This window comes from Ovis aries, chromosome 6 (assembly GCF_016772045.2).
Source record: "Ovis aries strain OAR_USU_Benz2616 breed Rambouillet chromosome 6, ARS-UI_Ramb_v3.0, whole genome shotgun sequence".
Lineage (NCBI taxonomy): Eukaryota > Metazoa > Chordata > Mammalia > Artiodactyla > Bovidae > Ovis > Ovis aries.
The window spans coordinates 13,684,869-13,829,047 of record NC_056059.1 but is presented as its reverse complement, the minus strand read 5'-3'; the positions used below and the strand labels follow the sequence as shown (position 1 = coordinate 13,829,047).

The following is a 144,179-nucleotide window of genomic DNA, read 5'->3' as shown; positions in this document are numbered from 1 at the left end:
CATATTAATACTTTCTGGAACGTGATCACAGACTTCTCTTCCTGCTACTTTACATCTTTAGACTACCTTCAAATTCCTGCATGAATGCAAGTGGGCATATGGGATGTATAATACTGTGATTTATAATAAGAAATTTGTATTTGATCTTTGTCTCTGTTTCTGGTCCAGAATTCCTAAAACCCTTGGAATTTCCTAAATGATAAAAGTCGTAAAAATGCCTTGATATTCACCATATAACCCTTTTTAACCACACCTGAGTGAAGTGAGTGAAAGTCGCTCAGTCGTGTCCAACTCTTTGCGACCCCATGGACTATACAGTTCATGGAATTCTCCAGGCCAGAATACTGGAGTGGGTAGCTTTTCCCTTCTCCAGAGGGATCTTCCCAACCCAGGGATCAAACGGAGGTCTCCCGCACTGCAAGCAGATTCTTTACCAGCTGAGCCACAGGGGAAGCCCTAGGCTCATGTTAAGCACACCCAGGCTCATGTTAATGAGATGACTTCTGGAAAATACCTAAGGATGGGGGCTGGTTGCCAGGGGAGATAACCATGTGATCAAAGAGTTGGAACTTTTAGTCCCACCCCCTGACCTTAGCGGCAGGGGGCGGAGTGGGGGCGGAGTGGGGGCGGAGTGGGGGCGGAGTGGGGGCGGAGTGGGGGCGGAGTGGGGGCGGAGTGGGGGCGGAGTGGGGGCGGCGGGGGCGGGCTTGTGGTTGAATTAACAGCCAATGGCCAATGATTTAATCAATCATGCCTGTGTAATAAAGACTCCATAAAAACACAAAAGGACTGAGTTCAGAGAGCTTCTGGGTTGGTGAGGATGCGGAGATTCGGGGGAGAATGGCACACTCTCGGAGCATGGAAGTTCCACGCCCATTCCCACATACCTCACCCTACACGTCCCTTCTATCTGGCTGTCCCTGAGGTATGTCCTGTTATAATAAACTGGTAATAGATAATAAAATGTTTCTCTGAGTTCCATGAGTCATTCTAGCCTACTAATCGAATTCAAGAAGGGTGTCATGGGAATTTCAGACCTATAGCTGGTTGGTCAGAAGTAAGGTGACAATTTAGAATTGTGGTTGCGTCTGAAGTGGAGGCAGTGGACAGTCCTGTGTGACTGAGGCCTTAACCTGTGGGACTGGATGCTATCTTTAGGTAGTGTCAGAAGTAAGTTGATGACTTGGTGGTCTTGGGAAAAATGTGTACCATAGGATGCCTAGTTATTATTACATAGAATCAATAGAATAAGTATTAGTAGCTTAATACAAATTTTAACAGACTATATGATGCTCTAGGTCACATAACTTTCTAAAGGTACATAGGCATGTGTTTATAAAGTTTTATTATTCACAGTTTCTAGACTAAGGCTAGAAACTTCTAAAGGCTACATTTACAACTATCCAAAGCAATTATGCTTGAATTTTGGGAGATTTTATTGAGTGTATTTAATCCCATTTACCTGCTAAAGTTTCCCAAGGTGAAAAATGAGAATGTTCTTTTATAAAACAACTGGACACTTTAAGTTAAAAGTCTAAGGAGAAATAAAAAGTAGTCCCTGCCCTCAAGAAATGCACAAGAGGAAAATAAAGACAGCAATAAGTCTTATATGAAACATTTTCTTAAACTTGGGATCCAGACATAGCCTAAGCCCATGGAATTTTAACATTTTTGGAGAAGACCTATAGTTTAATAAATCAATAAGATGCTGCTCATAAGGATATCTTCTTTTACCTCACTTTTTAAAATCAGGAGGCCTAATTGAACGCAAATCAGTATAGGAAAAAAGCGCTACACTGATCACTGAAGCCAAACCTTTGGCCTTGCCAGTAAAGTTCTGAGTGCCCCCGACCTTCTGACACATGTCTTGTCAATTTAGTTGTCTGTCTTGTCTGTCAGTTCACAGAGGGATTGCATTTTAGCTGATGTCTTGATTTCTGTAGGTGATAGAGCTGTGGTTCTTAAACTTTAATGGATGGAAGATATTCAGCTGCACTATTTGGTTTACTGGTTGCAGACTGTACCCCCAGAGATTCTGAGTCAATAAATCTGGGATGGGAATCTTTCATTGATCACACACTCTAGATGATTCTGAGGCGGGAGCTCCATGGACGCTGTTTTTAAAATTCCTTGCTATCGTCTTCCTATGCTATAAATATTTGGATTCAGGTTACGAATTTGGCAGTGTGATGTGGGCTTTAGCAGGGGAATGGTGGTATAGATGAGAGGGCTTCCCTGATAGCTCAGTTGGTAAGGAATCCACCGGCAATGTAGGAGACCCCTGTTCGATTCCTGGGTCAGGAAGATTCCCCTGGAGAAGGGCTAGGCTACCCGCTCCAGTATTCTTGGGCTTCCCCTGTGGCTCAGCTGGTAAAGAATCTGCCCGCAATACAGGAGACTTGGGTTCAGTCCCTGGGTTGGGAAGATCCCCTGGAGAAGGCAAAGGCTACCCACTCCAGTATTCTGGCCTGGAGAATTCCATGGGCTGTGTAGTCCATGGGGTCTCAAAGAGTCGGACATGACTGAATGAGGTACAGATGAGAGAGTGACTAATTTTGCTCAGTGAAAAAGGAAAGGAAAGAAGAGGGTAAGAAAGACCCCCAAATATTTGATCTGGGATTTAGAAGATGAGAAGAAAGTTTACAACTAAGAAGGAGGGGGTAAAAAAAAAGGAGGAAGAAGGAAAGTGCGTACAGAAGAATGACAGGTAGATATGGCAAAATATGTGACTCAGATGGTAAAGAATCTGCCTGCAGTGGAGGAGACCCTGGGTCAGGGTCAGGAAGATCCTCTGGAGAGGAAAATGGCAACCCACTCCAGTACTCTTGCCTGGAGAATTCCATGGACACAGGAGTCAGGCAGGCTACAGTCTGGGTCGCAAAGAGTTGAACACGACTGAGCAACTAACACACGGCAAAATATGAAACTGTAAGGATGGACTTGGGCTGCCTGACACAGAGCCTTGGGTTCTCAGAGAAGTAGTATACTCTGTAGGTTTTGTGGTTCCCAAATACAATAGCCGCACCACTATCTCCTAGGTCGTTAATCAAAATGAAGATTTCCAGGGCCTCCAGCAGACTGACTGAATCACATCCCTTAGTGAAAGACCTGGGCATCGGGACTTGTAACAAAGTTCCCCAGACATTCCAATAAGCAGACAGTATAGGAAATATTGGTAGACCAAGAACTAGTCTACCCTGAAACTGTGGGTCCTTAAAAAGATACAGCATCTGGGAGTTAATGTCAGGAAATATCCTGCCAAGGGATAAAAAATATAGTCACGAAGAAGCTGTAAAGTCAGAAATAGGTCAGTCAGAAATTTCCTATAGAGAAAGGGATAAATTACAAAGATGGGAGTTAGGTAAATGAGCTGAACCTTTAAAAGCAGAAGATATGGGGAAGGCAGTTTCTAAAAGTAAAGACAAAATGAGACAGAAAATCTCTCCCCATGAGAGATCAGGTAGAAGTAGACTTCCTGAACTCTACAAAGTACTGTGCAAGGAGACAGCTTAACAGCATCCATAATCTGAGGATTTTCACCTGGAGTTCAAAAGCCATCCGTTGCAATTAGCTGCTGTAAAGAGTAATCTAAGGGGAAAAAAATCAGGATTTTCAGATTTATGGTTCAATAGGAACCTGACTTTTAAAAGACAGAGAGTAAAGAGACATGGAATCGTCAAGAGGAGAAAACGCTAGTGTGAGCTGTCTCTCTTCATTTTGTAAATTACCTGAGCCATAGAATTCAACTCATCATTCCCCATATACAGTCTATGGAGTTCTTCAGGCCAGAATACTGGAACTGGGTAAGCCTTTCCCTTCTCCAGGGGATCTTTCCAACCCAGGGATCGAAACCAGGTCTCCAGCACTGCAGGCGGATTCTTTACCTGTGAGCCACAAGGGAAGTCCAGGAACACTGGAGTGGGTGGCCCAGCCCTTCTCCAGGGGAATCTTCCTGACCCAGGAATGGAACAAGGGTCTCCTGCATTGCAGGCGGATTCTTTACCAACTGAGCTATCGGGGAAGCCCAAGCATATAGGACTGTTCCTTAAACTACCAGTAGGTGGCACCACGGTTTCGTTTTTTGTTTTTTTGGTTTTTTTTTTTTTTTTTTTTTTTTAAAGGTCTTCAAAGATAGTAAATTTCAGATGATAAAGAATCTGCCTGAGAATGCAGGAGACCCAGATTCGATCCCTGGGTAGGGAAGATCCCCTGGAAAAGGGAATGACTACCCACTCCAAAATTCGTGCCTGGAGAACAGTCAGAGTCAGACATGAGCGAGTAACACTTTCACTACTTAAAAAAAAATAAAAGAACAAGAAAATGTTGTGTTAAGGAAAGACTAGAGCCCAATTAAAATACCAGATCGATATCCACAGGCTTATTTATTGTCTTTACTCAAAATTTTACACTGTATGCTAATTTTATGACCAGTAAATTACATAATTTAGCCAGAAATGGATCAGATCATCAAATTCACAGACATAAAAAATCCAAAGAATGTCAAATATGGTTGTCAGTTAAGAGATGTTTCTTTGCAATAGAGCAGCTAGCTAACTTCTATGTGTTATGGCTTTTGTGGACTTTAGGTACTCTTGCCTTCATGGGCCCTTTCCTCCAGAAAACATATATGTATTATGAAATATTTTATGTCTGCTTTGGTATAAAGACATATATACTCCAGGCTAGACTAATCATTAAATGCTTTTTTTTTTTTACTGAACTTAAAATAGTATTAAAATATTTTTATGGGCTCCTAACAGTATCACACCAGAGAAGGCGATAGCACCCCACTCCAGTACTCTTGCCTGGAAAATCCCACAGACGGAGGAGCCTGGTACACTGCAGTCCATGGGGTCACGAAGAGTCAGACACGACAGAAGCGGCTTAGCAGCAGCAGCAACAATATCACACAGGACTTCCCTGGTGGCCCAGACAGTAAAGCATCTTGCTTACAATGCGGGAGGCCTGGGTTCGATCCCTGGCTTGAGAAGATCCTCTGGAGAAGGAAATGGCAACCCACTCCAGTACTCTTGCCTGGAAAATCCCATGGACAGAGGAGCATGGCGGGCTACAGTCCACTGGGTCGCAAAGAGTCAGACATGACTGAGCGACTTCACTTTCACTTTTCACTTTCATGCATTGGAGAAGGAAGTGGCAATAACATTGGAGTGTTCTTGCCTGGAGCATCCCAGGGACGGGGGAGCCTGGTGGGCTGCCATCTATGGGGTCGCACAGAGTTGGACACGAATGAAGCGACTTAGCAGCAGCAGCAACAGTAGCAGCAACAGTATCACAAGCCCTATAGACTGTACCTACTATGCCCAATGGATAATTTCACCCTGGCTCCTTTAAGTTATTCTAAGAAATGAAATTTAGAAAATAAAACTAGAGGGAGAAAATAAGGGTGAGGATGAACGAAGCCCAAACTGTCTATAGTAAAAGAGAAATTTCTTTAAAGCTTCATGCATTAGCTTAAAATTATATTTGAACATTGCAAAAGTATGTTTTAAATGACTTCCCATCAGGGAAAATGAAGGAAAACAAAATTTCTTACCTGAGTCACTAGTCCATGGATAGGAGGCAACTGCAGTGAGTTGATTTATGTCTGAAAGTTGTTACTTGGGAATTCACTGCAAAAGGAAGCAGAATTAAGTGTACACACAAGGCATTGATGGAGTTCAGCAACAACAGGAAGTATAACCAATTTATGAGAAAGAATATTTTCGCTTTGAGGGTTCTAGGTTTCTATTTTGTCAAGAAGAAAAGATGAAAGCAGAAGGGGGCTGCTGTTATTTTTCTCAGTATCTAATTCTGAAAAAGAAAGTATATGACTTTGATATTTTAGAGTCTACAGTTTTAAGTGGGATTCCCATGTGGTGCTCATGGTAAAGAACCTGCCTGCCAATGCCTGAGATGTAAGAGACGGGTTCGATCCCTGGCTTGGAAAGATACCTTGGAAAAGGGTATGACAACCCATTCCAGTATTCTTGCCTGGAGAATCCCATGGACAGAGGAGCCTGGCAGGCTACAGTCTAGGGTCACACAGACTCGGACACGACTGAAGTGATTTATCATGCAGGCATGCACAGTTTTAAGTAAGGGCTTACACAGTACAACAGCAGCTTCAAATAGAATCCAGGAAATTCCCTGGTGGTCCAAGGGTAAGACACTGTGCTTTCACTGCCAAGAGCCAGGGTTCAATCCCTGGGCAGGCAACTAAGATCCTGCAAACCCCATGGTGTGGCCAAAATAAATAAATAAAATCCAAGAATCAGAGACCCTGAGAATGAGGGGTAGGAGTAGGGTGGGGAACTGTGGCTGGTAACAGATTCTTCGGGAAGCAAAGAGAGCCATTCTAGGGCATTCTGAGAGACAGTAAAATAAGGTGAGGCAGTGTTGGGTGTCTGGAGCCAGGGATCCCAACAGGGGTCAGGGTCAAGTGTATGGGTCAAGGGTCAAGAGTATGGGGCTACTCTCCTAGGGGACGGATAGCCTTTAAACAGCATCCTTGATGTGGAGATTGCTTTAATCGAATTGCTCTCATGAATTTTTGCTAGACTTTGGGTACAAGTATTTGCCAGAGAATGTCTTAGTTTTTAATTTCTTCCTAATATTTTACATAGTACAATAATAATTCATCAAAAACTTTCTGTAGTGTCAAAAAAAAAAAGTCCTTCATTGAAATTGAGATGATATGATTTGCTTTACCTCTAATTTTCCTTCTATGTTCACACCTCATAAAGGTTATGGGGGAAATACTCATTTATATAATTAACCCTCACTATGACCATTTTCAAATATTTGGAGCTACCAAAAAAGAAAAACTCTTTGGAATGGAAATAGTGGGTTTCTGGATTTCCTGTTGTCATAACAAGTTAAAATGAAATTGGAATGTACTCAAATTCCACAGCAAATAACTCAATTATTTATACTCAACTTAAAGACTGTTGGCAGAGAAGTCCTTATGTAGGCAAAGACTTCCCAGTACTGCATTAATGAATCAAAAGAGGAAAAAAAAAAAAACTTAAAGAAATACAGTCTTCAGTACAGGAGTAATTTTCAGGGGATTTGAGTCTAAGGCAAGGTCCCACAGAGAGGATGGTGAGAGACTAGCTCCCTGTACTCTCCATTTTTCTCAAAAAAGCATGTATCCCACCCCTAAGGCTTTTCCCCAAGAGAGGTGGAGAAGGAAGGAGTAACAGGAGTCTACCAGCTCCTGCGCTTTCGGAGGCTTGAGGAATAAGGCCACATAATGATTAAAGCACCAGTCCTCCAGCTCCAATACACAAGTCTTACCGTCAGATCTGGGGATGCTGGAGTGGCTGCAGGTTTCTTACAGAGTACTTTGCACATGAAGAACAAGCAACATAGATTGTTTATGCACGCACCGCCAAACATTTCTGACCTTTGGCGGTTCCACTCTCACTTGCGTAAGTCTAATGTAGATTGCATAGCATTTAACATTAAGCTACTGTTCTATCCATTAAGCTTGCACTACATCCATCAGGGAGAGTGAATTCCTTGATGACGAGCCATTAGGTGAGACAGTGCAGGGTTTAGAATCAAATTACCTGGGTTCAGATCTTGCCTCTGCTACTTATTACTTGTAAAACCTTAGGCAAGGGGCTTAGCTTCCTTAAGCCTCCAGTTCTGTATCTATAAAATGGAGATGGTGATAATAATAGCTAACATCAGAAATATCTAATAAGGACAAACTAAAATAATCCATATAAAAGTTCTTAGCTCATGGCACCTGGCATAGAATAACAGCTCAGAGTTGGGTGTTAGCCATTTGACTTGTTATTCCAGGAACGGGCACTTCAGGACACATCTGTTATAGATGGCTGAGGACGTCTGCATGTTATACAGAAAGACTAGGGACAGAAGGGCATCACCCATGCCTCTGCCAAAGCAACTTGAAAGTTCAACTCTCAGTGGCAGTGAACAAGAAATAAAGGTCAATAGCCATTTCCTCTGGAACCTGGCCAGTAATTTGATATCTGTGAACTGGCTCAACTTGTAGGTAGAAATAAACAAATCTTTTCCCTTGCAACCTTATGTACCAACATTCATTCTAACACTCCTTTATACCTACTCTCCACTTCTCCAAAATGTATACAATAATTGCCTCCCAAAAACCCATGTGGCACTTTCTAGTGAAAGTGAAAGTCACACAGCCGTGTCCGACTCTTTGTGACCCCATAGACTATACAGTCCATGGAATTCTCTAGGCCAGAACACTGGAGTGGGTTGGCTTTCCCTTCTCCAGGGCATCTTCCCAACCCAAGGATTGAACTCAGGTCTCCCACATTGTAGGTGGATTCTTTACCAGCTGAGCCACAAGGGAAGCCCTATGTATCCTAAATTTCAAGGTATCATTGTGTGAATGGTAAATATTTCTATTAACATTTCCATTATAAGGATTTAATAACATTGATAAGGAAATACTCTATAGTGAAATAACACTTTGATTTCAAATTTTGGGCTTTTTTTCCTTTCACAAAAAAATAGCAAGGAGAGATAAGAAAGCCTTCCTCAGTGATCCATGCAAAGAAACAAAGGAAAACAATAAAATGGGAAAGACTAGACATTTCTTCAAGAAAATTAGAGATACCAAGGGAACATTTCATGCAAAGATGGGCTCGATAAAGGACAGAAATGGTATAGACCAAACAGAAGCAGAAGACATTAAGAAGAGGTGGCAAGAATACACACAAGAAGTATACAAAAAGAGAGCTCCATGACCCAGATAATCACGAAGGTATGATCACTCACCTAGAGCCAAGTGGGCCTTAGGAAGCTTCACTACAAACAAGGCTAGTGGAAGTGATGGAATTCCAGTTGAGCTATTTCAAATCCTAAAAGATGATGCTATGAAAGTGCTGCACTCAATATGCCAGCAAATTTGGAAAACTCAATAGTGGGCACAGGACCGGAAAAGGTCAGGTTTCATTCCAATCCCAAAGAAAGGCAATGCCAAAGAATGTTCAGACTACCGCACAATTGTACTCATCTCACACGCTAGCAAAGTAATGCTCAAAATTATCCAAGTCAGGCTTCAACAGTATGTGAACCATGAACTTCCACATGTTCAAGCTGGATTTAGAAAAGGCAGAGGAACCAGAGATCAAATTGCCAGCATCCATTGGGTCACTGAAAAAGCAAGAGAGTTTCAGAAAAACATTTACTTCTGCTTTATTGACTATAAAAAAGCCTTTGACTGTGTGGATCACAACAAACTGTGGAAGATTCTTAAAGAGATGGGAATACAGACCACCTGACCTGCCTCTTGAGAAACCTATATGCAGGTCAGGAAGCAACAGTTAGAACTGGACATGGAACAACAGACTGGTCCCAAATCGGGAAAGGAGTACGTCAAGGCTATATATTTTTGCCCTGCTTATTTAACTTATATGCAGAGTACATCGTGAGAAATGCTGGGCTGGATAAAGCACAAGTCAGAATCAAAATTTCTAGGAGAAATATCAATAACCTCAGATACACAGATGACACCACCCTTATGGCAGAAAGTGAAGAGGAACTAATGAGCCTCTTGATAAAAGTGAAAGAGGAGAGTGAAAAAGTTGGCTTAAAACTCAACATTCAGAAAACAAAGATTTTGGCATCTGGTCCCATCACTTCATGGCAAATAGATGAGGAAACAGTGGAAACAGTGAAAGACTTTATTTTGGAGGCTCCAAAATCACTGCAGATGGTGACTACAGCCGTGAAATTTAAAGATGCTTGCTCCTTGGAAGAGAAGCTATGACCAACCTAGACAGCATATTAAAAAGCAAAGACATTACTTTGCCAACAAAGGTCTGTCTAATCAAAAGTGTGGTTTTTCTGATACTCATGTATGGATGTGAGAGTTGGACTATAAAGAAAGCTAAGCACCAAAGAACTGATGCTTATGAACTGTGGTGTCCCAAAAGACTCTTGAGAGTCCCTTGGACTGCAAAGATATCCAACCAGTCCATTCTTAAGGAAATCAGCCCTGAATATTCATTGGAAGGACTGATGCTGAAGCTGAAAGTCCAAAACTTTGGCCACCTGATGCGAAGAGCTGACTCATTTGAAAAAATCCTGATGCTGGGAAAGATTGAGGGCAGGAGGAGAAGGGGACGACCGAAGATGAGATGGTTGGATGGCATCACCAACTTGATGGACGTGAGTTTGAGCCAGCTCTGGGAGTTGGTGATGGACAGGGAAGCCTGGCGTGCTGCAGTCCATGAGGTTGCAAAGAATCGGACATGACTGACTGAGTGACTGAACTGAACTTCCCTTCACAGGCCGCTTATTCCACAGCATGTTATCACACAATTATTTACAAAGCCTTCTTACTTAACATTTATTTTATTCAAAATCATTATAACGGCTAGAGTTGTTTCCCCTAATTTCAGTTCTACATGTTTTCCACCATACATAATTTATTTCAAACACAATAGAAAGATCCATCCCCACAATCACATTCTTATTGACAACAGATCATTTCATGTGTCCTTTTAAGGCCTCTCAGAGATGTAGAATCAAGGAGTACAAGAAATGAAGTCTGTTTCGCAAGCAGTATCCAGCTCCTCTTCATTGAGGCTAGTTGGAGGATTTTTTAAATCCCTTGCCTCAAGTCTGTGCTTTTTATGCTTTAGCTTGAGCTTGTTTTTGTTGTTTAGTTGCTAAGTTGTGTCAACTCTTCAAGACCCCATAAATTGCAGCACACCGGGTTTCCTGGTCCTCCACTATCTCCCGCAGTTTTCTCAAAGTCATGTCCGTTGAATCAGTGATGCCATCCAACCATCTCATCTTTTGTTGCCCTCTTTGCCTTCTGCCCTAAATCTTTCCCGGCATCTGAGTCCTTTCCAGTGAGTCAGTTCTTCACATCAGGTGGCCAAAGTATTAGAACTTCAGCTTCAGCATTAGCTCTTCCAATGAATATTCAGGACTGAGTTTCTTTAGGATTGACAGGTTTGATCTCCTTGCAGCCCAAGGAACTCTCAAGAGTCTTCTCCAACCACCTAAATTGCAGTTCACAAATGTCCATTTTCAAAATTATTCATTCTCTCTCACTATTAATAGCCTGGTCACAGAAATACTGCAAAAGTTTTAGCATAATCAAGGAAACATTTATTCCTGATTCAAAAAATAAAAAAATCATTGAATATCTTCTGTTTCAAGGATTCTGCTAAGTGTTGCTTATCTAGTGATGAGTGAAACAATATAGCCTCACACTCCTGAGGCTTATCATTTAGTGGTAGAATCAGACATGAGACAAAATAAATAAAATACAAAAATAAATATATAGTTACAAATAATATGAGCCCCCCAAAAAAGAAAAGCAGAGGGAACATATGTGATTATAATAAAGTGAAAGTCATTCAGTCATGTCCAACTCTTTGCGACCTCATGGATAGTTCATGGAATTCTCCAGGCCAGAATACTGGAATGGGTGGCCTTTCCCTTCTCCAGGGGCTCTTCCAACCCTAGAGATCAAACCCAGGTCTCCCGCATTGCAGGCAGATTCTTTACTAGCTAAGCCACAAGGGAAGCCCATGATTATAATAAAGGGGCACCCAATTTATTCTGAGAGGGTCAGAAAAGACCTCTCTAAAAACAGAATATGTTATTTGAAACCTAAAGGATTCACAGAGGTTAGCTAGGTGAAGATTGCTAGAGTGGGGTCGGGGGAGGCAACATTTCTTCTAAGCAGAACTCTTGTGAAGTCCCAGGACAACAAAGAAACATTGTGCTCCAACCTGCCATCTTCCATACTCCCACTCATCACTCCCCTAAGTCCTGTCCCTGCTAAATGATGCCTACATTTTTAAAATTACTTATCAAACAACCTAACATTAGTGGAGTACAAAAATGAAACAATGTTTGCTTTTCTCCTTTTAACCATTCTCTATAAAATCTCTCTTTCTTATATTTCAACATCTTAAACAGATTTCATAGGTTGGTAGTCACATCTAGCTGTTAATATCTAACCTTATCTAACCCAAAATTTAAAACTCCAATCTCAATCCAATTCTGTATTGGTTTCTTTCCTTCTTGGCACCTGCCAAACTTGGCCTGAGTGATTAGGGAAGGAGAAGGCTAATTCTGATCATTCATTCGTCCTATCTCATACTTACGTTTCTTTTCTTCTCCAGTGTATAGGTGAAATGTAGGGCTTCAAAGATTGCCAAGGGATAGATCCTGAAGAATATTCTATGTTAAACTGAAGAATTTGGTCTTTATCTTTTCAAGGAGATATAAAAAGCATGAAAGAGGAATTATGGAAATAGGCTTTCAGTTTAGAGTAACCCCTTCACTGCGGTATAAAGAGGAGATTACAGGAAACAAATGAGGAGTTGGGTAACAAAGAGAACACCGGCCTCTTGAAATCTCTCCCACCTCTCCCTTCATAAGTTTCTTCTCACAAACCTCTCTCCAAATGCCATGCAACCTCCACTGGCTTTGAAATACTCCTGAAAAATCCTCTCTCTCAACTTGGACAAGCCTGACTAATCATTTCTTGGATTTATTAAACACTACTACAGGAAACGTGGCATTTCTGCTTTATTAATCTTGGCTGAAGGGCACCAAGATATTAAAATAGGACTCTTTTGTCTTGGAATTTTACCAGTGGCCCTGAAGTCTAAGCACAATGTCTAGATTGTGGAGCTAGGCCGCCAAAGCAATACACCCTAGGGGTTGTGGGATTGATTCTACTAACATTGTTTCATTTCCCACCTCTATTTCTATAAATATCGAAATGGAAAAAGCCTAGAGAGTGCTTTATGGAAACTGGTCCAGGTGCTATGGAGGAGATAAGACGGGGGACGAGAGGGAAAAGTACTTTCTTTCACCTTAATCCAGGTGAGAGGAGCTTCTGTGAACCTTTCAAAAACCTTGCCTACAGCCTCTGAAGACTGGGAGGCCAGAGACTGGAGTCTGCTTCTGCTGCAGGAAGTCCAAAGATGCAAGGCCATGCTATTATTAGTCTGACTGTAAACAGCACAGAGAGCTGCACTAGTCAATATTTACACTACCAATGGCAGCCGACAAAAGGAGTCCGTCTCCTGGGACCCAGATGTGGCTCCGGGGCCAGAAAGGCAGCCAGGGGCGTAAGAGATGAGCCTGGAAAAGCCAAAGGCCCACTGTAGGGAGACATATTGCAAGCCGCTTCTAGATAATGACACTCAAAAGCAGCCAGATATAGGAACATTACTTGTTTAAAAGAGAACTGCAGTCATAGGTCCTCTGGCAGGAGGCTCTCCCAGGAAAAAAGAATACCCCCAGAGAGTAAGAGACAACTCTCTGACTGTCATCTTTAACACATTCCTTATCTATGTCACCCACCCTGAACTCTGGGTATCCTGTGACTCTCTTTCAACCAACAGAATGTGGCAGAAATGACACTGCAGGACTTCTGAGGCTAGCTCAGAAAAGTCACCGCAGCTTCCACTTTGTTGCCAGATACAACCATATCAGTCAAATAAAACTTTTCTTAACTCTTATCTTTCTTCTCCAGAGGGGTCGGAAGCCATACCTAGAAGTGGGAGAAGTAGAATTACAAAATTATGAAGAGGTAGGGCATGCTTCTCCCGTTCTTCAGCAGGGTGACAGGAGAACCCTACATTAGATAAGAATTTCAAATTTTGATACTATACTTGGAAAAACAATTTTTTTTGTTAAAGTGAGACTTTCTTGTGATTGAAGGAACCACAAAGTTATTCAACCTGCCAAATATTTCATCCTAGGTAGGAAAAAGGAAGTCCAGATTTGAAAATTGAGAATAGAAAATAATTCACACACTAGAGAGTCCAGTTTGTTCAATAAAAATGCATATCTGATTTATGTTTATGTTTTGAAGCAGATGTAAAACAAGAGCTATGGAGTCAAGAGAGAGCTGGAATTACCTAGAAAGCAAAGGCCATCTGGTGACTATATCGAAGCCAGATAAGATCCCTGGCTTGGTCAGGGTTAGGACTTTTTATGAAATAAATATATTAGCTAGTTCAATTGCTTGGACAAGTCATAAAAACAGAATAAGAGCAAAACTGGGCTATACTTAATATTCTTTTATACTTTTCTGTTAAAATATCTTGGTGTTTTTTTTGTTTGTTTGTTTGTTTGTTTTTTGAGGGGGTGAGAGGAAGTGATTCCTGGAAGCCCAGTGGAGGTGGGATTAATTTTTAAATGACTCTATGTCTAATATTCTACACATGACCAGTAGATGAAGTGGAATTAGTAAGTCAGAGTAAATCACACAGAGCAAGACAAGAAGCTTGATTTTCTCTTAGGTGGTCTTTTATCATATATCCTGTAATTTAAATTCTCTTTAAATAGATATGTGTGTTCTTTTTTCTTTTATGTTCAGAAATTCTCATGCCAAGAAAGATGGAGTGCCTATATCCCTCGCTCAAACTTTGAGTGGGCATGTGGTCCATTTTTAACCAATAGAATGTGGCAGAAGTGACACTGCGCAACTCCCAAGGCTTGGTCAGAAAAAGCAATACAGCCCCAATTTTGTCTGCCAAGATACTGACTTTGTGAGCCCTAACGCTACACAAAGGGAATTACCCTAAGACTGTCGTACTTTGAGGAAGGCACCATCAGGCCAAATGGAAATGTTCCAGTTGACACCCCCACTGACCTCACAATTAACAAATAACACCAACCACCAGGCAAATTACTTCAGCCCCCAGCTCTTGAGCCACCTCTAGCCACCGAATCTTTTCAGCTGAGGCCCTGATGTATGAGCAGAGAAAAGCTATTGAGCTAGGCCTCATCTAAATTTCTGACCCACGGGATCTGTGAGCATAATGAAATGTTTATTTGCAACTGAAAAGTTACACAGCAATAGTAAGTACAACAACAGGAATTTTGTAAAATAGTGACTGACCTGGCCAATTTCTAGAATTCACAAACTCCACCAATCTCTTTATCCTACAGGTCCAATTTTCCCTTATACATCTGTATGGGTTGAGTCTTGTCCCCTAAAATTTCAGCCCCAGTGCATCAGAATGTGACCTTATTTGGAGATGAGGTAAATAGATAGAGAAGCTAAAATGAGATTATTAGAGTGGCCTTACATTAATATCTTTCTTTAAAAAATGATAACAACTAGAGACAGACACACAGACAGGGAGAAAACCCAGTGAACGTAAAGGTAGCCGTCACCAAGCCAAGGAGAGAATCCCAGAACAGGCCCTTCCCTTGAAGCCCGCAGAAGGAACCAACTCTCCCAGCATCTTGATTTCTGATATCTGGCCTCCAGGATTGTGAGACAGTAAATTTCTGTTGTTTAAGCCACCAAGATTGTGGTATTTTGTTATGATGTCCCTAGAAAATGAATACAGCATCCAAGCTAGGGCCAATAGCCAGGGAGAATTCCCTGGGGCCAGAGATAGTTGGAAATTCAAATTTCAGAGTCACATCTATTGGAACAGTGCCAATGTGTGAGTGTCATCTCCAGTAATCTCACCAAGTGGTCTGCTAACCTATTTATCCCTGCGGTGCTAAAGATGTTACTCCCAAAGTTTCCATTGAATACTTACCCAACTCTGTTAACTATTTAGTAGGATCACCTTTAGGATCCTAGTTGTTGCTATTGTTGCTTAGTCATTAAGTCAAGTCTGACTTTTGTATCTCCAGGGACTGTAGCCCACCATGCTCCTCTGTCCATGGGATTTCCCAGGCAAGAGTACTGGAGCATGTTGTCATTTCCTCCTCCAGGGGATCTTCCCAACCCAGGGATCAAACCTATGTCTCCTGCACTGGCATGTGGGTTCTTTATCACTGAGCCACCAGGGCAGCCCTTATGATCACAAAGACTGAATTTAATCTACCTTACATAGGATGGTTCTTTACAAATTCTCAGACAGCTGTCTATCTCCCCTGAGGATACTCCTCAACAAAAGAAACTTCCCCAGCCTTATGCAGACATTCCTTACATGATATAATTCCATGTCCCTTCACCACCATGATTGTTGTCCTCTGAATATAACTCCATTTGTGCCAAAACAAAAAAAATAATTTCCTATAATAAAAACTGCCAGTAAAACCACAGACTACCTTTCAAGTAGTTTACTGTCACTTAAAAAAAAGAGCTTTGAAGACTCAGGAATGCTGTAGAGCAATTACTAAATCAGAGAACACATCAGACTCATTCTCCTCAAGGATATTTTTGGATTTTATGATCTAATAACATATTAGACATTTGAGGCTCTGCTTATATTCTTTAATTAACTAAGTAATAAATGAAGTACAGAAGGGACTCACAATAAAATCTTTGATGATAGTATACTTTAGCAAGGCTTCACAAAAGTGAAAAATTGCAGGCAAAAAAAAAATGAGAGCATTCTGAACAATAAGCAGCAAGCTAGTTATTTATCAGTGCATCTCATTTAGCTTCCCTTTGGATAAGCTAGGTCTTTAATCCTTCTACCACAGATACTCATGAGAACATTTTTTTTACAGAAGCAGGTTTATGGAATTAGATCTAATTGCTTGATTCTTTTTATTGATGTTGAAATCAGAAAGTTCAGAGGAAGATTTTTTTCACATGGTTAGCCCCATGGTATTTTCATACAAACCTATCTATAGATCAACTTCTAAAATATAGTTCCTTTTAGTAAAACATATTTGAATAAGCTTTTGTCTTTGAACAAAGGAAGTTTTTGGTGTGCCTGAGCCAAAGCACAGCGAGGTCATGAATGGTTGGTTCTAAGCCGTCCAGCTTCCTGCTTTCCTTAACAGTGCTGCTTAGCAAGAGAACTTGTCTACAGATGGAGAATTCTAAGATTCTATGTGCCTTCATTCAAACTCCTATTCTGCTCATAAAGCTAAATAAGCTTCCACAATGATGTTTACTAATAAAGCAGCAAATACAGAATATCATAGCCTGAGGAGACCAATATTTCTGTCAAGGCCTCATCTTTGCTCTGAAGATAGGGGCATTTTCCAATTCACAAACTGTTCACTCCCTGAAACTACTCCAGAGAAGAGTAGTGTAGGAGTCAGGGGAAAGAGCTGCCTAAGGGGAATGAAAGGCTGTTTGGTACGTTTGTATGATCTTTCAAAAAAGTGGCTTCACAAAAATATACTCAAAATGGATTAAAGATCTAAACTTAAGACCAGAAACTATAAAACTCCTAGAGGAGAACATAGGCAAAACACTCTCCGACATAAATCACAGCAGGATCCTCTATGACCCACCTCCCAGAATACTGGAAATAAAAGCAAAAATAAACAAATGGGACCTAATTAAAATTAAAAGCTTCGGCACAACAAAGGAAACTATAAGCAAGGTGAAAAGACAGCCTTCAGAATGGGAGAAAATAATAGCAAATGAAGCAACTGACAAACAACTAATCTCAAAAATATACAAGCAACTCCTGCAGCTCAATTCCAGAAAAATAAATGACCCAATCAAATAATGGGCCAAAGAACTAAATAGACATTTCTCCAAAGAAGACATACAGATGGCTAACAAACACATGAAAAGATGCTCAACATCACTCATTATCAGAGAAGTGCAAATCAAAACCACAATGAGCTATCATTTCACACCAGTCAGAATGGCAGCGATCCAAAAGTCTACAAGCAATAAATGCTAGAGAGGGAGTGGAGAAAAGGGAACCCTCTTACACTGTTGGTGGGAATGCAAACTATACAGCCACTATGGAGAACAGTGTGGAGATTCCTTAAAAAACTGGAAATAGAACTGCCTTATGACCCAGCAATCCCACTGCTGGGCATACACACTGAGGAAACCAGAACTGAAAGAGACATGTGTACCCCAATGTTCATCGCGGCACTGTTTATAATAGCCAGGACATGGAAGCAACCTAGATGTCCGTCAGCAGATGAATGAATAAGAAAGCTGTGGTACATATACACAATGGAATATTACTCAGCCATTAAAAGGAATACATTTGAATCAGTTCTAATGAGGTGGAGGAAACTGGAGCCGATTATACAGAGTAAAGTGAGCCAGAAAGAAAAATACCAATACAGTATACTAATGCATATATATGGAATTTAGAAAGATGGTAACGATAACCCTGTATGCAAGACAGCAAAAGAGACACAGATGTATAGAACATTCTTTTGGACTCTGTGGTAGAGGGAGAGGGTGTGATGATTTGGGAGAATGGCATTGAAACATGTATAATATCATTTAAGAAACGAATCGGCAGTCTAGGTTCAATGCAGGGTGCAGGATGCTTGGGGCTGGTGTACTGGGATGACCCGGAGGGATGGTGTTGAGGGGGAGGTGGGAGGGGGTTCGGGATTGGGAACACGTGTACACCTGTGGCGGATTCATGTTGATGTGTGGCAAAACCAATACAATATTGTAAAGTAAAAAAAACAATAATTATTATTATTAATAAATAAATAAAAACATTTTTAAAGAAAAAAAAAGTGGCTTCATTTCTTAGCCCAAAACAAATCTAAATTTAAGATCAAAGATTTAAACAAAACAACACAAAACAGAAACCACAAAATATCCAGAAAAAAAATGAGATTCTTTTTCAGTCTTGAAACATGAACTTTATAAACATGATCCCAAACACAAAATCCGTAAAAGTTTAACATCATAATTTTTTTAACTCTCTGAATGACAATAAACAAAACCACTGGCAACAGGATATGAAGAGAACAACTAATATAAACAAACAAAAAATACTTAATTTCATTCACAATTTTTAAAACGGAACTCAAAGTGAGGAAACTGCATATTTTACCTATCAGATTAGCATTCATTTTAAAATTTAAACCCAGGAAATAGGCCTTTGCATACTGTGTTAATGAAGTAGTAAACTGTTGCAAAAATTCCAAAGGGCAATTTGGCACTATCTATCCCTGATGCTTTTCATCAGTCTTGAAAATAATTGGCCATTATCTATGTGAATATTGCTCCTGTCTCATTATAAATCTTTTAATATTCCAATTATGTATATGCTAGCCAAGATAATCCTGAAGAACAGCGCTGAAACTATGGCACAGATGAAAAACTATTATAAAACTATGGTAATTAAGACTGTGGTAATAATGCTAGTATAGACAAATCAACTATGGTAGGCAGAACTCTAAAGATACCAACTCCTACTTCAAGATCACTATTCACTGTTATTTAATCAAGCCTAATCAAAATACTGCTGTGAAGGAACTTAGCAATATAATTATAGTTACTAACCACCTAACTTTAAAATAGATTATCCTGGATTATCCAGGTGGGTGCAGTGTAATCACTGCTGCTACTGCTAAGTCACTTCAGTCGTGTCTGACTCTGTGCGACCCCACAGATGGCAGCCCACCAGGCTCCCCCGCCCCTGGGATTCTCCAGGCAAGAACGATGGAGTGGGTTGCCATTTCCTTCTCCAATGCATGAAAGTGAAAAGTGAAGGTGAAGTCGCTCAGTCATGTTTGACTCTTAGCGACCCCATGGACTGCAGCCTACCAGGCTCCTCTACCCATGGGATTTTCCAGGCAAGAGTACTGGAGTGGGGTGCCATTGCCTTCTCTGAATGTAATCACATGAACCCACAAAAGCAAAAGAGGAAGGCAGAAGAGCCTGTCAGAGATGCAGCAGAAGAGTAAGCAGGAGAGATTCTAAGTGCGAGATGAACTTGACTTGCTGTTGCTGGAGAAGGGTCACATGGAAAGCATGAGGAGGAATGCACAGCTTTAAGAAGCAAAAACTAAACCCCAACTGGCAGCCAAAAAGGAATCGGGGAACTCAGCCCTACAACTGCAAGGAATTTAATTCCACCAACAACCTGAAGGACCCTAGAAGCAGATTCACCTCCAGAGCTTTCAGACAAGGGCCCAGCCCAGCCAACACCTTGATTTCAGGCTTGTTAGACTCTAAAAGCTTGGCATGGTGCAGTTCATGAAGTTGCAGAGTCAGACATGACTTAGCAACTGAACAACAACAACAAAGACTCTAAACAGAAGACCCAGAAGAGTCACACTGTACCGAGGCTTCTGACCACAGAGCTGTGACACTTAAAATGGGTGTTGTTTTAAGGTACTCAATTGTTGGTAACTTTCAATGACAGTATTAGGAAGTTAATATGACCAAGGATAAAGAATCCAGCAACAGGCCTACCCATATGGCAAAAGTGACCCTGAAGTACAGTGGGAAAGGGTGCTCTTTCAACATATAGTGCTAAGTCTATATAATTTTCTATATGTAAAAAAACACGTGTCTGAACCACCATTTTACATCATATACAAAATAAATTGCAGATGGATTGCAGATTTGAATGTGAAGGGGAGAGTTGTGGTGTGGGGGAGGGTAAGTTTTCAGAGAAAAACATGAAAGGTCTTTGTAAGCTTCCAACTCCAGTTTTTGGTGGTAATTGTATATATTTAGGGTGCACAATGTGGTTTTGTTAAAGGTTTACAGTATGATGATTTAATATATACATCTATATATGGATATACACATATATATTAGATATGTATATCTAATATATGCATATATATATATATATATATATATATAACATATCTACCACTTCACATATCTACTACCTCACATAGGTACCATTTGCGTATGTGTATGGTGAGACACTTTAGATCTACTCTCTTAGCAAATTCATGTATACAGTGTTATTAACAATAGTCATCAGGCTGCACATTCAATTTCCAAAAGCTAGTTATCGTATAATTGAAAAATTGGCTAACATCTCTCCATTCCACACCCACCCCCAGTCCCTGGTAATCACTACTTTAGCGTCTGGTTCTGTGAGCTCAACTTTTTAAGATTCTATACAAAAGTGAGCATTCTTTGGCATTGTCTTTCTCTGAGATTGGAATGAAAACTGACCTTTTCCAGTCCTGTGGCCACTGCTGAGTTTTCCAAATTTGCTGGCATATTGAGTGCAGCACTTTCACAGCATCATCTTTCAGGATTTGAAATAGCTCAACTGCAATTCCATCACCTCCACTAGCTTTGTTCATAGTGATGCTTTCTAAGGCCCACTTGACTTCACATTCCAAGATGTCTGGCTCTAGATTAGTGATCACACCATCGTGATTATCCGGGTCATGAAGATCTTTTTGTACAGTTCTTCCGTGTATTCTTGCCACCTCTTCTTAATATCTTCTGCTTCTGTTAGGTCCAGACCATTTCTGTCCTTTATTGAGCCCATCTTTGCATGAAATATTCCCTTGGTATCTCTAATTTTCTTGAAGAGATCTCTAGTCTTTCCCATTCTGTTGTTTTCCTCTATTTCTTTGCATTGATCGCTGAAGAAGGCTTTCTTATCTCTTCTTGCTATTCTTTGGAACTCTGCATTCAGATGCTTATATATTTCCTTTTCTCCTTTGCTTTTCGCTTCTCTTCTTTTCACAGCTATTTGTAAGGCCTCCCCAGACAGCCATGTAGCTTTTTTGCATTTCTTTTCCATGGGGATGGTCTTGATCCCTGTCTCCTGTACAATGTCACAAACCTCATTCCATAGTTCATCAGGCAGATCTATCTATCAGATCTAGGCCCTTAAATCTATTTCTCACTTCCACTGTATAATCATAAGGGATTTGATTTAGGTCATACCTGAATGGTCTAGCGGTTTTCCGTACTTTCTTCAATTTGAGTCTGAATTTGGCAATAAGGAGTTCATGATCTGAGCCACAGTCAGCTCCGGGTCTTGTTTTTGCTGACTATATAGAGCCTCTCCATCTTTGGCTGCAAAGGATATAATCAATCTGATTTTGGTGTTGACCATCTGGTGATGTCCATGCGTAGAGTCTTCTCTTGTGTGTGTTTTTCCAGTAGTCATGTATGGATGTGAGAGTTGGACTATGAAGAAGGCTGAGCACCGAAGAATTGATGCTTTTGAACTGTGGTGTTGGAGAAGACTCTTGAGAGTCCCTTGGACTGCAAGGAAATCCAACCAGTCCATTCTGAAGGAGGTTGGGCCTGGGATTTCTTTGGAAGGAATGATGCTAAAGCTGAAACTCCAGTACTTTGGCCACCTCATGTGAAGAGTTGACTCATTGGAAAAGACCCTGATGCTGGGAGGGATTGGGGGCAGGAGGAGAAGGGGACGACAGAGGATGAGATGGCTGGATGGCATCACTGACTCGATGGATGTGAGTCTGAGTGAACTTCGGGAGATGGTGATGGACAGAGAGGCCTGGCATGCTGGGATTCATGGGGTCTCAAAGAGTCAGACACGACTGAGCGACTGAACTGAACTGAACTGATACAAAAGTGAGGTGATACAGTATTTGTTTTTCTCTAACTTATTTCATTTATCATAATGAACTTCAAGGTCCATCCATGTTGCTACAAATGGCTGGATTTTCTTCCTTTATGGATGAATACTATTCTAATGTGTGTATGAGAGGGAGAGAAATTTTGTGCACTATATATATATATATATATTTACATATACATATATCTTGCATGTATCTTCAATCTTTTTTGTCCATTCATTCATAGATGGGCATTTGTTTCCATATCTCAGCTTTTGTGAATAATTCTGCAATGAATATGGGAGTAAAGGTATTTCTTCAAGAGACAGTCATCCCCTGATATCCTTGAGGGACTGGTTCCAGGACCCCCAGACGGTACTGAAATCCTTGGATGTTCAAGTTCCTTATGTGAAATGATGTAGTATTCACATATAAAATATACACAGCCTCCTGCATACTTTAAATCATCTCTAGATTACCTATACTACCTAATATAAATGTTATGTAAGTGAAAGTGAAAGTGAAGTCACTCAGTCGTGTCCGACTCTTTGCGACCCCATGGACTGCAGCCTACCAGGCTCCTCCGTCCATGAGATTCTCCAGGCAAGAATACTGGAGTGGGGTGCCTTTTCCTTCTCCAGGGGATCTTCCCAACCCAAGGATCAAACCCAGGTCTCCCACATTGCAGGCACATGCTTTAACCTCTGAGCCACCAGGGAAACAAATGTTATGTAAATGTTATTGTAAATACAATGCAAATGCTATGTAAACAGGTAATCAGCAGCAAACAGTAAGCTGCTTTTCCTTCATGAAGTTTCTGGGCTTTTTTCCCCAGGTATTTTCTACCCACAGTTGGTTGAATCCACAGATGTGGAACATTAAGATGTGGAGGGCCACCTGGACTAGTTTCAGCTTCTTCAGGTACATACTCACAAGTGGAATTCCTGGATCATATAGAAGCTCTAGTTTTTTGAGGCAGCTTCATGCTGTTTTCCATAACAGCTGTACCAATTTACATTCCCACCGACAATGTACAAGTTCTCTTTCCTCCACATCCTTGCTAACATTTATCTCTTGTCTTTTTGATAATAAACATGCCAACGGGTGTGAGATGATAGTTCATTATGGTTTTGATTTGCATTTCCCTCATGATTAATGATGTTGAGCGCATTTTCACATACGTGTTGGGTATTTGTATGTCTTCTTTGGAAAAATGTCTATTCAGGTCCCTTGCCCATTTTAAAATCACGGTATTTGTGCTTTTTATCTTTGTAACTTTGAAGTGGCAAAAGATTCCTTAAACAAGACTCTAAAAGAGCACACTATAAAGGAAATCTTTTAAAAAACTGGACTATCATAAAGTTAATAACTTTTCTCAAACAGAAGACATTAATAAGAGAGTAAAAAACAATCCATGGATTACAAGAAAATACCCACAATGCATATATCTCACAAAGGACTGACATCTAGCATATAAAGAACTCCTGCAAACCGATAAGAAAAAAAATTAGACAACCCAGTGGAACATGAACAAAAGATCTGAACAGATATTTTACAAAAGAGGAAATCAAAGTGGCCAATAAACTTACAGAAATTGTGCAGAAGTTCATTGGTTGTCAGGGAAGTGCAAATAAAATCACAATGAGATACACTACACACCCATCAGAATGGCTACAATGATGGCATAGATGCAAAGTAGCTAGAATTTTCATATATTGCTGGTGAGAGTATAATTTGCATAACTGGACATCATTTAGCAGTATCTACTAAAACTGAACATATGCATAGTTGGTGACCCAGCAGTCCAATCCTAGGTATAAACCCAACACAAATGTAAATGTACGTCTACCAAAATGGAAGTAAGAATGTTCACAGCACCATGATAGGTAATACACCATGTTTACAAAACCTGGAAATTACAGGGTTCCAGGTACTGGAAGAAACACAAGCTGGAATCAAGATTGCCGGGAGAAATATCAATAACCTCAGATATGCAGATGACACCACCCTTATGGCAGAAAGTGAAGAGGAACTAAAAAGCCTCTTGATGAAAGTGAAAGAGGAGAGTGAAAAAGTTGGCTTAAAGCTCAACATTCAGAAAACGAAGATCATGGCATCTGGTCCCATCACTTCATGGCAAATAGATGGGGAAACAGTGGAAACAGTGTCAGACTTTATTTTGGGGGGCTCCAAAATCACTGCAGATGGTGATTGCAGTTGTGAAATTAAAAGACGCTTACTCCTTGGAAGGAAAGTTATGACCAACCTAGATAGCATATTCAAAAGCAGAGACATTACTTGGCCGACTAAGGTCCGTCTAGTCAAGGCTATGGTTTTTCCTGTGGTCATGTATGGATGTGAGAGTTGGACTGTGAAGAAGGCAGAGCGCCGAAGAATTGATGCTTTTGAACTGTGGTGTTGGAGAAGACTCTTGAGAGTCCCTTGGACTGCAAGGAGATCCAACCAGTCCATTCTGAAGGAGATCAACCCTGGGATTTCTTTGGAAGGAATGATGCTAAAGCTGAAACTCCAGTACTTTGACCACCTCATGTGAAGAGTTGACTCACTGGAAAAGACTCTGATGCTGGGAGGGATTGGGGGCAGGAGGAAAAGGGGACAACTGGGGATGAGATGGCTGGATGGCATCACTGACTCGATGGATGTGAGTCTGAGTGAACTCCAGGACAGGGAGGCCTGGCGTGCTGCGATTCATGGGGTCACAAAGAGTCGGACACGACTGAGCAACTGAACTGAACTGAGGTACTGTTTCTCAGCTCCAAAACCACCATTCTGTAGTCTGTTTCTCTTTTTAAAATAATGTTATTTATTTATTTTTGGCAGTGCTTGGTCTTCATTCCTGCAGGCTTTTCTCTACCTGTGGCAAGCGGAGGCTAGTCTCCATCACAGCACACAGGCTTCTCATTGCAGTGGCTTCTCTTGTTGTGGAGCACAGGCTTAGTTGCTCTGTGGCACGTGGGATGTTTCTGGACCAGGGATTGAACCCACGTCCCCTGCATTGGCAGGCAGATTCTTATCCACTGCACCACCAGGGAAGTCCTGTAGTCTGCTTTGTAACGATGAAACCTGAATTCTGCAAACCACATTTCTGCTTTGCCAGTAACTCTATGTTAGCTTCTGCCAATGGAGATGCCAAAGAAAGACTGGAGGGCCAGTAGAGGATAAAGGACCTGGATTCCTTCTTGTTTTGCTCCCTGTTCTGCCAGCATCATGCCAGTAATGATTCTTCACTCTGATATTAGCAAATGGTTGCAGCTTCCAGTTTGTCCCACATTCCCAGAACCAGTCTCCTCATCCCCCACTCAGAATGAGAACCATTCAGGCCCCTCAAAGAACTCCTGTTCCAAGGTCCTGAGGTACCAGCACCAGCTGAGCAGCAGCCCCTCTTTGGCTGTCATGATGCTAGTTCTGCAGAGTTACTTCATCAAACACCCAGTTTCTAATCATCCCTTTGTCCATGAGCCTTACAAGCACTTCCTGCAATTATTAGCTTTGTATTGCCTTAATGTTCCCTTCTGTCTTCTCAGTTCTCCTATACTTACTCAACCAATTCTTCATATTAAGTTCTCGCTTTTAAATAATTGATATGTTGATAGTCCGTCAACAGCAGAATGGATAAGTGTAACATATTCTCCACATGCGACACTATAAAAAATGAGAATGAATGATCTACTACTATGTTTATCTGATGATACAACTGATTCATGTTGATATATTGCAGAAACCAACACAATATTCTAAAGCAACTATCCTTCAATTAAAAAAATAAAAAATTTTTAAAAAGAGATAAACTATAAGGGGGGGAAAGTAGACCATAGCAGACAGAAAATATTGAATAAATTTAGCAGAAGAGAAGATGGAGCACAAACAACTAACTAACTTAGCAGTGTGAGTGCAGTGTCTACACAGAGGGGTACAGTAATCCAGCCAATCTGTAGGTTAGAGGCTCAGAGCTAAATGTCTAAATTCCTATGGAGAAAGGTAGGGGTGAGGGATTGGAGGTAGGGACTGTCAAGCTAAAACCAAGACCTAGTTGAAGGTCTGTAAGTTTGTACCTTAAGCAGTTGGAACTCTAGATCCTCTTCCCACCTCATCCACCAAGGACTAGAATTGAATCAGAGAAGCACCAGACCCTCATGATACCAGAGACTGGTATGAAAAACAGAAGAGCAGATTAAATGAAAATCTGAATACTAAAAACTGAGGTCTTTTTCTATCCAACTCTCTACACTACTTTTTTCCCACCCTACTTTCAACAGCAGCCAGCCATAGAAGCCAACTCTCTCACATTTACCCCTCCTCTCCAATTCATGCTGCATTTACATGTATTCAAAACGCTGTTGCCAGGCGTGTGACAGAGATACAGTATTTGAAAAAATCAGCAAGGAAATCTGGCAAATGAAAAGACGAGAGAATTATTAACTGCAGGGGAAAGTATTATGTGAGAAAAAGGAGTGATGTTATACACAACGTGGCTTAATAATAGCACTTGCACAGTCATAATACTGTAAACACTGAGCTGATTTAACCCAAATTTATTGTTACTCCATCAAGGAATGTAGCAGAAGAGAAGGAAAGTGTTTGGGACTTGAGGGTGTGCTAGGTATGATTGCCCGGTCCTCAACATATATTCTCACCCTTTCGAGGTACCCCCTTAATCACAGAAGCCACAAGCTAAAGACAACCACATTTCCCAATTCATCTTGATGCTGCAGTTCTGCATATAATTTAAACTCTATCATAAGATGTACTCACTTCAGATTTAGAAGGCAGGAGTGAGGCACAGGCCATTTCCTTGTAGCTGAATCTATTGGTAATCAAGGTTGGGCAGATAAGAACATCTGCAGTGGGCAGACTTCCCATCCCAATGTGTATTCAGGACCCAATGGGTATGCCATGCACGCTGCAAGGTATGCCATTGAACCCCATAGTCTTGTGTGGCCTTTGCCTCCCACTAAATTGCTGCCTGGCCAACCCCCTAGCAATTTGGTAATCACCTAATTCCCTGCTGTAAATCCCTAGAATTGTTGCAGTCTCCTGAACCAAACACTAAGAAAACTTAAGTACCAAATGACAAATTGAGAAACAGCAGTATGAGCACATTATTGAGAAATCCAGAATTTCATACCAGGGAAATGAGTTAGCAGAGTGAGAGTGGCCAGAGAAGCACTGGAGGACAGATCTGGGAATATACAGAAGCGGATATAATTGATAAATTACACTCAAGTTATCCTAAAAGCATAAACTAGATGTGGCCTCACTGATCTAATACTGTTACAAGATTCAAGAAAATATGACCGCAAGGCAGTGGTACACCTATACAGATTCCAATAGTATATTACCAAATATTCAAATGGTATATTTCAATGGTATACAGATTCAAATGGTATATTCCAAAATATTACCATAAGGCAGTGGTACATCTGTACACCTATACAGATTCCAATTCTCTTCTCTAAAAATATTTCTTCAGTTCAGTTGTTCAGTCGTGTCCAACTCTTTGCCACCCCATGGACTGCAGCACACCAGGCCTCCCTGTCTATCACCAACTCCTGGAGTCTACCCAAACTCATGTCCACTGAGTTGGTGATGCCATCCAGCCAGCTCATCCTCTGTCATCCCCTTCTCCTCCCACTTCAATCTTTCCCAGCTTCAGGATCTTTTCCAAGGAGTCAGTTCTTTGTCTCAGATTGCCAAAGTATTGCAGTTTCAGCTTCAGCATCAGTTCTTCTAATAAATATTCAGGACTGATTTCCTTTAGGATGGACTGGTTGGATCTCCTTGCAGTCCAAGGGACTCTCAAGAGTCTTCTCCAACACTACAGTTCAAAAGCATCAATTCTTTGGTGCTCAACTTTCTTTATAGTCCAACTCTCACATCCATACCTGACTACTAGAAAAACTATAGCTTTGACTAGATGGACCTTTGTTGGCAAAGTAATATCTCTGCTTTTGAATATGCTGTCTAGGTTGGTCATAACTTTTATTAAAAGGAGTAAACGCCTTTTAATTTCATGGCTGCAGTCACCATCTGCAGTGATTTTGGAGCCCCTCAAAATAAAGTCTGTCACTGTTTCCATTGTATCCCCATCTATTTGCCATGAAGTGATGAGACCCGATGCCATGATCTTAGTTTTCAGAATGTTGAGTTTTAAGCCAACTTAAAATATTTCTTGGGTCAGGTTTATAAGCACGGGCAGCTGCGACCCAGCACACTAAGCCCGGCAGAGAGGAGTTACCCCACATCCGAGGTCAGGGGCAGCAGCCGAGAGTGCCAGGCTGCGACAGTGCAGGAACGGCCGAGAGGAGCTACCCAAGTCCGAGGTCAGGGGCGGCCAGGAGGAAACACCCCGCATCCAAGGCCAGGGGCTGTGGCCCTGAGGAGCCACCCCACGCCTGAGGCCAGGGTCGGCAGCCGGGAGGAGCAACCCAAGGAGCGGTGGCTGCGAGGGGGCAGGAGGGCCTAGTGGAGCTATCCCACCATGAAGGTCAGGAAGGGCAGCGGTAAGGAGCAGCGGCTGTGCTTTGCTGGAGCAGCCGTGAAGAGATACCCCACGCCCAAGGTAAGAGAAACCCAAGTAAGATGGTAGGTGTTGCAAGAGGGCATCAGAGGGCAGACACACTGAAACCATACTCACAGAAAACTAGTCAATCTAATCACACTAGGACCACAGCCTTGTCTAACTCAATGAAACCAAGCCATGCCCTCGGGGCAACCCAAGACAGGCGGGTCATGGTGGAGAGGTCTGACAGAATGTGGTTCACTGGAGAAGGGAACGGCAAACCACTTCAGTATTCTTGCCTTGAGATCCCCATGAACAGTACGAAAAGGCAAAATGATGGGATACTGAGAGAGGAACTCCCCAGGTCAGTAAGTGCCCAATATGCTACTGGAAATCAGTGGAGAAATAACTCCAGAAAGAATGAAGGGATGAAGCCAAAGCAAAAACAATACCGAGTTGTGGATGTAACTGGTGATAGAAGCAAGGTCCGATGCTATAAAGAGCAATATTGCATAGGAACCCGGAATGTCAGGTCCATGAATCAAGGCAAATTGGAAGTGGTCAAACAGGAGATGGCAAGAGTGAATGTTGACATCTAGGAATCATCAAACTAAACTGGACTGGAATGGGTGAATTTAACTCAGAAGACCATTATATCTACTACTGCGGGCAGGAATCCCTCAGAAGAAATGGAGTAGCCATCATGGTCAACAAAAGAGTCCAAAATGCAGTACTTGGATGCAATCTCAAAAACAACAGAATGATCTCTGTTCGTCTCCAAGGCAAACCATTCAATATCACAGTTATCCAAGTCCATGCCCCAACCATAAAGCTGAAGAAGCTGAAGTTGAACGGTTTTATGAAGACCTACAAGACCTTTTAGAACTAACACCCAAAAAAGATGTCCTTTTCATTATAGGGGACTGGAATGCAAAAGTAGGAAGCCAAGAAACACCTGGAGTAACAGGCAAATTTGGCCTTGGAATACGGAATGAAGCAGGGCAAAGACTAATAGAGTTTTGCCAAGAAAATGCACTGGTCATAGCAAACACCCTCTTTCAACAACACAAGAAAAGACTCTACACATGGACATCACCAGATAGTCAACATCGAAATCACATTGATTATATTCTTTGCAGCCAAAGATGGAGAAGCTCTATACGGTCAAGAAAAACAAGACCAGGAGCTGACTGTGGCTCAGATCATGAATTCCTTATTTGCCAAATTCAGACTCAAATTGAAGAAAGTAGGGAAAACCACTAGACCATTCAGGTATGACCTAAATCAAATCCCTTATGATTATACAGTGGAAGTGAGAAATAGATTTAAGGGCCTAGATCTGATAGAGAGAGTGCCTGATGAACTATGGAATGAGGTTCTTGACATTGTACAGGAGACAGGAATCAAGACCATCCCCATGGAAAAGAAATACAAAAAAGCAACATGGCTGTCTGGGGAGGCCTTACAAATAGCTGTGAAAAGAAGAGAGGTGAAAAGCAAAGGAGAAAAGGAAAGATATAAGCATCTGAATGCAGAGTTCCAGAGAATAGCAGAAAGAGATAAGAAAACGTTCTTCAGCGATCAATGCAAAGAAATAGAGGAAAACAACAGAATGGGAAAGACTAGAGATCTCTTCAAGAAAATTAGAGATACCAAGGGAATATTTCATGCAAAGATGGGCTCAATAAAGGACAGAAATGGTCTGGACCTAACAGAAGCAGAAGATATTAAGAAGAGGTGGCAAGAATACACAGAAGCACTGTACAAAAAAGATCTTCATGACCCGGATAATCATGATGGTGTGATCACTCATCTAGAGCCAGACATCCTGGAATGTGAAGTCGAGTGGGCCTTGGAAAGCATCACTACGAACAAAGCTAGTGGAGGTGATGGAATTCCAGTTGAGCTGTTTCAAATCCTGAAAGATGATGCTGTGAAAGTGCTGCACTCAATATGCCAGCAAATTTGGAAAACTCAGCAGTGGCCACAGGACTTGAAAAGGTCAGTGTTCATCCCAATTCCAAAGAAAGGCAATGCAAAAGAATACTCAAACTACTGCACAATTGCACTCATCTCACATGCTAGTAAAGTAATGCTCAAAATTCTCCAAGCCAGGCTTCAGTAATACGTGAACCATGAACTTCCTGATGTTCAAGCTGGTTTTAGAAAAGGCAGAGGAACCAGAGATCAAATTGCCAACATCTGCTGGATCATGGAAAAAGCAAGAGAGTTCCAGAAAAACATCTATTTCTGCTTTATTGACTATGTCAAAGCCTTTGACTGTGTGGATCACAATCAACTGTGGAAAATTCTGAAAGAGATAGAAATACCAGACCACCTGACCTACCTCTTGAGAAATCTGTATGCAGGTCAGGAAGCAGCAGTTAGAACTGGACATGGAACAACAGACTGGTTCCAAATAGGAAAAGGAGTCCGTCAAGGCTGTATATTGTCACCCTGCTTATTTAACTTCTATGCAGAGTACATCATGAGAAACACTGGGCTGGAAGAACCACAAGCTAGAATCAAGATGGCTGGGAGAAATATCAATAACCTCAGATATGCAGATGACACCACCCTTATGGCAGAAAGTGAAGAGGAACTACAAAGCCTCTTGATGAAAGTAAAAGTGGAGAGTGAAAAAGTTGGCCTAAAGCTCAACATTCAGAAAACGAAGATCATGGCATCCGGTCCCATCACTCCGTGGGAAATAGATGGGAAAACAGTGGAAACAGTGTCAGACTTTATTTTGGGGGGCTCCAAAATCACTGCAGATGGTGATTGCAGCCATGAAATTAAAAGACGCTTACTCCTTGGAAGAAAAGTTATGACAAACCTAGATAGCATATTCAAAAGCAGAGACATTACTTTGCTGATTAAGATCCGTCTAGTCAAGGCTATGGTTTTTCCAGTAGTCATGTATGGATGTGAGAGTTGGACTGTGAAGAAGGCTCAGCACTGAAGAATTGATGCTTTTGAACTGTGGTGTTGGAGAAGACTCTTGAGAGTCCCTTGGACTGCAAGGAGATCCAACCAGTCCATTCTGAAGGAGATCGGGCCTGGGGTTTCTTTGGAGGGAATGATGCTAAAGCTGAAGCTCCAGTACTTTGACCACCTCATGCAAAGAGTTGACTCATTGGAAAAGACTGTGATGCTGGGAGGGATTGGGGGCAGGAGGAGAAGGGGACGACAGAGGATGAGATGGCTGGATGGCATTACTGACTCGATAGGCGTGAGCCTGAGTGAACTCCGGGAGTTGGTGATGGACAGGAAGGCCTGGTGTGCTGCAATTCATGGGGTCGCAAAGAGTCAGACACGACTGAGCGACTGAACTGATAGCCAAAGGAAGAAGTACATCCAAGTATTTCACAATGTATGCCTCACTTTTCACTGACCTCTGAAAACAAAAGAGATAGTATGTGTTAATACAAACAAAATGTTCTGATGCTTTCTTTTTTAACCCATTAACAAGGAGTTTTGTTGTTGTTGCTTCCCCTGGTGGCTCAGATGGTAAAATATCCACCTGCAATTCAGGAAACCTGGGTTCAATCCCTGGGTTGGGAAGACCCCCTGGAAAAGGGAATGGCTACCCACTCCAGTAATCTTGCCTGGAGAATTCCATGGATAGAGGAGTCTGGCAGGCTACAGGCCAAGGTGTCACAAAGAGTTGGACACGACTGAGTGTCTTTCACTTTTCATCATTTCAAGTCATGTCTGACTTTTTGTGATCCCACAGACAGCATCAGGCCAGGCTTCCTGTCCTTCACTATCTCCCTGAGTTTGTTCAAACTCGTGTCCATTGAGTCAGTGATGCCATCCAACCATCTCATCGTCTGTTGCCCCCTTCTCCTCTTGCCCTCAATCTTTCCCAACATTAGGGTCTTTTCCAATGAGTCTGCTCTTCACATCAGGTGGCCAAAGTATTGGATCTTCAGCTTCAGCATCAGTCCTTCCAATGAATATTCAGGATTGATTTCCTTTATGATTGACTGGTTGGATCTCCTAGAAGTCTAAGAGACTCTCAAGAGCATTCTCAAATACCACAGTTCAAAATCATCAATTCTTCAGCACTTAGCCTTCTTTATGGTCCAACTCACATCTGTACATGACTACTAGAAAAACAATAGATTTGACTAGACAGACCTTTGTCAGCAAAGTGATGTCTCTGCTTTTTATTACACCGTCTAAGTTTGTCATAGCTTTCCTTCCAAGGAGCAAGTGTCTTTTAATTTCACAGCTGTAGTCACCATCCACAGTGATTTTGGAGCCCAAGAAAATGAAATCTGTCACTGTTTCCATTGTTTCCCCATCCATTTGTCATGAAGTGATGGGACCAGATGCTATGATCATAGTTTTTTTAATGTTGAATTTCAAGCCAGCTTTTTCACTCTCCTCTTTCATCCTTAGACTGCAATGAAATGAAACCAGTCAATCCTAAAGGAAATCAGTCCTGAGTATTCATTGGAAAGACTGATGCTGAAGCTCCAATACTTTGGCCACCTGATGTGAAGAACTGACTCATTCGAAAAGACGCTGATGCTGGCAAAGATTGAAGGAAGGAAGAAGAAGGGAATGACAGAGAATGAGATGGTTGGATGACATCACTGACTCAATGGACATGAGTTGCAGCAAGCTCCAGGAGTTGGTGATGGACAGAGAAGCCTGGCGTGCTTCCTTGGGGTCACAAAGAGTTGGACACAACTGAGTAACTGAAGTAAACTGACACTGCATATAGGTTAAAAAAGCAGAAAGACAATACACAGCCTTGTTGTACGTCTTTCCCAATTTTGAACCAGTCAGTTGCTCCATGACCCACAATACAGGTTTCTCAGGAGACAGGTAAGGCAGTCTGGTATTCCCATCTCTAATAATTTTCCACAATCTGTTGTTATCCACACAGTCAAAAGCTTTAGCATAGTCAACGAAACAGAAATAGATGTTTTCCTAGAACTCCCTTCCTTTTTCTATGATTTAACAAATATTGGCAATTTGATCTCTGGTTCTTCTGCCTGTTTGAAGCTCAACTTGTACATCTGGAAGTTCTCAGTTCATCCGTGAAGGGGAACAAGGAGTTTTACTCTTTCTCAAATCTCTAAGAATTTCCAAGAAGTTTAAGGTCTTGCCATCATTTTTGGTTCTGCATCTACTGAATTACCATTTCACATTTGCTAACTCTTCAATCCAAAAAGGTTCACAAAAGGAACTCAGCTTCTTTTCCTGCTTTTCTCTGTCTCATCACTTCAACCATCCATTAAAAAAATTTATGTACATACTTGCATACATGCTTTTGAGAAGACCTGACTCTGTCAACTTTGGGAGAATGTAGAGGAAATTTATTCTGGAGATATATAAACATCTGAAAATCAAAATTTTAAATTCTTGTTCCTAAAAAGCCCTGTGATCATTTCTGCAACTGTCTCCTGCTTTTAGCTCTTCTCTTCCTGGCACCAACCCTCACAGGGGGAAAAAATAGTCATATTTTCTTATGTGGAAATTTTATCCTTCAAACTCATCTGAGGGCCTCCCATTACACAGCCCAGGAATCAGCAGAAACTTAGAAATCATGGTTGTCAGTTAAGCTACAGCACGTTTTCAGAACAGAGCCAAAAATTTTCCCTATTTTTGTCCCAAAGTAAGATGTAGGTTTTTCATTCAAGTGAAGAGAAGGACATATCGATTATCCGAGCAATGAAATAATGAGAGGAATGCCAAAAGGAAATTCTAACGTGCAATATTTGAAAATATTGTTAAAAGAAATGGCAACACACTCCACTGCTCTTGCCTAGAAAATTCCATGGATGGAGGAGCCTGGTGGGCTACAGTCCATGGGGTCACAGAGTTGGACATGACTGAACGTCTTCACAACAATCTCTCCTAGATAGTTTATACTAGGTTTTGATGATCTTTTTGCCCTTGTGTGGTAAAATTCTTCATTCATTGCTCCCTCAGGACCACATAGAATAAGATGAGGTAAAGAAACATAAAATTACCCTTGAAAATAAATTACTTACTCTGTGTGTATTTGTGATACATGTGATGTATTTTTATTTCATCATGTTATCGTTAAAATTTTTCTGTTTTGGCAAACACATCATAGGCAATATCTCTCAGTTTTCTTATTAATATCTTTATTTCTTCATAGGCAGTCATTGGGTTCTAACTTAACTCATTCCCCAGTGGCTCAGTGGTAAAAAAAAATCCACCTGTAACACAGGAGACACAAGAGACTTGGGTTTGATCCCTGGGTCAGGAAGATCCCTTGAAGAAGAAAATACCAACCCATTCCAGTATTCTTGTCTGGAAAATCGCATGGACAGAGGAGCCTGGCAAGCTACAGTACAAAATGTAACAGAGTCAGACACGACTGAGTGACTAAGCATTCAAAAATGTTTTCATTTAGGAAGCCAGTTTCTAAATGGCAAAGTGGTAAATATTTTATTCTTTAGATAAGGTCACTTATTGAATGTTTCTAGACCCACTTTCCTCATTAAAGATTGAAAGAATTTGAAAATTGAAAAGTTAAATCCCTTGAATACTAATTTATTACTTTCATATCTTAGTGACAAACACATAAGTGAATTTGTGATTTTCAGGCTTTTTCAGTTCAGTTCAGTTCAGTCGCTCAGTCGTGTCCGACTCTTTGTGACCCCATGAATCGCAGCACACCAGGCCTCCCTGTCCATCACCAACTCCTGGAGTTCACTCAGACTCACGTCCATCAAGTCAATGATGCCATCCAGCCATCTCATCCTCAGTCGTCCCCTTCTCCTCCTGCCCCCAATCCCTCCCAGCATCACAGTCTTTTCCAATGAGTCAACTCTTTTCATGAGGTGGCCAAAGTACTGGAGTTTCAGCTTCAGCATCATTCCCTCCAAAGAAATTCCAGGGCTGATCTCCTTCAGAATGGACTGGTTGGATTTCCTTGCAGTCCAAGGGACTCTCAAGAGTCTTCTCCAACACCACAGTTCAAAAGCATCAATTCTTCAGCACTCAGCTGTCTTCACAGTCCAACTCTCACATCCATACATGACCACTGGAAAAACCATAGCCTTGACTAGACGGACCTTTGTTGGCAAAGTAATGTCTCTGCTTTTCAATATGCTATCTAGGTTTGTCATAAATTTTCTTCCAAGGAGTAAGCGTCTTTTAATTTCACAACTGCAATCACCATCTGCAGTGATTTTGGAGCCAAAAAAAATGAAATCTGACACTGTTTCCACTGTTGAGCTCTAAGCCAACTTTTTCACTCTCCTCTTTCACTTTCATCAACAGGCTTCTTAGTTGCTTTTCACTTTCTGCCATAAGGGTGGTGTCATCTGCATATCTGAGGTTACTGACATTTCTCCTGGCAATCTTGATTCCAGCTTGTGCTTCTTCCAGCCGACTGTTTCTCATGATGTACTCTGCATATAAGTTAAATAAGCAGGGTGACAATATACAGCCTTGACGTACTCCTTTTCCTATTTGGAACCGGTCTGTTGTTCCATATCCAGTTCTAACTGCTGCTTCCTGACCTGCATATAGGTTTCTCAAGAGGCAAGTCAGGTGCTCTGGTATTCTCATCTCTTTCAGAATTTTCCACACTTTATTGTCAAAGGCTTTGGCATAGTCAATAAAGCAGAAATAGATGTTTTTCAGGCTTTTTAAAACAGCTTAATTGAGTCATAATTTACATATTCTAAAATTTGACCATTATTAGTATACAGTGACTTTTAGTAAATTTATAGAGCTATGCAATACCATCTCAATCTAATTTTAAAACATTTCCACCACCACCCCTATATGGTTTGGGGGTGCTGACACTTACCATCTCCCTACAGCTATAAACACACAACTTTGGTCCTCCAATCAGAGTATTTCACCTCTTGTCTTCTGAGGTTGGTTCACAAAAGGCAAATGAACCAGTCCAGAGCCCTACCTAGAACTGTCACTGGAAGGAGGTGCACAAGTATGCCCTGAGTTTGGAAAGTTCACTTTGTGCCACTTCACTTTTATGCAAGACCTACATGAGCACCTGTTTTTGCTATCCAAAAGAAATTCCCCCAAAAAGAGAGAGACAAAAAGTGAAAACAGCATTCAGGGTTTGTTTTGCAGCGAGCTGTTACAAAGGCAGTGAGCATCCTAAGAAATTTCAGTGGCACTGCCAAGCTCCATCCCAATGAACTACACTCAGTATCTCAGCCTCTAGCTGCCAAAGCTTTGAACTGTGCCTGCGAGCATCTGTGCCTTAGCGAGATGTGTTTTGTGCATCCACTAGTAAGATGAGTCCTAAAATAATTGCTTCTTCACTTTACACCACTGCAGCTCACAAAAGCTTTCACAGGAATTCTCTACTGTCAGATAGCATGAGAAACCTGTATTATTTTTAGCTGAGGACACTAGGCATGAGGACAATGAAGCCTGGAGGTTTCTTTTCTCAAATGGTAAACCACTCTTCTCCCACTATCTAGTCATCAGATTTGAAAGAGATTTTTTTTTTTAATCAATTATCCCATCTCTCTTTCTATAGTACAAAACACCCCCCCTCCTCCCTCCCCACCCCCCGCTACTGGTCTAGAAGCAATCCAGTGAAAGCAAAGGTCAGAACTTTCAATCAGTGGTTAAGGAACTTAAATGCTCTCTTTCCCAGAAAGTGACATCAGTGCCCTTTAGTAGTCATGAGAAAAGTCAAGCTGAGGATAAATTAAACACAAGGAGAACGGAAAAGCCCAGAAAATCTCAAAGAAAGATTCAGAATCCTGAGGAAGCTATTCTTGAAGAAGTTGTGTGGACAAAATTTTTTCCAGCCATTTTAAATTCACTTTTCTATTACTTTCAACAAAAGCAACCTATCCGGTTGAATATCTTTCTGCCCTGGTTTGTTTTGTTAACTTTTTTATATTATTTGACTCTGTTGATCACCTTTTGGAATTTTTTCTCCTGAGGCTTCAACTCTTCCCTCATCTTCTGCTCTTTAAAGGCATCCAGCATATCCATGAAAACAAGCATGGAAAAACATGGAGAGCATAGCACATTGCTGTTGATTCAGGTTCATCTCTCCTTTTCCTCTCATCACAGGTTTATGTGATGAGCATGGACATCCTTGTATTGTTCCTAATCCTAGGGCAAATACTTTGTTTTTTACTGTTGATGTTCAGTTCAGTCACTCAGTCATGTCCAACTCTTTGCGACCCCATGAACCGCAGCATGCTAGGCCTCCCTGTCCATCACCAACTCCCAGAGTTTACCCAAACTCATGTCCATTGAGTCAGTGATGCCATCCAACCATCTCATCCTCTGTCATCCCCTTCTCCTCCTGTCCTCAATCTTTCCCAACATCAGGGTCCTTTCAAATGAGTCAGCTCTTCGCATCAGATGGCCAAAGTATTGGAGTTTCAGCTTCAATATCAGTCCTTCCAATGAACACCCAGGACTGATTTCCCTTAGGATGAACTGGCTGAATCTCCTTGCAGTCCAAGGGACTCTCAAGAGTCTTCTCCAACACCACAGTTCAAAAGCATCAATTCTTCTGTGTTCAGCTTTCCTTATAGTCCAATTCTCACATGCATACATAACCAGTGGAAAAACCATAGCCTTGACTAGATGGACCTTTGTTGACAAAGTAATGTCTCTGCCTTTTAATATGCTGTCTAAGTTAGTTATAACTTTCCTTCCAAGGAGTAAGCGTCTTTTAATTTCATGGCTGCAATCACCATCTGCAGTGATTTTGGAGCCCAAAAAATAAAGTCAGCCACTCTTTCCACTGTTTCCCCATCTATTTCCCATGAAGTGATGGGACCAGATGCCATTATCTTAGTTTTCTGAATACTGAGCTTTAGGCCAACTGTTTCACTCTCCTCTTTCTGTCACATAGAGCATTTATTATATTAAGGTATGTTCCCTCTATGCCCACTTTCTGGAAGTCTTACAGGTTATGTTGTCCAGTTCTTTCCATAAAATTGGGTCAGTGTTGTTCTCTAGTGAAACAAATAAAGATTTAGCATAAGAGATTAAGATTTGGCCAACAGATTGTCCAATCTTATGGCTGTAAGATTTGATCAATTTCAGCAATAACCAAGTAGTCAAAAAAATCACAACTGGTAATTAGTTTGGGGTTTTGGAAAACTTAAGACACCGTGAAGTCTATCTCAATTTAGATATAGCCCTTGTTCTGATATCAAATGCCCTAAATATCAATCAAATCCTGGTTTGGGCAAACTAATCTTCCTTTGGTGAACTTATGTCCCTTTAAGACTAAAAGCTGCAAAGGGATGATGTTTTCCTGTGAGAAGTCTTGAGAAGGAGAACAAGAAGAAAATTAGCCACATATTTCAATAAAGTACAAACCCTAGGAAATTTTATATTATCCAGGTTGGCCTTCAGGATTTCTGGGAAACAAAAAGGATTCAATAAAACCCTGAGGCATTACTGTCCGGGTGAATTTTTTTTCTCCAAGTTAGCACAAAGAAGCATTGGTTAACTTCATCAACTGGAATACTAAAAAATGCACTGCATACATCAATTACAGTTAAAAATTTGTTTTTGGTAGGAGTGAGTGTTAGTAGGGGTGTGAGGGTTAGAAACAGCAGGGTGTGAAGGGATAGCAATGTTTATTGCTCAGAGGTTCTAACCAAACTTCCCTTTGGTTTTCTCAGCAGCAAAACAGATGTATTTCAGGGACTAGTACCAGGGATAATGAAGCCTTGACCTTGAGATTTTCTATTGTGGGCTTTATATCTTTAAAGGCTTCTATACATAGAGGATATTGATTATTTCTGGAGAGAGGTTCTGAGGGACCTATTTGAATCTTGATGGGAGGTATGCTGTGGATTTTGCCAACATCAGTTAGACCTTTTGCCCATAAGGAAGGTGATAGGTGATTCAGTAGGGATAAATTGATCAGTGTTTCCAAAATGAGGTACATTTTTGGAAATGTCACAGACAGAGCAAACAGAAGACATTAAAGCCTCATTTAATTCCCCTGGTTGACTGTTTTGATGACTATTGTCAAATTCTAGAATCCTTTCCTCCTTTTGGGAGACAGAAATTCTAACATGATATTTATCTAATAAATGAATGGGGTGGTGGAACTAAGGGCCTTAACTAAAGGAAATAGGCTCAGGGACAGGAATCTTCTAAGGTTCATTAATGAGCCCCACTATTTGAAATGTGTTAGTACTCCAAGGCAGAACTCTTTATGGTAGTGGGATGGAGCAACAAGAGTGTTGCTAGTGTGTCAGTTAGGTCTGGAAGAGTCTCCCTCAATCTGGAGAAATGTTCCTGCAAGCAAATTAAGAGGAAGGACTGGGAAGAGCCCCAAATAGTTCTTTGAGGCATGTCTTGAGAATGGGTAGGGCATAAAAATGTTGCTTCAAGGGCTGAATGTGCTTGAAGAGCTGTACTTAAATACCAACCCCTTTTCTAATATCCTGGCCCATTGTAATAATACCAGAAACCAGAAGGACTTTGTTTTTGGTTCAGTTCAGTTCAGTCGCTCAGTTGTGTCTGACTCTTTGTGACCCCATGAACCGCAGCACACCAGGCCTCCCTGTCATCACCAACTCCCAGAGTTTACCCAAACTCATGTCCACTGAGTTGGTGATGCCATCCAGCCATTTCATCCTCTGTCGTCCCCTTCTCCTCCTGCCCTCAATCTTTCCCAACATCAGAGTCTTTTCCAGTGAGTCAGTTCTTCGCATCAGGTGGCCAAAGTATTGGAGTTTCAGCTTCAACATCAGTGCTTCCAGAGAATACCCAGGACTGATCTCCTTTAGGATGGACTGGCTGGATCTCCTTGCAGTCCAAGAGACTCTCAAGAGTCTTCTCCAGCATCACAGTTCAAAAGCATCAATTCTTCGGCACTCAGCTTTCTTTACAGTCCAACTCTCACATACATACACAACTACTGGAAAAACCATAGCCTTGACTAGACGGACCTTAGTCGGCAAAGTAATATCTCTGCTTTTGAATATGCTGTCTAGGTTGGTCATAACTTTCCTTTCAAGGGGTAAGCGTCTTTTAATTTCATGGCTACAATCACCATCTGCAGTGATTTTGGAGCCCCCCAAAATAAAGTCTGACACTGTTTGCACTGTTTCCCCATCTATTTCCCATGAAGCGATGGGACTAGATGCCATGATAGTTTTCTGAATGTTGAGCTTTAAGCCAACTTTTTCACTCTCCCCTTTCAGTTTCATCAAGAAGCTCTTTAGTTCATTTTCTGCCATAAGGGTGGTGTCATCTACATATCCGAGGTTATTGATATTTCTCCCAGCAATCTTGATTCCAGCTTGTGCTTCATCCAGCCCAGTCTTTCTCGCGCTGTACTCTGCATATAAGTTAAATAAGCAGGGTGACAATATACAGCCTTGACGTACTCCTTTTCCTATTTGGAACCAGTCTGTTGTTCCGTGTCCAGTTCTAACTGTTGCTTGTTTTAGGTAAGGGGCTTTCATTTGATGACGATGAAGAATTTTAGCAGTCTTCTTTTTAGGGGATTAATCTAGATTGTGACAGAGCTCTTTAGCCAGATTAACTAAATCCGGAGTGGATCTAGTTTTCAATTTTAGTCCTTTTTACATAGAAGGGAAAAGCCATAGTTGAGACCACTAATAAACAGAGTTATTGTTAAAAAGCTATCCAAGTGGAATGAAGGAAGGAAGACCCGAATTCTCTAAAAAATATTCTGAAGTCTACTATAATAATTATGGACAGTTTTATCAGATTTTTGTGTGCAAGCCTGAATTTTGTTCCAATCAACAGGCTTTGGAGAAGTCCAGGAATTGCCAGATGAAGCTGCCTAGTGATTGCATAAAACTGAAAGTTAACAGGCTGGGTTTCTGGTTGTGACTCTAGAGACCTTTCAAAGCTTTTCTAATTAGTCATTTTCATGCAATGCTGGGCCTAGGCTTCATTAACAAGTACCTGAACTAACTGATATAAGTCAGAGAAATAAAGTTGAAGAGTTCGAATGACTATGTTAAATTCCTCAGTACATCTGTGAGGATCTTCAATTCCTTTGAGAAAAGTCTTTGTGGCCTGCAGTTCAGCTTTAGTCCAAGGAATATAATAAATTAAGCGTTTAGTCTCTGGATCCTCAAAAAGCTTACTATTAAAGGGACAGGTTCTAATAGATTAAAAGGAAAAAGAGTGGGGAGAGTTTCACAGAAAGGGTGGCGGGGGGTGGGGCGTTGACAAGAGAATTAGTACAGGAAAACCGAAGGTACAGAGGGGAAGTAGATGGTGTAGAATGGAAGGAGGAAGATGGCATTGGAGTTAGGGCCTGAACATAAGGAAACAAGGGAGAGGAAGAAGATAGCTCTGGAGGCAGAGCCTGCGAAAAGGAGCCAAGGAAGAGGAGCTTGAGGCTTCAGAAGCCATCTTACCTTTCTTGAATCATTTGCCACAGTTAATTGTAAAATCTTATTTTGCAGAGAGGTAATTTTAGGCTCCTGATAACATTTGGAAGCCTCAAGTTCAGTTCAATTGCTCAGTCATGTCCAATTCTTTGCGACCCCATGAATCACAGCACGCCAGGCCTCCCTGTCCATCACCAACTCCCGGAGTTCACTCAGACTCACGTCCATCGAGCCAGTGATGCCATCCAGCCATCTTATCCTTGGTCGTCCCCTTCTCCTCCTGCCCCCAATCCCTCCCAGCATCACAGTCTTTTCCAATAACTCTTCACATGAGGTGGCCAAAGTACTGGAGTTTCAGCTTTAGCATCATTCCTTCCAAAGAACAGCCAGGGCTGATCTCCTTCAAAATGGACTGGTTGGATCTCCTTGCAGTCTAAGGGACTCTCAAGAGTCTTCCCCAACACCACAGTTCAAAAGCATCAATTCTTCGGCGCTCAGCCTTCTTCATAGTCCAACTCTCACATCCATACATGACCACTGGAAAAACCACAGCCTTGACTAGACAGACCTTTGTTGGCAAAGTAATGTCTCTGCTTTTGAATATGCTATCTAGGTTAGTCATAAATTTTCTTCCAAGAAGTAAGCGTCTTTTAATTTCATGGTTAGCTCAGTCCTAACCAAATGCATGTAGGAAGGGTCATGGTTTTCAAACATAAAATTGGCCAGGGTCCCTGGGGATGGTACCCTCAGAACATTTAGATAACTGGAATCTCATTTCTCAGAAGTTTTTCTCTAAAGTTAAAGAATTTTCTGACAGTCTAAACAGATCAAACAGTTCAAATAGCCTGCAGGCCTAATTCCAGTCAGTCCCAAGGGAACCGTCTGGTCCCAAAAAAGCCAAGTTAAAGGCTGCACAGCACAGTTCTAATCAAATAGCCATTCCCAAGGGAGTGAGGACACAGGCTAAACAAGCACAGATCCAGGAGAACAGCCCCTACTGCAAAAGAAATCAGGCTGAAGGTTGTATCAACACAGTTCCAATGAAATAGCCCATGTTCCACAAGGAACAGGCCAAAGGCCAGCCAATTTCAGGACGGATAACTCCTGTTTCAAAAGGAATCAAGCTGAAGGCTAACAGTTCCAGTTGGAACTGCCTGTTTGTTGCTAAAGCACCAAATGAGTACTTGTATACAGAACAAGGCCTTAATCAGAATCGGTGACACCTAAAATAGATTCGAAATAAAATCTGAAGAGCTTCAAAACACAAAGAGGAAAAAGGCTGAAAAACAGGAGAAAGGCTTACTCCAAAACACTGAGGTCTTTGACAAAAGCTTTGTGCATAAATGTGCTCAATGTAAGTACTATACCTGTTTGCTTACCAGCCTGGAAGTCAACAGGGGCCTTCTCTGGATCCCCATGTTACTGGTAATAACAGATTACCAGTTATTTCTCCAGCAAACATGGCGCTTAATTGGAATCAACAAGGATTCGAAATTTAGGGTCTATAACCATGGTGAGCCACCACAACAAAGAGAGGAGAACTCTTTTAAAGAGAGGTAAAGAAAGTTGCCAGGTTTATGGAAAACAGGAGTCCACTGAAGAGTTGAGAGTTCGAAGTATAGGGGCTTCTCATTGGCTGAATTGTGAGTGTCTCTCATTGGTTGAGCTCTTGCCAGGCAACAAGGAGAAGTGGTTTTCCTTCCGGTTGAGTTCCATTATCGTCATAGAGTATGAGATTGCAGAAGGAAATGGCAGCCCACTCCAGTGTTCTTGCCTGGAGAATCCCAGGGACAGCGGAGCCTAGTGGTCTATGGGGTCGCACAGAGTCGGACATGACTTGAAGGGACTTAGCAGCAGCAGCAGCATAGAGTATGAGAGCTTCCCCTTCTGGCCTCCTGACTCTATTTTAATTGAAGTCTCTGTTTATTAATTTTTACTCCTTGCATACCATCGGAACACTGCATGTACTAATTACCTAGTGATTCCCTACAGAGAACTCTGGTCCCTCGTGTAAGAAACATCCTGCCTTGGAGCCCAGCCCAGGTTCCTGCAACTTGTTCAAGCTGAGCTCATAGGATACACGTGTCGAGGGAAGGAATCAGATATCTGTGTCAGCTGTTCCTACTGGTTCCCTTCTTGCCTTTTTGACAACTCCATTTCAATTATTTTCAATGGCTCTAGGAGCCATGCCTGGGTTTCCCAGGGGACTCACCGGTAAAGAATCTGCCTGCCAACGCAGGAGATGCGGGAGTCATGGGTTCAGTCCCTGGGTCAGGAAGATCCCCTGGAGAAGGAAATGGCAACCCATTCCAGTATTCTTGCCTGGAACATTCCATGGGCAGAGGAACCTGGTGGGCTACAGTCCATAGAGTTGCAAAGAGTTGAACGTGACTAAGCGAGTGAGCACCGCAAGCCATGCCTATTCTCTAAACATTAGCATTTCCTCAGGTTTAAATGCCACATAGTAATCACAATATATACTGTTAAATAAAACTAAATCCACATAAGCTGAGTAATCTGTTCATATCCACAGTGACAAATTTGGGCTTGGTATTCAACCTTCTAAAGCCTAGGAGAATGGTTTACTTTCCACAGCATATCAAACAGTCTTGTAATAGCCATCGTTGGACAGACTCCATGAAGCACTTTATATTTGATTCTGAAAGTGACATTTTAAGCAGCATGTTGATATATAGTCATTCTAAGAGGGAAGGATCCAAAAGGCATTATCAAGTGTGAAAGTAAAAAGACTAAGAATGTTCTCTCTTGGGAAGAAAATTCTTAGGAGAGAGCAGACAGTGATCTCAAATATTTAAACATCTGGGCTGTATAAAGGAAATCAGATTTATTTCGTGCTTCTCAGGAGGAATGTTAGGAACAATAAGCAAAAGATGCAATTAATTCAATCTGGGCTAAATGCATAATATGAGACATTTCCAATGATTAGAATTATCCAAAAATATTGTTACCTTGTGTGGTAGTAAACACCCCTCGGTAAAAATATTTTAAGCCAAAGTTAGATACCAAGCTATTGGAGATGTTGGAGACACACACCCAATTTGATCAAATGACTTAAGATTCCAGATGCTTTTTAAATTCTAGACTGTGTCTCAAGTGAATTGTAATCAGTAAAAATTTAATTAGTGCTTCTCAAACTTTAGTATGTGTAAGAATCATCGAGAGAGCTATCAAGAGAGTTATATTCAGGACCCCAACCCTCAGAGATTCTGATTCAATGTGGGCCCCCAGAATTTGTTTTTCTAATAAGCTCCCAACTGATGCCAAATCTACAGGTGCAGAGGCCATGCTTTGAATAGCTCTGCAAATCATAATTATTTATTAGGTATTTGTGAAAAGATGAATGAAATTAAAAGTCTTTGGCAAGCAAAAAAGGAAATGAAAAGTGAAGTGTACTTGGCATTCCTATAGAAAGTAAAATGATGTAATGACTACTTCAAGGAAAAGTTCCCTCCAAAACACAGGCCACATCTATGCAACAAAATTTTAGAGAAGAAACTAATTGGTCCATATGGCTGTGGGTGCTCATTTTTAAACATTCCACCAAAGCCCGTCTTTTAAACGTTTGGTTAAGTAATACTACTGTGATGCTGCCATTTAAAAACTTCCTGGGGGGGAATGGGCTACCCACTCAAGCACAGGTATCTCTTCTGCATATCTCTAACACCTTCATTAGCAACTCCAAAAACAGACCAGCAATAAAACCTGGGGAACTTGTCAGGAGTAAAGAACAGCATGTTTGGGACAAATAGTACAAATCAAAACTGTAGGTGTCTTTACCTGTTAAATGGTGATCTGAGGCTACCACCCTAAAATACAAGCTACCTAAACAGCAAATTCAAGGAAAAACTTATCCACCCTTCAGAACTCATCTCAAATTGCACTCCCTCATGAAACCTTTCCTGATTCATCAACAGAGCTACAAATCCTTACTGCACATTCAGATCTCTTACTTTATTCTGACTTGCAAAGGATAATTGTTGTATTAGTGTGGGCCCAGTCACAATGGGTTAAACAGAGGACATGTAATATAAAGAATGATTAAATTCTGATAAATAAGTATATTGTTGTAGCTGTTCAGTGCTTAAGTCATGTCTGACTCTGCAACCCCATGGCCTTTAGCAGACCAGGCTTCCCTGTCATTTGCTATCTCCCAGGATTTGCTCAAACTCCTGTTCCTTGAGTTGATAATACCATCTAACCATCTCATCCTCTGTTGCCCCCTTCTCCTCCTGCCCCAATCTTTCCCAGCATCAGAGTCTTTTCCATTGAGTTGGCTCTTCACATCAGGTGGCCAAAGTATTGGAGCTTCAGCTTCAGCATCAGTCCTTCCAATGAATATTCAGGGTTGATTTCCTTTCAGATTGATTGGATTGATCTCCTTGCTGCCTAAGGGACTCTCAAGAGTCTTCTCCAGCACCACAGTTTGATAGCATGAATTCTTCAGCACTCAGCCTGCTTTATGGTCCAACTCTCTCATCCATACATGACTACTGGAAAAACCATAGCTTTGACTACATGGACCTTTGTCAGCAAGGTAACATCTCTGCTTTTTAATACAGTCTATGTTTGTCATAGCTTTCCTTCCAAGGATGGGAAGAAGTATAAGAAAACTGTATAGGTTTTCTTATACAAGGTACAGTAGCAATGGAAGAACAAAGTTGGAAGGGATTCTCCTACCCAAGCTTCAGACCTCACTAAAGAAAAGGGACAGTTCAGGCCACTGGATAGAAGAAAAGTTCACTGATTTGTGTTAGCCAGAGCTGACTGAGGTCACTGAGAGAGAAGGAGGCATCCTTATACAGTGTGAACCAAGGATAATCAGCAGCCAGAGAAATTAGTGTGCACTGGGGTTGGGAGCCCTGGGAACAGGCAGGCCAGTGGAGCTGGAGAAGGAAGTAATAGCTCAGTGAAAGCTTCCGGGCTTCCAGCAATCCATATGTGGGACTGTATAGGGAATGAGGGCTCTCATGCTACGGGCAGGAAACCTGTGAAAAACTAGCTTCTCTATCAAAGCTGGCAGTGCTGTGGGAAGCTTATTGCCATGTGAGGCTGAGGCTACACGGTCACCTAGTGACCTCACATTCTGGGCATGTGGCTAAAGCAGAGCTCCACTAGATATCTTATACCCACTCTAGCTACTCATTATACAGCAGCTGGAAAAGGGGAAAGAGCAGGAGACATCCTCCAACAGCCTCTCCTGAGAAAGCACAGCCTCATGCTCACAGTAAAGAGGAGGTGCTTAAAAATAATTCTGTCCATTCGCAGAGACATATATTGAAGAACAAATTTGGAGCTGAGAGGTAGTAAGTTGATAACCGATGTATTTGTATTATTCCTAGAATTTTGGTTCTTTTTAAAGAAATATTTATTTGGCTTCATGGCACATGGGATCTTCATCGTATCATGCAGGATCTTACACCGTGGCTCACAGACTCTCTAGTTGCCGTGCTCAGGCTTAGTTGTTCTGCAGCATGTGGGATCTTAGTTCCCTGACCAGGGGTTGAACCTGTGTCCCCTGCATTGCAAGGGGGATTCTTAACCACTGGACCACTAAGGAAGCCCCAAGAATGTTGGTCTTTTAAGATTAATGGCTAGGTTTCATTTTTGTAGTCTCTTCATTGCCTAGTTTTTATAACAATATATGCATGCAAGCTAAGTCACTTCACTCATGTCCAACTCTTTGTGACACTTTGGACTGTAGTTCGCCAGGCTCCTCTGTCCATGGAACTCTCCAGGCAAGAATACTGGAGTGGGTTGCCATTAGCTTCTCCAGGGGGTCTTCCCAACTCAGGGATCGAACCAGTCTCTCTTGCGGCTCCTGCATTGGCAGGTGGGTTCTTTACCACTAGCGCCACCTGGGAAGCCCTATAACAATATATTCCTCAGTAAATAACTGAGAATTCTTAACCGTCTTTTTTGCTGTTGTTATTGTTGCAGAAATTAGCAAGATTATCCTAAAATTCATATGGAAGTGTGAAGGCCTTGGAATAGTTAAAACAATCTTGAAAATGAGCACAGTTAGAGGACTCACACTCTCTGATTTCAAGACTTGCTACAAAGTTACAGTAATCAAGACAATGCGGCACCAGCAGAAGGATAGAAATATATATCAATGAAAAAGAATTGACAGCCCAGAAATAAACTATTAAGTTCATAGTAAATTGACTTTTGACACTGGTGCCAAGATAACTCAATGGTGAAAGAATATCTTTTCAACATATGATGCTGAGACAACTGAATATCCACCTGCAAAAGAATGAATTTGGATATAAGGATCCTACCTCATACACATACAAAAATTCACTCTAAATGGATCATAGATCTAAATGTAAGAACTAAAACATAAAGCTCCTAAAAGAGGAGAGTAAGTCATCATGACTTTGGATAAGGCAATGGTTACATAGATATGACATCAAAAGCACAAACAATGAAATAAAAAATAAATTGGATTTCATCAAAATTTAAAGCCTTTCTGCTTCAAAGGACATCATCAAAGAAGTAAGAGAGAGCCCACAAAATGGGAGAAAATATTTGAAGATCATATATCTGATGAAGCATTTGTATCCAGAATATATAAAGAACTTTTACAAATCAACAATTAAAAAAATAATGAACCAATATTAAAAAATAGGCCAAAAAAAGGAACAGATATTTTCCCAAAGAAGATAAACAGATAGCCAATAAGCACATGAAAAGAAGCTCAATATCAATAGTCATTAGTGAAATTCATATCAAAATCCCAGTGATCTATTCACCTCATATATACTAGGATGGCTATCATCAAAAAGACACTAATCAAAAATTGGGAAAGATATGGAGAAATTGGAACCCTCACTGGTGGGAATGCAAAATGGTACAGATGATAGTCTGTACCATTTGGAAGACAGTTTGATAGTTTCTCAAAATGTTAACATAGTGTTACCATATGATCATCAATTTCACTCATACACACACAACAGCATACACAACAAAATTTCAGCATACACAACCAAAAAATTGAAAACATATATACACAACAAAAACTTATGCATGAATACTGTTGCATTCGCACTAGCCAAAAACTGGAAACAACTCAAATGCCCATTAAATGCTGAATGGCTAAACAAAATACACTATATCCATGCAACAGAATGCTAAAAGCTACCATTAAAAGGAAAGAAGTGTTGATGTTAATACATGCTACCACGTGAATAAACCTTGAAATCTATTATAAATAAACCACCCACAAACAGCTACATATGATTCCATTTATATCAAATGTTCAGAATAGGAAAATACATAGAGCCAGAGATTAGGTTAGTGGTTGTCAGGGGCTGGAGGAGGGGGAAGAGAATGGGGAATGACTGCTAATGGATATGGGGCTTTGTCAAGAAAAGATGAAAATGTCCTGGAACTAGATAATGATGAGGTTAGCACCATAGTACCAGAAAGAATGAAGAGACAGGGCAAAAGCCAAAACAACACCCAGTTGTGGATGTGACTGGTGATGGAAGTGAAGTCCAATGCTGTAAAGAACAATATTGCACAGGAACCTGGAATGTTATGTCCATGAAAAAGTAAATTGTAAGTGGTCAAACAGGAGATGGTAAGAGTGAGCAACATTTCAGGAATCAGTGAACTAAAATGGACTGGAATGGGTGAATTTAACTCAGGTGACCATTATATCTACTACTGTGGGCAAGAATCCCATAGAAGAAATGGAGTAGCCATCAGAGTGATGCAATGCAGCACTTGGGTGCAATCTCAAAAGCGACAAAATGATCTCTGCTTGTTTCCAAGGCAAACCATTCAACATCACACAATCCAAGTCTATGACCCGACCAGTAATGCTGAAGAAGCTGAAGTTGAATGGTTCTATGAAGACCTACAAGACCTTCTAGAACTAACACCCAAAAAAGATGTCCTTTTCATTATAGAGGACTGGAATGCAAAAGTAGGAAGTCAAGAGATACCTGAAGTAACAGGCAAATTTGGCCTTGGAGTACAGAATGAAGCAGGGCAAAGGCTAACAGGGTTTTGCCAAGAACATGCACTGGACACAACAAACACCCTCTTCCAACAACACAAGAGAAGACTCTGCACATGGACATCACCAGATGGTCACACCAAAATCAGACTGATTATATTCTTTGCAGCCAAAGATGGCTGCAAAGATGGAGAAGCTCTATACAGTCAGCAAAAACAAGACTGGGAGATGACTGTGGCTCAGATCATGAACTCCTTATTATAAAATTCAGACTTAAATTGAAGAAAGTAGGGAAAACCATTAGACTATCCAGGTATGACCTAAATCAAATCCCTCATGATTATACACTGGAAGTGACACATAGATTCAAGATATTAGATCTGATAGACAGAGTGTCTGAAGAACTATGAATGGAGGTTTGTGACACTGTACAGGAGGCAGGGATCAAGACCATCCCCAAGAAACAGAAATGCCAAAAGGCAAAATGGCTGTCTGAGGAGGCCTTACAAATAGCTGAGAAAAGAAGAGAAGTGAAAGGTAAAGGAAAAAAGGAAAGATATACCCATCTAAATGCAGAGTTCCAAAGAATAGCAAGGAGAGATAAGAAAGCCTTCCTCAGTGATCAATACAAAGAAATAGAGGAAAACAACAGAATGGGAAAGACTAGAGATCTCTTCAAGAAAATTAGTGATACCAAGGGAACATGCCATGCAAAGATGGGCTCGATAAAGGACAGAAATGGTATGGACCAAACAGAAGCAGAAGATATTAAGAAAAGGTGGCAAGAATACATAGAAGAACTGTACAATAAAGACCACCAGATCACCACGATGATGTGATCACTCACCTAGAGCCAGACATCCTGGAATGCAAAGTCAAGTGGGCCTTAGGAAGTATCACTATGAACAAAGCTAAGTGGAGGTGATGGAATTCCAGTTGAGCTGTTTCAAATCCTAAAAGATGATGCTGTGAAAATGCTGCACTCAATATGCCAGCAAATTTGGAAAACTCAGCAGTGGCCACAGGACTGGAAAAGGTCAGTTTTCATTCCAATCCCTAAGAAAGTCAATATCAAACAATGTTTAAACTACTGCACAATTGTACTCATCTCACACACTAGCAATGCAATGCTCAAAATTCTCCAAGTCAGGCTTCAACAATATGTAAACCATGAACATCCAGATGTTCAAGCTGGACTTAGAAAAGGCAGAGGAACCAGAGATCAAATTGCCAACATCTGCTGGATCATCAAAAAAGCAAGAGAGTTCCAGAAAACATCTACTTCTGCTTTATTGACTACACCAAAGCCTTTGACTGTGTGGATCACAACAGTCTTAAAGAGATGGGAATACCAGACCACCTTACCTGCCTCCTGAGAAGTATGTATGCAGGTCAAGAAATAACAGTTAGAACTGGACGTGGAACAACAGACTGGTTCCAAATTGGGAAAGGAGTACATCAAGGCTATATATTGTCGCCCTGCTTATTTAACTTATATGCAGCATATATCATGCGAAATGCCAGACTGGATGAAAAACACAAGCTGGAATCAAGATTTCAGGGAGAAATATCAATAACCTCAGATATGCAGAGGACACTACCCTGATGGATGAAAGTGAAGAAGAATTAAAGAGCCTCTTGTCAAAAGTGAAAGAGGAGAGTGAAAAAACCTGGCTTAAAACTTAACATTCAGAAAACTAAGATCATGGCATTCGGTCCCATCACTTCATCGCAAATAGATGGGGATACAATGGAAACAATGACAGACTTTATTTTTGGTGGCTCCAAAATCCCTACAGATAGTGACTGCAGCCATGAAACTAAAAGATGCTTGCTCCTTGGAAGAAAAGCTATGACCAACCTAGACAGTATATTAGAAAGCAGAGACTTTTTTTTTTTTTTTTTTGCCAATAAAGGTCCATTTAGCCAAAGCTATGGCTTTTCCAGTAGTCATGTATGGATGTGAGAGCTGGACTATAAAGATAGCTGAGCACCAAAGAATTGATGCTTTTGAACTGTGGTGTCTGAGAAGATTCTTGAGAGTCCCTTGGACTGCAGGGAAATCCAACCAGTCCATCCTAAAGGAAATCAGTCCCGAATATTCATTGGAAAGACTGAAGCTGAAACTGCAAAACTTTGGCCACCTGATGCCAAGAACTGACTCACTGGAAAAGACCCTGATGCTGGGAAAGATTGAGCGCAGGAGGAAAAGGGGATGACAGGGGATGAGATAATTGGGTGGCATCACTGATTCAATGGACATTAGTTTGAGCGGGCTTTGGGAGTTGGTGGTGGACAGGGAGGCCTGGCGTGCTGAAGTCCACAGGGTCACGAAGAGTCGGACACAACTGAGCAACTGAACGGAACTGAACTGATGTTAGCACAAAATAGTGCACATACCAAAAACCACTGGATTATCCCCTTAGGGTGAACTTTATGGTATGTAAATTTTATCTCAATATACCTGATATTTATTTTTAGAACTAAAATTTTGATATTTCCCTCCATTTTCTTTTTTCCTTTCCAAGTACAGAGTTACAGCCAAAGAATGTGTACTGAAAAATAAAATTCCTTTCTTTTCTTGGAATAATTAGGATATAGAGAGAATTGGAATGTAATAATCAGTGACTTCAAGTTTCATAAATTCTTACAAAATGCCTATTGTGAATGGTTGCCATGAATCCTGAAAATTCTTGTAAACAAGTGAACAGTGGAGAGGCCATGCAGCTGATTAACCTATGGAAGAGAAGACTTGAGTGAGCCACTTGGGCTCTCCCTGGACCTCCAATTCCTCAACTGTGAAGTGAGGAAGTTGGGGTAGATGACCTCTTGCATGCCCTAGAAAATTAGCTTTAGAATCAAATTTTCAATGAGTTAAATAGTAATAAGGATTATATCCTGACCAAAAAAAATTATATTAAATATGGATAGAAATATACATTATGCTTTTCTTTTTCTCCTGATGGAGCCTATGTCTTTATTACTAGGCTAAAATATATAATTCTAACCCTGTGTGTATGTGTTATTATGTTTGGATGTTTAAGTATTCTTTGAAGGAATTTTTACCCACGTAGCAACATAGGCCTTCTAATTCTATACATATTTGTTCATATTTTACATAGATTCCATTTTCCTCTGTGTAGAGTTAAAATTAAGACAGCTGAAGAAAAGCATGAGCTATTTTTGCCAACCTTCTCCTGGGACTCTGATCCCAAGTTAGGCAGTTATTTAAAATTGAGCAATTGTACTGTCTTTTTTCTAATAGTTATCATTTCAAAAACTGACAGCACTTTAAAAAAAAAAAAGAACAGAGAATAAAGCAAACCTTCTTCAGCTGGTCAGTGTGTTCCCTTGAAACACAACAGATACTCATCTATCTATATTTGGATTTAAGTATATATTTAGACTCTTTGTCCTAGGGAGCAGACTGCTTGCACTCTGAAGCATGTTCTCTTCTATTAGTCATCTTCAGAATCATTACTTCTTCCTTTCCCACTTCAAAATAAAAAGTATAAGAGCTAATTAAAAAAGAAACAATTTGATTAAGAGCAGGAAAAGAGGATAAGCAATAAGAAAGAAAAATCACAGCAAATCAAGTTCTGTGAATCTGTTATGTCCACCCACCTGCTCTCCACAAGAATCATTGTCTGCGTGCGAAGCCCTCCAGGACGGCTGAAGTCACAATCAGCCCCATCTCCCCTCTGGGGCCCCTCAGCATGTTCCTCATGACTCCATTTGACACTTATTTTATTCTGCTGTATGTTACATGAGTTAGTTAAATGTTTGTCTCCCCCATCAAAAATTATTTTTCCTTAAGTGTTGTGGCAGAACACTGCTGAGTCACACTGAATAAAAAACTAGTCATTTCCCAATTTAAAGCTCTCCAAATTCTTCTAAAATGGTAGAAGTGATACTTAAATTCCTTGAACAGCTTCCTGTACAATGATTTCATAAAATGTGTCCTCAATACAGTTCGCTGAATTAAATTCACTTGTGAGATCATTCAGTTAAGCCTTTTTGAATGGCCATTTCCTTGGGTTAAAAATTGGCAAGAATTCCATTACCTGGTCCAAATCAAGTTCAGAAACCCACTGTTTAGTGTCATCTTCCTCCTTCTCTATAAACAGGCTCTCCAATTAGCTCCTCACTTTCAAGTGATTTCTGCCAACATTTCATTCAGCTTGGTTTAAAAACGTTCACTAAAGAGTTTTCAAGTTACAGAAGTATTTTAATTATAAAAGCATTATTGGAAATTAATTTCCTCTTGTCTATCACAGATTTGGTATTTAAAAAGTGAAGCAGGGAAGCAATGACCAATAGGAATAGAACATAAGGTGGAGCAATGTTTGTTAGTCTTTTGAAGTGTTATACTTTGAGACTCTGACAGAAAATATGGACACACTTCTCAGAAAAATGTACACATTCATACACACACCATTTCGTATATAATTCCAGCTGTTAACAGATCCTTCCATTCCTGTCAAGCTATTGATTAACAACTTTTCTTCTAGAGGGCTACACTCAGAAGATGAAGAAAGTATTGAGTAATTGTCCAGTCATTTCAACTATTTCCCAATTTTAGATCAAGGGGAAAAAACAGTTTATTCTGGGATCTACCCAGTCCACAAATTACCAGATGGTTGCTACTCTTGGCCTGTATGCTGCTGCTGCTGCTGCTGCTGCTGCTGCTAAGTCGCTTCAGTCGTGTCCGACTCTGTATCATCCCATAGACGGCAGCCCACCAGGCTCTGCCGTCCCTGGGATTCTCCAGGCAAGAACACTGGAGTGGGTTGCCATTTCCTTCTCCAATGCATGAAGGTGAAAAGTCTAAATGAAGTCGCTCAGTCGTGTCCGACTCTTAGCGACCTCATGGACTGCAGCCCACCAGGCTCCTCTGTCCATGGGATTTTCCAGGCAAGAGGGCTGGAGTGGGGTGCCATTGCCTTCTCCGCTTGGCCTGTATAAACACAGCTAAACTGGAAGAACACATGGTATGTTGTCCAAACTGAGACACTTCTGAGGGTGAAAGGGGCACCGACAATTGTACCAAGACAACAGAACCATGATCTATAAAAAGAAAATGTTATCACTAAATATTTGTAGAGTTTACTTTAAAAATGTATCAGACCTTTATTATCCAGATGATCATCCCATTTCTTCTCTTTCTATAAGCGGCTAATATCTATCACCATAAAAGACAATGACCAAATTTATAGATTTTTCTTTCTTTTATATTTTAACTGTAATAAGTCAGTTAAATGCTACTGGACTCACCCTCCTCATTACTAAATTAGCTTTTAAGCGTGGATCTACCATTGTATAAGCCCAATTTTAAAGTGAGATTTTTATCAGAAATATTTCTAAGTAAAAAGATTTTTAAGCCTTCTGCTTAGGAAAAAAAAAGCATTTACAATCACAGTGTATTTGAAAAATGCAAATAAACTTGATTGAAAGTAGCTAACAGCTTACAATCAGACTTACAATCTACCATATAAATAATCAGTCTGTAATTTTGAAGTATAAATTGTTAAAAGGTCTTATATATTATTTATTACCATATTAACTAACATTTATGGAGTGTTTACTATGTGCCAAGCACTATGTTAAGCACATCATATATCTTCTCACATAATTATCACACATGAGGTAGGTACCTTAGACCCACTCTACAAACAAAACAGAACTTAGAAAATTGACTGATGTTACATTGCTAGTGAATGACAGAATCAAAATTAAAACCAAGTTTGTCTGCAGGGCACTGGTTCTTCTAAACTAAAGCTAAAACAAAAAAATTCACCAAGTAATGTCCCAGCTTTGAACTTTTCTGTCATTCTACTTGTGGCCCTGACATACATAAAAACACCTTATTTCCTGTCTCTATAACAGATATCTCTTGGCCAATCACTTAATTGCTTATTATTACAGTAAGTAATAATAGTCATGCTATTGGTTTAGATAGGGGGAGAAGTATATTCAACATTTGTTATTGTTGTTGTTCAGTCCTTAAGTCATTTCAGACTCTGCTACCCCATGGACTGTAGCACACCAGGCTCCTCTGTCCTCCACAGCCTCCCGGACTTTGCTCAAACCCATGTCCACTGAGTGGGTGAAGCCATCCAACCGTCTCATCGGCTGTCGTCCCCTTCCCCTCCTGCCTTCAATCTTTCCCACCACCAGGTCTTTTCCAATGAGTCACCTCTTTGCATCAGGTAGCCAAAGTATTGGAGCTTCAGCTTCAACATCAGTCCTTCCAATGAATATTCAGGGTTGATTTCCTTCAGCATGGACTGGTTGGATCTCCTGGCAGTCCAAGGAACTCTCAGAGTCTTCTCCAACGCCACAATTTGAAAGCATCAATCCTTTGGTGCTCAGTCTTCTTTTGGTCCAACTCTCACATCCAAAGCCATGGAATAACCATAGCTTTGACTATATGGACATTTGTCAGGCAAAGCAATATCTCTGCTTTTTAATACACTGTCTGGGTTTGTCACTGGAGAAGGCAATGGCACCCTACTCCAGTACTCTTGCCTGGAAAATCCCACAGACGGAGGAGCCTGGTGCACTGCAGACCATGGGGTCACTAAGAGTCGGACACGACTGAGTGACTTCACTTTCACTTTTTGCTTTCATGCATTGGAGAAGGAAATGACAACCCACTCCAGTGTTCTTGCCTGGAGAATCCCAGGGACAGCAGAGCCTGGTGGGCTGCCATCTATGGGGTCGCACAGAGTCTGACACGACTGAAGAGACTTAGCAGCAGTAGCAGCTAGGTTTGTCACAGCTCTTCTTCCAAGGAGCAAGCATCTTTTAAGTTCATGGTTGCAGTCACTATCCACAGTGAGTTTTGTTAGCACATGTTAAAAATATCATCTACTGAGACCAATAATCTAGGAAATAGTCCATAATAGACTACGTCCTTGAATATGAAATAGCTACAATTGTGAGGAATATTATTCTACCTAAAATAACTTTTTAAATGACAACCCCAAAACCATACACTATATTTCTACATATGGTATTTAAAACCAACTTCTATCAAGACTTTTTAGTCTTAAAAATTAAAATATGCATGTATAAAACATATATGAAAAGTGAAGTGTTAGTTGCTCAGTTGTGTTCAACTCTTTGCGACCCCATGGACTATGGGCCACCAAGTTCCTCTGTCTATGGAATTCTCCAGGCACAAATATTGGAGTTGGTAGCCCTTCCTGACCCAGGGATCAAACCCAGGTCTCTTGCACTTCAGGCAGATTCTTTACTATCTGAGCCATTAGGGGAGCCCATATATATGTATGTGTAAATGTCCATTTTTTCAGTATTAGGAAGATACATTAGCACAGCATATGACTACTATTACTATCACTTTAAAAGACACCACCTATATTACCTAAATATGTACTACCTTGGAGAAAGTCATAGGCCTTTATGGATTTTTAAACCTAACCAATTACAGGTTTAACATTTTAAACTTGAAGTCTAATATGCAAGAATATAATGCAGATTTTCCTGGAGATATACAGAAAAGTCAAGTAAAATTTAGTGAAGGACATTTCATTAAATAACCAAAAATGAACCACTTCAACAATACTTAAATAATAATTGCTGAGTAATTTTCCATTTTATATGCTCAGGGCTAAAACAAAGATCATGGCATCTGGTCCCATCACTGCATGGGAAATAGATGGGGAAACAGTGGAAACAGTGGCTGACTTTATTCTGGGGGGCTCCAGAATCACTGCAGATGGTGACTGCAGCCATGAAATTAAAAGACGCTTACTCCTTGGAAGAAAAGTTATGACCAACCTAGATAGCATACTCCAAAGCAGAGACATTACTTTGCCAACAAAGGTCCATCTAGAAAAGGCTATGGTTTTCCCAGTGGTCATGTATGGATGTAAGAGCTGGACTGTGAAGAAGGCTGAGCACCGAAGAATTGATGCTTTTGAACTGTGGTGTTGGGGAAGACTCTTGAGAGTCCCTTGGACTGCAAGGAAATCCAACCTGTCCATTCTGAAGGAGATCAGCCCTGGGATTTCTTTGGAGGGAATCATGCTGAAGCTGAAACTCCAGTACTTTGGCCACCTCATGCGAAGAGTTGACTCATTGGAAAAGACTCTGATGCTGGGAGGGATTGGGGGCAGAAGGAGAAGGGGACGACAGAAGATGAGATGGCTGGATGGCATCACTGACTCGATGGACATGAGTCTGAGTGAACTCCAGGAGTTGGTGATGGACAGGGAGGCCTGGCGCACTGCGATTCATGGGGTTGCAAAAAGTCAGACATGACTGAGCGACTGAATTGAACTGAACTGAACTGATACTGTAACCAGTTAATCATATGATTTCTAACCATAATTGTCCCCCTCTCCTTACATGAATCTGCCAGTTTAGGTCTATAATAAGGCAGAACAAAAATTATTTCAGAATAGAAATCTTTGAAGACCCTAGAGATGTTCCATTAAATTGCTTTAGCACTTTCTCTCTTATTCTTACTTGTGTAAATGTTATATAGTCCCTATCGGATTTTTAGCACGTGACGAGGAGGATCTCTTAAACAAGCATGTGTTGTTAGCTAGCAAAACAAGAAAAATATCAGAAGATAATATTAAATAAGCTTATATTCTTGGTGACCCAAAAGTTTTAAATTTCAAGGAGTATTTTAGAAAAAACTTAAGAGTTCCAAACCTTACACCTAGAATGTAACTTAAGTCCATGTAAATCATAACACAAACAAAAATTATAATCAATTCACTCCCTACCCCTACAATTAGGACGAGAACAGTATACACTTTCATTGGTAGATCATTAGATTTGTACCAAATAACATAATTAAAACTAAAAATAATAAATATGTGAGTGGAACAACAAAGCTGTAGATAAACTGTCTTGTAAAATACATCAAAACATAGGTCCAAAACCAAAGGCAATCTTTAACACAGACCCAAAATTTTACTAAATCAAAGGCAAAACTGGAAGGTTGTTTTAGCACTACTCCCAGAAACTTTAAACGAATTGCGTACCGAAAAAAACTGAGGTTTCTTCGAAACCACCCACACAGTGGCTGTCTTTCGGCTCCTCTCAGGCCTACCAGAGGAGACCAGCTTCCAGCTCAAGCATGAGGAGCACACGGTGCAAATGGAAAACCTTAGAGTCAGCCAAATTCCCACCCACATCAGTTCCTCTCCTCAACAGCACCCTGACAACCCACAGAAAGCAACAGGCTCCATGCGATGCGAGATGAAAGCAGGACCCGCTTCTCTTGCAGAGACTCAATCAACCCACAGAGCAGATGAATGAAGTAGCAAGAGTTTTAAACAGCAAAAGCTGAAAAGATACATGTGATTAAAAATGCAGGCTTGAAACATGGAGGAATTGTGTTTTTCTAGTTATACTTGGAAAAAGGAGCAAAACGTATTAAGTGGTCACATAAAGAAAACTTATATGGTAAATAAAATCCATTTTAAGGGAGTTGGAAAAAATACTTTGAGTAATGTAAACAAAAATTTAAACCATTTCTCTTCAGTATCACTAGTGAATGAATTATGGCATGCAGAGATTTTTGGAGAGCTGGATGGTTATCCTTTAACTGACACACTGTAAACAAATTTAGCCTTCTCAAATGCAAATCTTTCTAAAATCTATTATTTTATTTTAAATGATTATCTATTACTTCACTTTCTTAATTAGTATTAAAGGCTTATGATAAGAAACACTGTATAATGATTTACAAACTCCAGCCTGAGGTCAGATTCTAGGTTGATTCAAAAGAATCACCTGAGAAACCTTATAAAAATATGATTTACTAAGGCAGGAGTGAAGCCTAGAAATCTGTGCTTTTAAAAAACCTTCCCAGGTGACCCTGATTCACAGCCAGATTCATGACACTTAGAGCATAAGAGGTGGAGAAGGCAAGGGCACCCCACTCCAGTACTCTTTCTGGAAAATCCCATGGACGGAGGAGCCTGGTGGGCTGCAGTCCATGGGATCGCGAAGAGTTGGACACAACTGAGCAACTTCACTTTCACTTTTCACTTTCATGCATTGGAGAAGGAAATGGCAACTCACTCCAGTGTTCTTGCCTGGAGAATCCCAGGGACGGGGGAGCCTGGTGGGTGGCCGTCTATGGGGTCGCACAGAGTCATACACGACTGAAGTGACTTAGCAGCAGCAGAGCATAAGAGGAAGAACACTTGCCTATTTGTATCCAAATAGCTTCATTTCTAAGACCTATGCATGCATTCAACACACAATGATAGGGCATCTAACATGTCCTAAAATTGAGCACCTAATAGGGTACTCAGTATACAAGATGAATAAAACAAGGTCTCTCAAAGAGTGCATGTTCAAAACAGGGTAGCCAAATTATAGTATAGGTCTGTCCAATAATAGGACACAATGAAAATCCATCCCTAGACAATGAAAGACCTCCTCAATCTCAGCCTGGACTCCCTCGAGAAGATGACATCTGAGTCCTAAAGACTGAAATATTAGCCAAGTGAATCTGAATCTGGAGACAGAATGAGGAGAGAGGGGGAACAATGTGCCAAATACCACCCCCACCCCCCCCGTTATATACCCCCATACAGTATAAGGAGTGGTAGGAAGCAGAGAAGGGCTGGATAGGAATTCAAAATTCAAGTTCCCATCTTGCAAGGAATGGGAGGCTACTGCAATACAATCAGTGAATGTCACCATCAGATTTTCATTTCAACCAGATGCCTCTGGCTGTATAAGTGGTATGCAGATTTAAGAAGGATAAGAAATGGAAAGAGAAAGATGAATTAGGAACCCATGGAAGAATTCCAGACGAGAGATACTGAGGGTCTGATACTTATGGCAGTGAAAACTGAGATGGAAAAGAGAATACAAATTTCAGGAAAATGAAGGCAAAAAGACAAACTGATAGCTTAGATGGAGATGGCAAGTGGGAAGGATAGAAAAAGTGGAGAAAAGTAAAAAGGAGCCAAGGATGAGCCCACCCCCATCGCTACCAGATTGAAGTGAGTGACTTACCCTTTCTAAATGTCATTAATAAAATATGGAGCCTGGATGGGCTTTAAGAGAACTTCTAATTCTAGAAATCTATGTAGTATTTTACAACACTAATTACTGAATTATTCAATGATGTCCTCAAAGCCTCTTAAAGTTGGCTTTACACTAAGTGGCTCCTGGACATTTCAAGTTTACATGCCTGCTTTCTAGAATATTGCCAATCTATTTCTTAATGTTAAATTATCAGCTATAAAAGTAGTGGCTGACAGCATCCCTGCCTAAAGCAGCTCTTCCCTCTTCTAAATTTGCTATTCTAGATGTACACTGTAGGTATGGAAGTTAGGTAAATAAGTGATCTTCCTCCCTTCTGAATTACATAGCACTTCATGTGTAATTCCTTATGACACTTTCCTCATTCTACATTGCTTTATTCTGTGTAAATGCTTTATATGACCTATTTAAGCACCTGAGAATATGAAGAGTCTCAGTATTCTTTGTACCCCTTCACATAAATCATTCCACACACAACCACCTTGCATACAAAATTTAGACAATATATATGTGTCTTTCTGCACCAGGATTGTTAGAATGTGAATAGACTGTGAATAAATAGACTGTGAATAAGGACCAAAGTAGCATTTTTTTCTGAGTAGAGGAACTATAATATAGCGCTCAAGAGCCTTAACAGTCTTTCAGAAGATCTTTTGCTTAGTTCTTTGTTCTCAGTTGGGTTCTGGATAGATAGGATTGTTAAGAGGCAGAGATAGAAAATAGCAAGACATCGTTAAAGCAAGAAAAATCAAACATATTAAAGTACAACTTGAGAAAAGAGGCAACTATTAAATAAAATATATAGATGGTCCCCTGCTTTTGCATGTAACGCAGTTCTGAAAATCTATAAGAGGGTTAACTGTGTACATTCTCAGAAAGCTAAAAACTACAAAAATCTTTAGGTACATCTTATTGGTGTCATTTGAAAAATATGTCTAGCAATATGTATCAATTATATATTTTTACTTTCCCTGATAAATAAACCTCACAGATAACTGAACAAACTTAAACTAGATAGTGTATTGTTAAGGCCAAAATTGTGCTATTAGGGACATGTCTGATGAGTTTTACTTTTGTTAAATCACAACTAAGTTTACGAGGCCTATACTGCTTATATTTCAACAGAACTTTAATTTTTCTACACACAGCTTCATATCTATAAAAATGTTATATCAAAGTTCAACTGAATACATTGCCACTATCTTTCAGAAAAAGCAAGCAACGTGGCCAAAACCGAGTGACTGGCCCTCTTCCTCTAATGGCTCAAAACAATCTTTTTCCAGCTGCTGAATATTATACCACCTGTGTTATCCGTGAGTGTCAGTTAATGACGTGGAAATTATAGGTTTGACATAATTTCAGAAGTTATGACTTAAGGACTACCTACAATTTGAATATTTGAGAAGACACGTAATCATAGAATTTTGACTTTGTTTTTTAATATTTAATGTATAATGTGTCTAAGAGGTAGAAAAGAGCAAGTTAGTATGTACAAAAGATATAAAATTTTTGCATCTCCAGGGTCTTCCGTATCTCTGTTTCCTACCTGAATTCTGTCCTACACAAACTCTGTAAAAGGGTTTAGCCATCAGGGGGTTACTGCTCTTCATTCTTCTTTTAAATTGGAGTTTAGTTGCTTTACCACGTTGTGTTAGTTCCTGCTGACAAGGAAGTGAATCAGCTGTACGTATACACACATCCCCTTCCACTTAGACCTTCACTTAGACCACTCCACCCACATCCCACCGATCTAGGTCACCACTGAACTGAGCTCCCATGCTGAGCTCCCATGCTATACAGCAGGTTCCCACTAGCCATCTATTGTACACACGGTAGTGTATATATCGGAGAAGGCAATGGCACCCCACTCCAGTGTTCTTGCCTGGAGAATCCCAGGGACGGGGGAGCCTGGTGGGCTGCCGTCTATGGGGTGGCACAGAGTCGGACACGACTGAAGCGACTTAGCAGCAGCAGCAGCAGCAGCAGTGTATATATGTCAACCCTAATCTCCCTGTTCATCCCACCCTCCCCTTCTCTCCAAGACCACACTACTGTTCTCTATATCTGTGTCTCTACTCCTGTACTGCAAATAGGTTCATCTGTGCTATTTTTCTGGTTTCTACATACATACATTAACATATGATACTTGTTTTTCCCTTTTTGACTTCACTCTGAATCACAGACTCTAGGTCAATCCACACCTCTACAAATGACCCAATTCCATTCCTTTCTAGGCCTGAGTAATACTCCATTGTATATATGTATCTTATCATCTTTATCTATTCATCTGGCAGTGGATACTTAGATTGCTTTCATGTTCTGGCTATTGTAAATATTACTGCAATGAACACTAGGTCTCTTTGAATGTGACTCTTTGAATTATGGTTACTCAGGGTGTATACCCAAGCAAACATCTTTTTGCTCTTAGTTTACTTGCTATAAGATGAGAATTTTCCAAATGTATTTTTAATAGGAAACTAAGCAAGGCAGAAGCTTTCAAAAGAAGCACAGAAATGGAATGAGTTTTACAGGGTAAGGACTTTCAACCCAAATCTAATAAAAATTTAGATACAGCTGAATCAGCTCAAACATTGATTATGTACCCACTACTATTATGCACAAAGGATAATAGTGGGTCTTCCTTCTGAAAACTTCTATTCCAGTTAGAGAGACAAACCCATAAATAAAGGAGTTGCTATAATGTGGTAATGCTAAGATAGACATATGCACATAATACTGGTTTGCTAACAGCCTTGACGGAATATTTCATTTAAATCTACTAATTTTTCTCTCTCAGCCTTAAATGTATTTACTATCCAGTTGTCAGCTTCACTTCCCATTCCTGAAACTCGCTCTGTTTGTCTTTGAGACCTAGATCAGAGAGGTAAATGCACAGCACTTGTGCCATCACTCATATCTCCCTGCCACCGCAGTTACTCTTTCCCCAAAAGTTCTCACAAGCTATCTTACACAGTGTACCAGGCAGCCAGGAAGAGTAATCGGCACGTGAGATGTAACCCATCTGCTACCCTTTTCTAGTTTTACTTCTACCAGTACCCTGTTGGCAGAAGCTATTTGAAACTTTCAGCACGGGGTCTAATTTCTTGCCCAGCCAAAAATACATACTCTTTCTGTTTCAGCATTTTGCATTCCCTTTTGGGCCAACCACAGATTCATTTCCCATGTGAGGAATCTCAAGGTCCAGCGTTATTTGGAGAGCACAGATAACTACAGTTTCTTACAAGCAATGAAAAATCACACACATCTCATGTGAGCTCTACTTATATAATAATACTAATAACAGGTGCCAATAATAACTGTATTTTGCAAATATGATAACTGAGAATTAGAGAGAGCCAGAATTGAAAATCAGGCAATTCCTTCTAACCTTTTGCTTTGGAGAATTAACCTCTTCAACAAGAACTTGACCAATTGGGATAAAAGCAAAGGACAGCAGCCAAGACACTCAGGTTAAACCTGGAGGCGAAGTCACATAGAAATCATAGAGTTTTAAAGCAGGAAGGGGTTTTTCAAATTGCCTAGTTAAACTTGCGCATTTTACTGATGATGAAATCCAGTATCAGAGACTTTAAACGAACTGCCCACATTTCTTCAGTCTGAGAGTAGCAGAACTACTCATTTCTTTTGTATCCCAGTTTAGAGCTTGTATCATTCTAACTTTTTCAGTAAGTGACAAAAAGCCAACCCAAGATGATGTATGAAAAAAAAGATGGGGAAGAAGTGGCATTATTGTGATAGATTTATTGGCTAGCATATTTGAAAAAGCTACAGGATACAGGAATAGCTCAACTTTTGGAGTAGTTAAAAGCTGGCCTTAAGAAGCTCATCTCTTGTCATGAATTCTGCAGGACAGACTTCATTCTCAGGCCCTATAAGATGGTTCTCTTGTAGTTTCAAGCTCATATCATCACACACCAATCCTGTAGACAAGATCTGCTTTTTCTACAGTACAAAAACCCCAAAATTGAGTTTCACTGGCCATGATGGACCTGACTAGGGCCATGTGCATATCCTTAAACCAGGTCACTGTAGCCATGGGAGGTAGGAAGGGTAAGATGCATTTGAATTACTTAATGAAGTTCATATTCTCCACTCCTGGACCCAAGAATAGATTCATCTTTCTCTGAAATCACAGACTGAGAGTGAAAGAAAGTTGAATCAATATTTTTTTAAAAAGTCGAGGTACTGTTAACATAAGAAATAAGAAGTAGGTACAGATAACAAATGGCGAAATCTACAAATTCTACATCTATCCATAAATAAGAGTTGAAAGAATAAAGGCTAAGAGAAGACAAAAATTGCCTTTTTAAAAATATCCAAAAGACTGTCTTGAGGGGAAAAAAAAGATTAATCAATTCTCTCGTATTTCAAGTAAGAACTGAACCAGTAGGCAGAGACAAGAATACAGATTCAATTCAGTAGATGTAAAGAACTTTCTAACAACTAGAGAGATCCAGTAATTGAACAGGTGGCATCATGAAGTAATGAGTTTCCCATAGTTGGAAGCCTTCAAACAGAAGGAGGGTGACCATCTGTTAGGAATGTTATAGAAGGGATCCCTATACTGGGTGGGAGGTTGTTCTAAACTGCCTCTTAGGTTGCTTCCAACTCTAAGATTCTAAATTATTGAGAACAGCATGAATAAAAGATCCAAAAGTCCATTCAAGAACTGAATTATTCAACAGAAGGTAATAGAACTTTCAGCTATGAAGTCAAGTCAACCAGACTTTTCGCGCCAGCCATCCAATTTTACAAAAACAGAAACAGATCTATAAAAATGATTATTTTTAAATTACAACATTAAAATAAATTTTACAAGGAAACACAAAATCCAGAAAGCATTTAAAAAATTTCTCTTATGAATTTTATCTATATGTTCACATAATTTCACTTCTGTCAGATTTATCCCCTAAGTTGAACAGAGTTAAGTTCCATATTACTCTTTTTATCTTCCCAGCTCCTGAGATATAGGATAGCTAAGTGGCTTTGTTACTATCAGGCTGTGCTTTTTCATATTAAATATGTTTACCACAATGATATAAAATCTTCATCATTACTGTTATAAGGTCTCATACATTTAATTGTTGGTATACCATAGTTTTGGAAAAGGAAATGGCAAACCACTCCAGTGTTCTTGCCTGGAGAATCCCAGAGACAGGGGAGCCTGGTAGACTGCCAGCTGTGGGTCACACAGAGTCAGGCATGACTGAAGTGACTTAGCAGCAGCAGCAGCAATAGCAGACCATAGTTTTCTCAGCCATGTCCCTGTTGAAGGGCTGGCTTCTCTCAAGTTTTTTACTATAGTTTTGCCTTGAACATCAAACAGTTTTTTTTAACCTCTTTTCAATTTTTTCCTAGGTCTGCAGTTGGGCCAAAGGGTATGGATATTTTTATGATTCTGAATATGGACATAAGAATATCATCAGTTTGTGGTGAACTAGCAGTAATTGATTTAACCATTTCCCCAAGACATTGTCCACATTAGGCTTTATTCAACATTTTAAAAACTGCTAACACTTATTAAGTAGCACTTTATAATTGTTTACATTTTGATTTTTTCTCTACTAACGAGTTTGAATAGCCTTCTCAACTCTTCTTTTTTTTTTAATGAAAACTCAATTCTTAATCTACATTGCTGTTGTTAGGAGGAAACTCATAGTACATGTGGGTGCAAAGAAGCCACATCAGAAAAGGGGAGTAAAACAGTTAATGTAAACAGATTAGGCCCAAGATGGAATCATTCACGCTAAACCCTACCTTGGCAAACCAAAACTTAACTGCTTTGATCCTTGGAAAAGGCAGGCCTAGGTCAACTGATCAGTGCTTACTTGTCCAGCACAAGTTATCTCACCAGGCTCCAAGCCCTCCCTTTGCTCCATGTAAGGGAATAACCCTGCATTAAATGGCAACCCACTCCAGTACTCTTTCCTGGAAAATTCCATGGACTGACGAGCTTGGTAGGCTACAGTCCATGGGGTCGCAAAGAGTCGAACATGACTGAGTGACTTCACTTTCACTTTCAACCAATCAGCAAATGCCCAGTATAACTTTCCTGTTCCTGCTCACTTTGGTCTATAAAACTCTGTTGTACCGTACAATTCTTTGAAGCTCCTTTCTGTCTTCTAGTTTGGACGCCGCCTGACTCATGAATGGCTGAATAAAGCCAATATTATTATTGTTTTTGTCTAGTCGCTAAGTTGTGTGCAACTCTTTTGTGACCCCATGGACTGTAGCCTGCCATGCTCCTCTGTCCATGGGATTTCCCAGTCAAGGATACTAGAGTTGTTTGTCATTTTCTATTCCAGGGGCTCTTATCAATCCAAGGATAGAAACTGTGTCTCCTGTACTGGCAGGCAGATTCTTTACCACCGACCCACCAGGGAACAAAGCCAGTAAGATGTATTCAATTGACATTCTTTAACAAAAGAAAGAATGGAAATTAATTCCAAGAAGAAGGGCAAATTTTTCCTTCTCCCAATCAGACCGTGTTCTCTGGGATGGCTAGAGAATATTGAGAAACTGTTGGTTCCACATATTTCTGATATAGCTTCCTTAAAATAAAGGGAAAATAAAGGAAGTGAGTGTTCTCTAGTAAGTTCCTTTTCCTTTAAACTCACATGTTATCCAGAAACCATAGTTTTTCCTGGAATTTTAAGATTCCAAACATCTCAAAAAGTATTCCCCATACCGAAGGCTTGGCCAAACAGGAAAGAAAACAAATTTTTAAAATGAGAGGCCAAAATTAAAGTATAGGAAGCATATAATAACATCATGCTGCTGCTGCTGCTAAGTCACTTCAGTCGTGTCCAATTCAGTGCGACCCCATAGATGGCAGCCCACCAGGCTCCCCCGTCCCTGGGATTCTCCAGGCAAGAACACTGGAGTGGGTTGCCATTTCCTTCTCCAGTGCATGAAAGGGAAAAGAGAAGGGGAAGTCGCTCAGTAGTGTCTGACTCTTAGCGACCCCATGGACTGCAGCCTACCAGGCTCCTCCACCCATGAGATTTCCCAGGCAAGAGTACTGGAGTGGGGTGCATTGCCTTCTCCATAATAACATCATAATATGTCAAAATTAAACTGAAAAAATGTTTGGCTCAGTTTCTACAAATAACTGCACTTGCTTCTAACACTATATTACTAAATGAGTACATATCACTCTGATTCATTTTTTCTTTCTAGAAAGATGTACGCATGAGTGGAAGAAGATTTAAAATAAGATATTAAAGGTGTGAAAGTGAGAGATTCAAAGTCCTTGTTCCCACAGCAACTGCACAAGACACATTTGCACTACATAGGCCACTCCTGAGAAAAGAATCTGGTTTTTGCCACTTACTAATCCCTAGGAAAACACAAGGTAAATACATCAATAAAATCACAACTAAACTATATTACAATTTGAGACCAACAGGTTATAGTTGCCTAGGTAATAAAAAAATTTTATATTTCTCATGGGAAACTGGCAGTAATAGCTTTATGTATTTATTATTCATATTATGCAACAGAGTAAAAAGCTCCCCCCCAATAAGATGTACTTGAAAGTATGTGATATGTGAATGCAATCTGAATAATGTCTTTTGTATAAAATGCTACTCATGGGTTTTTGGAAAAGAGATGAGCCTCTATCTTTAAGAAAGACCAAAGTCTTTATAAACAAATGAATAACAGTTCAAAGAGGAAACTCATGCACTAAATAAAGGATAGCTACTGAGAAAGAAGGTTCTGACATCAGTTCTAGGCAGGAATCAGAGAATTCTGCCCAACTTTTGCTGAAAATTCTTGGTGTTTACCAGGAAAAGCAGAATAGAATTCAAAAGAAATAAAATGGAACCTTCATGAGAGGAGGAGCCTAGACCTGAGTCTAATGCCTAGAGGTGTTCAATAAATATATGTGAAATAACTGAAAGAATACACTTCTCAAAGAATCATGAAGCGGGACTCTTCAAAAGGTCAGACATATATTCTAAAGCACTTTAATAAGACTTGTTTCCTAAGTTGAACAAAGTTAAACAGTATTATTCTTTTTTCCTGGCCATATACACAACCTGTGCTTTCTGAGTCCTCATGTATACAAGGAGTTTCTGTTCACTCTGTAACCTGAGTGAAGCGTGCATAGCTGCTTGACTTACCAAGTTAAGAAATAAAAGCCAAAATAGGGTGAACTTCAAAATGTGCCTTAAGCTCCACAGAGCTGGTAGTAAAAGCTGATATTCTCTGTACCACTACACATAATCCTAAAGTTTTCTTAAAATATATAAAGTCTTTTTTTTTTTGCTTTGGCTACTAAGAGCCAAAGTAAAATTTTCAGAACAGAATGGCATTAGAGGAAAGCAATGAGGGCCATCAGGGAATGCTCTTGGGTTCCCATGGCGACATTTGTTTCTGATTACATATATAAAACATTAAATACTTCCCTCCTGGAGTCTAAAGGCTTTTAAGAAAGGAAATAAATCAGGTTCATTTTCTTTCTAATTTGTGATATCCAAAGGCATATTTCCTGGTTTCTGCAGTCCTGACTACCAAAGCCAGGAAACAGGTCTTTAAAATAAGCCTTTAGGTTTCTGCCTATTTTAATTCCCTTCTCTGGGCCTAAAGACATTTTAATAGAAGAATCAAATAACTCATTCTTCTCCATACCTAGGCATATTTACTTTCCATTGAAAGATAGCCTGCTATTATATCTATACAATAGTCTGTATTTTCTCAAAGTTCAGATAAGAAATATATGAAATTTGATATGGGATTTAAGTGCCCTGGCTTCCCTTTAACAAAAGGGATAGGGGAGTCTAATGTGTATTTTTCAACCACACCAAGCAATTAACTCAGTTCTGAAACTACCTATCTGGAGACAAGATCACAGATCTCAGAGGCCAAGGACTCAGTTCCACAAAACTGCTGCCTGCCTCTTCCCCTCCGTCCAACTCCACCCCACCCCACACACTTCAGAGGTCAATTGCAAGTCCAGGTTGTAACTTCTGCTTCTATTAATATCAGCCAGCTATATAGTGAAGGTTCCCTTGATCACCCTCTTTGGGTTCCATTAGTTTGCTAGAGCTGCTCACAGAACTCAGGGAAGCATTTACTTAACCATTTTATTACAAAAGATAGTACAAAGGATATGGGTAAACAGTCAGATGAAGAGGTACCCAGGGCAAGGTGTGTGGGACAGGATGCAGAGCTTTCATGATCACTCTAAGCTGCCCCTCTCCCCCCATTTCCACCTGTTCACCAACTCAGAAGTTCTCTACCCCCTGTCCTTTGTTTTTCTACAGAGGTTTCAGTATGTAGGCAACGCTGATTAAACTCTTGAGCTTTGGTGATCAACTCAACCTCAGTCCCTCCGCCCTCCCAGGAAATCAGGGGGTGGGACTGAAAGTTCCAATCCTCTAATCACAAAGTTGGTTCTTCTGGGAATAGGACCCATCCTTAAGTTTCATAGGGACTACCAAAAAGTTACCTCCTTAACGTAACAAAAGACATCTTTATCCTTCTCACCAATTGAGAAGCTTCAAGGTTTTAGGAGCTCTGTGCCAGGAATGGGGACAAACGCAAAATATATATATATATATATATATATATATATATATATATATATATGTATATATATATATATATAATTCTTATTATAAATCCTAACACTTATAAACTAAATGTATCCCCCACACTGAGAGTGACATATTTTTACCCATTTATAGAAACATACACAAAAGCAGATACACTACCTCTGCTCCCAAGGCTTTGACAACCAACACACACCAGGGAAGCGCTCAACAGAGAGATACCTTCAGACCTTCGGAGAAACACAGAAAGGAGGCAAAAGGAACGAAATAGACATGGAATGCGTATGACTTGCAAGATGAACAGCTACTCAGGACAGGCAGCCAGCAGCGTGCCCAGGCACACCAGTAGTGCCAGGCAAACCCAGAGGGGTCTCGCTGGAGTGTGTGTGTTTCCTTCTCTCTCTCACACACACACCAACACACGCTTTCCTCTCTCCCTCAACAAACGCATACATCCTGCCTTTCACAGTCTCTCTCTCACAGTCTCTCCTATGCACACGCCATCTCTTACACAGTCTCTCACGGTTGTTGTGCTGCACTCATACACAAAATCTCTCTCGCACAGTCTCTCACACAGTCTCTCATACACAGCTCCTCTCTCTCATACACAGTGTCACACGCACATGTAGTCTCTTAACGTACACTCTCACACAGACTCCCTCTCCTGTCACACTCGCACGCGCGCGCGCGCCCTTGGCCCCGCCCCTCCGTGGCCCCGCCCCCGCCCGGGCTCCGCCCCGGCGGCTGAGGGCGGGGCGAGCCCGTGACTCGAGGGGCCGAGCCGGGCTGGTACTCGTGCCGCCCCAGCCGGCGGGGCGCGCTCTGGAGGCGCCTGTCAGTGGCAGGCGCGGACGATCCTACGGCGGCCCTCGGGCACTGGGTCGCTGCCTCCGGCTTGGCGGCGGTCCCGGGCGGCAGAAGTTGGCGGCGGAATGTGCTCGGCCGGGCAGCTGCTGGGCGGCGGCGGCGGCGGCGGAGGCAGCGGCGGGGAGCGCGACGAAGACCGAGACGCGCTGGCGGAGCGAGCGGCGGCGGGGACGGAGCAGGAGTCCGGGGCGAGCCCGCGGCGGCGCGGGCGGCGGCCGCAGGAGGAGAGGGAGCAGGTGAGCCGAGCGGGGCGGCGTGGGCTGGCCGGTTTCCCGAGCCCCACGCGGAGGCGGAGGGAAGTGGTCCGGCGGGAGGGCGGCGCCCGGGCTGTGCTCGGCTTGGGGAGCTGGGCTTCGTGGCGTTCTGGGAAGCCGAACAGTTGACCCCGAGAGCAGTTGACGGCGCGCTCGGGGCGGGCCGCGGGGTCGCGTGCCGAGGGCCGACCCGGAGTCGCGTGCCTGGCTGGGTGAGCACCGCCTTTTCCCACCCGTGTGGCGGAGAGGATTCTCAGGCCAGAGCCCGGGGCTCTGGGGAAATGCCCTCCATAACGGTCGCTTATCTGAAAGCCTTCCATGTAAACACTCTTCCACTTGGAATCTGTTCCCCGGGGCTGTGTTTTAGGGGCCAGCGACTCCCCTCCCGCCTTCCATCTTGGCATTTCTGAACACACCTAGCGCCTCTGTACGGTGTAGGTGTATTTCTGTAGCCATGCAAGTCAGTATCTGAAGGCATGTGTAGGAGCGAGTATTACAATGGATGTCTTGACGGGGACTCTCCCAGAGCAAGTTTTTGACATGAACAGAAAGGAGATCTAAACTTCATTGAAAAACTGAAAAAGCCGAAAAATTGCTTTCAGTTGTTACCAAAGGGAGAAAAAGCATGGTTCCAGCCATAATAAAGGAGAGAAGTTGGGCAATTTTTGAAACTCTGAATTTGCTTTCACTAAATAAAATATGGTGATAATAGGCGTTATAGCATGTATCTTGACAATTAGGGAAGACGTTTAATGAAAGAAATTGAATTATCCCACATAGTGGGATGAATTTTCACCATGAAATACAGTAGACCTTCAAAAATACCCGAGATTGGCTTACCCTCAGAATCCCATTAAAGCGCAAGAAATAAAACTATCGTTTGCCTTTATTACAGGGTATACTGTTGAGATCAATACCTATCTCCTCTCATTATCCTTCAGCATCTTTTTGTCACATTTCACAAACTCCAACATCACTAAATGCATTAATAGGTAATTTCTCTGCCTTGGTTTTAGGAAACAGAAATAACCGTGTGGCAGGCACAAAATATGCCTTAGCATTAGGTTTGTTCACCATGTGGAAGTGTAATTTTTCATTCTTTTGATGATATAGGAGATGGTAACTGAAGCATATAATTGGTAGCTATGAGATCTTCCTGACTAGTTTCCTGATGGTTTATCCGCATTAACTGTGCCATGACTCAGTAGCTAAAGGACTGTTTCCTCTTACTTTAGTTGTTCAACTGGCAAAGTGAGGAAAACAGCAACAGAAATTCCCTGGGGCGGGGGAAATATTATTTGAATTGAAGATCCCAAAGTAATTTTCAAGTGGTTGTAAGGGAGTATGTAAAATACTTCATCTAAAAAAATAAAAATAAAAATAAAATACTTCATCTAAGCTTTTGTGGATCTTCAATCAGCAGCAGCTCTGGTCTTAACAGAATTGCTTATGGTACACAAAAAGGGATGAAACAAAAAAGAATGAAATATATACCCTAGAAAACAGATATATTTTGCATACCTGCCTCTATCATTGTGTGTCATGGAAATTTATTTTCCTATACTCTTGTGAAAACGTTATCATTTCATTTTTATCACATGATTTATTTATGTACTCTAAGCCCACATACACAATACTTGAAAATTATACCTGAGATATGCATTCCCTCCTAATAATATATATGCACCAAAGAACTTCTCATAAGTAAGTCAAAAATAAACAAAGAGATTGATACAACCCAACCCATTGGTATAAGAAACAAGCTTTTGTGATAAATCACTTCTTGGTAATGAAAAGTGTTAGTCTCAGTCGTGTCCAGCTCTTTGCAACCCCATAAACTGCATCCTGCCAGGCTCCTCTGTCCATGGAATTATCCAGGCAAGAATACTAGAGTGGGTTGCCATTCCCTTCTCCAGAGGATCTTCCCAACCTAAGGATGGAAGTCTCCTGGTCTCCTACATTGCAGGTGGATTTTTTGCCATCTGAGCTATCAGGGAAGCGATAAATGTAGCTTTCTTTCAAGTGCTGAAAATGAAATTTATATGCACTGTCTTGTAATGACAGTAGAGACATAAAGATATTTGAGGAAGAGGTAAATGATATTAACAACTGTAAAACATAGCCTAAGGAGTTATTTTAATTTGCTTTTCTTTAGGCAGATAGTATGTGTGTGTTTGCTGCTTTAAGGACACGTGGACTCCAAATTACAAATGGAGTACTTTTGAAAACTTGGTTTGTAATCTTGTTAATATTTGGAACTTGGAGTGAACTTTTCCATAGAAACAATGATAGGAACAAAACCAAAACTAATTAGCTGGAAATGAGACAGAGGCCATCTCCTGCTGTCCTTTCTGCTTGACACACTCAATATTCCAGAATCTGAGCAGTCTCACGGATATTAAAAGAGAATTGGTCGCAGAGGCTGCAGTAATAGCAGAGGCTCCCTTATATCTGGACCAGGGTTATAGGTGGTGTGTTCTTGAATGCAGTAGCTCCAGAAGGCACCTGCCTTTGCTCCTCCATCTCTTTCAGAGATTTTTGTCAGCCCCTAATTTTCTGTATTAAATCCCTTTCTATTTCTAATTCTTTCACAGTTTGCCCTTGCCTCATAATTTGATGAAGCAGGTTTCTTCCTTTGGCTCTTTCCCAGGCTAAAGCCTCCTCCACATACATCCTTCCCTTCACTTTTTCTTTACATTGTTGACTCAAAAGCTCTTGCCCTTCCTTAACCTGGAGAGCTCTTACATCAGCTTTGATTATACCAAATGTATCTTTGGCTCATTGTTATGATACCAGATAAAAATGGTATTTATTTCATGTAGTACCAAAATACTGGTATTTATATAGGTATTTTCTCAATAACTAAGATCTTGTCAGCCTTTTTTTTTTTTTCCATTTATCCTGAAATCCTACTCCATTTGAGAGAAAAACTAAGGTTCCTCTGTCCTTCTGACCTGAATCTTTCCAGGTAGGATGATTGACAAGGCAGCCTGTGTACTAGGAAAGGAGAACTTAAAAGACTGGACCAGGTTCCCCAGAGGAAGGAACTGTGTCAAGTCTGAAGTGGGAGTTTGGCCTCAGAGAGAAAAGCCAGGAGACAGGCAAAATGCCCAAGGCACTGAAGGGACAGGACACAGCTATCCTGAATGTGTGTTGGTAACTGTGTGCGTGAGAGATGATCGAAGTATGTTCTGACTCTGAATGCCGGGTCCCTAGAGTCTCTGCCCTGCTGTTTACCTAGAAGGTTAAAGTCCCCAGTCCTCTTATTACCTTTATGTATGTAATGTGAGTGGCATCCACTCAGACGTGGCATTCACAACCTGAATAACCTAAGGTGTCCCTGCCGTCTTAGAGCATAGAAAGGTACTGCTATTCTCGGATTGACTTCAGAATCATTATTTCTAGCTTTAAGGTTTTTATGATTATGTGTTATGTACTTTGGAAAATGTACAAATATAGAACAATCTAAACAAGAAAACAAGAGCATTTGAAATCTCACTGAGTAATACTGTGCTATAAAATATGAAATATTTGGTGTTACTGCATTCATATATCTGTGTATGTGTATATATATACACATTTTTTAACAGGTTGTAATGTAATATTTGAATGTGATATCTTGTTTTATCTACTTAGGCATGTTGTGCCATTTTCCAATTTTATCAAAAATTCTTTGCAAAAATTATTTTTAGGGCTGCTTAATTGTCATTCCCTTAATACTACATATTTAATTTGCTTCAAACTTTATTTTATAGATAACATTGTAATAAAAATCTTTGCTTATAAAGTTCTACCTTATTGTCACAGTTCCTCACAGTTCTACCTTAGAGTAAGTTTCTAGAAGTGGAAGGCCTAGGTCAGTAAGTCAAACTCTTTGAAGTCTCTTGAAACATCCTAAAGAATTACATTCAGGAAAGCCTGCACCAGTGTACACTTCTGGCATTAGTATGTAAGAGTGTCAATTAGAAGCCATCCATGTCAGCAGTGATTTAATTGGTAGATTAATATTTGCCAGTTTCAGTTCAGTTCAGTTGCTCAGTCGTGTCCGACTCTTTGCGACCCCATGAATTGCAGCACGCCAGGCCTCCCTGTTCATCACCATCTCCCGGAGTTCACTCAGACTCACGTCCATCGAGTCAGTGATGCCATCCAGCCATCTCATCCTCTGTCGTCCCCTTCTCCTCCTGCCCCCAATCCCTCCCAGCATCAGGGTCTTTTCCAATGAGGCAACTCTTTGCATAAGGTGGCCAAAGTATTGGAGTTTCAGCTTCAGCATCAGTCCTTCCAATGAACACCCAGGACTGATCTCCTTTAGGATGGACAGATTGGATCTCCTTGCAGTCCAAGGGAGTCTCAAGAGTCTTCTCCACACCACAGTTCAAAAGCATCAATTCTTCAGCGCTTAGCTTTCTTCACAGTCCAACTCTCACATCCATACATGACCACTGGAAAAACCATAGCCTTGACTAGATGGACCTTTGTTGGAGAAGTAATATCTCTGCTTTTCAATATACTATCTAGGCTGGTCATAACTTTCCTTCCAAGGAGTAAGCGTCTTTTAATTTCATGGCTGCAGTCACCATCTACAGTGATTTTGGAGCCCCCCAAAATAAAGTCTGACACTGTTTCCCATCTATTTCCCATGAAGTGATGGGACCAGATGCCATGATCTTCGTTTTCTGAATGTTGAGTTTTAAGCCAACTTTTTCACTCTCCTCTTTCACTTTTATCAAGAGGCTTTTTAGTTCCTCTTCACTTTCTGCCATAAGGGTGGTGTCATCTGCATATCTGAGGTTATTGATATTTCTCCCGGCAATCTTGTGCTTCTTCCAGCCCAGCGTTTCTCATGATGCACTCTGCATAGAAGTTAAATAAGCAGGGTGACAATATACAGCCTTGACGTACTCCTTTTCCTATTTGGAACCAGTCTGTTGTTCCATGTCCAGTTCTAACTGTTGTTTCCTGACCTGCATATAGATTTCTCAAGAGGCAGGTTAGGTGGTCTGTATTCCCATCTCTTTCAGAATTTTCCACAGTTTATTGTGATCCACACAGTCAAAGGCTTTGGCATAGTTGATAAAGCAGAAGTAGATGTTTTTCTGGAACTCTCTTGCTTTTTCAATGATCCAGCGGATGTTGGCAATTTGATCTCTGGTTCCTCTGCCTTTTCTAAAACCAGCTTGAACATCTGGAAGTTCACAGTTCACATTTAGTAGGCAAAAATTATCTTATTATCATAAGATACTGCTAGAGAGGTTTACTAAACCATTCATATATTTACTGAGCATCTGCATTTTCCCCCTAGATTTTTTTAAATGTTATTTATTTATTTATTTTTGGCTGCACTGGGTCTTCCTAGCTGCACACCAGCTTCAGTAGTTGTGGCCCTGCAGCAGGTGCACTCTTACCACACCAGGGATTAAATTTGTAGCCCCCTGCATCAGCAGGCAGATTCTTAACCACTGGACCACCAGGGAAGTTCTGCATTTCTTTTTAACTATGCTTCCTGACCATTTTTTTCTTTTGGCATTATTCAGTTCAGTTCAGTCGCTCAGTCGTGTCCGACTCTTTGCGACCCCATGAATCGCAGCACGCCAGGCCTCCCTGTCCATCACCAACTCCCGGAGTTCACTCAAACTCACGTCCATCGAGTCAGTGATGCCATCCAGCCATCTCATCCTCTGTCGTCCCCTTCTCCTCCTGCCCCCAATCCCTCCCAGCATCACAGTCTTTTCCAATGAGTCAGCTCTTTGCATAAGGTGGCCAAGGTACTGGAGTTTCAGCTTTAGCATCATTCCTTCCAAAGAACACCCAGGGCTGATCTTTAGAATGGACTGGTTGGATCTCCTTGCAGTCCACGGGGCTACACCACCATAGTTCAAAGGCATCAATTCTTCGGTGCTCAGCTTTCTTTTCAGTCCAACTCTCACATCCATACGTGACCACTAGAAACACCATAACCTTGACTAGACGGATTTATTATAAGATATTAATGCCATATTTCACTTTGCTTGTAATTATTTTCCCTGCTTGCTATTTGCTTTATAATTTTATGATGTTTTTGATTTAGAAATGCTTTAAATTTTTATTAGCCAAAGGAATACTTTTGGAAATTTAATACACACCTTACACCCTCACACATGTACACACACACACACACAAAATTTTTATATATTTCTTTAGAACATTCTTTCTAATCCTACAGTTAATTAAAATATCCACTAATGTTTCCTTTATGTGTGTGTTTATAGTTTTATTTTTATTTTTTCACTCTCTGTATTTAGTCTCTTTACAATGACTTCATGTATTGTGTGAGGTATGGAGCTAATCTTTTTTTCCCCCTAATCACTGAATAATCAACTTTCTCTTTGGGTTCACAATCCTTTATAGTAGTTATAAATACTGAAATAAGCTTTTACATTTTTCTGTTGGCATTCTGAAGGGGATTTCTTTATCCATATCATATTTTTGCTGCTGGTTTTTAGCTACTGGTTTTTATAAATTAGTTTTGAACTAGCTACCTTTCTGAATCCTTTTATTAATTCACTTTTCAAGAGAGTGTTGGGGGATGAAGCCTTTTTTGCATTGTTTATTTATTGGCTGCTCTGGGCCTTAGCTGTGGCATGTGGATTTTCTGGCTTCGTTGTGGCGCGTGGGTCCTTCAGTTGCAGCAGGCCAGCTCAGTTGCAGCATGTGGCGTCTGACCAAGAATCAGACCTGGGCCCCGTGCGTTGGGAGTGTGGGGTCTTGGCCACGGGATCATTAGAGAAGTCCCTATCAATTCTAACACTAATAGATACTAATATCTCTTAGACTTCTAGGTATATAATCATCCACTCTGTAGATAAGGTTGATTTTGATTTCTTTCAGATGGTAATGCTTTATTTCTGCTTCTTGCCTTTTGCAGTCCTGGAATTTTCAGATAAGTGTTGGCGTATAGATAATAAATGAAGGAACGTGCATAATAGCGTTTATCAAAGAATGTTCCAGAAGAGCATCTGTTTTAAAAAAGTGGCAGCAGCAGAAAGCCTTATATCTGCTCTTTGATCTGTCGTTAAAGATATGATTAGCAGTACATATTCTAGATCCAGAATACCTAGGTTTGAATCCTCACTCTGCTACTTACTAACTGTAACTTTGGGCAAGTTAATTGACCCCTTGGCCCTCAGTTTCTTCATCTGTCTAAAGGGGAAATCAACCTCACAAAATTCTTATATATATATGTATATATGTAATACATGTAGAATGTTATAGTATCTAGCATATAATAAGCATGTAAGGGTTAGCTTTTGAACCTAATTTTCAACTAGAACCCTAACTAAAAAGAAATCTGAGAAATGTTATTTGTAAGTTTTGCACATTCCACAGTTAGAAAGCCACCCTAGGAAGGAGGAGGAATAGAACAGTGCTCCTCAGCTTTAATGGGCAAACAGAGCATCCTTGTTAAATGCAGGTTACAATTTCGTTGTTCTGGGGTGAGGCCTGAGACTTTGCATCTCTCACAGGCTCTTAAAGTGAGGCTGATGCTATGTCCATGGACCACACTTTGAGTGGCAGGGAGAAATAAGCATGCCAACCCACCATACTTTCCCTTCAACATAGTATCAGTAATAGAAATGTATGGAAGTTATTTTACTTTTTACTGTTTCCCTAGAAGGGTATATTTGAGCTCTAGGTAAAGTGTAAGAAGCCAACAAGCCTTGATTCCCCAGGCCGAGTGATTTGCTCTCAGTCTTAACAACTGTCTCGTACTAGAGCACACCAGAACCCAGGTCTCCAAGCTCCAGAGCCGGTTTTGTTTTTGTTTTCAGAAATGAGAGCCTTCACCCATGATGGAAGAACAGTGTGATAAATCTGCTGCCCCCCTTTAGATTGTGTAGTTCAAAAATAGATATGTGTTTGTAACCCACTTCCTTTCACATCTTTTAAAAGCAGTCTGCAAACAAGACTGTAGCAAGTTCCTTGAGTTTAGATGAACTTGGCCCTAAACGTAATCTAATTTCTTTCCAACGGGCATCTAGTCACTAGAGTAACTCCCAGAATAATTTTGTATATAGTAGATATCTTTTGTTCATTTCTGTCATTATTCAAGAATGGAACCTCTAAATCAATGGCTCTTAGGGCAGTTAGACTCACAAGGGACACTTGGCAATGTCTCAAGACACGTTTGAATGTTAAGACTGAGGAGGTATAGTACCATTGGCATCTAATAAGAAGAGTCCAGGGATCCTGCTGAACAGCCTGTAATCCACAGAACAGTTGCCTACAGCAAAGCATTGTCTGACCCAAAATGTCACTAGTGCTCAAGTTGAGAAACTGCTCAAAATGAATTAGGGTTACAGTGATTTGAGTTGTTGAAAATGTTCTACTGATAGATACTCCAGTGGATACGTAATAATTGTTTATCTTCTTGACACCTACATTCCAAACACATAGTCTCCCAACAGATCTTTTCTTGCATCTTTTCTTCAAGCAACTCCTTATATGCAACTTTCTCCAGTCTTCTTTCCCTCTCTGTTGGAGGATGGAGGGAACAAAAGGTGCCCACCAAACTAAGAAGGTTATCTATAGAAACTGAAAAAAACAAGGGAGTCAGTTCCATGTAATCAGTGGATCACTATATTATAGAGTAATTTGCTCACAGAATGGGATTGAGGAGACAAGGGTACAGGAGCATTTGCAGCTGCACTCCACACTGCCAAGGGGCCACCGAGACAATTTTACAGTTAACCTAGGGTATGGGGGTACATGCTTGGAAACAGGAAGTGCCTTCCTAAGTCAATATTTATGAATAGATAACTAGTCTTGTGGACACAGGGAATAAATCAGTGAAGGTTTTCATCATTGTTTGAGGACTACAGAGCAAGAGGCCAACCTGGCCCTAACAATTATTAAACAATGCTGATTAGCTCCAAAGCCCTTGACAACAGGGAAATGACTTACTGCACAGTACAGTCCTGGGTGGGGTCAGCAGATCTGGAGGAACCCTGTGGGCCCAAAATGGAGTCAGTTACGCTAACAGCCACATACTCTCATGTTCTTTTTCTGCCCTTCTCTGCTGCTACCCATCTCTTTTTCATCTCTCCTTACTGAGTGTCGCATTCTCCCGTTGTCTTTTATTCTTCCTCACCTCCCATCTTAGCCACTTTTCTCTTTGTTTCCACACACCTTCTCCACCCCACTGCCTCCTTTCTTCTATAGCTGACGTTGCAGAGCAATGGAAAAGGTATTGGAGTGTGACTGTTCTAAGTTTGAGTCTTGGCTTTACTGCTTTATTGGTCTTGTCATCCTAATAACTTAATCCCTGAGAGACTCAGTTTCCTCATGTGGTGGGTATAATTCTATCTACTTAAAGTTCTTATGAGGGTTCAGGAACATTTTGTCTTATGAAAGACCTGCCATATAGTAGGCCCTCAATGAATATTAGCTACCTGTTTTACCCTCATCTTCTCTCTCATCTTTTTTCTATGGTTCGCTTCTTTTTCTTCTTAACTAACCACATCATAGAACCGTATTTTTATTCTCTGCAATTTTCAGATTTATAGAATAAGTCTTATTTATTGAATAAAGTATTAAGATTTCCTAATCTGAAAATCAGATAAGTATTTCATATTTCTTTTTCTTTAAAGCAGATTATGTTGCTTTTTGTATAGATCTCTAGTTTGATTTTTTTTTCCTTGTTGTGGATCACTGATCCTTGATAGGAAAAATACCCACCCTCCTCTGTTCATGTTATTTTCAATTTACTGATCAGAAGTGGCAAAGCAAGGCTAAAGAGAAAAACCAAAAGTTGTACTATGATATTAACCTTGCACTAAGAGACGTAAGTAGAAACTATATCTTTTTTTCACGTTTCCTTTAAGCCTTAGCCACACTATCTTTAATTTCTGTGATCTCTGGAGTCATAGTCTTATCTTGCAGTAACAGCCACATATCTTCGAGAAACTTTGAGTCTCTACTAGTCATGTTTTGGTTCCTTAAGAGTGTGATGTATTCGTGTGTGTGTTTAGGGGAATTAACAAGATAATCAAAGGGTAGTTTCATTTGGACAGAGAAACTGAATTTCTAATTAAGTTCATGCAAAAGATACTTTCTGTCTTCTGATCTAATTTTTCCCGCATCCAGGGGGATTTTTTCTGTTATTTTTTGTTTTTCTATTTAACGTCATTGGCAGCTATGCCTTGTCTTGGCTTAGGAAGAGGAAATGGTTGGCTTTATTTGTTGCTGCTGTTTTCTTATGGCAAGAACTAGAGCTTATCTGATCAAAGGGAATGCATGGTCCAAATGTTTTGAACTTTATGGAAAATGAAGGATAAAATTATTATTAATATTTTATATCAAACAGTGTTAAGAAAATTAAGTTTCCATTTGTGGTTTTTACTATATTCATTTGATATAATTTTTTCTAACATTGGTGAGATTTTTTTTTAAATTCCCTCTTCCAATTAATCCAAAAATTTTTATTTTTGTCTTTTATCCTCTTCATCAAAATTTTACTGGGATGTGTGCACACCACCTACAGAGGCAGGGAATTTAAGGTTGATTTCCCATGGCTGGCCAATTTCATCAGTTTGATTGAATTCAGAATTCCTTATTCCATGGTTTTCAGAGATAATAAAATCTAACAGAAGCTGTTGTCATGCCACAAATTGAGAATTAAGAAAAAAGTCATTTTTTAAGGAAAAATGTTTGATTTTGGCTTCTTTAAATAAACAAACTATTCCATCTGTGGTAGCAGCCAGCATACTTCCCTATATGTACAAGGTACTCAATAATGTCACCAGAAACTTCATTTCTTTAAAAAAAAATTTGATTTTAGGGAAAGTACAAAAGGTAGAAATTTTTAACCTGCAGCTTGAATCAGTCATACTCTTCACTTCATGGCCTGTTGTTATCTATTGTTAGTTCATTCACAGCATTAACTTTAATTGATTTATTTTTATTTAATTTTATTAATTTACTTCCTCACTGCAGAAACGTTCTCTTCCACTACAGTAGGCAACTCTTAATACGCTTGGTAGATACAGCTGAAATTGTGTGTATATTTTTTAATACTTGGTTTCATTTGTCTAAGTTTGTAACTATGGTTTTAAATACTGAATTCTATTGGTTAAAATGACAATGAAAGCAAATTTTCGTATTTTTCCATTTATAATAATTTCAAAAACTAATTCAAGAACTAGCTGATATTCTCAATGATTTGTATCCATTCTCCCAAATGGATCCAAAAAAAGTTTTTCTCCTTTATTGGTTATATGTAGTTTAGTGTAAGATAAGTGTAAATAAATGTTAAAACTTTGCATTTAATTTAAAAGTGACAAATTATAAATGTAATAATAAACATGTTATAAATTATATAGGCTGCAGCTAGGTGAAGCTTTATATACTTAGTAAAATTTTATATTTAACATACTGTTTTTGTACAGTTTGTAGGCAATAAAACCTGCAGCGACATTTAGTATCCAGTAAGGAGGAAAACATGTCCAGCCTCACTGGAAATAAAAGAAATGCAAATTAAAACTATTAGGGACAATATTTCACCTATCAAGTTGATAATTTTGAAAATGAATAATGTGGATTTAAAGGAATAGTTTGTGAAATAACAATACACTGAAGTTAGAGGTTAAATTGATTTGGTCTTTCTGGAAGGAAATCTGGTATGAAACCTCACGGGTTTGATCTACTGCTGTTGCCTCCCTCTTTAAAGCTGTAAACACTGCAGAACAGGGAGGCTAAGTAATATATTGAAAGTATCACAGCTAGTACATTGCAGAGTTGAGATTCAAACCCATGCTAAATAACTGTCAAGCTAGTGTTGGTTCATGAAATTAATTTAGTGAATTGTGAACAGAATAGGATAAGACAGAAATCATTAGAATGCTTCACATGTGGTATGAATGTCATTTTGTGGAACTTTAGTTTATATGTATTGGGTCAAGAAATAAAATATATCTCTTATTGTGGATCACAGTCAAAATCACTGCACTAGCCCAGACAGCTCAGTTCTGTCTCAAAGCCTCTGCCTGGGTTCTTTTCCCCAGATATTCCTTTGGCAAATCTTCATGTCATTGGCTTAACTATAACCTCTCTGAGATTCCAGCTCTGCCTAATGTATAGAAAGAACCTCCAGTCCAACTCATCTTCCTCTCTGCCATTATTCTGTTTTATTTTATTCATAGCCCTCATATTACTTGAGATTATTTTATTTGTTTGTTAATATATCTATTCTCTGCAACTTCCCACTCTCCCCTTCACAGGCTCACACAGGAAACATCATCTCCATGAGAGGAGAAATTGCATATGGCAAATGCTTCAGACAATTATTTTGGCATGTGTGAGGTAGTATAAAGTCTATAAAATTTTCTATCTAAAATGTAACTGCTGGTATAAACGCAGTTGATGTTTTTGTTGAAGCAATGTGGCTTCCCAGGGGAAACTTTCATAACAAAAATTAGTTTTGAAGAGAGAACTTTTTGTATAACAGGAACATACTCTGTTGTCACAATCAATAGAAAGGAAGTGAATGATGGTAGCTGTGCATTGAGCTTAGTTCAATTCAGCCACTTAATCGTGTCCAATTCTTTGTGACCCGACCCCATGGATTGCAGCATGCCAGGCCTCCCTGTCCATCACCAACTCCCAGAGTTTACTCAAACTCATGTCCATTGAGTCGGTGATGCCATCCAACCATCTCATCCTCTGTTGTCTCCTTCTCTTCCCACCTTCAATCTTTCCCAGCATCAGGGTCTTTTCCAAAGAATCAGTTCTTCGCATCAGGTGGCCAGAGTATTGCAGTTTCAGCTTCAGCATCAGTCCTTCCAATGAATATTCAGGACTGATTTCTTTTCGGATAGACTGATTGGATCTCCTTGCTGTCCAAGGGACTCTCAAGAGTCTTCTCCAACACCACAGTTCAAAAGCATCAATTCTTCGGTGCATTGAGCTAAAGATCCTTGTAAAACATTTGTAAGAATTTAGGCAAAGATTATGTTCCTTGATGTGCTGTATTTAAAAACCACAGTATCAAGAAGGTGAAATTTAACAAACAGGATCTTGGAATACTAACTAGCATTAATTTATGTAAGTGGTCAGAACTTGCTATTTTGTTTTTCATTTTTCTTGAACTAAACAGAGGAAACACAGTAAATGAAATGCGTAACTAACAGGTTAAAATTCAGATCAGCCATTTCAGTAATAGCAAAGTTAAAGGATAATTTTCAGAAAAAGGTAAAATTATAATGCTCATTAAATATAAAATGAACACATGTTAAGGGGTTTATTTAGCTCATCAGTAGTGAGGGAACCAGACAAATGTGAAAACTACTTCAATGGAGAAATCAGTCAGAAATGCATATGGAAAAAGGTATGTTGAATTTACAAATGGCCGAGAGACTGGCTTTTTCCATAGGTGGGGTAGGAAGACAGTTGAACCTCTAATGGAACAGAATTTGTCTGTCTGTTAATAAGAATTATTTGCATTGCTGTTATTTATAATTTACCAACTTGTAAAATATCTTGAAAGTCATAAAGGCTAAACATTCTTTTAAATGGTGCACAGTTTTCCATGGAGAGACCCATAATTTTTTTACTTATTCTTAATTTTCTTATAATATAAAAAAAAGTCATTTCTAAAATGTGCTACACAGAGTAGATTAATTTGTGTATTGTGAGAGCACTTGAACTTTTCCTTTACAATGTCTCATGTTCTTGTGCTGCTATAAAAGATTAATTCGATTCTAGTCTTCCATGGTAGTACTGTATAATATACATTCAGAGTACATGTGGAAATGCATGATTTATTTACATGTGAAAAGCAAAGATTGATTTATATTTGAAGTTCTTTCTGCTGAGTTATATAACTGAAATTATTAACCTGATACCAAGATAACTACTGGGGCTTTCCTAGTAGCTCAGCTGGTAAAGAATGCACCTGCAATGCGGAAGACCTGGGTTCGATCCCTGGGTTGGGAAGATCCCCTGGAAGAGGACATGGCAACCCACTCCACTATTCTTGCCTGGAGAATCCCCAAGGACAGAGGAGCCTGATGGGGTCACAGAGTTGGATACAACTGAGTGACTAAGCACAGCACAGCACAAGACAACTACCAAAAGCAAATTTTAATAAGAACAAGATGGCTGCTCCAAGGATTCCATATTCATGTCTAGTTTTTATTCAGCACACAAATCCCAATTGCTTGTAGCATACATTCATACATTCTACCGTACTTTCTCCATGTGTTGAATGGTTATTGGTTTCACAGACGATTATGTCTTCTCAAGAGCTTCATGGGAGTGTAGATGTTCATTTAGTTTAAGCTTTTAAATTTAAAGGAGGGCAAGAATGAAGTGATTTCTTCATAGAGAATTAGCCAGTTAATTATAACCATTTCTGGTATCCATAAAAATACTCAGTAGAAAACACATGAAAATAATATATGAAGAATATATTAAAAGAAGATACTAAACTTCCTTCTTCAGTATATGAAGTTTATTTAACAGTAACGTCATGAAAATGGCATAATGATTCTGCCATTCCTGGATGACAGCATTTTCCCTTTGGAATTTGAGTGATTAAGTATTTGGAAATCAGTCTTTGAGCACTCTATATTAGGCTACTAATTTAAGACTTCAGTTGCTCCAACAACCTGGCCATACACTAAAGACATTTTCATTATTCATTTGTATCGTATAGAACATCAATTGCTTTAGCAACTGGTAATAGTCATTGTAGTATAGACAGTTTTATGTATTATTTGTTTATATTCCTTATTTGTTATTTATTAAGTATTATTTATTATTTGTTTGTTTCTTATTTTCTTGGTAGCTTTTAATTCATTGATTTAAAACATTTAATGAGCTCCTATTCTTTCCTGGGCAGTGCTGTAAGCACCCAGAATATAAAGAAACAAACAGAAATAGGCCCAAATCTCTCCTCTCTTTAATCTTCCATTGTAGGAGGGAGACAAAGACAGTGAATCAGTGAGCAAGTACATCAGTGAGTTATACTGCTATGGGAAAAAAATAAATGGAAGGTGGGTAGAGAGTATGTATATGGGATAGGGCTGCTATTTTAAATAAAATTATCACAGAAGGGCTCACTAAGGTAATGTTTGAGCAGACACTTCAGGAAGTAAGAATTACTTAGCTGTACCATGCTTGCTTTGAATCCCTGAAGGATAGAACCAAATTTGAGAATCAGTGTTGGTAATCATGGTTACATCTTTCCCCATTCTAGACTCTCAATTGTTTCTTATCCATCCGCCCTTCCAGGTTTCTATATTTCATTACTGTTTTATTCATTTGTTCCTACTATAAACAAATTCAACTCCCTTGTAGAAAGATGAGAGGAAAAAGTAAATTAATTATGGACTTAAGTAAATTAATTAAGGACTATATCTTTTTAAAATACCTTTCTTAAGTATTATATAATCATACCTTATAATGCATTTGTTTAAATATTTTGCTTTCTGCTTAATACCTGATTCCTTTGTACTAAGGTCTTTAGAGATTTGCAGTACAGTTTATTGAGAAGAGCTCCGAATTTATAGTCAGAAAATTCCTGTTTTCCAAAACTCAAATTCTGGCTAGTTGTCTACTTCTGAGAAAGTCACTCGACCTTTAGAGTCTAATAATGCCCACCTTATGGTGTTTTTGTGAGGAGCAAACACTTGGAATATGTGTATTTAATAAGTTTATTGAACAAATGGCTAATAAGGAATAAAATGGGGATAGGATTTTATTTTTAAATGGAGGAGGATCAAAACTACAGCAATTTTTTCTGAAGAAATTAAAAATATTTCACTAATAATTTTCTCTTAGCAAGGGTCTGATTTAAAAGGAAAGAGTCTTCAGCATATAAACTATATAAGAATTAATAAAATCATTAGCATACATGAAACCTCCATCAAGAAATACTGTAGGGTAAGAAGAGAAGACAGACTACCCATAAGTTCCTGAGAAGATCCAGCACAGGCTCAGAGGGGAATGAGCTGCAAAAGTGGACCGAAAAGGACAAAGGTGATGAAGACACCTAGAATAACTAGCAGTCTTCTTGCTTGTACTTCTGGGTTATGCGATTTGCTGAGGTAGTCGACCTGTGGCGGAAAACCAGTATTAAGGCAGATGATTGTGAGTTTGGGACCGGGGATGCTGGGTTTCAGGTCCTCAGTGAAGAGGAACTAAAGAGCCTCTTGATGAGAGTGAAAGAGGAGTGACAAAACTGGCTTGAGGCTCAACATTAAAATAAGATTATGGAAAAGCTATGACCAACCTAGAGAGCATATTCAAAAGCAGAGATACTGCTTTGCCGACAAAGGTCCATCTAGTCAAGGCTATGGTTTTTCCAGTAGTCATGTATGGATGTGAGAGTTGGACTGTGAGGAAGGCTGAGCGCCGAAGAATTGATGCTTTTGAACTGTGGTGTTGGAGAAGACTCTTGAGAGTCCCTTGGACTGCAAGGAGATCCATCCACTCTATTCTAAAGGAGATCAGTCCTGGGATTTCTTTGGAAGGAATGATGCTAAAGCTGAAACTCCAGTACTTTGGTCACCTCATGCAAAGAGTTGACTCATTGGAAAAGACTCTGATGCTGGGAGGGATTGGGGGCAGGAGGAGAAGGGGACGACAGAGGATGAAATGGCTGGATGGCATCACTGACTGGATGGACGTGAGTCTGAGTGAACTCCAGGAGTTGGTGATGGACAGGGAGGCCTGGTGTGCTGCGATTCATGGGGTCACAAAGAGTCAGACACAACTGAGCGACTGGACTGAACTGAACTGAATGGCATTCATTTCCATCACTTCATGGCAAAAAGAAGGGAAAAAAAGTGGAAGCAGTGACTGATTTTATTTTCTTGGTCTCCAAAAAGTCCCTGCAGACAATGACTGCAGCCATGAAATCAGAAGATGCTTACTCCTTGGAAGGACAGCTGTGACAAACCTAGAGAGTATAGTAAAAAGCAGAGACATCATTTTGCTGACAAAGGTCTGTGTAGTCAAAGCTGTGGTTTTTCCAGTAGTCATGTACAGATGTGAGAGTTGGACCATAAAGGCTGAGCACTAAAGAACTGATGATTTCAAATTTTGGTGCTAGAGAAGACTCGAGAGTTTCTTGGACTGCAAGGGGATCAAACCAGTCAATCCTAAAGGATTCAACCCTGAACATTCACTGGAAGGACTGATACTGAAGCTGAAACTCCAATACTTTGGCCACCTGATGTGAGAGCTGACTCACTGGAAAAGACCCTGCTGGGAAAGATTGAAGGCAAAAAGAGGAGGAAATGGCAGAGGATGAGACGGTTAGGTGGTATCATCGATTCAATGGACGTGACTTTGAGCAAACTCCGAGAGATAGTGGAAGACAGAGGAGCCTGGCGTGCTAAAGTCCATGAGGTCACAGAGAGTCAGACATAACTTAGCGACTGAGCAACAAGAAGATCAATTCAGTTGCTCAGTCATGTCCAACTCTTTACAACTGCAGCGGGCCAGACTTCCCTGTCCATCACCAGCTCATGGAGCCAGCTCAAACTCATGTCCATTGAGTCGGTGATGCCATCCAACCATCTCACTCTCTGTCATCCCCTTATCCTCCTGCATTCAATCTTTCCCAGCATCAGGGTCTTTTCCAATGACTCAGTTCTTCACATCAGGTGGCCAAAGTACTGGAGCTTCAGCATCAGGACTGACTCCATTAGGATTGAATAGTTTGATCTCCTTGCTGTCCAAGGGACTCTCAAGAGTCTTCACCACCACAGTTCAAAAGCATCAATTCTTTAGCGCTCAGCTTTCTTTATAGTCCAACTCTCACATCTGTACATGACTACTGGAAAAACCATAGCTTGGAGTAGAGGGACTTTTGTTGGCAAAGTAATGTCTCTGCTTTTTAATATGCTGTCTAGGTGGTCATACATAGCTTTTCTTCCAAGGAGCAAGCGTCTTTTAATTTCATGGCTGCAGTCACCATCTGCAGTGATTTCGGAGCCCATGAAAAGAGAGTCTGTCACTGTTTCCATTGTTTCCCCATCTATTTACCATGAAGTGATGAGACCAGATGACATGATCTCAGTTTTTTGAATGCTGAGCTTTAAGCCAGCTTTTTCACTCTCCTCTTATTTTCATCAAGAGCTGTTTAGTTCTTCTTCGCTTTTTGCCATAAGGGTGTCATCTGCATATCTGAAGTTGTTGTTATTTCTCCCAGCAGTCTTGATTCCAGCTTATGCTTCATCCAGTCCAGCATTTCACATGATGTACTCTGCATATAAGTTAAATAATAATATAACAAGGATAACAATATACATTCTTGACATATTCCTTTTCCAGTTTGGAACCAGTCCTTTGTCCCACATCTGGTTCTAACTGTTGCTTCTTGACCTATATACAGATTTCTCAGAAGACAGGTAAGGTGGTGTAGTATTCCCATCTGTTTAAGAATTTTCCACAGTTTGTTGTGAGCCACACAAAGGCTTTGGCATAGTCAATAAAGCGGAAGTAGATGTTTTTCTAGAACTCTCTTGGTTTTTTCAATAATCCAACAGATGTTGGCAATTTGATCTCTGGTTACTCTGTCTTTTCTAAATCCAGCTTGAACATCTGGAGGTTCATAGTTCACATACCGTTGAAGCCTGGCTTGGAGAATTTTAAGCATTACTCTACTAGCATGTGAGATGAGTGCAATTGTCCTGTTGTTTAAACAGTCTTTGTTGTTGCCTTTCTTTGGGATTGGAATGAAAACTGACCTTTTCCAGTCCTGTGGCTACTGCTGAGTTTTCCAAGTTTGCTGGCATATTGAGTGCAGCACTTTCATAGGATCATCTTTTAGGATTTGAAATAGCTCAACTGGAATTCTATCACCTCCACTAGCTTTGTTCGTAGTGATACTTCCTGAGACTCACTTGACTTCACATTCCAGAATGTCTGGGTTTAGGTGAGGGATCACACCATTGTGGTTATCTGGGTCATTAAGCTCTTTTTTGTATAGTTCTTCTATGTATTCTTGCCACCTCTTCTTAATATCTTCTACTTCAGATATCTACATAGAAATGTTGAATATGCAATTGAGCATACAAGTCTAGAAATTTGAAAAGTTGCCTTAACTGAGAAAAACAAGAAAACTATCAATCTTTATAAAAAGTACAGGTCATTTTAATTGTTAGGGGCAGCTACAGCCGTGTTTGAATATGGTGACTTGAGTACATATCTTTCCTTATATATTAAGCAGCTTAATAGCAAGGAGTGTAGATTATTTGCTTTCTGTACCTCACAGCACTTACCTTGCTCGTGGTAGGCATCCAGTTATTATTTATTGAATTGAACTGAATTGACTAAAGGATTTATTTTGCAAGCCAGATTATTCTGCGAGTCAAGGACTGTGAATTATGAGAGTTGGAGTTTAGTAATCAAAGATTAGTGGTACTCAGGGAGGACGTGACACACACCAGGAACAAGAGTGTGGTTTCCTGAAAGTAAGCAGCTGTTGGTCTGGCAAATCTTTCAGGTCTGTGCAGGCTTGCCGCAAGTAGGGCACAGCACGTCTTGCATAAAACACAGGTACAAAACAGGCCAAGAGGAGAAGATTGTAATTTTAGAACATGACTACAGGCTTTATTACAGTAGGCAGAAAACCTGTCGTTTTCATTATATTACTATTTACCCAAGACTAAAATAAGTAATACACTTCATTACAAAATAAGGTAGCTTATGTAGATATACTATTTTTCAAAAAAAATGTTTTCCATAAGAAATCTTGTAAACCCACATACTTATATTTACTAGAATAGATTCCTACAAATTCTTTAGTGTCATAAATAAGGAGAAGCAGTTACATTGTTCACCACTTAGTGCAAATGGTTGATTGATAATGCAATAGACATTTATTACATTTCATAAGAAACTGCACAGAAGTGGTTATTTCAGAATGCAAGGAAAAAATATCAGCCAAGTCTCTGAATCAGACAAAAGTGCAGTATATAAAACAAGAAGCTGTTATTATACAGAACACAATAAACTACTCACAAACATTGTTATGTGAGTGGCATTTTCATAGCTTTTTAAAAAACTGTCCCATTCATAAGTACTCTTAGATTTTCTGTAAGACAGAAATCCCATTATAGATCTTAGTAAAAAATTAATGATAAAAAGCTAACCATAGAGGAAAGAGGAAACTTAATTCTAACAAGAATGGTCCATATTTTTGCCTAGTTTTAGTATACATAGCAGCCATATTTATCTTCAACTCTTTACATATAATACGGAAGAGATATGTAATAGCATAAGCAAGTAGAATTTTCAGACTTTCATAAAGCTATATACTTCCTTAAGCCTAGGAACAAACTTAAAACTCCTATGATAAAATTTAATTTTAAAAAGGGGCATTCCCAAAGTCATAAATGTTGATGAGTCTTTCAATAGGTATGGTCAAGCAACTGGACAACAACAATGGACCCAGTGGTTTTAAGAATCAGCCCTCACCTACTTAGTGCTTCAGATTCTGACAAGTGTCTTTGATTTTGTAATGTCTTTGCCTTTCTTGATTTTGTCTTGGAAGGAAGTGTGACTTGCCTGATGCACAAATGTTCCAGTTTCAATCAGGATCTCCATATTGCTTCTTTTGCTTTAGGAATTAAAGTATGTTACAGTATAAATCCATTTTTGTCTTTAAATTTATGGATGCAAACATTTGGAATTATGAATCTTGTTTAACCTTAAAAATAAATAGCAACACCTCTAAGAAGGAATGACAGACTAGGAAAGATTCGGAACAATAAATACTTGGAATTGGACGGGTAGTTACCAAGAGGTGACACCCTCCACTTGTGTAGGAGTACCAAGATGCTGAGGCAACATGATTTTGTAAGGAGGCATCTGAGCACAGTTTTACTAACACCACCACCACTTAGCAGCTTAGAAGGAGCAGGGAGACTGGAGGTTGCTGGAAATCCAAGAGCGTGGAAGAACATGTAGCTATGAATTTGTGGTTGAATGTAGACTGTGGGTTCCGCAAGGGGAAAGTAAATGGCAAAATCTAGAAGTAATCCGGAGGCTTTTAAATTTTATGGCTACTTTCAGAGGTCTAGTAAGATGGTGAGGTGGATTGAGAGAAACCAAATTCTGATATTTTGGAGGGGGAGACTTTTCAGGCTGAGTGAAAGTGAAGGTTACTCAGTCGTGTCCGACTCTTTGCGACCCCGTGGACTACACAGTCCATGGAATTCTCCAGGCCAGAATACTGGAGTGGGTAGCCTTTCCCTTCTCCAGGGGATCTTCCCAACCCGGGGATCGAACCTAGGTCTCCTGCATTGCAGGCAGATTCTTTACCAGCTGAGCCACAGGGAAGCCCTTTCAGCCTAAAATCCCTCTGAAACTGACTTCCAGCTTGTTTCCGTTGTTGTTCTTGATCCTTCATTTTGCCTCTCCTTAATTATAATCAATCAAAAATCATTTTATTTAGAAAGGTAGCCTTTCTGTGATCATTGGAGCACATTCTACTGTATTAGAAATTCATTGTTCATACTGTGAGAACAAGAACATTTCAAGGGGAAAGAAAAGGTGTTTATTTTCTGTCCAAACAAAATACATGTTTCTCTCAAGTGGTGGAATTGAGAATTTGATGTTGGTGTGGTTTTTAGTTTTAAAGAAAGAAAAATTTTAAATCTTAGTCAAATTTTATCACGATGAAGACCAGTTGCTATATTGTACAGTGAGTCAAATGTAAACTAGTCAAAGCTATTTTTAAATGACATTATTTTGTTGAATATAAATTAACCAAGACAAGTATAACTTTGAACTGCTGTTAAAACTGTTGCATTAAAACAAATAGAATGTGAGTGATTACAAGAGTGATTTTATATTTATTTATAAGAGAGCTTACAGTGTAGGGCTTTAGAACATGGGGTTTAGGGCAGACTGTCTGAACATGTGTGTTCACTCTACCAGTTATTAGGTGATCTTGACTAAATTATATAATCTTTATTCAATTTTCTTTATATTTTGAAGATTGAAGTGCTTAAAACACTACCCAACACACAATAGATATTCAATAAATATTAGGGCTTTGAAAATTAATAATATGTTGTGAAATTCATTAAAAACTTCATTTAAGCATTATTTATTGTGTTTAAGGCATATGTATCAGAGCATCTCCACAGAGGGCCAGCCTTTGAGATGAAAAGGAATAAAGAGGGGGAAAATGAGTCTCTTCAGGTAACTAAATGCTGAGGTAAAGATGTTTTAACCATGGAGTCAGTTTATAGTACATTAGTGCTATAAACCACTATTCTGTTTTTCTGTTATATAATAAGACAAAAGCAGTTAAACATGCTTATGTCATTTTTAAAGAAATCATCTAAATATTTGAAAACATTGTAGCCACTTTTTTTTGCCAGTTCTCCTGATTTAATTTTTTTTTTTTTACTAAATTGACCTTTTGTTATCTAAATGCCAAGCATTTTGCAACTCTTAAATACATCATACTTTGCCTTAAAAATCTACTTATTTTTATATAAATATTAACCTTTTTGCTGAATTGTTAGCTTCTTGGAGTTAAGGATACAGTCTTATTTATCTAATACATTTTAGGTATCAGGAAAATTTTATTGAATTGGTTCTCAAAGCAGAAGTGTTTGGAAAGTAAAATAAGTTTAAATGTTTTATTGAATAAACTTGATAGCTTAAGATAGTCTTATTTGTTCTTACATATATTAATATGTTTATTTCTTTGTTTACTTTTTTCTTTCTGGGCTGTAAAGATTTATTAATAATATGGGGAGTTAGAAAAGAGGAAATGATTTTAATGCTCACAAAGCATTCTTGATTTACTTCTGACATTTCTGCATCTCTTACAAGCTTTTCCAGAGGGTTATAAATACTGATAACAAAGAACAAAGTATTTTACTATGGTAAAAATTACTTTAAGAAACAGACTTAGGGTATAAAATTTAATGTATTGGAAGCAAGTAATGGGAAAAGCAAGACTATTCTGAGATTTGAATTTCCAGTTAACTTTCCTTAGGCTTAATTTTTTTAATTAATTAATTACCAGCTAAAATATTTGCTAGACTCTGCTGAGTAAAGAAGGAAAACTGCCTCTTTAATGGTTGATATGAGAGGAAATGAGAAAGAACAAGAAAGCCATTGTTTTTTATTCATTTAGGCTTTATGCATAAGTAAATATTTAGTTTTTTTTTTAAGTCCTTTTTAAAAAAATAAAGTGTTAGTGGGACCATATGATTAAATGGGAACTTCAAAAGTTGAACTTTTATACCCAGAATTTGACTATCACAGCATATGTGAAAAGTAAACACTCTTCAGAGTGCTCAACGTCCTACAGCTAATTCCAGAAAACTTGCTGAGTACTACCCAGGACCCCTGGCTTATCCTTACAGGAATTATCCTTCAATACACCATCAGAAGTAATTAATGTCCAGAAACAACCATGGTAGGACTTCCAGAAAATGGAGTAAGAAATTCAGCAGACTTTGTCCCAGCAAAATGACAGTTTAAGAGGAGAAAATTATTCTGGGAGGTGGGTCATAGAGGATCCTGCTGTGATGTATGTCAGAGAGTGTTTTGCCTATGTTCTTCTCTAGGAGTTTTATAGTTTCTGGTCTTACATTTAGATTTTTAATCCATTTTGAGTTTATTTTTGTATATGGTGTTAGAAAGTGTTCTAGTTTCATTCTTTTACAAGTGGTTGACCAGTTTTCCCAGCACCACTTGTTAAAGAGATTGTCTTTAATCCATTGTATATTCTTGCCTCCTTTGTCAAAGATAAGGTGTCCGTAGGTGCATGGATTTATCTCTAGGCTTTCTATTTTGTTCCATTGATCTATATTTCTGTCTTTGTGCCAGTACCATACTGTCTTGATGACTGTGGCTTTGTAGTAGAGCCTGAAGTCAGGCAGGTTGATTCCTCCACTTCCATTCTTCTTTCTCAAGATTGCTTTGGCTATTCGAGGTTTTTTGTATTTCCATACAAATTGTGAAATTATTTGTTCTGGCTCTATGAAAAATACCGCTGGTAGCTTGATAGGGATTGCATTGAATCTATAGAATGCTTTGGGTAGTATACTCATTTTCACTATATTAATTCTTCCTATCCATGAACATGGTATATTTCTCCATCTGTTAGTGTCCTCTTTGATTTCTTTCACCAGTGTTTTCTAGTTTTCTATATATAGGTCTTTAGTTTCTTTTGGACTCTGTGGGAGAGGGAGAGGGTGGGATGATTTGGGAGAATGGCATTGAAACATGTATAATATCATATATGAAATGAATCGCCAGTTCAGGTTCGATGCATGATACTGGAGGCTTGGGGCTGGTGCACTGAGATGACCCAGAGGGATAGTACGGGGAGGGAGGGGGGTTCAGGATGGGGAACACATGTATACCTGTGGCAGATTCATGTTGATGTATGGCAAAACCAACACAATATTGTAAAGTAATTAACCTCCAATTAAAATAAATAAATTTATATTTTTTTAAAAAAAGAGAAAATTTAAAATATCATTTAAAATATTTGGGAATTACGCTAAGAGCATACAGCAAGTGGAAAACATTCATTTAAAAAAATCTACCAAATCTAGGTAAGAACAGTAAGTATTTCTGAGCCACAACCTAATCCATTACCTCCCTATCACAGTGCTATGTTACAGAAGCTCCATCCCCAGCATGTGTAGCCAAGAAGATGAGGTTCCCCTGTCCCCCTAACTCTCAGTCTAGGGCTGTAGTTTCACCCTGGAAGGGTAGGGCTTCTGATCCCTTCCCCCCTCCTGTCTCAGTTCCCTGTTAGAGGAAATCTGTTCCAGGTCAGTGTGGCTGAAGTCTATTCCAAATCTCCCTTCCCCCAAGCAATCCCCACCCTAAGAACAGCAGCTGAGAACACTGAGGCCCAGTTACCCTGCCCCACATCACTACAGAGCAGAGGTTCCACACCGAGAGAAGCAAGCCAAGACCAAGAGCGGCTCCCCACCCTCAGTGCCTACTACAGAGCAGGACTGTCACTCTAGGAAAACAGAGTCTCTGCCCCCAGCTCTAGTGTAGTGGTGCAGGTGTTCTGCCCAGGGAAAAGGCAGATAGTAAAAACAGAGAGGTCTTTGGGTCTGCCTAAGATGACTGACTGCATTGAGAAGAAAGAGTGGAGAACTCCATGCCTAATGGTGGTGTTGAAAACAGTACAGATCTTGCTGAAGCGCAATTGAAAAGAGTCTGGTAGCCCCATAATACATGAAAACAACAGAGCAGCCAGAAGTTTTGCAGAAAGAGCCATGGAGAGTTGGCCATGAAGAACCCTCTTGGGCTCATAGTCACCTGTGAGGATCAGGAAGGCAAGTGTGCAGGCGCGAGGTTGCGTCTACTTGGGAGCATTACAGCAGGATGTGGGGCAGACTTGAAAGCATTCTCTAAGCTGCACACAGACCCACCAACATAGGGCAGAAGCCTCAGTAAGAACAAGGGGCTTAATTACAACCTGTGACCAAACACTGACTGAACAGTATACTACGCTGACCCAGGGACAACTCCTAGGAAGCAAGGCTCAGAGATTTCACAATCACTGGCAGTAGTCTGGAAAATTGTATACATGCCCAAGGCTGTACCCTCTCACGAGTAGTAAGTGTAGGCACCTCCACACTACCAGTCCCTGGCTGAATGTAGGGCAAAGAAGTAAGGAGATCCAGCCAGTCCATTCTGAAGGAGATCAGTCCTGGGTGTTCATTGGAAGGATTGATGCTGAAGCTGAAACTAGTACTTTGGCCACCTCACGCGAAGAGTTGACTCATTGGAAAAGACCTTGATGCTAGGAGGGATTGAGGGCAGGAGGAGAAGGGGACGACAGAGGATGAGAGGCTGGATGGCATCACTGAGTCGATGGACATGAGTTTGGGTGAACTCCGGGAGTTGGTGATGGACAGGGAGGCCTGGCATGCTGCGATTCATGGGGTCGCAAAGAGTCGGACACGACTGAGCAACTGAACTGAACTGTATTTTCAACTCCAGAATTTCCCTTTAATTAAGAAGAAAAACAATTTATCTCAATATTTTCTACTTGATGAGACACTGTCATCATACTTTAGTTCTTTAAGCATGTTTCCTTTAGTTTGTTGTATATTATAATGGCTGTTTTGAAGTCTTTGTCTGCTAAGTATATATCACTGGGCCCCATCAAAAACATTTTTTTTTTCCTATTGATGGATCATATTTTCCTGTTTTTTTACCATGGTTCATAATCTTTTTTCAATAATTGAACATTGCTGATATATTTTTGCAACACTAGATACTGACCCCTACCACTACTCTGGAGGCAGTGGTGATAGTGGTTTGCTTATTCGTTTAGTGACTCGGCTGAACTAATTCAGCAGTCTAGTCCTTTGCAGTGTGCAGCCTCTGATGTTCCTATTCATGTTTTCTCCCTTGTTTTCATATTTTACTCTCATTACCTAAAGGCTGCCCCTGGGGTAGTATAGCCATTTATTGGTTAAAGGTTGTGCTTATGGTTCTTTAGCCATTATTTTTATTCACCACTGGCTGTATTGGAAACTGCTGTTATAGTTCAGAGTCTTCTCCAACACCACAGTTCAAAAACATCAATTCTTCAGCGTTCAACTTTCTTCACAGTCCAACTCTCACATCTATACATGACCACTGGAAAACTATAGCCTTGACTAGTCAGACCTTTATTGGCAAAGTAATGTCTCTGTTTTTGAATATACTATCTAGATTGGTCATAACTTTCCTTCCAAGGAGTAAGCATCTTTGAATTTGATGCCTGCAATCACCATCTGCAGTGATTTTGGAGCCCAAAAAAATAAAGCCAGCCACTGTTTCCACTGTTTTCCCATCTATTTCCCATGAAGTGATGGGATCAGATGCCATGATCTTCGTTTTCTGAATGTTGAGCTTTAAGCCAACTTTTTCATTCTCCTCTTTCACTTTCATCAAGAGGCTTTTTAGTTGAAAGTACAGTAGCCCAATTGAATAGGCAGAAGATAAAAATCAGTGAATTTGAAGTAGAGCAACAGAAATTATGCAACCTGAAGAATGGAGAGAAAAAAGAATAGAAAAAAATGAACAGAGCCTCAGAGAATTGTGGGACATGATTAAACACATCATGTATACAAATAATAGGAATATTTGTAGGAATATTAGAATAGGAATATTAGAAGAGAAGAGACAGAAATATTCTATAGAATATAAGAAATACTCGGGACTTCCCTGGTGGTCAAGTGGTTAATACTCCGTGCTCCCAAAGCAGGGGGAGCAGGTTTGATCCCTGGTCAGGGAACTGAGATCCCACATGCCGTGTAACATGGCCAAAAATTAAATTAAAAATGATAAGACTTATAAAGTAATTAAAAAGAATATAAGAAATATTCTAAGATATAATGGCTTAAATTTTTTTTAAACTTAATGAAAAGCATTAAGCTACACACACAAGAAATAACAATGAAATCCAGACACATTACGGTCAAAATGTTGAAAGAGCATGACAAAGTCTTGAAAGCGGCAAAGGAAGAACAACTCATCACATTCAAGGAAACCCCAGTAAGATCAAGTCAACTGCTCATCAGAAACTTGAAGGACAGAAGGCAATAGGACAACACACTAAAAGTGCTGAGAGTAAACACCTGTTCACAGTCCTATATCCAACAAAATGGTTTTCCAAAAATAAAAGTGAAACACATTCCCAGATAAAAACAAGTTTTTCCCAAAACATCTATCTTACAGGAACATTTAAAGGAAATTATAAGGATGAAAGCAGTTGATAGTGACAGTGCCTTGAATCTACGCACACAGGAAAAAAAAAAAAAAGGATTGGTAAAGGCAATTATGTAGATAATTACAAAAGACAGTATAACAGCACATGTTCTCTTGACGGATTTAAAGAAGCAATTGCATAAAATACATATGTAATTATATTGTTGAGCGTATCACATACTGAAATATATTTGACAATATCAGCACAAAATACAAAGGTGGAAATCAAGTTGTATTGGAGTAAGGAAATGACACCAACTAGTAGCTCATATCCGTAGGAAGGGATAGAAAGAACCAGAAAGGAAGGTGTTAAGAAGGCAGGCTGTGTACCAGTCCACACAGAAGAAAGATTAGAAAACTATAAATGCCTGAAATATTTAGGATTTAAAATCAACAGAACCCATTGATAAATTGGATACAGGATATTAGGAAAAAGAAGGCTTTGCAGATCATTCTTGAGTTTCTGACTTATAGAAATTAAGGATAGATTTTATTCCTGAGGATCTGTTCATTGAATGAAGACCAGTTTTGAGGAGGAAAATCAGGTGTGGCCTTGGATGTGTTGAATATTGAAGTATATTCAAGATAAGTGCTGTTGAAGTTGTTTCAGTGAGTCTTTGCGACCATGTGGACTGTAGCCTGCCAGGCTCCTCTGTCTATGGGGATTCTCTAGACAAGAATACTGGAGTGGGTTGCCATGCCCTCCTCCAGGGGATCCTCCCAACCTAGGGATCAAACCTGTATCTCTTAGGTCTCCTACATTGGCAGGTGGGTTCTTTACCACTAGCGCCACCTGGGAAGCCCATATTCAAGATATCCAAGTGTAAATGTTGAGAAGGCAGTGGAATATATGGTTTTAGAGTGCAGAAGAAAGGTCTGAGCTGGATATAATGTTTAAGTAACTGAGTACTGGTGGTAATTGAAACTGTAAAATTTGAATGAGCTTATTTGGGAAGAAAATACGGAGAGAAAAGAGATGAAAGCTTAAGACCAGATGTTGAGGATTGATATTTAATAGCTAGGTTGAGGATGGTGAACTCACAAAGCAGACTGAGAAAAGCATGGCCAGAGAGAGAAAAATAGAACCAGGAGAATATAATACCGTATAATTCAGAAGAAAAGAAAAAGTTGTTGCTGTTCAGTCACTCAGTCGTATCTGACTCTTTGCGACCCTGCGGACTGCAGCATACCAGGCTTTCTTGTCCTGCATTGTTTCCCGGAGTTTGCTCAAATTCAAGTCAGTTGAGACAGTGATGCCATCCAACCATCTTGTTCTCCGTTGTCCCCTTCTCCTCCTGCCTTCAATCTTTCCCAGCATCAGGGTCTTTTCTAATGAGTTGGCTCTTCGCATCAGGTGGCCAGAGTATTGGAATTTCAGTTTTAGCCTCAGTCCTTCCAATGAATATTCAAGATTGATTTCGCTTAGAATTGACTGACTTGATCTCGTTGCTGTCCAAGGGACTCTCAAGAGTCTTCTCCAACACCACAGTTCAAAAGCATCAATTCTTCAGCACTCAGCTTTCTTTATAGTCCACCTCTCACATCCATACATGGCTATTGGAAAAACCATAGCTTTGACTATATGGACCTTTGTTGGCAAAGTAATATCTCTGCTTTTTAATATGCTGTCTAGGTTAGTCATAGCTTTTCTTCCAAGAAGCAAGCATGTTAATTTCATGGCTGCAGTCACCATCTGTAGTGATTTTGGAGCCCAAGAAAATAGTCTGTCACTGTTTCCATTTGTTCCCCATCTATTTGCCATGAAGTGATGGGACCAGATGCCCTGATCTTAGGTTTGTGAATATTGAGTTTTGAGACAGCTTTTTCACTCTCCTCTTTTACCTTCATCAAGAAGCTCTTTAGTTCCTCTTTGCTTTCTGCCATAAGGGTGGTGTCATCTGTATATATGATGTTATTGATATTTCTCCCACCAATCTTGATTACAGCTTATGCTTCATCCAGCCCAGCATTTCACATAATGTACTCTGTATATAAATTAAATAAGCAGGGTGACAATATACAGCCTTGACATAACTCCTTTCCCAATTTTGAGCCAGTCCATTGTTCCATGTCCAGTTCTAACTGTTGCTTCTTGACCTGCATACAAATTTCTCAGGAGACAGGTAAGGTGGTCTGGTATTCCCATCTCTTTCAGAATTTTCCACAGTTTGTTTTGATGCACAGTCAAAGGCTTTAGCATAGTGAAGCAGAAGTAGATGTAATTCTGCTTAGAAGTTGAATCAAATGAGAACTGAAAACCTTTTTTCTGTTTTTCTGGGTTTTTTTGTTGTTGTTGTTGGCCGTGCTGCACAATTTGTCGGATTCTAGTTGCCTGACCAGGGACTGAACCTGAGCCCCCGGCAGTGAAAGCGCACAATCCTAACCACTGGACTGCCAGGGAATGCCGCCTAACAGATCTCTTAATGTATTGATATGGCAGTTTATTGGTAATCTTTACAAGAGCTGTTTTGGTGGTGTAAAAGAACAGAAGCCAACAGAAGTTGAAGTCTGATTGGAAAATTGTTAGGAGCAATTCTCCATGGGTTTCTTGCGTTGAGAACTTTTGTTAAGGACTGTTTTTCAAAGATGTTTGCTAAATGAACAGACTTGGAAGATAAGAATAGTGTCTCCTTTCAGAGTAGAGGACAGATTGTTTGCCACCCAGTGTAATAAAGATGATGTCTCCCCCGGGACAAACGTCAGGCGGATTTGCTTACAGCCCATTATAAAAGGTGAGAGTTCCCTAAGCTCAGAGTCCCTCAGCTGTGACAGAGACACGCTGCATGCAGCATCCGCTTGGCCACTCTGTCACCCTGTGGGACTTAGAGTCCTCCGCTCTACCAGCTGAGCTATCGAAGGGTGCGCCCCTGTGGGACTTAAAGAGAACCAACGTCAACATGAAACTCAGGCTGCTGCTTGTGGCATGAGCAGTGAAGTCATTTATCTCTGACCCAGGAGACTTGTGTCTGGTACCAATATCCCTGACGCCAAGCCAGGGATCCTAACTTGTAGGATAAAACAGGAGTCCCCAGTCCCAGGCCTCAAAAGAGGAGGTGAGCGGAGGGCAAGTGAGTGAAGCTTCATCTGTGTTTACAGCTGCTCCCCATCTCCTGCATTATCACCTGAGCGCCGCCCCCATCAGATCAGCAGTGGCATTAGATTCCATAGGAGCTTCAACCCTAACCCTAAAGTCAAGGCAGAATATCCTGAGATCGCCACAAACTAGAAATACAGCGCACAGTAATACAGTGTGCGTGATCATCCTGGACCATCCCTTCCCCCACCCCAGCCCTGGTCCATGGAAAAACTGTCTGTGAAACCAGTCCCTGGTGCCAAAAAGGCTGGGAACTGCTGGGGTAAAACACCAGCCCCTTCACAGTTCCTGACAAAGATGAAAAAATGGAAACAAGCAGAGTGAATTGTTTCAGTTTGGTTATGAAGAAAAAAGGCCAGGCAGAGCTAGTGGCATTAATGGAGGAAAATCTAAGCATGTCTAAATACTGATGAGAAGGAGCCAACAGAGGGAAAGACTGAATATATATGAGACAGAGGGGTAATGGAAGGGAATACTTCCTTATTTCTTTATTTGTAATGAAAGAGAAGAAAAGATGGACATAAACTTTGGTAGCTGATACATTTAGTATCACAAAGTTAAGGAAATTCTTCTGACTTCTCTCTTTCCTGAGAAATAGGAGGTCAAGCAATTTGCTAGAGGAGAGGGAGAAAAAGAGGAGTAGGAGGCAGTTGAAGATTTTTAAAAGAGATCTGAAATAGCTGTGTGTAGAGAGCAAAAAAAAAAAAAAAAGTTCAGCAGAGAAATGAAATAGGAATGTACTTGAAAATCTGTTGAGGGTTGTCATAAACTGTTGGTACCCTATGGTATAACTTTCTCCAGCACCACAGGTACTGAGGTACAGACATGGAAAATAATTTTTACTCCAAGATTAGGGTTTCCCCGTGAGACAGTGGAGTTTTAAATTTTAAAGAGGTTTGGGTCATTGAACTCAAGCTGAAGGAGAAAAGTGAAGTACAGTCCCAGTAAAGCTGAAAAGAAGTTAGTGGGAGTACATACAGGTACTCCCTGTTTCCAGAAATTTGCTTTGCACCACTTCACTGTTGTGAAAGTTGATACCTGTTTTTGATGAGCAAAGAAATCCAAAGAGGATTTTTTCTAAGAAAAAAAATAGTTTAAAGCAAAAACAGCATTCAGGTTTTTTTTGTAGTGAACTGTTAGAGAGGCAGCGCACATCCCAAGTAGCTAGAGTGACCACGCCAGGCTCCTTCCTCAGGAAGTACACTCAGCATCAGGCCACCAGCGCTCTGAATTGTGTCTGTGGGCATCTGTGCTGTTTCTCAGTTTGTTTTGTGTATCTATTATTAATACCAAGATGTGCCCTAAGATACGCTTCTTTGTTTTACACCACTTCAGTTTACCAAAGGTTTCATAGGCACATTCTACTTCTGGATAGCAGGGAATCCCTAGAGTTGAAAAAATAGTTGAAAGGAGAAGAGGCTGCAGCAAGATTTAGGAGTTGTTCATTCACTCGTTCATTTCTTCATTCACGTAATAAGCCTCAGTTCACAGGTTCCTATGTGCTATTGGTCTAGTGGTTAGGATTTGGCACTCTCACTACCGTGGCCTGGATTCAGTTCCCAGTTAGGGGAAACCTCCTGGGTTTCCCTACTGGCTTGGCCGGTAAAGAATCCTCCTGCAATGCAGGAGACCTGGGTTCAGGTCTGGGAAGATCCACTGGAAAAGGGAATAGCTGCCCACTCCAGTATTCTGACCTGGTCGCAGAGTCAGACACAGCTGAGCAGCTTTCACTTCACTTCATCCGAAAATCATTCCCCTTTTGCTCACTGTGCATTTATCAGTTTGCCTTCTCAGGTATGATTTCCATGGACTCGGGTTATTGAGGCTGGCTCTGCTGGACAGCTCAGGAAAGTTAACCTAAAGTAGCAAGAAAAAATCAGCAGCTTAGTCTTTACTCTTTATTCTTTTGTGTTATCTGAATACAATCACCATTTACCCATTTTTATTTATTTATCTTTAACTGGAGGAAAATTGCTTTACAGTGTTTTGTTGGTTTATTCTTGTGTAATTTTTAAAAACTTTCAAGAAGTTATCTAAAATTTTCTACTTGCCTAACCCAATTATTATTTTTTAATATTACTAATACATTCTTCATGTTAATTATTGCTAGTAACAATAAAACCCAAATTAATGAGGAAGTTCTTGAGCACTATGATTAAGAACACAGGGCTTTGAAATTAGCCAATAATACTTATTATAATAAATAATGATTAAATAGCACAATGAATATAAAGCACTTAGCACAGTATCTAGCATATAGTAAACATTCAGTTAATGGAAGCTATTGCTCCTTCTCTTTTCTTTGAAATGCCATGAGGCATGCCTAATCTTAGTTCCCCAACCAGGGATTGAACTCATGCTCCCTGCGTTGGAAGGGTGGAAGTTTAGCCACTGGACCACCAGGGAAGCCTGGTAGTAGCTGTCACTATTACTATTAATAATGGTAGCTATTGCTACTTTTACCATCATCATCATCATCATCATCTGTAGTCAGAACTTTCGGTTCCAAGGGACAGAAATTCAACTTTTACTAGATTTTGCAAAATAGGAATTTATTGGCTCATGTTATTTTTAAAAAACAAAACAAAAAACAGAGATAGATGCCCTAGTTGGATTCAAGTATTCAAACAATATCCACTATGTCATTTCTTGGCTTTATTTTGTATTGACTTCATCCATAGCAAGCTTCCTCCTCATTGTAATAAGATGCTCTACACCTTAGCAGCTAACCGTTACCAGTTGGGGAGGGGGGAATGGGGAATGCCTGTTTATCAGTAGATGCAGCAAATGTCTTAGGTAGAACTTTCATTGGCCTGTCTTGGGTTATATGCTCATTCCGTAACTAATCATGTGCTCAAGGAAATGAAATGTTCTGAGTGACCAGGCCTGGAACTTGGGAGTGGGCACACATTCCACCAGAATACAGGAACCAAGAGTGGGTGGGGGAGGGTTTTCCCAAAGTTAAATCAAGATGATATCAATAGAAGAAAGTAGAATAAAAACCAGACAGGCAAAACCAGCAGACTTCCAATATTACACTCAGGAAAAAACAGTTGAAAGTGAATCTTGAATTGTTACCCAGTCCGTGAAAACCTGTTTACAGAATGTAGCTGGTACTCTTCTTAAAGTGAATAAGCAGATTCTGCCATACTGATGTGCACAGATTGTTCCATAGATAAGGATGTGCCATAGAAAACATCCCACCTCAACTTCTATATAATTAAGTTGTCATAACACATGAAGAAAAATACAGCTGAATTTAATTATCACAAGAAAGATGATCACTAAGGTATTAGGCAGCATGTTATAGTAGAAAGAAAACAAGTAAAAAAAAAATCACAAGACATAATTTCTACCAAAAATGTAGTAATAATATTAGTTACCATACATTGAGTGATGATTGTATGTATTCTAAAGTTTATCTGTTTCCTCATTTTATTAACACACTTTATGAGGTAGATAGTGATAAGCTCCTTTTATACCTGGGGAAACTGAGAGTCAGTGCTTAAGTAATTTGCCTCGTAAACATGACAGAGAAAGATTTGAATCCGTCCTGCTTGTTTCCAAAGTCTATGTTTTTGGTTAATAAAGCTGTGTGATTTAACCTCTTATTTCTTGTTTCTGAAGTAAGAGACTTTAATTACCTTTAAAGATCCTTTGCTCTCAAAAATCCTATGATTATTTCAGGGCTCACCTTTAATTTCTCATCTCTAATTCTGCATATTTTTAAGAGATTTTCAGTCAGTTATAATGCTACTATGTCATTAATTATGGACAAAATAATACCATCACTATTCAATGTGCATGTCGTGGTCTGTGCTAATATATGATCATGAAGTAAACTGTCATTTGATAAATGTTCTTCCATTGGGACCTCACATACAAAGAATAAAATTTGGCAAAGACACAAAGTGATTAATTTTAGAACGGGAGGAAATGCCATCTACATTTTTGTATTGGTATGTTTTATGTGTGAAGTGTTTTGTGTGTGTGAGTGTGTATTTGGTTGGTTTGGGTTTTTGCCTTATTGCAACTCTGCCAAGCATATCTCCTCATTCTTGCTTGGAGTCTCTTTTTTTCACATTTGAATCTGAATTCTAGTCAATACTGAATGGACTATAAAAAGATTTACTAAACTGCTGCAAATAGCTTTTCCTTGTTTAAATTGTTACATAAGACAAATTAAAATTTGAGCAATTTTATGCTTGATAAAATTCACCTTCAAGTATGCTATAAACTGGAAAAAGATGTAAAGCACAGAAAGATATTGATGTTCATTTCACTGTGTTAAATGTACTCTTTCTGTGAAAAATGAAAATATGTTTACATAGTTTTTCTTTTTTCAGAGATCAAATATGTAAAATTTCTCTGAAAGCTTACATTACACAGCTGTTAGCTATTAATAATACAATATCTGGAGAGAGTATAACATAGGGATTACTGGTGTGGTCTCTGGAGTAAGAATGTCGGAGTTCATATCATAGCTCCTTCAATTACTAATATAAGTCAATGGCCAACATTTAACTCCTCTGAAACTTAGTTTCCTTATCTGCAAATGGGGAAAATAATAGTGCCTCCCTCCCAGCCTCTTGGAAAGACGAAACAAGAAAACGCGCGTAGAGCACAGTGCGCGCCTCATAGGCACTGAGCGCTCGCTGTTCTGCTGCGCCGCTAGTGATACCACCACCGCATTACTCTGAAAATTGTAGACCTCGGAGCAAGCCAGGGACTTAAGAACTCATCTGTTCATATTAGCCTCTGCTCTTAAAATACAGTTGTTTAGCAATTGAACTAAGCATGTAAATTTTAGCTAACAGCTACCATATCTTACAATCTCTCTCAAATTTATTTATACATATTTGAACAAATTCACAGATGTACTTATGGGGAAATAAAATAATTGATGTTGTTTGTAAATTTTGTTTTTATTTTTGAGGAGCTTTTTGCCTAACATGTCATCATTATAGAATATATCTATTGTTCATTCAACAAATACTTCTTATGATCCTGCTAAGGGCCAGGCACAATGCAGTATAATAAGTGCTCTTCTTCGAACTTATATGGTTCTTATCTTCAATGACCTTACCCTTCTTATCGCAGATAGTGACAGGAAGTAGATATATAAAGAAATAATTTTAAAATTAAATACTGAAGTGGGTAGAATAATGGTTTCTTCCCCCTCAAAGATGTCCACATCTTAATCCTTAGTACCTATGAATATGATATCTTACATGGCAAAAAAGATTTTGTAGATATGATCAAATTTAAGGACTTTGAGATGGGAAAATGAACCTGGATTATCAAAGTGAACTAAACTTAATCACATGGGTCCTTAAAAACAGAAAACCTTCCCCTGTTATGGTCAGAGGGAAAAGTTAACTACAGAGGGATGGTCTGAGAGTTACAGTGTGGCTGGATTTAAAGGTGGAGGAAGGGGACTAGGAGCCAAGCAAGATGGACAGCCTCTAGCAACTAGAAAAAGTAGAGAAATGGATTCTCTACTTGAGCCTCCAGAAGGAAACAAGCCTGCCAATTTTGACTTCTCACCTGCAAAACAGGTTAGAAAAAAGTGATATATTTGTGTCATTTTAAATCACTAAGTTTGTACTAATTTCATATGGCAGCAATAGAAAGCTAATTCAAATATAATAAATTCTCTTTACTTAAGGTCTATCTGTGGAGAAATAGTTCTTCTATTTCTCCTAAAGTGTTAAGAATCACTTTCCAAAGTTGAATCAGAAGAGCTTGAAAGAATTTTCCCCAGAAGGCACTCAAAAGTCATCATTACAAAGTAGATCACATGCCCTTTCCAAGGCCAGCTTCTCATAAAGGGCAGGGGATTACTCTTAGACTTGTCATCTCTGAAGCTATAGATGGGGTTTTCCTCAGATAAAGAATATGAACTGGATTAAGGTTTGGACTGGATTAAGGAAAGAGTAAGTCGATCTTAATAATATCCACAACAAAACATACTGATAATTCCATAAAAATCTATAATTGCTTTGAGATTACAATTATAAATAATACTTTGGAAAAAATAAGGACATCTTTTTGTTTGGCAAGAAGTGGAACAGGTAGAAAGTCTATCAAGATATTGCTCTAATGCTTGCCAGCCACAAGATAAATTCTCCCCATGTATTCAACAGATATTTACTGATACAGAAAACACTGTAGTGAGATTGACTATAATGTCAGTGATTTAAGAGTGCTGCCTGTTTGCTTTTCCATGTCTTTAAGTGTCTTTCCTCTAGGGTTATTTGAACCTTTATCCAGTTCTTTGCTGAATATCATTGATGTTTCCACAGAACTTTACTTTGTGAAGATATGCCACTTTTAGGCATTTTTCTAGTGACTTTACTTTTTTCTTCTCCTTCAGATTGCCCAGATTAAGAAATGCTTCAGTAAGGTGGCAGATTTTTAGCAATTATTTTATCTGGTTGATAGGTACTTAGGGATTCATTGTACTATTTTCTCTTGGAGAAGGCAGTGGCACCCCACTTCAGTACTCTTGCCTGGAAAATCCCATGGACAGAGGAGCCTGGTAGGCTGTCGTCCATGGGGTCACTAAGAGTCAGACACGACTGAGCGACTTCACTTTCTCTTTTCGCTTTCCTGCATTGGAGAAGGAAATGGCAACCCACTCCCGTGTTCTTGCCTGGAGAATCCCAGGGACGGGGGAGCCTGGTGGACTGCCGTCTATGGGGTCGCACAGAGTCGGACATTACTGAAGCGACTTAGCGGCAGCAGCAGCAGCAGTACTATTTTCTCTAATTTTGTGTTTGAAATTTTTCATATTAAAAAAAAGAATAAGAAGCAGCAGGCTGCTGCAGCCACAGCACCCCCAGGCCAGTCTTTCTGGCCTCCCATCTCTAGTCCCCGTCCCCCTAGCTGCTCCCCAGATCTCAGACTGCTGCCTCTCCCCCTGGCCTTGAGGAGTTAACTGAGCATTGCAACACCTACTTCTTCCCCTGAAAAACCCACAAACAGTTTGTAGAAGAATTTAAAGTGAATCTTCAGAAAGAATCGTTTTAGATTAGGGTACTCACTTGATACTAAAACCACAAATATACTGAAAAAGTTTTAAAAAGCTTCAGTAACAACAGAAAACCCCAAAGTACAATAAGTGCTTAGATTAAAAGAAATTAGAGGTGGTAAAAAAGAAAAAAGCTAAGTAAAAAAAGAAATAAAGAGCCAAAATGATACCAGCAGTGATAGACACTGGAGTAGAAGAGGAAGTTGAGGGACCAGAAGAACGGCAAACTAAGTCAAGAACTCTGAGTTCTGTCCTAAAGAAAAGAAAGCCTTAATCGCAAGTAAGACCAAGATCTTTGTTTTTCTTTTTTAATATAGTGTATTATCATGGGACACACTAAAAAGTATGAGAAGCTAAGAAACATAAAATTGATCACAGCATATCAGTGAAGGAAAATATAACTTAGAAGTTAAAATACAAAAAATAAGGAAAGGTTAACAAATTATAATTCACAAGTATATTATCAATATCAAAAAGGATTCATATAAATCCCATTTTATGGATTAGAAAACTGAAGCTCAGGAAACTGAAGTAGTTTGATCAAGGTCATTCAGTTTAAGTGTTGGGAGCCTAGATTTGAACTCTCCAAATATCTCAACAACATTTTGTTTTTCTCATTCTTTTTTTGGTAGAAATTGAAATCCAAAAGTAATTTATTATATGTATAAATTAACTCAAAAATAATTCTGGCTTAAACTTATATACATTTAACAATGATGCCCCATTGAGTCTCATTTTTTCATTACATCAATGATACTCTGTACTCAAATTACTATTATATGGGAAAACACTGCCTTAAAGTGAAACACTTCAGCGAAACACTGAAAATCATTTTGTCTGACTATTGCACATAAAAGTTAGATTTTGTTCATTTTTTCCTTATGTATGTAAACTATTATGTAGAATAAAAAATAATGCATTTTTAAATGAAAAAATATTTTTAGTTATTTATTGATTACTGAAATGATTAAGTTTTGGTTTCTACTAAAGGAATCTAAGACCGATTCTTGTGTTCGAAGTGTGTCTCAGGTTAAGTTAATTAACTATTTTCTGGCCTAGACAGGCTACTTAGTAGCTTTTAATACTTACTTATTATATGAAAGGCTATACCCAAAGTCGTCTTTTTAAACACGAGTAATTTTCTATCTTGCACCTACTATGAGCAAGTATATGTTCAGTAAATAATTACTAATTTGAATCATCACACCTAAAAGAGATTAGGTTTAATAAATTATAATTACAACTGTGTCACTGTGACATAGTTTTTCTTTTGTGACCAAATTAGGGGCTAGTGGAAAGAGAGAAACGATACCAATTATTTTAACAAAAATAAGTTAATACAAAGAATTGTTAAGCAGGCATTGAAGAACAGGAAAGGCAAAAACAGGAAGGCAGTGATAGTCAAAAGAGGTAAAAAAAAATACTAGCATCATAAGCATTACCTGGAAACTTGTTAGAAGAGCAAATTCTCAGACTCCAAGCCCCAGTTGTGGCTTACTGAATCAGAAACCCTGGCAGTGGGCTTTCAAAGCCCTCCAAGGGAGTCTAATGTATCAAGTTTTAAAACCACTGCACTAAAGTAGGCTAGAGTGCCGCAGGTAGTAACGCCAGGAAGCAGCCACCACTCCTGGGCCTGAGGAAGCAGAGGAGAGAGAATTACTAAAACTGAGAAAACTGGGGAAGGCCCCATCACACGCAGCTGAGACTCAGGCTTCGAAGAGCCAATCGCCGCCCACCTGGTAGTGGTGTTTCTGAGCTCAAAGGAGGAGCAACACAAGACCCTGGGGACCAGAGATCTGAGGGAAAGGAACCCACGGGTTTGATCTGGTGTCTCAGGAAGGCACATTGAGTTTCTGCAGGTGCTGGGAAGTCACTAAACTGAAATCAGTGGCTGCTACCAGAAGGACCTACTACTGCCAGAGTGAACTGTCACTGGAGTGAGACCAAGAGGATCAAGAAACCCATGAGAAGCAAACAGGAAAGAGCAAGTCCCTTCCTCCTCCTCCTGCTGTGCAGTGTCTCTCTAGTTCCTCCACTGGCAGAGCCTAACAGGGAACCAGATATGTTTGTAGAATTTCAAAGAGTGGGGTTGAAGCTGAGAGATAGTAGCTTAATATCTATCTACTAGAGATAGTAGTATAAAGACCCTAATTGTAATAAGACTGAGAGGTAATAGAAATAGTACATAATTTTTAGTGTGTATAATTGGGTACACATGGACATTTTCTGGGGAACTGATATCTAGCTAAACTTTTAGACTTACTATACAAAAGTATTCCTATGTGGAAACTATATGTTTCTCCTGATGAGATTAATAAGCATTTAGGACATCAAGGACCTACACTGAATTCTTCTTAGCTTCCCAGCTAAAATCAAAAGATCACAGCCATAATAGCTGAGAATTGCTCAACAGTAGCAGCAAGCTCTGCTCCAGAGAGATGAGGCTGGGTCCTTGAAGTCTTAGTGTCAAAGGAATGGACTAAAAAGAAGCTTACTTAGCAGGACAGAGCAATCCAGAGTCTGCCTCAGAACAGGAGATTGGTATAAAAAGGTTGTTCTGTAATCATAGTCATTGATAAGAACAATACTAACATGATTTTTCACTTAATAAGTTGTTTTGTGCAATTCCAGGGAGCTAGAAAATGAATGGAAATGATCAGCTACTTCCTTCATCTTGTAAATCAGTGTTCTAGTAGTTGAGTGTCCAGTCAGTGTCAAAGCCACATAAACCAATAAATCAGTGCTTTCCATATTCTTGAAAGGTGATCACAGTCACAGCTGTTCTGGGTGACAATCAAAAGGAACATTCCCAGGTATTATCGAATGGTTATCACAAGTATGCCCAGTACATACTCTAGAAGATAAAGAACTATGAAATGATCCTTACTCTTAAAAGACCTTCACTTGTTTCTCATTTTATGTTTATATTTTGTCTTGTTTTTGTTTTTCAAAGGATATTGAAGAATCACAAAACCACACTGGCGAGCCTGTGGGAGATGACTACAAAAAGATGGGAACACTTTTTGGTGAACTGAACAAAAGCCTCATCAACATGGGCTTCACAAGGATGTATTTTGGAGAACAAATTGTAGAACCAGTAATAGTCATTTTCTTTTGGGTTATGCTGTGGTTCCTTGGCCTGCCAGCCTTTGGACTAGTTGCTATTCTTTGCCTTGTCATTATTTATGTGCAGCAGTAAAATATGGCCAAATGAACATTTGGTTTGACATTTGGTAGTCAGATATGTAATTAGTGAAGTTATATATTTCACTACATAAAGGCTGAAAAGTTTGCCTTGTTTCAAATTGTGTTGTTTTGCAATTAAATTTGTAAGTTGATGTTGTTTAAAATTAAATTCAACTTGATTTCAAGAGAGTTGAATATATATAGTAGCTTATTCATAACTCTTGTTTAACTACTCTGATCTGTGCCCACTTTTAAATACTCCTATTCCCATGCCAAAACTTAAATAACACCAAAAAGTGAGCAGGGAAAATAGGATACAAAATGCAAATAAGATAATATATATAGATCTTGTAAAAGCTCTAATAAAACATTTTAGAAGAAAAAGGGTGAAACAAGGAGTGAAAAATTTTAACTGGAGAATTGCTCCTCACTTACCCTAACCAAATAAATCCATATCTTCCGGGAAATAACTTGAATTTCCATTGTCCCTGCTCAGCCAAAACTAATGTAAACGACAACTTCTATACACTACCTTAATATTTTGATGAAAATCAGTAAAGCTAGCACATTTTCTAAAGATTGTAAAGAAATATATTTATTATAACTGGGGAAACTTCCCAAGTTAAATATAACTTTTTTTATAATGTAATACTTGGGCTTGGAATCACTTCAGTATATCATTTGGAGTTTTAGACACTTTTGGTGCTAATTCATTTTTGTGAATTTTTAAAGTCTCATAAGCCAGGTCCATAGTTGACTGTACCCCATAGTAAATTAATATTTTCCTCGTATTTTTTCCTAAACATTTTCAGTGTATTTTTTTTTCAGAAATTTACATTTTTATAATTCTTTTATAGCAATTAGTCTAAGATTTTAAAAATCTATTTCCTATCTTGATATGGATTTTCCCCCCAAAGTTGATTTGTATTATGGCTGAAATTCTTTATTATTCCTTTTTTTAAAAGAAAAAGCTCATTTTCTTTAATATCTGTATTAGAGATTACAGTGTTACAATATAAAACCAAATGCTTAAATTTGGAACTCAACAGCCAGTTGTATCATATTCCTCTAATGCTAAAGTCAAGTCAGTAATTGGCCAGGCATGTTATTAATGTGTTATTAATTCAACACTTTGGGGTTTTATATTGAAAAATAGCATTTCTTTAAACATATTTAGAAAATGAAAAATGGCTTACTCATATTTTGGATTTTGTTTAAAAAAAATATAAAATCTTTATACTTTGGTCTAAAAAACTTTCTATGTAGACAAAAGATAGGTAGTTGAGATAATTATCTAGAAATTTCAGTTAAATAGAGGAAGATGGAGCAATAGGTTATTTTTATCTTTGGCAGGGCAATAACTAAAGTGTGTAAAATGTTTACTATTCTACTTTATAAAGTTTTTACCCAATCCTGTTTCTAAAATTTATTCTATATGTCCTCAGCGTCTTCCATCCTGAAGCAGAAAAATGATGAAAATGTTCAATTTAGATTTCTAAAATTAGATTATCCTGAACAACAGTACCAATCAGAGGGCACTAAAAAATATTATTCCTCTGTGTAAATACAGATCTTTTAAAGTTTGACTTTGAAAAAAGACTTTGTACTATATCATTGTGTTTTTACTGGGTTTGCGATATTTTTAACGGTAACCTTTATGAACCTGGCAAGTTATTTGAAAAGGTGTCATTATTCATGTCCAGTAGAGTTGCAAGGTTTTTAATAGAAGTCATGAGATTTTGTATATCTGCATTCAATATTAAAGTGTATTCCTTTGTAATACTACTAGAAGTTTTAATTTCCTTTTGGAATGTAAAAAAGAAAGAGTAGTATGCAGCTCTGGTTCCACCAGTGCCTAATATTGAAAATATTTTTTAAAGTAATTTTTAATTGTCAAATACTGTGCATCTGTACACTGCTGTTAATAGGATGTATATTAAATTCTATAAAGAAATGAGATATTTTGATGCTATCCTTTCTGCATATATTATTAGAAGAGCATTCCAACAAATCATTTGCTTTAATAGGGAAAAAACAAACTTTGCTCATTTGATGGAAATAAAATATTTTCTTTTATGAAAGATATTAGAATGCAAATTATACTGATATCTTGAAATAAAAAGAAACTGGTCATTTCTTTGGTTCATGGTATAAGGAATTGATTCAAAAACATTCTCAATCATTTCAATCTCAGACACAAGACAATTTTAGAAACTACTATTACTATAAACAAAGAGATAGAAATTATAGTGCTATATTATTAGATTTGTGTATGTATATATCACTCATACCTCAATTCAAAAGGAAAAGGTCAAGACCTATAAGTAAACTGACTGTAGATGAATAAATCAATTTTCACTAAAGGGAAAAGTAAGTTTTGTAGAATGCAGTTGTCTCATATGCTGAACTGTCATATGCAAGGTATTTTTCCATTCCTGGCCACCAGTCAGATCCTTCTTAGTTCACTAGTGTGCTGGAGCCAGCTTACACTGGCTTGCAAAAGCCAACTGTATACATTTAATCCCTCTCTGCCTTCAGCGACATCAAGTTGGTAGCCTGACATTGAATATGAAGGGAGTATTTACACTGTAATTGGCAAACACGGCAAATCAGGGCTCTTTTTTTGTGGGGAGCCAGTTGTTGAACATGCATCATCAGCGCATCACTGATTAGCCACTCTAGAGGCCACATTTCTGTTTCTACTCTTACAAACATAAAGGAAACATATCAAGGCAAATCCCCACAGGCCCATCCAAAATTGCATTTGAATCTTTTCCATGTGGGAACTATGGGTCATAGTTGTCTTCTGACCGAAGTGTATCTCTGTTTAATCACGTTTTGATCAGAGGAAATCTTTCTGGGCTAGCACCAAGCTGCCAATCCATTAAAGACTATCCAGATGATCAGGAAATAAGACACGGCTACGGAACTGAGGAGGGCAAACTACAGCCTAAGGTCTGTTGTAAAGTATTAAGCTCAAAATAAGCAAAGCTAGGTATTGAGCAATCAAGGGCTGTTTGTCTGGTTTGTGATTCTTAATATAATTACATATTTTAGTTATTTAGTTATTAGTTATTTTACAAATGTTTATTGATTTCAGTTTATTTTGGAAGTTTTCATTGTGAATTAATGGCTTGACAGGGTGAAAGAAGAATTTAAAAAATCAGACTTTCATACCTGTTAGTACTTGTAGTACTAACAAGGAGAATATAAACTAATGTGCAAACTATTGCTTCAGGATTGTTGCTGGACTGAATATTTTCTAAGTCCTATTTCTCTGCCGTACAGTTGTGTTCATTGCACATGCTAGTAAGGTTAACACTCAAAATCCTTCAAGCCCAGCTTTAGCAGTACGTGAACCAATAATTCCAGATGTGCAAGCTGGATTTAGAAAAGGCAGAGGAACCAGAGATCAAATTTCCAACATCCACTGGATCACAGAAAAAGTGAGGGAATTCCAGAAAAACATTTACTACATTGCCTACACTAAAGCCTTTGACAGTGTGGATCACAACAAACTGGAAGATTCTTCAAGAGATTGGAATACCAGACCACCTTAGCTGTCTCCTGAGAAACCTGTATGCAGTTCAAGAAGCAACAGTTAGAACCAGACGTGGAATAATGAACTGGTTAAAAATTGAGAAAGGAGTATGTCAAGGCTGTGTATCGTCACCCTGCTTATTTAACTTCTATGCAGAGTACATCATGCGAAATGCTGGGCTGGATGAAGCACAAGCTGGAATCAAGATTGTAGGGAGAAATATCAATAACCCCAGATATGCAGATGATACCACTCTAATGGCAGAAAGTGAAGAGGAACTAAGAGCCTCTTGATGAGGGTGAAAGAGGAGAGTAAAATGGCTGATTTAAAACTCAACATTCAGAAAACTAAGATCATGACATCTGGTCTCATCATTTCATGGCAAATAGATGGGGGGGCGGGGAATGGAAACAGAGACTAATTTTATTTTCTTGGGCTCCAAAAAATCACTGCAGATGGTGACTGCAGCCATGAAATTAGAATACGCTTGCTCCTTGGAAGGAAAGCTCTGACAAACCTAGACGTGTATTAAAAAGCAGAGACATCACTTTGCCAGCAAAGGTCTGTATAGTCAGAGCTATGGTTTTTCCATTAGTCACATACGGATGTGAGAGTTGGACCATAAAGAAGGCTGAGTGCCAGAGAACTGATGCTTTTTTAACTGTGGTTGGAGAAGACTTGAGAGTCCCTTGAACTGCAAGGAGATCAAACCAGTTCAATCTTAAGGAAAATCAACCCTGAATACTCATTGGAAGGACTGACGCTGACGCTGAAACTCCAATACAGCAGCCACCTGATGGGAAGAGCTGACTCATTGGAAAAGACCCTGATGCTGGGAATGATGGAAGGCAAGAGGAGAAAAGGGTGACGGATGGCTGGATGGCATCAGACACAACGGACGTGAGTTTGAGCAAACTCAGCGAGATAGTGAAGGACAGGGAAGCCTGGTGTGCTGCAGTCCATGGTGATGAAAAGAGCTGGACACGACTTAGTGACTGAACAATAACAGTTTCTCTGCCCAACCCTTAATTTTTGATGTTCCAGATTGTTCTTTCATCGGTCTACACATTACCGTGGGCAATACCACCACTCCCACAGCTTCAGTTACCATTTCACACTAACAGCTCTCCAGTCTACATCTCCATTTCAGAGAGTTCTATGCAGAATATCAGATCCATACATTGAACTGCTTGCCCAACATCTGTTCTTGCTTATCCCTTAGTACCCAAAATTTAACGTGTCCAGAAAAGGAACTCGGCATCTTTTTCCCAGACATTTTCTTCCTGTGTTTCTAGTCTTAGCAAACAACACGATTGCCTCCTACACGGCCCACATGTAACCTATCACTCTTTCACCGTGTTCTTTTACCTCCTGAAAAATCTTGCCACTTCTTCCATTCACAGTATCACTAACCTAGTCCATACTGCCATCCATAGATTGCTATCAGAATCCTCACTGATCTCCTGCCTTCATTTTTCCGTGTTATAATCAGAATAATTTTTCTAAAATGTGACTGATGTCCTTGGCCTAAATCTTTTCAATGACTTCCTATTACTATTATGAGAAAATGCTTAGTCCTTAGTATAGATTTCATGAACCCTTCGTGAACTGGTTCTTACATACCTTACCTGTCTCTGCAGCCACCTTCCCTTCCCAAGTCTCACTGTACTGATTGTTTTCAGCTGAAAGCTGTACTTTCTTCCAAAACTCTTTTACCTTCTTTCTTTAGCTCCTCTCCACCAAATTGAGCAGCACATCCACAGCTTTAAGGCTTATTTAGATATTGTGTCCCCTGGGGAAAATTTCTCTGCCTCTTTTAAATCCAGTTTTGGTATTTCATAGGGCTTCCCTGATGGCTCAGTTGGTAAAGAATCTGCCTGCAATGCAGGAGACCCTCGTTCGATTCCTGGGTCAGGAAAATCCTCTGGAGAAGGGACAGGCTACCCACTGCAGTATTCTTGGGCTTACCTTGTGGCTCAGCTAGTAAAGAATCCACCTGCAATGCAGGAGACCTGGTTTGGGAAGATCCCCTGGAGAAGGGAATGGCTACATACTCCAGTATTCTGGAGAATTCGACAGACTGTATAGTCCGTGGGGTCGCAGAGAGTCAGACACGACTGAGCGATTTTCACTTTCACCTCTCACTTTGGTATTTCGTGTGCTTTCAGAGGACCCTGTGTTTCCCCTGTCCACATTTGTCTTGTTATATTGTAAAAGTTTATGGTCAGCTTCTTCCATTAAACAATAGGCTTCACAGGCAGAGACATGTCTATCATGTCCATAATTGCATCACCTAACACAATGACTGGCATACAGTATGTGCTCAAAATCTTTGCCAAATAAATAAATCAGCTTCATTTATTCATATTCTCCCTAGAGGGTGTTCACAAAGACCTAGAGTTGGTTGTACTTTAAAGTTTTTTGACTCCAAAAATATACCCTATTTGCATAAAGAGCATGGATTGATTTATATGTTATCACTTATAAAGTTTATTCACTTTCAGTGGAAGAATATTGCTGTTTTTGCATACATATACAGCATTGCTACTCTATGCTTACATTTTTAGAAGAAAAATGTATTTTCATGTTGTGCTTGATGAAATCACTATTTCTCCAGAATGCAAATGGTAACTCATGCTACCTAAATTTCATATTTTTCCAATATTTTTCAATAGATATTTATTTTCTAAACTTTAATTTTTAAAAATCTCAGAAATGTGAGCAGGAATTCTCAAGTATCTAACCTTGGTATTTTACGCCCCTGAATAAATTCACAACTAGAGTGACCTAGCTGCCCAGATTATATATGTTAAATAACACATATATAAAATACTTTGTTATTCTTTCTAATAAATAATACCCTTTCACAGCCATGCATTCTGAGTCTCCCTTCTGACTCCTTACATTGTTTTCTGCTTGTCAGTTAATTACTGCGCATCAAGTTTGGGTATAGTCACCTGAGAGTGAAAAGAGCATGCTTTCCTCATCCTTATTGCTGGAGCAGAAAGCCAAGGCCTGATGGATGTGCAGCTTCCCAGACAATAGAGTACTGGGAAAATCCAGATCTAGATGAGCCAAACTGTATTTCTTCTTTAAAATTACTGAATGAACTCAGCAGATGCCAGCTAAGATCCAAAACTTGGTCATTCAAATGCTTATTAAATTTGAATTGTTATTTTTTCAGCAAAGTTCAATCACTTAACCTTTCATTGACTTCATCAGCTGGAAATTCTTTACTAGAATACAGTGATTTTTACCACAAGACCATCGACCATTTTTGTTATGGGTTTACCCCTGTATTACAAGAGGCTAGCTGATGGTACATTTTTTAATGTGAGATTTTTTTAAGGAAAGAATGAAAATTCTATAAACAGTATACTTATTTATACCATAGTTGGTTCAAAACAAAATCTTCAGAATTATTTTTGTGGGAGGAGGGAATGAGATATATAACAACTCAATATTTGAGACTATGTACCATCTACAAAATGCCCTTCTCTGGTCTGTCAATAAATTTTCCTGGTTTTCAGTTCAGTCCAGTCGCTCAGTCATGTCTGACTCTGCGACCCCATGAATCGCAGCACGCCAGGCCTCCCTGTCCATCACCAACTCCCGGAGTTCACTCAGACTCACGTCCATCAAGTCAGTTTTACATATATATCAAAAATATTCATGACTATCATTTAATGTATTTTCAGCTTTAAAAGGCACAACAGTAAATGTGTAAACACACCATACAAATAAAGGTGAAGAAGAAACAGTTATGAAAGGAAAACACTTAGATGTTGGTTTGTAAAGATTAACCTAAATTAACCCTGCACAAAACCATAATGATGATTTTTCATATAAGGCTTAGTATAACATTGTTTAATTGTTAGACCAGTGGCTTTCAAAGGTTTTAATTTGTTTTGCTTTAAGGGGACTATAAATATATGAGTGATTATGATAAAGCAGAGCTTTACACAAACATAAATGATAAAAGCAGAGCTGTTTTAGTTGATTTTGCTGTAGTTCCCTGGGAAGTTAGTAAGCAGGAAATTTACTAGGGAGTGCTCTAGAGTAAGATCCTATAAAGCGAGTAAAAGAAGCAGGATGGGGCAGTTCAGTACAGTCACAGCAAGGCCTCAATGACTCTACTGGGTGTTCTCAAACGGGAATGATCCTTCAGGATTGACCTATAGTTGGGACAAGGAAGCTCTCTTCAGCCAGAAGTGACTGCCAGAGAGGACTGATAGCTGGGGGTTGTCAGCTAGCAGCATTCCAGCAGTCACCAGAGAAGACTGGCTCTTCGGAACTTTGGTTCTAATGGAAGGATCTGATCAGCACACACAGCATCCACATACACTCCCTCGTTTTCTCACCTCATCTTCCATAACCCGACTCTTCAGAGTACAGTATGAAGGTGACTAATTTCAAACTCACTAGTCAAGATACTTTTAAAAATTTAAGAAGGGAGCTTCCCAGGTGGCTCAGTGTAAAGAATCTCCCTGCCAAAGCAGGAGACATGGGTTCAATCCCTGGGTCAGGAAGATCCCTTGGAGAAAGAAATGGCAACCCATCCTAGTAGTATTCTTGCCTGGAAAACCCCATGCACAGAGAAGCCTGGTGGGCTCCAGTCCATGGGGTTGCAAGAATCGAATACAACATAGCAGCTAAACAACAACAGCCTTTTTAGTCTATTGTGTTGCCTGCTTCTGTTATGAGATTTGGCTGTTAGATTATGACAAAGTTTTAGTTGACTCAACAGTGTGCCCTGAATTCAGAAAAGGCTTGAGGTTGCTACAAATAGGTGAACAGATGATTGACAGAAAAGCTCATTACTTAAAATCAGGAGTAGGAAATCCATGAAAGTTTGTATACGTAACTGCTCACACCAAACTTATGCTAGTGAGCCCCTCAGGTAGTCCCTCACAAGGCATCAGGACAAAGCATCAGGGCATGTCTTGGGAGCTGGGTAAGTTTAAGCCTAGATGTAGGTAAGTGCTTTGTGCTTTGGCCCCTTTCTCAAGTTAAAGTAGTTTTAATCCTCAGACTTTGGAAGTGAGTTGAAAATAAGATTTCCAACGGTAGTGCAGAACTCACTTGTAAAGAAACCATATTCCCCTGCCCCCAGCACACTGCTGCAACTGATTTATGACTTGGAGATTTGGCCCTAATCATGGCTTTTCTATTTATTTGTAGCACAAAAGGTAGCAGCAGCTAAATTTGGTAATTCAGTAGGCATGAACTTTCTCTTGTCTTGGCTCAGAATATTTGGGGGGTCCCTAAGAGTAATTTTACTTACTATTTTTAATCCCTGGAACTTTAGGACTGAGCAAGATCAAGCAACACAGTGGCCCCAAGCCAGTTATATACTAAAACTATAACATTGTTTAGGCATGATTTCCCCCTTTGGTTATAGAAAAATATATTAGAACAACATACAAACTTTCAGAATGATGTCTTTATGTTAGACCTGACTTTAAGACACGGTTCTGCATTTACTAACTGTACAATCTGTATAAGTCATAACCACATCTCTTTAAAATCCAAGATTCTCTGTAAAGTGGGGTAACTTTATCTAAGACTGAATAAATTATTGCATATCTTATCATAGTACCTTACACATAGCAAGCTTTCAATAAATGCTAGTCATTAAACATAAACATCCACACATACGAGAGAACATTCTTCACTATCCATGGATATACTTGGAGCCATAAAAGATGAGTATTTTATTGTTGCCAAAAGATAGCTAAATACAAGGGAATTCTGTAATACTGCTATGGTTCACAATTCCTCATGATTAAAATCTTTTGTGAATTGTCTTACTAGCTTCAACTATTAGTGTTTCATGAATCAAAATGATCATAAAAATAAGGAATTAAAAAACAAGAAGTAAAGAATGCAAAGACTTGAATAGAAATAAAATATGCTCTGTGCAACCACACTTTGCTTAATGAGATGTCATTTTCTCTAAACACCTATTTACTGCAATACCATATATTTTATGTGCTCCTTTGCCTTAGTAAACTTAGGTATAGAAACACACTCAAAAATGCATACACAGGCCTGCTGTGGATTTGAAGAGTTTCCAAAACGAAATCAGTTCTAAAAATACTTCTCTAAGTTTTACTCCATTACATAAGCCAGGTGAAGTGAAAGTTAGTTCCTTAGTCCTTTTTGCGACCCCTTGGACTGTAGCCTGCCAGGCTCCTCTGTCCATGGACTTCTCCAGGCAATAATATGTGCGTGGGGAGCAATTTCCTTCTCCAGGGGATCTTCCCAACCCAGGGATCAAACCCAGGTCTCCTGCACTGTAGGCAGATTCTTTACCATCTGAGCTACCAGGGAAGTTTTTTATAGCTTATAGAATTGCAAACAGCATCTTGCTTTGATTACAAAGAAATTTCAGATTAATCTGGTGGGGTTTATATGTTTCATGTTTTCAATGTGCCCCAGGAATGCTGTCACCAAGATAAATATAACTGAACCCTGGGACTCACATGCTTCCTGGGCAGCTCAGTGATAAAGAATCCACCTGCCAATGCAGGAGACACAGCTGACACAGGATCAATCCCTGAGTCAAGAGGCTCACCTAGAGGAGGAAATGGAAGCCTGCTCCAGTGTTGTTGTCTGGAAAATTCCATGGACAGAGGAGCTTGGCAGGCTACAGTGCATGGGGCCACAAAGAGCTGGGCATGACTCGGCAACTGAACTCTCACACAGGAAAACGATTACATGCCAGTATACATGGATACTTTCTGTGCGCAGGAGAGGAGAAGCCAGTAAACATTATTCGTATATAATGTTTAAAAGTATTCTTAATTTGTTCATAAAGTCTTATTTTTTTAGTCTGTAAAAACACACTAAAGGCTTATTACGATCTTAATTTTTTTTATTGTAGTAGATCTTCAACTGCATTTTCTCCATCCTGGATTTCTCTTTCTTTCTTTTTTTTTTTTTAACACTTAAGAGGTGATCTTTAGTTGAAGTTTGTTTTTCTTCCCCAGCCACAAAACTCAGGGTTGACTTGCTTGGTCAGGTGAAGGCAGAAAAGAAAAAAGTTTTCAGAATGGAAAGCACAAGTCCAGTCTTCAGAGTAAATGCAGAGTCCATTTTGAAGCATAGGAAATGTTCATCAAATTCCATTCCAGTGACTCAAGCTGGAATTCCAAGTGCAGCCCCTGGATTGTCCTGGGCATGACACGGAAGGCAAGTGTGTGAGCACTCGAGGCTGTGCGTGTGGGAACATGAATGCCACTCATTGCACAGCAGTGGGAACCTGAGTGGTAGCTGAACACCAGAAGGAGTGTATGATTTTATGCCAAGAAACTAAGGATCTAGAAGATGGACACCTGGGAACTCCGTGAAGGATCTTTATTCTTGGTGGCAGTCTAGGAAATCCTCTCCTGGTCTGGAATCTGACAAAGGAAACAGGTGCAGACCCCTGCGGTGGCTGGCCACAGGTTAGGGGGTGGTTCACTCGCCCAGAGTGGTGGCATCCTCTTGTTAGCGAGACCCTGTTGGCGCTCCTGGGACAGTATCACCTGTCATCCATCATAGTTTAAGGCTAATGCCTTAAACTAAGGCTGAAGCCTCGTAGTGAGGCTTCTACACCTGGGTCGGGGCTGATGGACAGTCACAAGCTCCCTTCTGGATCCAGATCTTAATGAAAGAAGGATTCACTGGGGAAGCAAAGCATGATTTGGAAGACAGTCCGGGCTGGCTTTGTGGGCAGGGAAGTTGAGCAGTTGCACAGAACCTGATGTTCAGAGAGGCCCCAGGCTTGGCTTAAAGCGCTGCTGCTTCCATCTCGAAATTCTTAATCCTTTCCTCTTTCAACTTGTGTTTTGGCTTCACGAGCACAGAATCCCTCTGTAACGATGACGCATGGGAGTTGAGTGAGACAAGACGTGAAGCAAGTACAAGGTAAGCCATAGGGCGGCTGACAGCCTAGAGAGGCCACGCTTCCCATGAGAACCAGAGCTTGCTTCGGACACAGAAAGAAGGCAACGACGTCCTGAGAACCATGAATGACCAAGGAACTCCCTCAAGCTCTATTCACTCATGCTTCATGCTACCCCCTGTATTTCCAATCACTTGCACTGCCATAGAATGAAGGAGAAGAGAGGGCAACTCAGTAGCTTTTTTCCCCTCAGCACTTTCTTACTTATTTGTAAGTGAAAGGCAGAGAGTGTTGGCAGAATGTGGATCAATTAAGAAGCAAACAATTTAGGGACTTCCCCGGTGGCCTAGTGATCAAGACTCTTCGCTCCCAATGAGGGGACCTGGGTTAGATCCCCGTCAGGGAACTAGATCCCACATGCCATAACTAAGAGCCCACATATCATCCTTCTGCGAGGCATGGCATGCTCAATCATGTCAGACTCTTTGCGACCCCCTGGGCTGTAGCCTGCCAGGCTCCTCTCTGTCCATGGAATTCTCCAGGCAAGAATACTGGAGTGGGTTGCCATTTCCTTCTCCAGGTAGGTTTCTCTTTCCTATTTCCTTTTAAGTCATTCTCCCTCCCTGAAAAGTGAACGTTCCTCAAATCAGACATTTATGGCTATGAATGTTTTATAATAAATTATGGCATATCTTTAGTGCCATCTCCTAGTGTATTTCAAAACTGGTTCTCCCACATTTTCCTTAACTGTCAGTTTACGCTTTCAGATATTTTTATAAGATGCTCAGATAGAGCTTATGTTGGCAAAACACAGCTCTCCTCAGGCATTTCTTCCTTTTTCAACTTGAAACATTTCTTGAGAGCTGCATGTCTAGCTACCTGACCACCACAGTCCCCTCCCTCTGTAATGGAAAGATACTGAGCTTTTCCTTTCCTGCCGTATCACTGACACCCAAGTCAATGACACAGGTGTTTTTTCTACCAACTTGGCAAAAGACCTATGCTAACAAAGAAGACATTATTTTTGTAATGCAGAGAGTTAGACATAAAAAGACCTGAACATTAATACTTGTTTTAAATTTCAGATGCTTCACTGATACCACTTACTGGTGCTAGGAGCTGCTGTCTCGTCTCTGCCAAAGACAAACTGCTTTAACATGACCTCCTAAGCACATGAGTCACTTCTCCCTTCTTCAAGGTCTGTCAGAAATGGTCATACCAGGAAAAAAGTGATTCTAGTAACTTCTCTAAGTATATCCAAACTTCATATTTAACCTCTTCACTACCACCTGGTCAAAGAGCAGGCTTGTTGCTCCTCCTGCCCGACTCCTCCATTTCTTCTAATGCTGACCGTGCTTCCAGTTCTATGCACAGCTTTGTGCCTCCGAGAACCATGTTTTTCAATGCAGACTGCATTGCAAGATTAGATTAATCTTCGGAGGAGGCCTAGAGAATGGACAGTGATTTTTTTAGCAGATTTGGCACATATCATCAGAGCAAGACTAAAAGGAAACTTTCTGTGAGGCACCATCTGCTGCCAACTTTTTCTTTCTGGAACAAGGAACATCATCAGCATGAACTCATGTTTAGCCTAATATAAATACAGATAAATAAAAACAGATAAAGATAAATAAACAGATACAGAAATAAGTATAGATATGAGTACATACACGGGGTTACTGTTGAAAGAGTTCAGGCCATGCCACCCCTAAAATATATCACTTGTGTACATTGATTATTTTGAGCTGAAAGCACTTAAAAAGCAGCCAATGCTAAGGAGGTTTTCTCTGAACTCCCCTTATCTGCCTAAAGACAGATCCTCTAAAAGGAATTCAGTTGTCATAAATTCCCTTGACAGGAGTTTCATCAACCAGGGAACACTGACTCCTATCAGACTAGTGCACCTGAGAGTCAGACAAACTTTGTCACAAACCACCATACCATCTGTCCCATCTATTCTTCTAAAAGCCCATTCACCTTCCCCGAAAATCATTTCCTGAACTGCCTACATCCCCTTCCCCAATTAAGATGGCATCATGTTCGTGCTTAGCTGCTCAGTCCTGTCCAGTCGTGTCCAGCTCTTTGTGACTCTAGACTGTGGCCCACCAGGCTCCTCTGTGCGTGGGCTTTTCTAGTCAAGAGTACTGGAATGGGTTGCCATTTCCTCCTCCAGGGGATCTTGCCAGCCCAGAGATCAAGCCTACATCTCCTGTGTCTCCTGCATTGCAGGCGGATTCTTTACCTGCTGAGCCATCGGGGAACCCCAACTAACATGGTATGTAAGTTCTCAGATCTCACCAATTTAGGGGCGAGGGTATTCAGTTTTATTTTCTGTGCGTGAGATATTAAAGTTTAATGAATTTATATACCTTTATCCTGTTAGTCTGCCTATTGTCAGTTTATTTCATAGACACATATTTCCAAACTGAGAGCACCCAGAAGTAACAACACCCCAGTGGTAACCAGCACACTAGTACCCCTCTGTTTCTGAGGTCCTCCTCTCAAGACACCGTATCTCCGTGTGTATCACGGGGAAAATATTTGACAAATTCAGATTGAGGATCATTCTAGAACATATCTGACTGGTACTCCTCGCACCTGTCAAGGTCATCAAGGACAAGGAAATTCTGAGTAACTCTTCCAGATGAGTGGAGGCTTAGGAGACATGATTATTGAATATAATGTGGTATCCTGGAAAAGACTGTGAAAGAAAAAGAACATGAGGTAAATAAAACCAAGGAATTTCTGAATGATATATGTACTTCAATTAATAATAATGTATCAATATTGGTTCATTAGTTGTGACAAATGTACTATACTATAAATATAAGATTTTAATAAGAGAAACTGGATACTGGATATATAGGAACCCTATGCATAGTCTTTGCAACTTTTCCATAAATTTCAAGCTATTCTAAAATTAAAAGTTTGTTTTAGGGTGGGACACAGACTGGGAGGGAAGCTCAAGAGGGAGGGTGTATACGTACACCTACAGCTGATTTCTGTTGTTGTGTGGCAGAAACTGACACAACATTGTAAAGCGATTATCCTCCAATTAAAAATCAACTTTTTTTAAAAGTTTGTTTTACATGTATACTATCATGTAAGAATCGAATCGCCAGTCTATGTCCGATGCAGGATGCAGCATGCTTGGGGCTGGTGCACGGGGATGACCCAGAGAGATGTTATGGGGAGGGAGGTGGGAGGGGGGGTTCGTGTTGGGGAACGCATGTACACCCGTGATGGATTCATGTCGATGTATGGCAAAACCAATACAGTATTGTAAAGTAAAATAAAGTAAAATAAAAATTTTTTTAAAAAACGTTTGTTTTAAAAAAAGGCAATTTAACATATTCTACTAAATCCTTAGTCAAGTCAGTAACTGTGTATTATCCCCTTTACTATAAATGTAATTTGTGTTATCAGACAACATGAGTTCTAATGACTTCTCCTTTCATCCTCTTCTTTCTATGTATTATTTTATAGCCGCAATACAAAGTTCACAATAATTCACTCTTCTCTGAAAATTTATTGATTTGTTACTTTCCATGTATCTGATTAATGTTTAATAAGTTTCCAGGGGAAGGGAATAGGAATCTAAATGTCCTAATGCAAAGCAATGAGCTCATGCTGAAGAGCGCCTTTGGGTTTGACATATACTCCTGTGCTTCTAGAGGTTCCTGCTGGGTGTGGGGTATACCTCCAGAAGGCCCCGAAAGTGGACACACTGCGACTATGTCAGAGTCTGCTGGCTCAGAGGTCCTGAAGAGCCTCACCCCTGTTGAGAACTCAGACCTGCTCAGGACACAGCAAACTGGAACATCATCTCCTTCCCCCACCAACCCCCAAAAGACAAACTGAATCTCAGAGCTTACCCAGAAGAGAGTTCCTAGACTAGAAATATCTTTAAAAGTCTTTCCAGAGAGACCTCCCAGGTCCATATTGACATGACTCCGTGGCCTGAAGGCACCTGGAGAGGAAGGATGCAGGATGGGTCCTGCAGGCTGGCAACCTCCTTTCGCACTCATGCCTACCCATGGGGGCATCCTCAGTGTATCTGCACCGAGAGGCCCTCCCGGGGGAGGGTAACAGGTGCTGGGTACTCCCTGTAGTGTAAGGCTTTACCAGGTTTGATAACTGCTTGTGACAGCAACACCTGTTCTCATTAAGCTATCTGTGCTTTATGAGAATTTGAAATTATTTCTGCCTGAATATCTTCAGTATACTCTCTACCAGCTTTTGAAAAAACTTTGAGAAGTATAGAGTCGGTGACTCTGACTATCCATGGGTGATTATAGAGACGATCTATACACTGAACAGGTGAAAAAAGAATTTTGCTTGTAATCTAATTCTTCACTCCTGCCCTCAAGGAAGTCAGCTGTGCCTGGATTTTCTTGTCAGTGTCAGTTTAAGCACTCAAAGGGATAAAACATTATCAGATAAGGTTTTAAAAACATCTTGACCCTAGTTAAATATTAAATTTCAATTAATTGGGTTATAGTTATAATTCTATATATAATTTATTATGAATGTGCATTATATTTATTTAATTTTTATATACATTTTCCAGAAGACATAGTAAGGTGTTAACAGTGGTGACCTCTGAGTGGTAGGTATGTTTTTATTTAATCATTTTTGCTTAGTTTATTTTCTACAATGCAGTCCATGTCCACTAAAAACAAAAGGCTATTGTTTTTAATCTATGCTAATTTATGCATTTCTTGCATTAAATTTTTCTACCTTCTATCTGGTCCCTAGCTGACAGAAAAGTGATTTCTTTAAAGGATAATCTGTTTAATGAAACAGAAAAGCTGCAAAAATACATACAAAGAATGCTAATAAACTGAGTTTTTACTCATTAAAAAAATGCTTCTCAAAGTTTTCCATGAGGTACTGGCCTTCAGGATGGAAATTTCCAAACTGTTTCCACTTGCTACTATAAAAATTGCATGAGTGATCAGGCCTGAACACAGATGGGGAAATTTGGCGATGCTTAGATGACAAAAAGGATAATAAGGCCCATACGCTGAGCTGTTTGCTTTACACTGCCCTGGTCCCAGCGGCCCCAAAGTGTTCCAAAGCCAACGTCATAACTGGTTGTTGGGAAATGAGCTTAATGTCCCAGAAAGGTCAGTTGTAACACTGAAAACCATCTGAACTGAGAACTTAGCACTGTACTTTGAACATTGTGTTTATACAGTTATTTTGTTCAACTGTTTGCATTGTTGTTGTTCAGTCACTGAGACATATCCGACTCTGCAGCCCCATGAACTGCAACACGCCAGGCTTCCTGTCCTTCACTATTTCCAGAAGTTTGCTCAAACTTATGTCCATTAAGTCAGTGATGCCATCCAATCATCTCATTCTCTGTTGCTCCCTTCTCCTCATGCCCTTAATCTTTCCTGGCATCAGGTTCTTTTCCAATGAGTCAGTTCTTCGCATCAGGTGTCCAAATTTTGGAGTTTCAGTTTCAGCATCCGGAGAAGGCAATGGCAACCCACCCCAGTACTCTTGCCTGGAAAATCCCATGGACGGGGGAGTCTGGTGGGCTGCTGTCTATGGGGTCACACAGAGTCAGACACGACTGAAGTGACTTAGCAGCAGCAGTTTCAGCATCAGTCGTTCCAATGAACACTCAGGGTTGATTTCCTTTAGGGTTGGCTGGTTTGCTCTCCTTTCAGTCCAAGGGACTCTCAAGAGTCTTCTCCTGCACCACAGTTCAAAAACATCAATTCTTTGGCACTCAGCTTTCTTTATGGTCCAACTCTCACATCCATACATGACTACTGGAAAAACCATAGCTTTGACTATATGGACCTTTATCAGCAAAGTGATGTCTCTGCTTTTTAATATGCTGTCCAGATTTGTCATAGCTTTTCTTTCAAAGAGCAAAGGTCTTTTAAATTCATGGCTGCAGTCACCATCCGCAGTGATTTTGGAATCCAAGAAAAAGAAATCTGTCTGTTTCCACTTTTTCCCCTTCTATTCACCATGAAGTGATGGGACCAGATGTCATGATCTTAGTTTTTTGAATGTTGACTTTTAAGCCAGCCTTTTCACTCTCCTCTTTCACCTTCATCAAGAGGCTCTTTAGATCCTCTTCACTTTCTGCCATTAGAGTGGTGTTATCTGCATATCTGAGGTTATTGATATTTCTCCTGGCAATCTTGATTCCAGCTTGTGCTTCATCCAGCCCAGCATTTCACATCATGTACTCTGCATAGAAGTTAAATAAGCAGGGTGACATACAGTCTTGACATACCCCTTTCCCAATTTGGAACCAGTCCATTGTTCCATGTCTGGTTCTAACTGTTGCTTCTTGACCTATATACAAGTTTCTCAGGAGACAGGTAAGGTGGTCTGGTATTCCCATCACTTAAAGAATTTTCCACAGATTGTTTTGATCCACACGGTCAAAGGTTTCAGCATAAGTAGTGAAGCAGAAGGTTTTTGGAATCCCCATGCTTTTTCTATGGTTCAATGAATGTTGGCAATTTGATCTCTGGCTCCTCTGCTTTTCTAAACCCAGCTTGTACATCTGGAAGTTGTTGGTTCATGCACTGTTGAAGCCTAACTTGAAGGATTTTGAGCATTACCTTGCGGGCATGTGAAATGACTTCAATTGTACAGTAGTTTGAACATTCTTTAGCATTGCCTTTCTTTGGAATTGGAAAGAAAACACCTTTTCCAGTCCAGTGGCCACTGCTGAGTTTTCCAATATGCTGGCATATTGACTTTAACAGAGTCATCTTTTAGGACTTTTCAAAAGCTAAGCTGAAATTCCATCACCTCCACTAGCTTTGTTCATTGTAATGCCTCCTAGGCTTGCCTGGTAGCTTGGACGGTAAAGTGTCTGCCTCCAACGCGGGAGACCCGTGTTCGATCCCTGGGTCGGAAAGATCCCCTGAAGAAGGAAACGGCAACCCACTCCAGTATTCATGCCTGGAAAATCCCATGGACCGAGGAGCCTGGTGGGCTACAGTCCATCGGGTCACAAAGAGCTGGACACGACTGAGTGACTTCTCTTCCTCTTCCTTCTTCCAATGCTTCCTAAGGCCCACTTGACTTCACACTCTAGGGTATCTGGCTCTAGGTGAGCGATCACACGACCAGGTTATTCAGGTCATTAAGACCTTTTTTGTGTGTAGTTCTTCTGTGTTCTCTTGCTACCTCTTCTTAATCTCTTTTGCCTCTGTTGGGTCCTTGCCATTTCTGTACTTTATTGTGCCCATCTTTGCACAAAGAGAGTATGTAGTTAATGCATTATAAATAAAGTTCAAGTTATATTAATTTGGCTCCAAATTTCACTTGACTAATTTTGGAAGTTCTATATAAGGATTCTAATTCTTTTGTTTAAATTTTTTTTTTCTCTCTATTTCATGAATCAAAAGAAATTCAAGGCAAAAACAATGTGACAGAAACTATTCATCATCATCAAATATGCATGCACTTCCGCTCATGTCATAGCCTTCCCGACACTCAGGCTGGGGCCATGAATCAAGTTCTGGTCATACATTGGGAGAAGTGATGAATGTGACAGTCATGCTGAGATGAGACTGTTAAAACTTGAGTTGCCTTTTCAAGCCCTCTTTTCTCTCCCAAAGCAACTTTGAATAGCACATGCTCCAAATCTATAAGAAGATATCTCAATCATTATTGAACTATGTTGTAAATGCAAAGGAAATATTTATTGTGTTAAGTCACTAAAGTCTGAGGATTAATCTATTAACTAAGCACAGCAAAGCATACAGTGACTAATTCATACTGCCAATACTTCAGTTAAATATTTAAAAGTACAATTTTTATGTCCTAAGTAAATTGTTTTTATCCTTATTAGAAAGTAAGCTATTTCCTTTCAAGAACAATAAAAGCAAATGATACTGGAATATTTATATCTAGTCACTGTAACATCATACTGAACCTCAGTTAATTGTGATCGAATGGGTAAGACTTTAAGAAAAATAGCTTCAAGTACAAAAAAGCTTTGAGGAAAAATTAATGAATGGAAGTCAAGCTCAGAAAAATCCAGGGATTAAGAGAAATTATAAAATAAGTTCATGATTTTATGTGAAATTCACTATCAATTGACATTTCCTAAAGTTAAATCCATAACTTAAAAAATAATTCATGGAAGAAAGAAGAAAAATTCAGTTAAATAAGCATATTCCTAATCTTTGGAGGCTAAAATCTGAGATAAATAAGGTTTTACACATGGCAAGACTTATGGTTATGTACATACTAAATGATATAAAATTGAATTTCTAAATCCAACCATTATTTTTTAGAAATCTTTTCACATGTGTCAGTTGGAATGGAAGATTGTTGAATAAGGGAGGTAAAGAGGATGAAGTTGTCGAAAGAACAAGTGAAAAAAATGGGAATTAAGAAAACTAGCAAAAATCAGGAAAGACTGGTAAAGCAGTGGGAGAAAGAAGGTGCTAGATTATTGTGTTAATAAATAAAGAAACAATGAGTATTGATCACAAATTCAATCCCGTTCAAAAAGAAAAAAGGCCCAGTGAATGTGTTATTTTATTTTGTGCCAGCAGGTGGCAGCTCTTACTAAGTGTATAACAGAGATGTTCCAGAGTATTTCTGTACGGTTCTCAGGCAGGCAATCCTGAAAATTTAATCCAGGCTCTCACTTTAAAATGGAAAGAAAGGAAGAAGCCAAAATTTTATATCAGTCACTTCTTTATACAGCACGAAAATAGGACTTTTCAAAATTGTTTAATTGTAAGAAAAATACAAAACAATTACCTTCTAGGGGTACAATAGAAACAAAATAATATTTCCTCCAATGGAACAATTTTCAGTTACTTCTTGAACTCCTTTCTGTTTCATTTTGTTTGTTTTTGTAAACTTTGAGTTGTCAGAACTCACTAGCGTACTCTAGGTCAGATCATGAAATGCCAGGATTGGATGTATGGGACTTAGCATTATCCTAATCACACAAAAAGTGTTAAACACACACAAAAACCACTGTGCATTTCTCAAGGGTATGTATATCTTTAAATAAGTATCAAGAAGGTATATTGAAAGGACATATATGCATTAGTTCTAATGTTTATGAAAGAGAGGGAATGGGATTAGGTATAGAAAATGGAAAGAAAAAGTATATTTAGATTTATCCATAAATATGTCATAGTTTCTGTCACTTTAGTAAACAGCATATTTTTATCACACTTCCAATTGCTTGTCATGATACATACAGAAATATGGTTGATTTTTGTGTATTGACCTTATATCCTGAAATTCAGCCAAATTCACTTATTGACATTAGTATTATTTTGTAGATTCATTCAGATTTCCTATCTACAGGTTCATGTCATCTTTGAATAAAGACAAGGACTGACTATCACCAATCTGTATATATATGATTTCTCTCTATCTTTTGTCTACTTCACTGCCTAGAATTTCCAGTTTAATAGAAATGGTGAAAGCTGACATCCTTGCCTGTTTTTTAATCTTAGCAATAAATTCACTCTTTCATCATTAAGTATGATTATAGCTGGAGGTATTTTATAGAGTTTCTTCATCAAGTTGGGAAAGTTTCCTTCTTTTCCTAGTTTGCTGAAAATTTTTATAACAGATGTTAAATTTTGTGAAATACTTTTTTCTGTGTCTTTGGAAAGTGTTGTATGGTTTTTCCTTTATAGTCTGTTGATATGGTGAATTACACTGATTAATTAGCCTGAACCAAGCCTACAGTCATGCAGAAGGCAATGGCACCCCACTCCAGTACTCTTGCCTGGAAAATCCCATGGATGGAGGAGCCTGGTAGGCTGCAGTCCATTGGGTCACAAAGAGTCAGACACGACTGAGCGACTTCACTTTCACTTTTCACTTTCATGCATTGGAGAAGGAAATGGCAACCCACCCCAGTGTTCTTGCCTGGAGAATCCCAGGGGAGCCTGGTGGGCTGCCATCAGAGGGGTTGCATAGAGTCAGACACAACTAAAGCGACTTAGCAGCAGCAGCAGCAGCAAGCCTACAGTCCTGGGAGAATCCAACTTAGTTATGATGTTTTATCCTTTTTATATATTTCTGGATTTTATTGGCTAATATTTTGTTGAAAATATTTGCATCCATGTTTACGTGACATAAATTGTCTTTTCTTGAAATGTCTTTGACCTGGTATCAGAGTAATGCTAGTCTCATAAAGTAAGTTGGGAAGTATTCTTTTCCCTTCTATTACCAAAAAAGTTTGAGCAAAATTGGTATATTTCTTCCTTCTTCCTTAAATGTTTGGAGAATTTACCAGTGAAGCCATCTGAACATGGAGTTTTCTTTATGGAGAAGTTTTTAACTATAAATTCAATTCAGTCTATTGATAAAATGTCTGCCATCCAACTGGGATGTTTGAAGCATTTATATTTAATGTAATTATTTATGTGAAGTATGAAAGTGTTAGTCGCTCAGTCATGTCTGACTCTTTGCAACTCCATGGACAATAGCCCACCAGGCTCCTCTGTCCATGGAATTCTCTAGGAAAGAAGACTGGAGTGGGAATTTAAATCTACCACTGTGTTATTTGGGCTTCCGTCATAGCTCAGTTGGTAAAGAATCCACCTGCAATGCAGGAGACTCTGGTTTGATTCCTGGGAGATCCCCTGGAGAAGGGAAAGGCTACCCACTCCAGTATTCTGGCCTGGAGAAATCCATGGCCTAAAGTCCAAGGGGTTGCAAAGAGTCAGATGTGACTTTCACTTTCACTGTGTTATTTTTTCCTTTCTCCCACCAGTAAACTGTTATTGTTTGTTACTTGATGGGTAGTTTATGATGGGACTTTGTTGTTGTTATTATTGTCTAGTCACTAAGTTGTGTCCAACTCTTTGCAACCCCACGGACTGTAGCCCACCAGGCCCCTCTGTCCATGGGATTTCCCAGGCAAGAATATTGGAATGGATTGCCATTTCCTTCTCTAGGGCATCTTCTTGACCCAGGGATGCAACCCATGTCTCCTGCATTTGCAAGCAGAGTCTTTACCACTGTGCCATCAGGGAAGCCCCATGGTGGAATGAAGAAGGTTCTTATTTCTCCTGGCCATCCTGAGCCTTAGGCAGGCCATGTGTACCTGGGGCCTTAGGTAAGCTTTCCCAGTTTTCCCAACCCTGCCAGCTCTTAGAATCAACCTCTTGAGAATCTTGGGCTAGAGAAGGTTTTCTGCCCCTCCTCCATCATCATACTTCTCCTCTTGTTACTCATTGCAAAATTCATGGTTGGGCAGAGGGGTTTCTTCTCCTTCTCACTACAGCACATGGCTTTTGCTTCTGTCCCTTCCTTAATAGCAGTGTATCTTTGCCTGGGCCCTGGTAGTACAATGGCTTCCTGCTCATCTCCCAGAGGTTTATAGCTTCTGCTTTGGATGTAAGAAGAGTCTAGAAAATGCACAAATTTTCACTAAGGAGCATGCTCTCAGATCCCCTGGTCTATACCCAAGATTGTACTCATAGTCATTTTCATGAATACCAGGTAGAGACCAATGGAAAAGAACTGATAAATGAATGACTCCAAGGTTCCCAAAGACCCTAAACTGCCACTGTAGTTCACACTCAGCCTTTAAGGAGTTGTTAAAAGTTTAGCTGTTTTCTTTTTCTTGATTTTATGACAACAACCTCTTCCATCTGTGATCTGTGAAAGGGGAAACAGATCGTATGTGCCATTAGAAATGAAAATGGAGAGGTCACAACAGACAACACAGAAATAAAAAGGATCATAAGAAACTACTATCCTCAGTTATATGCCAATAAAATGGCCAACCTGGAAGAAATGGACAAATTCTTAGAAAAGTATAGCTTTCCAAAACTGAACCAGGAAGAAATAGAAAATCTTAACAGACCCATCACAAGCATGGAAATTGAAACTGTAATCGGAAATCTTCCAGCAAACAAAAGCCCAGGTCCAGACAGCTTCACAGCTGAATCCTACCAAAAATTTAGAGAAGAGCTAACACCTATCCTACTCAAACTCTTCCAGAAAATTTCAGAGGAAGGTAAACTTCCAAACTCATTCTATGAGGCCACCATCACCCTAATACCAAAACCTGACAAAGATGCCACCAAAAAAAGAAAACTACATCTGGTCCCATCACTTCATGGGAAATAGATGGGGAAACAGTGGAAACAATGTCAGACTTTACCTTTTTGGGCTCCACAATCACTGCAGATGGTGACTGCAGCCACAAAATTAAAAGACGCTTACTCCTTGGAAGAAAAGTATGACCAACCTAGATAGCATATTCAAAAGCAGAGACATTACTTTGCCAACAAAGGTCTGTCTAGTCAAGGCTGTGGTTTTTCCAGTAGTCATGTATGGATGTGAGAGTTGGACTGTGAAGAAGGCACAGGGCCAAAGAATTGATGCTTTTGAACTGTGGTGTTGGAGAAGACTCTTGAGAGTCCCTTGGACTGCAAGGAGATCCAACCAGTCCATTCTAAAGATCAGCCCTGGGATTTCTTTGGAAGGAATGATGCTAAAGCTGAAACTCCAGTACTTTGGCCACCTCATGGGAAGAGTTGACTCATTGGAAAAGACTGTGATGCTGGGAGGGATCGGGGGCAGGAGGAGAAGGGGACGACAGAGGATGAGATGGCTGGATGGCATCACTGACTCAATGGACGTGAATCTGAGTGAACTCCGGGAGCTGGTGATGGACAGGGAGGCCTGGTGTGCTGCAATTCATGGGGTCACAAAGTGTTGGACACGACTGAGCAACTGAACTGAATTGAATAGGCCAATATCACTGATGAACATTGATGCAAAAATCTTTAACAAAATTCTAGGAATCAGAATCCAACAACACATTAAAAAGATCATACATCATGACCAACTGGGCTTTATCCCAGGGATGCAAGGATTCTTCAATATCCACAAATCAGTCAATGTAATACACCACATTAACAAATTAAAAAATAAAAGCCATATGATTATCTCTATAGATGCAGAGAAGGCCTTTGACAAAATTCAACATCCATTTATGATAAAAACCCTCCAGAAAGCAGGAATAGAAGGAACATACCTCAACATAATAAAAGCTATATATGACAAACCCACAGCAAACATTATTCTCAATGGTGAAAAATTGAAAGCATTTCCCCTAAAGTCAGGAATAAGACAAGAGTGCCCACTCTCACCACTACTATTCAACATAGTTTTGGAAGTTTTGGCCACAGCAATCAGAGCAGAAAAAGAAATAAAAGGAATCCAGATTGGAAAAGAAGAAGTAAAACTCTCACTGTTTCCAGATGACATGATCCTCTATGTAGAAAACCCTAAAGACTCCACCAGAAAATTACTAGAGCTAATCAATGATTAGCTCTACAAGTAAAGTTGCAGGATATAAAATCAACACACAGAAATCCCTTGCATTCCTATACACTAATAATGATAAAATAGAAAGAGAAATTAAGGAAACAATTCCTTTCACCATTGCAATGAAAAGAATAAAATATTTAGGAATATATCTACCTAAAGAAACAAAAGACCTATATATAGAAAACTGTAAAACACTGGTGAAAGAAATCAAAGAGGACACTAATAGATGGAGAAATATACCATGTTCATGGATAGGAAGAATCAATATAGTGAAAATGAGTATACTACCCAAAGCATTCTATAGATTCAATGCAATCCCTATCAAGCTACCAATGGTATTTTTCACAGAGCTAGAACAAATAATTTCACAATTTGTATGGAAATACAAAAAACCTCAAATAGCCAAAGCAATCTTGAGAAAGAAGAATGGAACTGGAGGAACCAACCTGCCTGACTTCAGACTACACTACAAAGCCACAGTCATCAAGACAGTATGGTACTGTCACAAAGACAGAAATATAGATCAATGGAACAAAATAGAAAGCCCAGAGATAAATCCATGCACCTATGGACACCTTATCTTCGACAAAGGAGACAAGAATATACAATGGGGAAAAGACAAATCTCTTTAACAAGTGGTGCTGGGAAAACTGGTCAACCACTTGTAAAAGAATGAAACTAGAACACTTTCTAACACCATACACAAAAATAAACTCAAAATAGATTAAAAATCTAAATGTAAGACCAGAAACTATAAAACTCCTAGAGAACATAGGCAAAACACTCTCCGACATAAATCACAGCAGGATCCTCTATGACCCACCTCCCAGAATATTGGAAATAAAAGCAAAAATAAACAAATGGGACCTAATTAAAATTAAAAGGTTCTGCACAACAAAGGAAACTATAAGCAAGGTGAAAAGACAGCCTTCAGAATGGGAGAAAATAATAGCAAATGAAGCAACCAACAAATAATTAATCTCAAAAATATACAAACAACTCCTGCAGCTCAACTCCAGAAAAATAAATGACCCAATCGAAAAATGGGCCAAAGAACTAAATAGACATTTCTCCAAAGAAGACATAGAGATTGCTAACAAACACATGAAAAGATGCTCAGCATCACTCATTATCAGAGAAATGCAAATCAAAACCACAATGAGGTGCAATTTCACTCTAGTCAGAATGGCTGCGATCCAAAAGTCTATAAGAAATAAATGCTGGAGAGGGTGTGGAGAAAAGGGAACCCTCTTACACTGTTGGTGGGAATGCAAACTAGTACAGCTACTATGGAGAACAGCGTGGAGATTCCTTAAAAAACTGGAAATAGAACTTCCATATGACCCAGCAATCCCACTGTTGCACATACACACCGAGGAAACCAGAATTGAAAGAGACACGTGTACCCCAATGTTCATTGCAGCACTGTTTATAATAGCCAGGACATGGAAGCAACCTAGAGGTCCATCAGCAGATGAATGGATAAGAAAGCTGTGGTACATATACACAATGGAGTATTACTCAGCCGTTAAAAAGAATTCATTTGAATCAGTTCTGATGAGGTGGATGAAACTGGAGCCGATTATACAGAGTGAAGTAAGCCAGAAAGAAAAACACCAATACAGTATACTAACACATATATATGGAATTTAGGAAGATGGCAATGACGACCCTGTATGCAAGATAGGGAAAGAGACACAGATGTGTATAACGGACTTTTGGACTCAGAGGGAGAGGGAGAGGGTGGGATGATTTGGGAGAATGACATTCTAACATGTATACTATCATGTGAATTGAATCGCCAGTCTATGCCTGACGCAGGATGCAGCATGCTTTGGGCTGGTGCATGGGGATGACCCAGAAAGATGTTCTGGGGAGGGAGGTGGGAGGGGGGGTTCATGTTTGGGAATGCATGTAAGAATTAAAGATTTTAAAATTTAAAAAATAAAAAACAAACAAAAAAAAAAGTACAAAAAAAAAAAAAAAAAGAAAGAAATGCTGGAGAGGGTGTGGAGAAAAGGGAACCCTCTTACACTGTTGGTGGGAATGCAAACTAGTACAGCTACTATGGAGAACAGCGTGGAGATTCCTTAAAAAACTGGAAATAGAACTTCCATATGACCCAGCAATCCCACTGTTGCACATACACACCGAGGAAACCAGAATTGAAAGAGACACGTGTACCCCAATGTTCATTGCAGCACTGTTTATAATAGCCAGGACATGGAAGCAACCTAGAGGTCCATCAGCAGATGAATGGATAAGAAAGCTGTGGTACATATACACAATGGAGTATTACTCAGCCATTAAAAAGAATACATTTGAATCAGTTCTAATGAGGTGGATGAAACTGGAGCCTATTAATAGAGTGAAGTAAGCCAGAAAAACACCAATACAGTATACTAATACATATATATGGAATTTAGAAAAATAGAAATGATAACCCTGTATGTGAGACAGCAAAAGAGACACAGATGTATAGAACAGTCGTTTGGACTCTGTGGGGGAGGGCAAGGGTGGGATGATTTGGGAGAATGGCATTGAAACATATATAATATCTTATGTGAAATGAATCGCCAGTCCAGGTTCAATGCATGATACAGGATGCTCGGGGCTGGTGCACTGGGATGACCCAGAGGGATGGTATGGGGAGGGGGGTGGGAGGGGGGTTCAGGATGGGGACCACGTGTACACTCGTGGCGGATTCATGTTGATGTATGGCAAAACCAATACAATATTGTAAAGTAATTAGCCTCCAATTAATATAAATAAATTTATATTAAAAAATAATAATAGAATAGTCTTTGATAAACTGAGTTTATATAATAAAGGATTTTACCTCTGAAAGCAGAAGAATGTTAGAAAGAATGGTGAGGGATCTGCCCTAATAATTAACTCATAGACTCTGATTATTGCATTTTCATCCCATGACTTCTACATTTAGCAATCTTCTTGTTTGCCAATGTTGTTAATTTCACTCTGTGTAAAGGCGTTAATTTTACTGTCAACTGAACTTTTTGTTACCAGTCTTTTTGTTACCAGCTATTACAGATACTTGCGAAGATTTCAATCCTGGGAGAAAGGACCCCAATGATGAAGAAAACTTATGAAATACTCCAGCCCATAAGAAAAAGATTCTCCCACTCCTTTTTTTTTTTTTCAATTGAAATAGACTGGATTTACAATGCTGTGCTAGTTTCAGGTATCCAGTTTGTGACTGCCACACCCAGCATCTGAGTTCAGGCCTTCGTTGTATAACCTGCATTGTTGTCGTAGCACTACAACTGGTTTCCATTATGCTGGTATCTAATATATTGCTGTCAAAATAAGCATCTTACAGTGCTGCTCTAATTATGTCACTTCAGAACATGATTTTGAAATTCTGTGTAACTCTATTGCTTGCCAAATTAAATACAGACTTTTCAACTAGCTTTCAAGACCATCCAAAACATCCCAAATATCTTTCTAGACTTGCTTCACCCTAAACCTCTGTTCATTCATTCAATAAATGGGAAGCAGTACCTATGAAGTACCAAGGCACTGTGCTGGAGTGAACCAGTGATCTAATAAAGAAAATGTCTTTTTGAGTTCTGTAAACCACTCTGCAAATTAATCAAACTGAAGGAAGAGGTCATGGGAACCTTCATTATATAACTGGTTGGTCAAAAGCACAGATAACAACCTCAGCTTGCAATGGGCATAGGAAGTAGGGAGGGATTGGGAAGTCTTGTGCAGCTAAGCCCTTGGCTTGTGGAATCCAGTGCTATCTCTGGGTAGATAAGGTAGAAATATAGAATACCCAGCTGGTGTCAAAACATTGCTTGTTAGAGGTGTGGGGAATTAAACTCCTCGCCTTGCAACTTTGAATTGTGTGCTCAAAACTAAAACTATTTTACAAATTGGAAAACTGCGGCAACAGAAAAGCTAAGTGTCTTGCCTGAGGCTACGTAAGTAGTAGAACTGTCATTACAAACCAAAGCAACTGGTTCAAGAGTCCACACTCTTAACTACGGAATTAACAGATGAAAAGGTAAAAGAAAGAATTACAAGCAGATGAAACAGCCCATGAAAATACCCCGTGGGCTTGGTGAGAATGGGGACTCAATGTCCAGGGTGGCTAGAGCAGAGAGGGGAAATAAGCATGAAGGTGTCTCTGAGAGGAAGCAGAGGCCCATCTTGCAGAACCTTCTAAACCAGGTTGTGGAATACTGTCCACTCTGAGAATGATGGGATGCCATTTAAGTATAGTAAGTAGGGACTAATAGGAATTTTGAAGATATTCTGGTCGCAGTGTGGAAAAGAGATTAGAGAGAGGATTAGAGTGGATGTGAATAAACTAGTTATTGCTGATGTACACATGAGATACATTGAGAGGTGGACTATGATAAAAGTCAGCTTGAAGAAAGAATGGCAAGTTGGAAATACATGTCTTATTGCATAACACAGAAGTCCTTTTCTAGACTTTTGTACTTGGTCTAAATACTTCCCATAAGAATTCATCTCCAATCTTATAATGGAAGTTAACAGGAAATGAATTCCTACAATATTTAACTTTAAAGAGATAATATTAGATATTATATTCTGTGGCTACATTCTGTTTTTACAAGAATGAGAAGACTCATCCAAGCAGTGGTGTTAATACTTTAATAAACAATAAAATAACTTGGAAAAGTACCTGGCAGAACACAGCATGTATTAGTCACTCAGTAATATTTATTGAAACTACAATCACAGACAACTAGCAAATCTGATCACACAGACCACAGCCTTGTCTAACTCAATAAACTAAGCCATCCTGTGTGTGGCCACCAAGATGGCCAGGTCATGGTGGAGAGGTCTGACAGAATGTGGTCCACTGGAGAAGGGAATGGCAAACCACTTCAGTATTCTTGCCTTTAGAACCCCATGAACAGTATGAAAAGGCAAAAAGGTAGGATGTTGAAAGATGAACTCCCCAGGTCGGTAGGTGCGCAGTATGCTACTGGAGATAAGTGGAGAAATAACTCCAGAAAGAATGAAGGGATGGAGCCAAAGCAAAAACCATACCCAGTTGTGGATGGGACTGGTGATGGAAGCAGGGGTCGATGCTGTAAAGAGCAATATTGCATAGGAACCTGGAATGTCAGGTCCATGAATCAAGGCAATTGGAAGTGGTCAAACAGGATATGACAAGAGTGAACGTCGACATTCTAGGAATCAGTGAACTAAGATGGACTGGAATGGGTGAATTTAACTCAGATGACCATTATATCTACTATTGTGGGCAGGAATCCCTTAGAAGAAATGGAGTAGCCATCATAGTCAACAAAAAAGTCCGAAATGCAGTACTTGGATGCAATCTCAAAAACAATAGAATGATCACTGTTCGTTGCCAAGGCAAACCATTCACTATCACAGTAATCCAAGTCTACGCCCCGACCAGTAATGCCGAAGAGGCTGAAGTTGAACAGCTCTATGAAGACCTACAAGACCTTCTAGAACTAACACCCAAAAAAGACATCATTTTCATCATAGGGCACTGGAAGGCCAAAGTAGGAAGTCAAGAAACACCTGGAGTAACAGGCAAATTTGGCCTTGGAGGACAGAATGAAGCGGGGCAAAGGCTAATAGAGTTCTGCCAAGAGAACAAACTGGTTATAGCAAACACCCTCTTCCAACAACATAAGAGAAGACTCTACACATGGACATCACCAGATGGTCGACACCAAAATCAGATTGATTATACCCTTTGCAGCCAAAGATGGAGAAGCTCTATATAGTCAGCAAAAACAAGACCAGGAGCTGACTGTGGCTCGGATCATGAACTCCTTATTGCCAAATTCAGACTGAAATTGAAGAAAGTGGAGAAAACCACTAGACCATTCAGGTATGACCTAAATCAAATCCCTTATGACTATACAGTGGAAGTGAGAAATAGATTTAAGGGACTAGATCTGATAGAGTGCCTGATGAACTATGGATGGAGGTTTGTGACATTGTACAGGAGACAGGAATCAAGACCATCCCCAAGAAAAAGAAATGCAAGCAAAAGGGCTGTCTGAGGAGGCCTTACAAATAGCTGTGGAAAGAAGGGAAGTGAAAAGCAAAGGAGAAAAGGAAAGATATACCCATTTGAATGCAGAGTTCCAAAGAATAGCAAGGAGATATAAGAAAGCCTTCCTCAGTTTTATGATTACTATTGCTATTTTTGATAACCATTATGTTAACAAAAAGAATTCAATAGATGTTTGTTCAGTGAGTTCTATGTGTCAGATGTTGGCCTAGGTTTGGAATATAAAAATAACTAAAATACAATCCTATGTTTCAGCTCTTACGTTCATATCCTACTGATGATTAGGTAAAAGGCTACATTACAACGTGAGAGATAACTGCAACATAGTAAGGGTTAACGCATTACTTTTAATTGTATGGGAATCCAAGCCTTATTACTCTCAATTGGTTTTAACGTAGGGATTTTCATAGCATGAATACAGTAAAAATCAATGTTCAAAGCTCAAAGCTTCTGTGGTTCAAAGTTCAATAAAATAGTTATACTTTTCTTTTAAGAGCAATCTGGATCCCAGAGAAAATGTAACCAGATAATAGGTTATAAA

General features: G+C 39.7%; 1 protein-coding gene across 1 annotated transcript; it reads left to right on the top strand.

Moving 5' to 3' along the window:
- The first annotated feature begins 71,454 nt into the window (after window positions 1-71,454).
- Window positions 71,455-114,981, top strand: FAM241A (family with sequence similarity 241 member A). Its single transcript, XM_042251138.2, has 2 exons — window positions 71,455-71,762; window positions 112,608-114,981. The coding sequence occupies exons 1-2, from the start codon at window positions 71,592-71,594 to the stop codon at window positions 112,851-112,853; spliced, it is 417 nt and encodes a 138-aa protein (XP_042107072.1). The 5' UTR covers window positions 71,455-71,591; the 3' UTR covers window positions 112,854-114,981.
- The last annotated feature ends 29,198 nt before the right edge of the window (window positions 114,982-144,179 follow it).

What these genes read in the sequence shown, in the direction of transcription:
- FAM241A (XM_042251138.2), top strand. Translation starts at nt 71,592, where the DNA reads ATGTGCTCGGCCGGGCAGCTGCTGGGCGGCGGCGGCGGCGGCGGAGGC. An exon ending in CGCAGGAGGAGAGGGAGCAG is followed by an intron (nt 71,763 to 112,607) that starts GTGAGCCGAGCG and finishes TGTTTTTCAAAG; the next exon opens with GATATTGAAGAATCACAAAA.